At 45.8% G+C, this 143,240-nt stretch overlaps 2 protein-coding genes, 2 long non-coding RNA genes and 1 pseudogene across 19 annotated transcripts; 4 read left to right on the top strand and 1 right to left on the bottom strand.

Annotated features, from left to right (window-relative positions):
* Positions 1 to 5,655: 5,655 nt before the first annotated feature.
* On the top strand, positions 5,656 to 12,568 carry LOC128344769 (uncharacterized). The gene is made up of 3 exons (XR_008316037.1): positions 5,656 to 5,759; positions 6,306 to 6,422; positions 12,160 to 12,568. It is a non-coding gene; the product is annotated as an uncharacterized LOC128344769 (long non-coding RNA).
* Positions 12,569 to 16,733: 4,165 nt separating this feature from the next.
* LOC128344747 (zinc finger protein 883-like) lies at positions 16,734 to 30,728 on the top strand (annotated as a pseudogene).
* Positions 30,729 to 37,029: 6,301 nt separating this feature from the next.
* On the top strand, positions 37,030 to 67,960 carry LOC128344753 (zinc finger protein 420-like). Of its 4 annotated transcripts, XM_053295553.1 has the most exons (8): positions 37,030 to 37,248; positions 37,751 to 37,926; positions 39,418 to 39,528; positions 40,352 to 40,475; positions 42,713 to 42,823; positions 44,863 to 45,797; positions 59,792 to 60,946; positions 67,830 to 67,960. In XM_053295553.1, the coding sequence occupies exons 2-7, from the start codon at positions 37,894 to 37,896 to the stop codon at positions 60,908 to 60,910; spliced, it is 2,433 nt and encodes an 810-aa protein (XP_053151528.1). In that variant the 5' UTR covers positions 37,030 to 37,248; positions 37,751 to 37,893; the 3' UTR covers positions 60,911 to 60,946; positions 67,830 to 67,960. The 4 variants fall into 4 exon arrangements, with proteins under 4 accessions (XP_053151528.1, XP_053151526.1, XP_053151527.1 ...); XM_053295551.1 differs by lacking the exons at positions 37,030 to 37,248; positions 37,751 to 37,926; positions 39,418 to 39,528; ... (1 more) ...; positions 42,713 to 42,823; positions 44,863 to 45,797 and adding exons at positions 51,457 to 51,738; positions 53,453 to 53,542; positions 55,304 to 55,430; positions 57,316 to 57,426 and having other exon boundaries at positions 59,214 to 60,946; XM_053295552.1 differs by lacking the exons at positions 37,030 to 37,248; positions 37,751 to 37,926; positions 39,418 to 39,528; ... (1 more) ...; positions 42,713 to 42,823; positions 44,863 to 45,797 and adding exons at positions 51,457 to 51,790; positions 53,472 to 53,542; positions 55,304 to 55,430; positions 57,316 to 57,426 and having other exon boundaries at positions 59,214 to 60,946.
* LOC128344768 (uncharacterized) lies at positions 51,426 to 76,552 on the bottom strand. 4 transcript variants are annotated; one of them, XR_008316035.1, is made up of 4 exons: positions 76,480 to 76,552; positions 72,249 to 72,470; positions 57,236 to 57,452; positions 51,426 to 52,107 (listed from the first exon to the last, which is right to left on the bottom strand). It is a non-coding gene; the product is annotated as an uncharacterized LOC128344768 (long non-coding RNA). The 4 variants fall into 4 exon arrangements; XR_008316034.1 differs by having other exon boundaries at positions 76,045 to 76,480; XR_008316036.1 differs by lacking the exon at positions 76,480 to 76,552 and adding an exon at positions 75,423 to 75,529 and having other exon boundaries at positions 57,232 to 57,452.
* LOC128344755 (solute carrier family 2, facilitated glucose transporter member 5-like) lies at positions 75,784 to 137,627 on the top strand. Of its 10 annotated transcripts, none has more exons than XM_053295560.1 (13): positions 75,784 to 76,631; positions 77,817 to 77,883; positions 83,452 to 83,547; positions 87,525 to 87,676; positions 105,151 to 105,275; positions 116,719 to 116,871; positions 116,957 to 117,082; positions 118,934 to 119,121; positions 120,931 to 121,041; positions 125,843 to 125,944; positions 126,480 to 126,555; positions 129,989 to 130,116; positions 135,021 to 136,346. In XM_053295560.1, exons 2-13 carry the CDS (start codon positions 77,854 to 77,856, stop codon positions 135,060 to 135,062), a joined length of 1,329 nt encoding a protein of 442 aa, XP_053151535.1. In that variant the 5' UTR covers positions 75,784 to 76,631; positions 77,817 to 77,853; the 3' UTR covers positions 135,063 to 136,346. The 10 variants fall into 10 exon arrangements, 6 of the variants coding, with proteins under 6 accessions (XP_053151535.1, XP_053151532.1, XP_053151534.1 ...); XM_053295557.1 differs by lacking the exon at positions 135,021 to 136,346 and adding an exon at positions 136,448 to 137,627 and having other exon boundaries at positions 75,785 to 76,631; XM_053295559.1 differs by lacking the exon at positions 135,021 to 136,346 and adding an exon at positions 136,443 to 136,664 and having other exon boundaries at positions 75,786 to 76,631.
* The last annotated feature ends 5,613 nt before the right edge of the window (positions 137,628 to 143,240 follow it).

The raw sequence follows: 143,240 nt of genomic DNA, 5'->3' as shown, positions 1-143,240 counted from the left end.
TACCTCCAGTGACTGTTGCTGGTGTCTATCTTATGTTTCTTTTTAGATTGTGAGACCTTTGGGGACAGGGTTCCATCTTATTTGTTTGTTATTTCTCTGTGTAAACCGCCCTGAGCCATTTTTGGAAGGGCAGTATAGCAATCAAATAAACAAACAAACAAGTAAATAAATAAAATAGTTTGAAGAGCTGAAGATGGAGAGGTTAGACATCATCACCTATAGTTTGAACAGCCATTGTAATACATCTTACTGTAAAGAGTATTTTGTTTTTAAGTCAGAGAGTAATACGACATACACATCAAATAAATGAAGTGATGCCCATTTCATGGCAGTTTTCACAAAAACGGATGTCTTTCTCCAGCCTTCGCAAATGTGAAACAGATCTCAATGGAGAATATGCGTTTGCATTTGTTTTAAAAATAAAACAAAGGAGTCCTGTTCATTTTTGTTATCAAAGTTAATGAGAATAAAAATGAATGAGATCTGAATGAAAAATCTATTTGTTTCTATTTCATTTGAATTCCCATTAATTTTATAGCTAAAATGAATGGAGCACCTTTACTTGTTGAAACCCTTTTTATTGGGTATAAAATTGAGATCCTTTATGCTATTTTCCTGAAATTTGGCATGTCTGGAGGGGTCATAGATATTCCAAAACTGAATGGAAAGCACAGAAATCACAAGAATCAGAGGAGCAGCTAGATCTTCCTTTGAAATCAATGGAAAGCTTAGGCGATGTATGCCTTTTTTAACTGAACTTTGTTCAAACCCTTGTCCATTCTCCTCAAAAAATAAAAAATCAGAAAAATATTTCAGACCTACTCTGACTGAGATTTTGTTTTTATTCAGTGAAGTTCTGTTTTGTACTTTTAATTAGAATTTTTTAAATGGTTATATTATGTTGTGATTTATTTTCATGATTGTTTTTAAATTGCTGTCTTCTGCTGAGATAGATGGGATATAAAATATTAAAATAAATGAAATAATAATAATACATCCGGAAGGGGATTGAAAATAAAACGGCTAATATTATAATGCCCTTATACAAAACTATGGTGTGGACACACTTGGAGTACAGTGTACAATTCTGGTCACCACATCTAAAAACGGACATTGTAGAACTGGAAAAGGTGCAGAAGAGGGCAACCAAGATGATCAGGGGCCTAAAGCACCTTTCTTATGAGGCAAGACTACAACACCTGGGGCTTTCTAGTTTAGAAAAAAGATGACTGCAGGGAGACATGATAGAGGTCTATAAAATCATGCATGGTGTGGAGAAAGTGGATAGAGAGAAATTCTTCTTCCTCGCCCATAACACTAGAACCAGGGGTCATCCCATGAAATTGATTGCCGGGAAATTTAGGACCAACAAACAGAAGTACTTTTTCACAAAACGCATAATAAATTTGTGGAATTCTCTGCCACAAGATGTGGTGACAGCCAACAATCTGGATGGCTTTAAGAAGGGTTTGGATAACTTCATGGAAGAGAGGTCTATCAATGCTACTAGTCAGAGAGCTGTGGGCAGAGGGGTATCTAGGGAAAATATCGCCTAGAGCAAGCAGTGAAATTGCGCCCCTGTCGAAACAGGAATGATGGGACTTGTAGTAAACAATATCTGGAAATCCCTGTTAAAAGGAACACTGTACCATCTAGACACAGTTGTTGATCAAACCCTGAAAACATGAGCCATCTCTGTTAAAGACTTAGAACAACAGTCAGGAGTTATGTGAGGATTCCAAGTGTCATTTTCTCTGTCTCATCTCATTCTTTTTAAAAAACATGACTTTGTCCTAGAGGATCACCTGCCCAAATAGCCGCTAGCAAAATAGGGGAAGAAGAAGGTGGCGGGGGGAGGGGGGGAGAATCTATAAACCAGTGAATGATTCCTGCCAGCCTTTGCCTTGTGATGATTGTTGGCTCATGATGGGGTATATGTGCATTTACCACACTAGTGCTTACTTTGACACCAGGAGGGAGGAGGATACATTAGTTTGCCACACTAGACAGAGGCATTTGCAACAGGAGCAGACAGCCAAGTTCTGCCAGGGCCAAAACCAGCCCCTGCCAGTCTAAGAAATCATTGTAATTTGCCCCTTCCTGTCACAAGCAGTGTGCTGTTCTTTTATTATTGACTGTAACTCTCAGATATCCCAGTCATGGATGGAAAATTCAGGGTCAGTTTACAAGAGACACATTTTCTACATGGGAGTTTCTTCTGTGCAGGTATTGTGCAGAAACCCATGTGTAGTGATCAATACATATGTATCTATTCCGCCAGGGGCATAGCAAGGTTGGAATGGGCCCAGAGATGAGATTTTAAAATGGGCCCCCAGCCCCTCAAAGTCCAGGGCCTCCACACACCCCAGGCCCCCAAGGATTTAAGTCTGATATTTCAAAATAAGTATGCTGCCTGGAAATACATTTCACTGAATACACACATGCACACTTCACAATATATAGTGATATACATTGAGTACTATATATTTGTGCTACTTTTAATGCCTAGAACACACTAGAAACACTAATTATTAAAATGGCCCCCATGCTGCAGATTAGCAAAGGAGACTTTCAACCATGCAGGGTGAGCCTATGTATGTTTTCTCAGAATTCTGAACAAATTCAGTAAAGTTTGATTCCAGGAGGTTTTTCACACGGGGCTTTTAAAGCCCTTTAACACACATCTCCTCTGGAATGGAGGTGCTGCATTCACATGTTGGCCAGATTTACCTGAAGTCCCTGCAAGTTATTGGGGGGCAGTTCACACATAAGAAAAATAAAATAAAATAAAATGAAAGCACAACACATGCTTCACAGTTCTCACTCAGACCTTCTGGGTTGCGAAACAACTTGAACATAAGTGCATTTATGAATGAATGAATGAATATAATATTGTTCCAGAAGTTTTTGTAATTTTCTTCCATGAAACAAGCCACTTATAGGGCTTTTTAGATAGTTTTTGTTTTTAAAGCCAGCAAAGTTTCCACTCTGTTTTAAATTAAATATTCAGACTTCTCAGTCTCCCACCCCCACCCCCCATATCAAAGCCCTATGGCAAGCAGATCCCTATATATCGGGGGTAAACCACAAAAAGGAATTCACAGTACCTGGCAAAAGCTGTGCTGGATGGTCTGGGCAGAGGGTCTGCTGCTGCAGAGAACTCTGCCTGCTTTCTTCTTCCTGGCTTCTTTGGGGCCTGCCGAGCTCAGGCTTCAGGGAGGCCTACACAGAGGCCTCTCTGTAAGCCCCGCCCACCCGCCGATCAACTGAGAGGCAGGGAGAGAAGAAGAGCTCTCTGTAGTTTGCAGGCCCCACCGGAGGCCGATCCTAGGCCTCGCAGAAAGCAAGCAGGATGGCAAGTGGCTGAGGGGCCCTGGGGCTGGGCAGGTGGGCTATGGGGTGGGGGTGGCAGGAACTGGCATGGTGCCCCTCCCTCAGTAGCGCCTAGGGCACGTGCCCTGGCTGCCCCACTCCAGTTCCGCCCATGGCTGTGGGCCACCTCCAGCCTCAAAGGCAGGATGCCTCTGAGTACCAGTTGCAGGGGAGTGACAGCAGGAGAGAGGGCATGCCCTCAACACCTGCCTGTGGCTTTCAGCGGCATCTGGTGGGCCATTGCGTGAAACAGGATGTGGGCTAGTTGGGCCTTTGGCCTGATCCAGCAGGGCTGTTCTTATGTCTTTTAGTACAGACATTAAAGGCTGGTTCTCATGACCAGCAGTAAGGTATGACAGACATCCTACTCAAGTTTGCAAGTTGTGCACACTCCCATTCTGTGATCGTGTGCAAGTAAAAAGCAAGGTAGGAGGCAGGGGAGGTGATTGTGTGCAAGGCTTCTGCTGCGTAGGACAGCTCTGTCCTACCCATCAGCTGTACCCAGCTGTTTAATGAGGTAGGAGGAAAAGCCATCCTACCCAGCGGGAGCCTCACACATGATTATTTTCCCTGCCTCCTACCTCCTTTTTAGGCACACACAACCACAGTGGTACCAGTGGTGAAACAAGAACATAATGACCATTGGGTGTAATGAAGCAGAGGTGATCCTTGCTAATCGCAGGTCCAGCACCGGCGGTTTCGCACATCCGCAGTTAGATAATAGGCATCCAACTTCGGTATATGTGAAAAAATGGGGGGGGAGGGTTAAACCCCCATATCCGTGGGTCAGGGGTGGCCAGAAAAGACCTCAGAGGTCATTGCCAGCTGCCATTTTATGCCCAGGAGCCATTTTTTAGCTTTAAAACAAACAAACAAATGGGGGAACACGATTTCTGGCTGAATTTTGGTGCTGTTTGGACTCATGAACGGCATCATTCTACTTGCAAAGGACAGAGGAGCGTGGTAGGGCACTTTATTTGGCCCACTGATTTATTTGGGGAGTGATTTCAGTGCAATTTCAGGCAGTCTGGGAACCTAAGCCCCAGATTCCCTTAGGCCTAATGTCCCAGTATCCATGGATTCACTATCCGCGCCTCCCTTCCCCATGGAACCCCAGCAAATAATGGGGTTCTCCGATAAGGATTGCTTCCAAGATCCAAACTGATTGGATTGACTGACCAGCTGAAGACCGTTGCATTCACAATTATACTCCTGCACCTATCAGATCCAGTTCTGGTCCAGCATCGTTTTCCTTCTTTCTGTGGATGGAGAAAACAATAGCAGGATTTTTTGCTGGACTAACTCACTATAATTAAGTCCTTGCAATGTCAATAATTTCCAAGAATAGTCACCTCTCCCAAGGGCAAATTTGCTGCTTTGATTCATTTGCCATCAGGGCAGGAGATGGTGATGCTTTTCTTGTCAGGTGGATGAGAAAGACAGAGATTTACTCATCTCACATGTAAATCATTTTAAAAATGGGTTTTATGTTAATTTTAACTGTTTTTATTTCATGTTTATGTTACTTTTAAAATATGTTATTTTAATTTTTTTGTGTGTATGTTAACTGTCTGGAGCCGTCCTAGAATGGATGGCATATAAATAAAATAAATAAATAACTCAATAGCTTCCATCCACATTTTCTTTCAATATATGCCTTTTTTTTTTTTAGCTGAAATGAATTTCTTCTAACACCTTTATCTCAGAAGAGTAATCCGTTAACGTTGGCATTGAATATTCTCTGGCTACTCTCTGGAAGCTCAAATAATATTTTCTTCCTATTTACTAAATATGTGATATTTGTATTTGATATCAAATTGTACTTTTCAGCATTTGATTTGGATGGTGATAATTGTCCTGCAGGGATATTTCATTTTTGACAGTATATTTTGATTTGTGGTTGTATTTGGTAAACATCTTTACCTGTTGACATGAAATGATATTTTTAGTATTTAAAAGCTGGCAGCTTATTCTTTTTCAGATTTTATGCTATTCAAAATAAAATCAAGATTCATGAAAATGCCTAAAGCCCTTGAATTTCAAATGTTTGAGATAAAATTTCACATTAGAAATGCAACTTTGTGTGTGTGTGTGTGCGCACACACACACACACACACACACACAGACACACGAAGCTGGAATGGAATAACTGTCAGTGTTTGGTAAATTTTAAATTGTTGAAAACCTTGTTCATGCACCACTGGAAGTCATCTAATCTTCAGTACCTCTCCCTCCTTGGTGCATGGGCTTTTAATTCACCCAAAACACGAGCAACAGGAAAAAGTTACAGCTGAAGCATATGAAAACCATATTCCAGAAAAATCTGACAGAGTTGGAGGGCAAGGAAGAAAGTTAAAAATAAATAAATTCAGAGCTACTAATATAAGGTGTGAATTTGGCCATTCAAAGCGCTTCTCCCTTTTCCCAAAAGGCCCCCCTTAGGAACATAGGAAACTGCCATATACCGAGTCAGACCATTGGTCCATCTAGCTCAGTATTGTCTACACAGACTGACAGCGGCTTCTCCAAGGTTGCATGTAGGAATCTCTCTCAGCCCTATCTTGGAGAAGCCAGGGAGGGAACTTGGAACCTTCTGCTCTTCCCAGAGCGGCCCCATCCCCTGAGGGGAATATCTTGCAGTGCTCACACATCAAGTCTCCCATTCATATGCAACCAGGGCAGACCCTGCTTAGCTAAGGGGACAAGTCATGCTTGCTACCACAAGACCAGCTCTCCTCTCCTGACGAGCAGTCCTCTCAATTAAATGTTAGTTAAATGTTAAATTTCTGTTAATTGTAATTTAATTTTAAATTAAATTTCTGTTAATTTAATGTTTCAAGTAAATGTTAATTTCTTTAATTTCAAGGGGAAGACATTAGGTAATCTTCCTCATTCTGTCAGCCATTCTTTTCAGTTCTCCCTTTTTCTCTTAGTGCATGGACTCTTGTGCTATACGTGCCTATATATGGACCCCGAGTCTTGTCGCCGATTCGCAGGTGGCGAATGCGAGGCTAATGAAGGAAAATGTCTCACAACCTCCCTCTACGAAGGTAGGTTCAGGCACACCAAACCAGTGAGATCAACATGGGCTTGATCCACAAGACAAGGTGACTTGGAGTGTTGTAGGAGAAGGCTCTTCACTGCTGGAAACTGCTAGACCCACAAGCCCAGGTTCCCTCACAGCCCACAGCCCATCTGTCCCCACACTGCCAGGGCTGGTGAAGATGAAGCAAGGCAGGCACTTTATTTTGGCAGACAGATGAACTGGCAAGAAGTCAGGATGGCAAATAAGTGATCTGATTGGTTGAGCAGGGAAGTAAAAGGCAGGTGAGAAGGTGGGCAAAGTAGCTTTATGACAGAAGACTGGCAGGGCCGGATTAAGCTAGTGTGGGGCCTGTAGCATATGTTATAAAGGGGCCCTAAATGTTAAAAAAAAATGCACATAAATATTAAAACGTAAATTATTTACTTGCATAGTAAAAGAATTCAATTTTTTCATTTGCTATATTTTGGAGTATGGGAGACCAAGCCACAAACTCACACTTACTACAACAACAGTTTATATACCGTTTTCCAATCAAAATTCTCAAAGTGGTTTACATAGAAAAATAAAGAGTGGATAGATGATTCTCTGTCTCCAAAGGGCTCACACTCAAAAAAGAAAAATGTGGTAGGCACCAGCAACAGCCACTGGACAGATGCTGCGCTGGGCCTTCTCTTAAAACGCACATTTAGCAGAAAAGGGATATTTGATCTAACATGGACCAAATAAAACAAGTAAAGTTTTAACTTTAATTCCCAGTTGGAAGCCAGGCGTGCGGGGCCCTCGAAAATGCGGGGCCCGTAGCAAATGCTACATTTGCTACTACGTTAATCCGCCTCTGAAGACTGGTCTCTGCCCAAAAGCCATGGTTCTCAGAGTGAGGAGCCAGGCCAGACTCAGAGGATTTAGAGTGCCGCAAGGAACTTAATTGTCCTCTTGTGTCACATGATCCCTACTGGGCTAGTAGCTGCGATTATCTTTGCCCTTTGCCATGCACTGTGGTTAATGGTGCTGGATCAAATTCTGACTTGCGTGCTTATGGCAGAATTTTGGGGTAGTGATGTGCGCGGTCCGGAGCAGTCCGGACCGGCACCGAAGGGGGGCCTTTCTTTTAGGGTGGGGAGGGCTTGCTTACCCCTCCCGCCTCTTTGCCCCCTCCAGCGCCCGTATTCCACAGTGTAATTTTATTTTATTATTTATTTTATTTATTTATTTGATTTATATACCGCCCTTCCAAAATGGCTCAGGGCGGTTTACAATTAAAACAAACTTATAAAACAATGAAAAGCTAAAACAAATTAAAACAATAAAACAACAACTAACAATTTAAAAACATTTTAAAACAAAAATTAAACATTGTCCCCAGACCCCAGCTCAAGAAAACATGTAGACTTAGTATGGAAGAAAAGGGCCACAACTTTATTAACTATTACACAGGCATGGCAGACTGGAACACCAGGTGATTAATCACCCTTAGAGAACAGTGCGGGCCAATAGAAGCAGGTCAGAACTCTGAAGTCCTACCCATCACCCTACTGGGTGACACACCCTGGCTCGGGAATGGGCAGGTACACTCCATCCAATTCCTTCAAAGCCGACCCCCCCTTCTGTAAGAGGGGATCTGGATACTTCTAGGCATTCGTCCACCCCGGACCGCACAGCCCAAAGGTTGGAGAAGTCCTGAAGCAGGGTTCATGGCAATCATTCTCCCCGTGCCACACCGGCTACAAAGGAGCGATTAACCAATCACCCCTTTTACATATCCAAGGGTGCTCACTGATGTTCTAACCCTCAAATTACCACCCCGCCTGCACTGTTCCTGCCATTGTGGCTGACCTAACTCTAACTACGCACCCAGGACACAGAACAGAGTAGGCGAAAAAAACCCCAACAGTGGCCAATGCGTTGGGAGCAAAAAATTCCTACTCGGCCCCTTCAGGCGGCCAGTCGCTAGACCCGCTCTTTACCGGGGAGGGAGGGAGGGGAGAGCTCCTTCTCCTGTGATTGCCTGGTCCCAACTGAAGAGAGAATGGAGAATGGAGAATGGGGCGGGGATCGGTCAATCCTGGCCGAAACCCCGCCCCTTGACCAAAAGGGTCAAACGAAACCCTTCCTGGTCTTCGTGCAGGACAGGCTGGGACAAACTCCCTCCCATCTGCACAAGGCCGGGGGTGTGTGTGTGTTAAGTAATTAAAAACCCTAAATCAAATTAAAAATTAAAAATTTTCTAAAAGCCCTGGAAGGCCAGGCCAAACAAATATGTTTTAAGGGCCCTCCTGAAGGCCAACAGAGAACTTGAATTACGGATTTCCGCAGGGAGCGCATTCCACAGCTCCGGAGCAGCCATAGAGAAGGCCCGCCTCCGAGTCGCCACCAGACGAGCCGGTGGCAACTGGAGACGAACCTCCTCAGATGACCTTAATGTGTGGTGGGAATCGTGCAGAAGAAGGCGCTCTCCAAGGTAACTTGGACCTAAGCCGTTCAGGGCTTTAAAGGTAATCACCAGCACTTTGTATTTTGCCCGGAAACATATTGGCAGCCAGTGTAATTGTTTCAAAATAGGCGTAATATGGTCTCTCCGGGTTACCCCAGAGACCAATCTGGCTGCCGCATTCTGAACTAATTGAAGTTTCCGAACTATGTACAAAGGCAGCCCCACGTAGAGCGCATTGCAATAGTCAAGCCTTCCTGGCCAGTAATTGGGGCGCTGGAAACCAGCCGCCCCCGCCCCCCCCGCGAGCGGATTAGGGCTAAAAGTTAAGTACTGCCGCGAACAGAGCTCCTCTCTCAGCAAAGTCCTGGCCCAACTGGGGCCTTGGGCGCGTGCGCGCAATAGGACGCTGGATGGAACTTCCGGCAATCGGAGGCCCGGTCTACCCGCTGGGAAGACGGCGGCAGTACTTAACTTTTAGCCCTAATCCGCTTGCGGGGGGGGCGGGGGCGGCTGGTTTCCAGCGCCCCAATTACACTGTGGAATACGGGCGCTGGAGGGGGCAAAGAGACGGGAGGGGTAAGCAAGCCCTCCCGCCCTTAAAGGAAGGCCCCCCCACCCGGACCCGAACCGGCCAAGTCCGAACCGGTCCAGCAGTTCGGAGGCCTTCAGAATGGCCTCCGGACTGGTTCGGACACACCCCTACGGCAGGGTGTATTGCTTATGGGTTTCACCTGCCACTGCCTTTTTTTTTTTTTTTTTTTGCAGCAGTGACAGCAGGGCTCCTCTCAGCTGAGCTGCACTCCAACTGATGGTGATCAGCTGGCAGCCATGATTTCATCCCCACCATTAGGCTCCTCCAAGCAATGCCAAATGATGATGCAGCACTGCTTAGAGGAGCATTTTGGAGGAAACAAAATGATGTTTAGAGGCTGGCCGCCACCAAGAAGAGTTAAGCACAGTTGGGGATAAATTAATCCCAATTCAGAAATTTACTTCTGCCTCTAGAAAAATCATCAAAATGTCCTCCCTACTTCTGCATCCTGCAAAGCAAAGATGGCAGGTGCATTTCAGGCCATTTCAAGCTGTGGTGATGCTTAAGCAGAGCAAGACAGCTCCTCCATCTTTTGGCAAACTGCCAGAGTGGTGCAGATAGTATTACTAAAGCTGCCGTACAATGCTTGCTTACCTGTGAGATCATCTTGAGCACTGAACTTGGTGCTTCAAATAAGCATGCATTGAGAGCAGGATGCATGGTGCTGGGGTCTGGCCACCATGGACCCTATCACTGTTCCCTCTAATGGATTCCCAGATGTTGTTTTCACTACAACTCCCAGCATCCCCAGCTGCAATGGCCTTTGGTTGGGGATTATGGGAGCTCTAGTCAACAACATTTGGGAATCCCTGTTAGTAGGGTTGCCATATCCTGGGCACCTAATTTGCATATTTACATAAGTCTGGGACCTAATTTGCATATTATGTAAATTGCTTGAAAATAATTTGCATATGTAAATTACCAGCTGCACTTTCCAGTTGATTCGTATTGGCTCTGGATGTCTACCAACAATAGTTGGGGAAGATATATCTGCCTGATCATTTCCCTTGACATAACAGCAGCAATAGAACAAAAAATAAAAATAAAAATGCAGAGCTTTTAAATTAAGGCTACAATTCTGTACACACTTATTTGAGAGAAGATCTGATTGAAACCAACGGTGCCTACTTCTAAGCAGGCATATACTGAACGTAAAGCCTAGACATTAGAATATACAGCTTGGGAGGCAGGTAGTGATTCACATCAAAAGCAAGCTATTGTCTCAACTGCCAGAAAGAGATCTCCTACTAATAACAAACAAGGCAAGGCTCCTCAGAGGATTACTGTACTTGTGAAAGTAAAGTGAAACCCACCCAGCTAGCCTCCTGTGCTCTTCCTCTCTTAATCCAAGTCCAGCAGTTGAGCAGAATAGTGACTGCATGTTTTGCTCCATAATGCTGCTTCTGCAAGGGCTAGTGTAACTATCTGGCCCTGATCACCTCTCCCTCCCCTCCACTAAAGAGTGAAACAGAAGTGAACCCTGTCCTGACTGACAGGCAGTGACCTCTAGGGATCGGCCACTCAGCACACGGTAGGTGGGACCAAGAGGGCCATGAGGCAGGAAGAGGGAGTTCATTATGCAGAAGAAGCTAGGCTGGAAGAGAGGACAAGATGGGTAGCCAGGGAGTTGGCTATGAAAACAACTTCAGATCCTTGAAAGACAGGATTGCAGGATGCTTGAACCTCATCAGGTGAGGGGTGAGTTTTCAAGGAAAAGGGGGATTCAGCCTAGGAAACAGTTTGTTAGTTTGTGTCAGAAACTTTTTTTTCATGTGCTCTGCATTTCCCTGTTATTGTCCATCCAGGGCACTGCAGAAGTCTCTGAAAGCTTTTAAAGGTCCTTTTGTATTTCCCTACATCTATGTACTTTGTAACTGGGTAACCATGATTTTTAAAGTGTGCCATCCCAGTATCATCTGAGGGTGTTTTTTGAAGTATTCTTGCAGCTACTGAGTGTTTCTTTTACCTGTAACTAAAAGCTGAGAAAGCCTCAGACAGAAATGGTCTGTAGCATTTTTGAATAAAGTTTTTCTTGTTTTGTCCTTTGCAATTTTGATAAGCCTCTTGAGAGGATTTTTAACTCAGGAAAGGGGGGCTGGGGAAAGGGCTTGCTCTGGTGCAAAACACATCTCAGTTTGATTGTTCAGCAACTCTACCAGGTTTCTACACATGGTTTCTCACCATGTGTATGCTGCACGTGGAGATTTTTTGTACTTTTCCAATAGTAAAGAGAAGGAGAGTTCTCTGGAATTTCACCCAAGCCAGGCGGGAGTAGGGGGAGAAACTCTTGATAAGTGGGTGTGGTGGCAGCTTATTATCTACAAGGAAAATTTTGGGAAGAAGCCTTTGTGGAGAAAGCATGGAGGGAATGATTCAACATTTTTCTTCCCCTCACATGGGCTTGCTCTAAGACAAAGGTTGGGCTAAAACTGCTACAGCTAGAGCTTAGCTTTTTTTTTTTTTTAAATGAAAAATCCAAGCAAATCTGGGCGGGCTAAGCAATCCAGGTGAGATGCTTGAAATCCGGGTGAAACCCAAAATTTGGAGGGGGGGCATGGCAACTCTATGTTAGAGGGAACACTGGACCCTACCTAGATACTCATGGTGCCTTACAAAGCAGTTGCTTCATCTCCCATAGCTTTTGTGTTGGCCGATTACACCATTCTTCCTTTCAAAAGAAGAGCTCCCAGGTTCTCACTCTCATATTTTCCTTCACAGTTAGCAATCACAAGTATATTGGATCGTACTATGAATGTTTCCAATCGTTGCCTGGAGTGGAGTGTCACACTGCTGTAAAGGAGCCTAATATCATTTTTGTTTATGAGTGCTGTGAAACTGACAAGTGCAACACAAATCCTACACCTTTCCCTCCTCGCTGGTGTACAAATTCTTCCAAGGAATGTGAGTGAGATTTTCAAGGCTGTGGCTCACCCCACTCTCAGCCTCTTTAGTCCATCCCCTTGAAGAGAGACCTGGAGAATCTGCTGTTACCCACATTTTGTTCTATCCTCTCTGAAGTGAACTGATTTAGTTGCCTGCACCCCATCTTCTCAAGCCTCCCTCTCCCAGGGCATCTTAATTGGTTGAGAAGGTTTAAGATGAAAGAATAAACATGCCTTCTGTTGCACACAGTGTCCTTTCTCTTCTTTGTTTTTATTTATGGATTTTTATTTTGTGTTTATATACCACTTCAGGCACACCTTCCAAAGCGGTTTACAAAAAACTTAAATAAACAATACATCAAGCCTCTTGTTTACATCTTTACATGGGCCTTAGTCTCACTTCTTTCTTCTCTCCTCCCCTCGGAGCAAGATGGTCCCTGTGGTGGCAGCTGAGGGGGGAGGGAGGAGGGGCCACTTCAACTGGGACATGGTAGCTGGATGGTGGCAGCTCCTCAGCCTGTCTGTCTCTCCTCCTCCCCTCCCCTCCGAGCAAGATGATTCCTGGTTGCTCTTTACATCCAAAGGAGTCTTAATTACTATATTTGTTTGTCATGCAGGAAAACTCCCTGACAGATCAGTTCACCTTTCTTTGGGGGAGCATTTGTGCTCAGAAATCCCTCTGCTAAGCAATGTAAAATAATATCACTGTACATTTCCAATGGCCTTCTTGACAATTTTTCAATAACCTAACCAAAATGAAGCACCAGTACGTCCCATGCATATAATTTCATACAGAACAGACATGTAGATTGTACAAGTCTGAACACTTTAAAACTTCACTGATACCATTTTGGGAAAGTTAAGCATGTGATCAACTGTCCATCACTGAAACCAGTGGGCCTGAAAATTGCTTGTGGTGGCAGGAGCACAACTGTTGTTTCAGCTCCTCTTAAAATTGCCCTAACACCAGGACTGGTACATGACATTTTGACGCCTGGACTGAAGCCACCCCCAAATACTCATTCATTAACTGTCAGAGATTTGGAGGGGAGATCATTTATCTACCCCACCTGCTGTGGGAGTACACAAGAAAGGAGAGCACTGCTAATTAATATTGTCTGCAGACATGGAGTTCAAGTACTAAGTAAAGTAGTTTATTTGGGAAATACATCAGAGAGATAGAAAAGGCCTAAATGCCTAATTGCTTACTGCATTTGGAGGGGGAGAAGGAAGAGGAAGTCCTTCTCTCAGGTGAGAGAATGAAACCTATCAGTCTAACAAAGGGGAAGTAGAGTAAAGAATGTGTGGTCATAGGGATTCCCTTGCTCACTATCTCTACCCCTAATGCCCCTAGTGGTCATTAGGCATTAGACATGCTTCTCTCATCTCCAGCCTAGCTCCTTCTAACAAAGGAACCTTTTCTTTCTCCTCATGGCTCTCTAGGTCCCACCCACCTGGTGTGCTGATTGACTGAGCTCTGAAGTTCACCAGCCTGTCAGTCAGGACCGGGGCCACTTCTGGTTTACTCTTTAGGGGAGAGGAGGGGCTGGTCAGTGACTGATCACTACAGGGACTTTAAAAAAAAAGAATGGAGGAACTACAGACTATAGAAGACACTAGTGACTCTAGCATATGTATAGTCATTGGATCATATACTATTGAAACCACTACAGTCAGGGGCGCACCGAGGTATTTTTACACCCGCACCTAAGGCTGAAGGCTTTGGACACCCGCCCACCCTGCTGCGAGCATTCCCTAATGTATTTATTTTTATTTTTTATTTGTCTAATAGCGCCGCCGCTGCTGCCTGGCCCCTGCCGCTATTTCTTCTTCGCTGCCGCTCGCCTGCTTCACTACACTCACCCACTGGCAGCGGGGGTGGCGGGCACACACGGGCCCGTGATGTCACGGGATGCAACACTTCATAACTCCTTATGTGCACACGTACAGGCAGAGGAAGCTGGTCTGCAGGCCAAGGAGGACTGCCTGTGCCCGTGGCTGGCGGGCAGGGGGTGAGTGTAGTGGAGTAGGCAAGCGGCAGCGGAGAAATAGTGGTGGGGGCTGGGCAGCAGTGGTGGGGCATTGGGGCTCTGGGCATTTGGAGCCCCCCAAGCAGGGGCGTAGCTATAATTGAGCGAAAGGGTTCAAAGAACACGGGCCCCCAGCTCCTGAGGGCCCTCCAGGTCCATCCCTCCCTATTTTCTTCATTGTCTCCCTCACTCTGGGGGGCCGCCAGAGAAAGGGATGAACACGGGCCCCCTCTCCTCTAGCTATGTCCCTGCCGCCAAGAAGCCACAAACTTCCGCCCCGTGGTCCGTGCCTAACTGCGCCACTGACTACAGTTGAGAACCTTCAATTCCCGACAGAAGAGAGGTAAGTCAGGGGCAAGGAGGCAGCCAGAGCTTGGGACAAGCTCAAGACAGTGCTGCCATTCAGCACTGTATGAAGTTTGGAAACTTCAGTTAGTTCAAAATGCAGCAGCCGCGGGGGGGAGCGAGCGAGTGAGTGGTGGAGGGGAGAGTGAGTGGCAGAGGGGAGAGCGAGCGAGCGAGCGGCGGGGGGGAGAGCGAGCGAGCGGTGGAGGATGTCACAGGCTCAGTACACAACTGCACAGATGCTCTGTGCGGGGTCAACTAGTTACTTTTAAATCCTTGAACGGCTTGGGTCCAGGCTACCTCAAAGAGCATCGTCTTCTGTATGATCCCCATCACACATTGAGGTCATCTGGAGAGGTCTAACTTGTTAACACCGGTATATCTGTTGGTAACTTGGAACCAGGCCTTCTCTGTAGTTGCTCCTGGCCTGTGGAAGGCACTTCCGGCAGATATCCGCAGTTTAGGCCTGCTGTTGGCCTTTAAGAGGGCCCTAAAGACAAACTTGTTTGGCCTGGCATTCCAAGGTTTTAAAATTGTTTTTAAGTATTTTAATTGGTTTTAACGTGTAAAATTTTTTATATTGTTTTAAGTAGTGTGTTTTAAATGATGTTTCTTTTTATGTTTTTTAAACTAGTTGTACACCGCCCAGAGCCTTTGGATGGGGCGGTTTATAAATGTAAATTATAATTATAAATAAACAAACAAATAATAAATTCAGCTTGATTTGGAGTCTTCCATAAAATATCTTTCGTGCTGCTCAATTGCTGTCTCAAGGGAAATGAAGGCTGCTAGAAGAAGGTCCCTTCTAGTGATGTGCACGGAACTGCGGAGGCGCGGTTCAACGCCGATGGGGGTCTCCCTTTGGGGGCGGGGAGGTTGCACTTACTCCTCCTGCTGCTTTCCCCCCCCCCCACGCTCTGTTTTTTAAAAAGGTTTTTGGAGCAGCAGCGTTCCTCCCTGCCACCATTGTTGCCAGGAAATACAGGAAGTACGGGCTGCACGTGTGATCGCCACCGTGTGTGCACTCGCTGCTGCGCTCGTGCCCACTATGCACATCACGTGCATACACCATACACACAACATGCGCGTGCAGTGTGTGTGGTGGGTGTGCGGCAGGCGCATGTGCATGGTGGTGGGTGCACACTCAGCCCATACTTCCTGTTTTTTCTGGGCAACAACGGGGGCAGGGGCGGCAGGGAGGAATGCTGCCGCCCCCAAAACTTTTTTAAAAACGGAGCGCCGGAAGGTGAAAAGTGGCAGGAGGGGTAAGTGCAACCCCACTGCCCTTAAAGGGAGACACCCCCCCCCCGCCAGTGTCACACTTTGAACTGGCACCAGCACGAACCGGTTTGCAGGCCTCTTGCATGGCCTTCCGACCGGTCTGTGCACATCCCTACTCCCTTCCTATGATGGGACCCTCTTCTAGCAGCCTTCATCTTTCCTGCAAATGTAACCTGCGGAGACGTGGGTCAACTCATGGCAAGCAGAGGAGGTGTGCCTCGCCATTGGGGGATGGGTGGGGTGTGTAGGCCGCTGGCAGGGCCGAACACAGGCCTCTTCTGCCCTAGCTATGCCACTGCTGCACAACATCATCACTGATCACGAGGCACATTACTGATCTCGTGGCACAGCCTTAGGTTATAAATTCATTCATCCTGCAAGATTTTTATTTCTGTTTGAACTTACCGCACAGCTGTGAAAAACAAGCATACCTCAGCATTTGTCACTGGAACACATTTATTGTGGGATGGACAGTCCATGGACTTTCATGGCTTACTTTATCAGAAGTATCTGATAATCTGGAAGTAGGACGCGGAACTGCTTTGCTTCCCAAGAAGTTAGCCACGACGGCAGGCGGCGGTGGTCTGGTGGTCTTGCTATGCAAAACAGCGAAGCCTACACCTTCGCTAATCGCTTCTTTTCACGGACAGCACTACAATTCCCAACAGGCGTTGTGCCTCCTGGATGTTTGGGCATTTCCTCCTGCTGGTCCCGGAATTGTTGGTCCGCCTTGTGCTTGGGCTGGCAGGAGGGTGGTACGTACATTTGCAAGAATTGCGGGAGCTGCAAAGCGCAGCATGTTGGAAGGAGACCCTCCGAGACTCACAGTCTGCAAATGCTGGTTCGTGGCGGTGTGGAGGAGATGGATGGGGCAAGGGAGAAAGAAGAGGGGCCGACGGAATATGCGACGGGGTAGAGGAGGGCTTTCCCCGGTCTGGCTCTACGGTTTTCTTTCTGAATTTGGAGGGCAGGCAGAGGTGTGGGGAGCGGGCTCTGTATTTTGAACCCGCAGCCGTTGCTGGGAATGGCTGGCTGGAAGAGGCTCGCGGAAAGCTAAGACGGCGAGGTGCTATGCAGTGCGCTCACACACAGCAAAGCGAAGGAGGACTGGAGGAAAAGGGGTGGCGCCGTGGAAGATGTGTGGGGAGCGAAATCGAATCTGCGGGTGGGTGGAGGGGGAGGGAACGGGCAGGAAATCTTTTTCTTAATACTCGGAGAAGGCCTCCCTGAGGTATTGGAAAGGAAGGAGCACTAACTATGTAGTTAAGATTTCTGCAGTGAGAGAACAAAAAGGCTCTAGAATCAGGTTCTAGAACTGGAAGGATACTGGTGATGCTCATCCAGTGTAGCTCCGCAACCCCCACCCCTAATCCTCGAGTAGGAAGGGGATCATTGAAAGCCATCCAGTCCTCCAGATTTTCCACCTCCTAAGCTAATTTACCCACGCGAGACTCCAATGGGCTGCAGGCAGAGGACACGTGCACGGCCGAAGGGCTTGTCCCGCAGCGAAATCTTTGCAGCAAGAGAGCCGTGTGTGTTATAGAGAAAGACAACCTTGCATATGGATCGTGCGTGTCGGAAAGCAAAACTAGCAATAGGTAGGTTAACCGTTAAATGGGACAAGGAGTATGGATGCCAGCAACCCCACTGGTTTGGGCTAAGGTGAGGCAAGACGTGGGTGGGGAGCTGGGAGGAATGGCAAACTCCTATGGTAAAGTATTGCAAGTATAGCCCTCTTGATATGTTAAGTTCAACACAGGGCCAGGGGAAGCTTCTCTCCTGAGGCTATTTGCAACTTTAGGGATACAGTGGTCCCTCTACTTACGAAATTAATCCGTTCCGAATGCACATTTGTAAGTCGAAAAGTTCGTAAGTTGAAAAGCGGTTTCCCATAGGAATGCATTGGGAACGGATTAATGCGTTCCGGAGCCTAGAAAAAAGACCCAGACCCCCAGTAAGGCTTGCAAACTGCACAGGAACATTTCTTTTCAAGAATAAACAGGCAGTAAACAGGCAGGCAAGTCAAGGAAACTGCATGTAAAATTCGTAAGTCGAGGAAACCCCATCTAAAAATTTGTAAGTCGAAAAAACCGCATCTAAAACTGGATCTAAAACTGCCGTTTGTAACTCGAAAAATACTTATGTCGAGTAGTTCGTAAGTCGAGGGACCACTGTATTAGTGTTTTGTCAAGATCTGTGACATAAAGGGAAACGGTTAAATACCCCCTTATGGTGTTTTTGGTTAATCCATTCCTTGATCCAGAACAGCTTTTGACTGGTGCTTTAGTTCCTTTTAGTCCCGGCCTGGGGTAGAGGCAGGGCTAAGAAACAAACAAGTAGCAGCAAGAGCATTGAAAAGCGGTCTGCTCTGTACATAATATACAGGTGAAACTCGAAAAATTAGAATATCGTGCAAAAGTTCATTAATTTCAGTAATGCAAATTAAAAGGTGAAACTGATATATGAGATAGACGCATTACATGCAAAGCGAGATAAGTCAAGCCTTAATTTGTTATAATTGTGATGATCATGGCGTACAGCTCATGAGAACCCCAAATCCACAATCCCAGAAAATTAGAATATTACATGGAACCAAGAAGACAAGGATTGTCAATAGAACAATATCGGACCTCTGAAAAGTATAAGCATGCATATGTATTCAGTACTTGGTTTGGGCCCCTTTTGCAGCAATTACTGCCTCAATGCGGCGTGGCATGGATGCTATCAGCCTGTGGCACTGCTGAGGTGTTATGGAAGACCAGGATGCTTCAATAGCGGCCTTCAGCTCTTCTGCATTGTTTGGTCTCATGTCTCTCATCCTTCTCTTGGCAATGCCCCATAGATTCTCTATGGGGTTCAGGTCAGGCGAGTTTGCTGGCCAATCAAGCACAGTAATCCCATGGTCATTGAACCAGGTTTTGGTACTTTTGGCAGTGTGGGCAGGTGCCAAGTCCTGCTGGAAAATGAAGTCAGCATCCCCATAAAGCTCGTCTGCGGAAGGAAGCATGAAGTGCTCCAAAATCTCCTGATAGACGGCTGCGTTGACCCTGGACTTAATGAAGCACAGTGGACCAACATCAGCAGATGACATGGCTCCCCAAATCAACACAGACTGTGGAAACTTCACACTGGACTTCAAGCATCTTGCATTGTGTGCCTCTCCAGTCTTCCTCCAGACTCTGGGTCCTTGGTTTCCAAATAAGATGCAAAAGTTGCTCTCATCAGAAAAGAGGACTTTGGACCACTGAGCAACAGACCAGTTCTTTTTTTCTTGAGCCCAGGTAAGACGCTTCTGACGTTGTTTGTTGTTCAGGAGCGGTTTGACAAGAGGAATACGACATTTGAAGCCCATGTCCAGGATCCGTCTGTGTGTGGTGGCACTTGATGCACTAACTCCAGCCTCAGTCCACTCCTTGTGAAAGTCCCCAACACTTTTGAATGGCCTTTTCCTGACAATCCTCTCCAGGCTGCGGTCATCCCTGCTGCTTGTGCACCTTTTTCTTCCACACTTTTCCCTTCCACATAACTTTCTATTAATGTGCTTTGATACAGCACTTTGGGAACATCCAACTTCTTTTGCAATTACCTTTTGAGGCTTTCCCTCCTTATGGAGGGTGTCAATGATGGTTTTCTGCACAACTGTCAAGTCAGCAGTCTTTCCCATCATTGTGATTCCTAATGAACCAGACTGAGAGACCATTTAAAGGCTCAGGAACCCTTTGCAGGTGTTATGGATTGATTAGCTGATTGGAGTGGGACACCTGGAGCCTAGACTGTTGAAGCTTTTCACAATATTCTAATTTTCTGGGATTGTGGATTTGGGGTTCTCATGAGCTGTATGCCATGATCATCACAATTATAACAAATTAAGGCTTGACTTATCTCGCTTTGCATGTAATGCGTCTATCTCATATATCAGTTTCACCTTTTAATTTGCATTACTGAAATTACTGAACTTTTGCACGATATTCTAATTTTTCGAGTTTCACCTGTATGTTTCATTTGATTGATTAAGTGCCGACAAGTCGGTGTCGACTCTTAGCAGCCACATAGATGGATTCTCTCCAGGATGATCTGTCTTCAACTTGGCATTTAAGGTCTCTCAGTGGTGCATTCATTGCTGTCGTAATCGAGCCCATCCACCTTGCTGCTGGTCGTCCTCTTCTTCTCTTTCCTTCAACTTTTCCCAACATTATGGACTTCTCAAGGGAGCTGGGTCTTCGCATAATGTGTCTGAAGTATGATAGTTTGAGCCTGGTCATTTGTTCTGTGATCCATTTGTTTGTTTTTCTGGCTGTCCATGGTATCCTCAAAAGTTTTCTCCAGCACCAAAGTTCAAAAGCATCAATGCTTTTTCTGCCTTGCTTCTTCAAAGTCCAGCTTTCACATCCATAGAGTGTCACGGGAAAAACCATTGTCTGAATGATTCTAATCTTTGTAGGTGTAGACTCTCATCTAAATGTCCTTTCCAAGGCCTTCATTCCTACCAAATGCTTGTCTGTGGTGTATTCTTGACTGCTGGATCCTTTACTGTTGATGGTCGATCCTAAAAGGCAGAAGCTATCTACCACTTCAATGTCTTCATATGTTTCATTAAACCATTAATACTCCTGATTCTACTCCACTGCCTTGTCCTTGCCTGCCACAACTCTTTTCTTTGGATTCCTCACTCCTCACCCGTTGCTGCCATCCTCCACAGACCCTCACCATTGCTATTTAATTTACCCCACCCCACCCCAAATAAGGCCAGGCTTGAAGTTCAGTTTGTCCCTTATTTGTGAAGTGGGAATGGAGTTAAAGAGCTGAGGGGGGCTGCAGTAGGAACAAAGCTTGGGATAAACCTTGGTGCCCTCCTGTTGCTTACTAGCAAATGACATAGGATATTGAGTGGCATCTGCAGAGCAGCCATGATCAGCACAAGTTGGTGGCTGCAGCATTAGTTTGCACCCATGCAGTTTTCAGGAGAAAACTAGATATGATGACATGGTAAAACAGATGAAAAACAGACTAGCTCAGACATAGTTTTACAGACATTGTAAAACAGACAGATGAAAAACTTTAAGCGTTAATGACAATTCATCCTAAAGTATAACATTTGGAATAAGTAGTAGAGTATGTCTGGCAGTCGCTTTCCAGGGTTTCAGGTAGGAGTAATTCCTAGTCTTATCTGGAGATGCTAGGGATTGAACCTAGGGTAAGCAGATCTTCTGCCACTGAGCTACTGTTTCATCCCTATGGCACCAGAACCAAAGTCCTCCTCCTGGACTTTAGGCTTCTGCATCTTCTTAAACAAGGATCTCCCAATTACCAGATCTGGAATAGGGTCATAATTAGGGGTGTGCAATTCGGATTTTTGGTGATTTGGTTCGGGACCCGAACCGAATCACCCCTGTTCTGTTTTGTGCCCGAATATGGGCCACCCAAATCACCCTTGATTTGGTTCGGGTTCGGATTTAATCCAAATCCGAATCCGAATCGATTCGGGGGGAAAGGGCCCAGGGGCAAAATTTTGGGGTGGGGTGGTAGTGCCCAATGGGTGGAAGCTACCACCCCAATTTCAGGGGGATTGGGCAATGGGGTGATTTTGGGGGAAATTTTGAAGTTTTGGTGACTTTGGGGCAGTTCGGGGGCATAGCATGGGATCTGGGCAAAAAGAGTGGGGTGGGGTGGTAGTGCCTAATGGGTGCAGGCTACCACCCAAATTTCAGGGGGATTGGGCAAAGGGCTGATTTTTGAGGAATTTCTGAAGTTTTCATGTCTTTGGGGCAGATTGGGGTAGAAATTGGGGCCTGGGGCAGAATAGTGGGGTGGGGTTGTAGTGCCTAATGGGTGGAGGCTACCACCCCAATTTAAGGGGGATTGGACAAAGGGCTGATTTTTTGGGAATTTTTGAAGTTTTTGTGTCTTGGGGGCAGTTTGGGGGCAGAAAATGTATCTGCCCCAAAAGGGTGGGGTGGGGTGGTAGTGCCTAATGAGTGGAGGCTACCACTCCAATTTCAGGGGGATTGGGCAGAGGGCTGATTTTTGGGGAATTTTTCAGAAGTTTTTCTGAAGGGATGTTTTCCCTTATTTTCTGAGGTGTGAATTCTCATTCAATGATAGCAGATGAGATTTTTTTCAATTAAAGAACTCTCATGACCCCACTTTCACTTTTTCACACTCTCATTTACTATGAATATCAATCTAGCACACTGCACCTTATGAAGAAAAACCTCAGAAATTCACCAAAATCCAGCCTTCTGCCCAATCATTCTGAAATTGGGGATGGGTGGTAACCTCCACCCATTAGGCACTATCTACCAGCCCACCCCACTCTTTTGGGGCAGATCCACTTTCTGCCCCCAATCTGCCCCAAAGACACCAAAACTTCAAAAATTCCCAAAAAATCAGCCCTCTGCCCAATCCCCCTGAAATTGGGGTGGTAGCCTCCACCCACTAGGCACTACCACCCCACCCCACCCTTTTGGGGCAGATACACTTTCTGCCCCCAAACTGCCCCCAAGATACAAAAACTTCAAAAATTCCCAAAAAATCAGCCCTTTGTCCAATCCCCCTTAAATTGGGGTGGTAGCCTCCACCCATTAGGCACTACCACCCCACCCCACTATTCTGCCCCAGGCCCCACTTTCTGCCCCAATCTGCCCCAAAGACACCAAAACTTCAAAAATTCCCAAAAAATCAGCCCTCTGCCCAATCCCCCTGAAATTGGGGTGGTAGCCTGCACCCATTAGGCACTACCACCCCACCCCACTCTTTTTGCCCAGATCCCATGCTATGCCCCCAAACTGCCCCAAAGTCACTAAAACTTCAAAAAATCCCCCAAAATCGGTCATGAGCCGAATCACCCAAATTTTTTGGCCCCGAAATTCGGGTGATTTGGCTCGGCCCCAAAAAATATCGGGGGACATCGAGGGTGATTCGTTTCGGCCCCGAATCACCCAGAATTGCTCATTTCGGGCACAGATTGATCTGTGCCCGAAATTTTTTGCACATCCCTAGTCATAATCTGCTACTGCAAATGGAAGAATAGTGGTACTGGAAGTGATGGTGGAAAATATGTGCGAGTTCTTTGTTCTTGCAGAGGTTGGTGCCCTTTGAAGATGTGGCTGTGTACTTCACAAAGATGCAGTGGGGGCTGCTGGACCCAAACCAAAGAGCCTTGTATAAGGGAGTCATGCTGGAAAATTATGGGAATGTGTCCTCACTGGGTAAGGATCTTGCTTCTTTATTGTCTAAAGGCTGGAAGATTATTAAGATTAAGATTGTTAATTTTTAAAAAATTGATTGTTGTTGGTATTTCTGTTGTTCACCACCTAGAGTCTTTGGAGGAGGTGGTATATGAGAAGTTTCAACAAATAAATAAATTAATAAATAAATAGCCCATATTTCTCAGGGGTAAACCTATCCTATGTATTGTTTCATGGGATGAGAGCTTTCCTTCATTCCTTTTTATTTTATTTACTTACAGGATATCTGTTCTGCTACTCATGAATGCTACAAGGCAGCAAAGATGAATAATAAAGTAAAATGACATTTGCAAATGTTAGCAAAAATGATAGTGACAATGAGTTGGCTGTAAGAAGCTTCCAATCAGTCAACCAAAACTGGTGTGGAAGGGCAGATAACATAAAAGCAATAAAATGCCCTTAAAAGCTTGTGAGAACAGGGTAGACATTGCCTGGAACCACAGAATCTGTAACAGTGGTACCAGGCAAACATGACTGGGAGAGAATTATGCAGTTTGAGTGCTGTCACTGTGAAGGCCCTCTCTGGGAGCCATATGCCTTACTTCAAAAGGTGGGGGCCTCCAAAGAGGAACCTCTGAAGAAGAGTGTGGATTTCTTCTCCCATTTTATCCAAAGGGAGCACAGGCATACTACCTACCCACCCTCCACACATTTGCCCATCTGCCATCGTGACGCGCATTTTGCTTCTTCATCATCACAGAAGCCTAATTGCCTTTGAGAATATTGCACGTCTTGGAGCAGGGTTGTTTTTGCAGTTGGGCGTGTTTCTCAAGTTATAAGCAGAATTCCCCCATCTTACATTCTCTCTTCTTGTCTTTCTTGACAAGGATGCCCAGGCCCCAAGCCTGACCTCATCTGCCAGCTGGAACAGGGAGAAGAGCCGTGGGTGTTGGATACACAGGACTTGGATGCCCCAGAGATGCTGGACACCAGCTCAGGTGAGGGCGCGAGGGTAAGCCACCTGGCAAAAACTTCATTGAGAGTTTCCTGGAGCATCTTTTCTTTTCTGTCAATGTGCTTCAACCATATTGTGTTTAAGAAAAAAAACCCCACAGAAGTCTTTCGGTTCTTAAAGCAGAAGCCTCTCATCCCACCAATGCAACTCTTCCCTCCAGTAGCAGCCAGTGAGCACCACTTCAGGGTGGATGGTGAGGGTAGGAAAATATCACTTTAACTGGCAGAAAACTTACCCGCCATTCGGACTCAGAATGCTTTGTGGGGAAGAGGCACCCAACTCAGCATCCTGCGGAAAGGCTGCCCCGCCCCCACTGCTCAATTGGCCTCCACGCATGCGCTCACAGGCTGCTCCTGCTCCCCTTGTATGAGAAATGTACAATTATTGCGTGGAAGGAAGCTGCTGGTATTTCCAGGAATAGCTCTGTCTTCCTGGTTTGTGGGTAACTTCGCAGAACTCTCAGACCTAAACTAACTGCTTAATGTTATTCACATGGTGGGACATAATGTTTGTGCAGTTGCACAAGAGCCTGTTGCACAAGTACAATAATAATAATGATAATGATAATCGGAGTTGCGCCACCGTGCAGTCATTATATAGAATGGCCACACTGTCATGCAACTGTGTGGTTTTTGTGTTTAATGTTCCACTGTGTGCATAACATTGTGCAGTATGTTAGCGGCTGATAATACCAGTTCCACAAGGTCATGTTTCTGAATGATGACTTCAGGAATTGCATTATATGACCATCCTAATAGATGAACATGGCCCTGACATCTCTTAGCTTTTATGCATGTCTGTAGCTATTCCAGAAGATTCTGCAGCAAAGCAAATCGGGGACACAAAGGGGAATGGCTTCTTTGAAGGGAAGGAAGCCTGGGAGTCTATATGGACTGAGGGTCAATTTGGCCTCTAGATTTTGCTGCCTTCCTTTAGGTACTGAGGCAGACAAACGTCTGTCCATTCACTGGCCTTGGGTTGGGAGCCTTCCTGTTTCAGGTCTTCTACTCTTAGGCCGAGGTTGTGGCAGTCTTCCCCACTCCCTGGCCTTTCCTCTTTTTCCACCTAAGGATCTTCTGATTTTCTTCAGAAGGAGTCCGGAACGTCTTCTGTTTATGCTCAGCACAGGTGATATCCAGAAAAGTACAGTGAAAACCCCACAGTATATCCCACTTGGAGTTTTCCAAGCATCTTATTTGTGGCAGCCTGGTTTGATGAGGCGATGGAATCACTCATCCAGATGACAGCAGCTGCCTGCCAGGCCTTTCTAAGGCACAAAAATAAGTGCTTTAAAAAGAAAAGAAACACAAAAAGAAAAAAGAAAACTGTGTTACGTAAGGTGCTCTTTTTATTTCCTTTTGGGACTCCTAGGCACAGTTACAGAACAGGCAGTTTCCCAAGGAGTGGATGGGGGTGGGGGAGAGAGTTGAGGAGTGGATGGGGGTGGGGGAGAGAGAAGAGAGATGCTGGTAAAAGCTCCAGTGGAAGGATGAAGGAGAGAGAACCCCAGGAATGTTTGGGGAAGAAAGGAGAATAAAGCCAGTTTTGGAACTGGCAGCAGGAGCGAGTGAGACCAAGCCCTGAGCAAGTTAGGGCACAAGAAGAAGGCAGAGTTGGTTTAGAGGACCAGCACAAAGATCTGTAAAAGGCAGGTGCAAAGCCTGAGAGAGTTGGGATGGAGAGGGAAACTGTAGTGCTGCACAACTGAAATGTCGCTATAAAGTTAGTGGGGACCCAAATGAACAGAGTAGGGGATGGACAACAGCCCTTTTGGATATATAGTCTAAGGATGACAAGTACCCAAGCCCATGGGTGAATTAGCATGAATTGTCGCCTTTTCTCAGCAGAGTTCACCTTGGTTTGCAGTTGGATGGGTAACTATATGTGAACACTGTCTGCTGTAAGATATTTCCTTTAGGGTATGAGGTCATAGCTCCATGGTAGAGTATCTGTTTTGCATTTAGAAGGTCCCAGATTCAACCCCTGGCATCTCCAGGTAGGGCTGGGAGAGACTCCTGCCTGAAATCTTGGAGAGCCACTGCCTGTCAGTGTACACAATACTGAACTAGATGGACCAATGGTCTGGCTTGGTGTAAGGCAGCTTCCTCTGTTCCTTACCCTTTTAATTCCTGAGTTCTACAAAAAAATTCCCTACGATTCCTTCTTGTTGGCCCTTTTCCTTGGTTCTAGATTCCACAGTGTTAATCCCTAGTATAAAGCACATGAGCAATGTGTAAAATATGAAGCATGTGTGATTAGCTCTATTCCTATTTTACACACACACAAATGAAATCACAGGGTGTGGAGGAATAGCTGCTTATCCCACCTTTGTGACATCACTTGTGAAGGAATTTCAGATCCCACCAGCACCATGATATCAATTCTTTACCGCTGCTACCAAGTTGACTTTTCTTTTATACAGCTGGGTCTACTATAACAGCCCTTACACCTCTGCAAAAAAATAAAATAAAAATACCAATACCAAAAATTCAGTAGGGATGAGCACGGAACCACAGAAGGGTGGTCTGGCACTGGGGGGAGTGTCGCTTTAAGGGGGTGGTGGTAGTACTTACCCCCCCACCACCACTCTTCCCCCTCTGGCGCTGATGCTTCTAAAAACCTTCTTGGGGCGGCAGAGTTCCTCCCTGCCGCCCCTGCCCCCGTCGTTGTCCTTCTAAGCCTTAAACTAGAAGAGCTGGCGGCGCGCATGCACCCTTCGCGGCGCGCGCGCTCATCTTCGTCACTGGCGTGTGCGCTCGTCTTCGCCGCTGCCGCGCATGCTGCATAAATCACACAGCACGCGCCAGCAGCGGAGACAAGCACGCGCTCCACGAAGGGCGCATGCGCGCTGCCAGCTCTTCTAGTTTAAGGCTTAGAAGGACAACGACGGGGGCAGGGGCGGCAGAGAGGAACTCTGCCACCCCAAGAAGGTTTTTAAAAGCACCAGCGCTGGAGGGGAAAGAGCGGCGGGGGGGAGTACTACCCCCCCTTAAAGCGACACTCCCCTGCCCTTCCGGACCGCCGGAATAATGGACCGGTCCGGAGGCTTTTTTAATGGCCCCGAACTGAACCATGCACACCACTAAAATTTAGTAGAGTGGAAAGGCTTATAGGCATGGGGTAGAGACCATCAAACAACCACTTCTAATCTTTAAATGTTACAAAGTTTACTTTGGAAAAATATTAGTCAATTTAAAACATTAGCTTTTGCTTTCTTTTTACGGCACAAACTTAGAAAACAAAACATTTACCATAAGAACATAAAGGAGAAAAGAAATGGTTGAAAAAATGCATCCAACTAAACTATTCTAAACTGGTCTCTAATACAGAGTCCTCTGCAGTTGCCTTCCAGTGTCAGCAACCTGGCTTGTTTCTGGTGCAGTCTCGGGACTTGGCCACCGTTTCAGACTTAGTGTTCAATCCTGCTTGGGTTTTCAGGGATTTCGGCCCTTACCAGAGCGTATACCACTCTCTAAGTGATTCTTGTTATAGCCACAGCACTGACACTCCCAGTCTGTGCTAGCAATTCTTTGTCTGGACTCTGCTTCTTCACTTAGATTGGACTCAGCTCCTGCAGTTCTCCAACATGTAGCTTCTTGACTGCACTGCTTGTTTCTCTTCTGACTTCTCTGTGCACACTCCAGCTCTTGTAATGGCAGACTCTCCACTCTGACTTCCAAAACTGAACTCTCACTGCTGACTGACTCTTCGAAAGCAGCCTCCTATATATACACAAATTGTTCCAACAGTTCTTTTCAAACAATCCAATCTGCACAACACAAAGTTCCCTCCATTTTTCAAAATTTCTCTTCCCTCCAAATCCTATTTACAATAATGGTTTGTGCATATTAATACAATTTACGATTCATGTATAATACAAGGGCTAATTCACAAAAACCAAGAAATCTAGGCCTCGTTCCTCCACTCAGAGATATGGTATACAGTTCTTCTTCTCTTGACATTTGAGTTTTCATCAGGATTTTAATGGTTCATTTTCCTGTCCCATCTACCAACTGAGGTTCTCTTTCTCCCATGCTCAGAAGCAATTCTAATCTATTTTTTTATTTTTCTCATTGCAGGTGACTTGAGGGGAAATAACTCAGTCACAGATTGTGGGGAATGGTTTACTAAGAAATCTTCTCCTGACAAACCCCAGCAAGTCCACACAGCAGGGGATCCTTTTGACTGCTCAGAGTATGGAGAGTATTTTGCTCCACAGCGACCATTTCTGAAACACCAGTGGGTCCACAACCGAGAGAAGCCCTATGCTTGTGTGGAGTGTGGGAAACATTTTCCTCATCATTCCGTCCTTGTGACTCATCGGAGAGTCCACACAGGAGAGAAGCCCTATAAATGCCTGGAGTGTGGGAAGTGTTTTACTCGCCAGTCAGTCCTTGTGACTCATCAGAGAGTTCACAGAGGAGAGAAACCTTTTGAGTGTGTGAAGTGTGGGAAGTGTTTTGCTGATCCTTCAGCCTTTTTGAAACACAAGCGAGTCCACACAGGAGAGAAGCCCTACAGTTGCCTACAGTGTGGGAAGTGTTTTTCTCAACAGTCGACCCTTGTTAGTCATCAAAGGCTTCACATGGGAGAGAAACTTTACAAATGCCTAGAGTGCGGAAAGTGTTTTTCTCAACGATCGACCTTTGTTAGCCACCAGAGACTGCACACAGAAGAAAAACCTTATAAATGTGTGGAGTGTGGGAAGCGTTTTGCTCAACGCTCAGGCCTTGTGAGTCACCAGAAGCTCCATACTGGAGAGAAACCTCATAAATGCATTGAGTGTGGGAAGGGTTTTGCTCAACGCTCTGTCCTTATGAGGCATCTGAGAGTCCACACAGGAGAGAAACCCTATAAATGTCTGGAGTGTGGGAAATGTTTCACCCAACATGCCAGCCTTGTGAAACATCAGAGATTCCACACAGGAGAAAAACCCTATAAATGCCTTGAGTGTGAGAAATGTTTTGCTGATACTTCAGGCCTTGGGACCCACCAGAGGGTTCACACAGGGGATAAACCCTATGAATGCCTGGAATGTGGTAAACGTTTTACTCGCCAGTCATACCTTGTGACACACCAGAGAGCCCACACAGGAGAGAAGCCCTTTAAATGCCAGGAGTGTGGAAAATGCTTTCCCGACCAATCATACTTGAAGGTCCACCAGAGGCTCCACAACCAGGAAAAATCCTATAAATGTCCAGATTGTGGGAAATGTTTTGCTGACAACTCAGGTCTTATGAAACACCAGAGTCCACACAGGTGAGAAACCTTATAAGTGCCTGGAGTGTGGGAAATGTTTATCTGACAACTCAGGCCTTGCAAAGCACAAGAGAGTCCACACAGGAGAGAAACCCTATAAATGCCTGGAGTGTCGGAAATCTTTTACTCGCCTGTCATACCTTGTGACACACCAGAGGGTGCACAGAGGAGAGAAGCCCTACACATGCCTGCAGTGTGGGAAGTGTTTTCCTCACCAGTCATACCTTAAGATCCATTAGAGGCTCCACAACCAAGTGAAACCCCATCAATGTGCCGAGTGTGGGAAATGTTTTCCTTACCAGTCATACCTTATGACCCACCAGAAGGTTCACACAGGAGAGACGCCCTATAAGTGTCTGGAGTGTGGGAAATGTTTTGCGTACAATTCAGGCCTTGTGAAACACCAGAGAGTTCACACAGGAGAGAAACCATATCAGTGCCTGGCATGTGGAAAATGTTTTGAATACTACTTGGGCCTTGTGAAACACAACCGAATCCACACAGAAGAAAAACCATATCAGTGCTTGGTGTGTGGGAAATATTTTCCTCAACATTCCAATTTTGTGATGCACCAGAGGGTCCATATGGGTGAGGAGTCCTACAAATGTCTAGAATGTGGGAAGTGTTTCTCTCAACAATCAAGCCTTGTTAGCCATCAGAAACTTCATACAGGCGAGAAGCCTACAGATGTTTGGGGTGTGAGAAAGGTTTCACTCACCACTTCTACCTTGTGAGCCACCAAAGAGTCCATATGGAAGAGGACTCCTCTGAATGCTTCAAGCATAGGAAAAATTCTGCTCAAAAATCACTCCTTGTGGGTCATGAGGGAATTTGTACTGGAGAGGAAACTGGTGATTATAAAGAACAAACACAGGTGAGAAATGCTCATCCAGTATGATTCAATGCATCTTTTCTTGGAAGTAAGCTCCACTGTGTTCAGTGGTTATAATCAAAACTAAGTGAGGATAGTATGACACTCTTAAATCCCCAGATATTTCCCATGCACAGAAACATTCACTCACAAGGGTACAAGTCTAGTCATCTGGTGTGAGTTTAAAACTGCCCGCAGAATCTTGCTTTCAGGTAGAGGAAAATAATATATTTATTTATAAACTGGCCACGGACTTTTAAAAATTTATTTGGCTTTATTGTTTGTAGTAGAAGTTTGATTGTCTTCTCTTCTACATTTGTTTTAATCTCATGCTGCTCGCTGACCGAAATAAAGAGATTTAATATACTGGCCAGAACACACGTCTGGGTGGTTTACAATAAAACATTAATATTTAAAAATTTAAAAAAATTTAAAATTCTGTGAGTCTAATTAAAAGCCTGGATTAACAAATGTGTTCATGCAGGCTGTTAAAAAAAGTCAGTTATTCACACATTATATTCAACCCACATAGGACAGGACATTACCTATCTGTACCCAAGCTCACCTTTAAAGCAAAGATATGTACAGTCATTCACACAAAAACATGAGGAAAGCTGGCCTTGTGGTAGCAAGCATGAATTGTCTCTTTGCTAAGCAAGGTCCACCCCAGTTGCATTTGAATGGGAGACTACATGTGAGCACTGTAAGATATTCCACTTAGGGGATGGGGCTGTTCTGGGAAGAGAAGGTAATTCCAAGTTCCCTCCCTGGCATCTCCAAGATAGGGCTGAGACAGACTCCTGCCTACAACTGTGGAGAAGCTGCTGCTAGTCTGGGCAAACATTACTGAGCTAGATGGACTTGGTATATGGACTTAGTAACCGCCCTGAGACCTTGGGTTAGGGCGGTATAAAAATGTGCTAAATAAATAATAAATAAATAATATATGGCAGCTTCATATGTTCCTATGTGCATCTGTACAGACATCTGTATGCATGTACAGCATAATGGGCTAGTTCTGACATGTTGTTTAAGCAGCATTTTGGAGCAACTGTAGGGGGTGATTCAGATGAATGCCCTCTTTAAGCAATTTATTTATTTATCATCTATTTATATACCTCCTGATATATACAACTCTAGGCAGTGTACACAGTCCCAATTACAGTATAAAAACAAAAACAAACAAAATGCTTCCACAGAATAAAAACAATTAAATTAATTTCACAGAATAAAAACAAAGAAACAGTTTAAAATTAATTTTATTTAAAAGCCTAAGAAAACAGTGTGTCTTAAGGGTCTTTTAAAAAGCAATCAGAGACGGAGAAGCCCTTATTTTGACAGGGAGTGCATTCTAAAGCTCTGGGACAGCCACAGAGGAGGCCCGGCCCTGAGTTGCTACCAGACGAGCTGGCGGCAACTGTAACTGGACCTTCCCAGATGATCTTAAAAGGCGACAGGGTTCATCACAAAGGAGGAGGTCTCTTAAGTACCCTGGACCTAAGCCCTTCAAGGCTTAGGTCATTTATATAGGTAATGACCAGCACTTTGTATTTCATTTGAAAACATATTGGCAGCCCATGCAGTTATTTCAGAATTGGTATTATATGATCCTTTTGGGTTCTCCCAGAGGCCAACCTGGCTGCCACATTCTATACCAGTTGTAGTTTCCAAACTATGTACAAAGCCCTCGGCATAACCCCACCCTGATCACATGTTGTAGCCAGTGCTTGTTGGAACCAGCCCAGTCTATAGGACTATAGAATTTTAGGGCTATAGGACTGTAGAATTTTAGAACTGAAAGGATCTTGGAAGTCTTCTAGTCCCATCTGTACTGATTCCCCCCCCAACAACTTAATTGCTTTTGTCTGAATTCCTTGACCTCCTTTCCCCCCAGAATCTTGAATTTGTGTTTCCAATTTATTAAAAAAAAATAGTTTTGAATATAAAAAGCTTGGTTTTTATCCTAGCACGTCATTTGATGAAAGCGCTCTGCCGCCTGTTTGTATGGAAACCTTGCAGGATGCCAGAGAAGCCACCTGGGAAAAGAATATGAGTGAATTGCTTGGGTACAGAAAATGGTTTTTCCTGAAAGAGGCGCCAGTTCATAATGAAATAACTCACATGCAAGACAAGTTGTGTGAATGCCCTGAAGATGGCAGAAATTTTTTTTGAGAACTGTATTGATAAAATCAGTACAGTATATACGATTGTCTTCCTGTGCCTGGTGTCCCAGGCTGTTGTGCAGATATTTGTGATTTCTAGATAAACTCCTCCATAGCACTGCTCCATATATGAACCCTTCTCATTCCTTTAAGTTTTAATGTTCTGTTGCAATTCTTGTCTCTGTCACTAGGTGCCACTGTAGAGCTCTATAAGAACATAAGAATATATGAACAGCCCTGCTGAATCAGGCCCAAGGCCATCCATCCTAAAGCCATCCAGGTTGTTGGCTGTCACCACATCTTGTGGCAGAGAATTCCACAAATTTATTATGCATTGTGTGAAAAAGTACCTCCATTTGCTGATCCTAAATTTCCTGGCAATCAATTTCATGGGATGACCCCTGGTTCTAGGGTTATGGGCGAGGGAGAAGAATTTCTCTCTGTCCACTTTCTCCACCCCATGCATGATTTTATAGACCTCTATCATGTCTCCCCACAGTCATCTTTTTTCTACACTAAATAGCCCCAGGTGTTGTAGCCTTGCCTCATAAGAAAGGTGCTCTAGGCCCCTGATCATCTTAGTTTCCTTCTTCTGCACCTTTTCCAGTTCTACAATGTCCTTTTTTAGATGTGGTGACCAAAATTGTATGCAGTACTCCAGGTGTGGCCGCACCATAGTTTTGTATAAGGGCATTATAATACTAACAGTTTTATTTTCATTTCTATGCTAAGCATTAGTTTGTCAGAACTCAGCTCTGCTGTGTTGCCCCTGTCTGAGAGGGGCATTGTGGCAGATAAACCTTTGCTATCCATGCCTTCCAGCAGCACTGCAGTGAGAAGCAGGCAGAGGCTGCTGGCATTCGGGTCAGCAGTTGCTTTAGCTTTGTATCTCTGCCTGCCTGACACTGTTTTGGGGCAATCAGTCAAACCCTGCATGCAGTACAAAAAAGGAAAACCAAACAGGCTGGTTTTTAATACACAAGGTATTAAAAACCAGGCTGGTTTTTGACTGGATATATTCTCCATAACCGTACCTCAGAGGATAACCTGGCATGAGAAAGCAACACTACAGTCCAGAGTTAGCCGGAATGAATGACGTGTTAAGAGTGGGATTCATAGGAGCAGGTACTGTAGCTTTTACAGCAGGAAATGTCGCCTCCATGAGTTTGCTCATATATGTCTCATGGTCTGCAGCCCTGTTACTTTTAAGCTTCAGGGAAAATCCTGCAGTAACTTATGGTGGGACACCAGCTTGATCTGCTCATGCATCTTGTTAATATATATTTGAACAGTAGAATCTGTTCAAGGAGAGGTCTATCAATGGCTTCTAGTCTGGTGGCTGTTGGCCATCTCCAGCCTCAGAGGCACTGTGCCTCTTGATACCAGTTGCAGGCGAGCAACAGCAGGAGAGAGGGGATACACATACCTCTTGCCTGTGGACTCCCCAGAGCCCTCTGGTGTGCCACTGTGAAACAGGATGCTGGACTAGATGGGTCTTGTGCCTGATCCAGCGGGGCTGTTATTGCGCTCTAATCGGCAGGTGAAGCTTTTTTGCACCATGTGATGACCATTATAACTGGTTCTTGATCCAAAGAACCATGAGTGGAATAGCCCCTAGCACTGTGTATTTAATACTTGTGTAAGAGTTCATGAAGTACTATAAATAGGTAGGTTCTGTAGCCATTCCTTCACATGTGCAAGAGGTTAAGAACATATGAACAACCCTGCTGGATCAGGCCCAAGGCCCATCCAGTCAAGCATCTTGTTTCACACAGTGGCCCACCAGATGCCTCTGGGAAGCCCACAGTCAAGAGCTGAGGGCATGCCCTCTTTCATACTGTTGCTCCCCTGCAATTGATATTTAGAGGCATCCTGCCTCTAGATATGATAGAGGTCTATAAAATCATGCATGGTGTGGAGAAAGTGGATAGAGAGAAATTCGTTTCCCTCTCCCATAACACTAGAACCAGGGGTCATCCCATGAAATTGATTGCCAGGAAATTTAGGAACAACACGGGAGTACTTTTTCATACAACGTATAATCGGCTTGTAGAATTCTCTGCCACAAGAAGTGGTGACAGCCAACAACCTGGATGGTTTTAAGAGGGGTTTGGATGACTTTATGGAGGAGAGGACTATCATTGGCTACTAGTTAGAGGGCTAGAGGCCATATCCAGCCTCAAAGGCAGGATGCCTCTGAGTACCAGTTGCAGGGGAGTAACAGCAGGAGAAAGGGCATGCCCTCAACTCCTGCCTGTAGGCTTCTAGAGGCATCTGGTGGGCCACTGTGTGAAACAGGATGCTGGACTAGATGGGCCTTCGGTCTGATCCTGCAGGGCTGTTCTTATGTTCTGCCTCTGAGGCAGATGGGGAAACATGGTTGGATTTACTTGTGTTTTTCTTGTGCAACACTCTAGCACAGGGGTCCTTAATTAACCTTTATGATGAGGTCCTGATGTTGCCCCTCAACTCCCATCTGTCTCATTTGTTTCAGTGTAATGCCATTTAATACCACATCAGCTTTACTGTTTCATGTCTTTGGCATGTGCTATGACTCAATAAACGGTTGGATTGCCTAAAATATGTTTTATGCTTCAGTTTACTTTCAGACTTTGGGGATCCACAGACCTAGAAATGTGAGTGAGTTCTTAACTAAGCATCCTTTTCCCATGCTATGAATTGGGAGTAAAGAAGGGGATTTCCGGAATCAATCTGTTTTACTCAGAGCTGGCCCATGGTTTTTGAGGGATTTGTGAGGGAGCAAAAGGCCACTAGTGAGAGCCTTCTAGCTCCAAGAAGCAAAAGTAATACAATCCTCTTGGTGATGAACAAAATGCTTTCCATTATCACAACCTACTTTAAAATGGATTAGGCTAAGGGTTCTCAAACTTGAGTTCCCAGGTGTTGTTAAGCTACAGTCCTTCAGTCATTGTGGCTGGAGATGATGGGAGTCGTAGTCTAACATCATCTGGGAACCCAAGTTTGAGAACTTCTAGATTACTATGAAAGCTACTACAAATCTTTTATTTATTTTTTCTATGTAAACCGCTTTGAGTACTTTTGAAAAGCAGCATATAAACATTTATAGTAATTTATTTATTTATTTAAAATATTTCTATAATTTGTGGTAGTAGTCCTGGGTTAAATGAAGGGGCTTCTAAGGCACAAGCTGCTACTGCCTTCCAGGTAGCTAGCCAGCACCTCTCATTCCATATACTTACTTGCTAATGCATATGGAGAAAAGCAGGCAATTGGGGGGGGGGCAAGTGGGTGTCTCAAAAGTTTCTGGACCCAAGAAAATGCCCAACCTTGCTACCACTGAAGCTCAGCTGAAAATTCTTCCACCCAACCCGAACACACACACAAAATGTTGGAAGTGTTCTCCTTTATTTAAAAATGTAAACTCTGCTGAAAATAAGAGGATGGAAGATTGACTGAAGGTTGAATATTAGAAGAAACTTGATGGTAAGAACAATGACAATGGCACCAATTATCTAGAGGCAGGATGGACTCGCCTTCACTAGAGGTCTTCAGAGAGACCTCTTCTATTTAAGGTTGATAACCCTCAAATTAACCTGGAGTCTCCAGGAATGGGTAACTATTGAAAGCAATCCTGGGGGTTTAAATGGAAGAAACAAAGCTTTGCAAATGTAATTGATCACCTTCAGTCAGACTTTATTAGAGTTTCTAAATACACTTCAGCTGAAAGCAGGTCAAGAGAATTATCAGCAGTCAGGCTGCTACTAGGCTAAGGCCAAGAACAGTTTCTCTCGCATATTTATACAAATAAGTTTTTTTTTCGTGTATGTGCAAGCCTTTCATTGTGCATGTCTGACAGGCAATGGGACATTTTATTGGGTTGCAACAGTTACAACGGACTAGCATCATGCCTCGGTTTCTGATGAGTAAAGTAAGCTTCTGCTCACAGCCTTGCAATTTATTACATTTTCACAGCAAATTTCTCTGTTTACTGTCTTTAGCTGAGGCAAGCAAAACTTTACTTTTCCACTGACATTTTCTCGACTTAAAATGGCACTATTTTAATACTTTCCAATACACTTTTCCGAGATGGGCAGCGGAGGGTGGGGGGCGTTAATTCTTCTACAGGAGAAAGTGTGTGTGGCGGCGGGGGCGGGGATCTCCAGAAAGAGCTTCAATCAGAATCAAGAGCCCTACAGCCTTTGTTGGGGATTCTTCAGCTCTGGATTTCCTCCATGTGTGATGGGGGCGCGGTGTGTGTGTTAGACTATAGATACAAAGCCCCTTCCACCTCTGTGATACCAACCACAGACATTTCCGAGCCATAACATTACAAATCTGTTTTCACGATATAATTTAAAAAAAAAAAAAACCCTTTAAAAAACTATTTGAAATTTTTTTTAAAGCACTGCTCCTTGCATAAGATGCAAAGTGTGAGCCACGGTGCAAATTATAAAATTGGGACTAGTACTACGGTAATACAACTCCCGGACTTCTCTGTGTTTGGCTTTCTGCTTGGTTGAAGCGAGAAGACGCGAAAAGACTACAAACCCCACCGTATATTGGGGTTTTGTGTCTGTCGTAGCATAGTCCTTGTTATTCCGAAATCCGATTGGCTGGCGGGGTAGAACGAAGGTGGGGGATTGGCTGCTGCCAAGAAGGCGCTTGGGAAGCATTCACGCGGCATGTGGCCCTAAGACAAAGGCAGCAGGAGCGTCTTGCTTACCGGAATGAGTTGCATTAACCATACGGGGTGTGGAAGACCATAACCTAGAGTCCGGAGTCTGGGAGTGCTGGTAAGCAGAGGAAGCACCCTTCTTGGCGCTTAGAGGCGTGGATGTGTTGTGCAGGAGCGCGGGAATCCGGCCCCCCGCAGGCCTTGGGGTGCCCCCGCCCGGGTGCGGAGTGCCTTGGTACCGCGCCGCGAGGCTCGGCGTGCTGCTGCTGGCCGGGCGAGAAGACTCCTGGCGAGACGACAGTCGCTCCCGCCCGGCCATTCCAGCGGAGGAGAGCGAGCGAGCGAGCGAGGCAGCAGCAGGAGCCACCGTGAGGCCTGGGCCCCAAGCAGGGGAAGGTCTGGGAGGCAGGCGGCAGCTCCTCAAGCGGCGCCGGCATCCTTGCACTCTTGTGAGTTCAGTGGCTGTCTGGGCCCCTAAGAACCCACGCGTTATATACGGCGTGGGCCAGGTGTGCGCGTGTAGGGGGGTGATGCTTATGGCGGGGGCGGGGTGGCTGCAGGCCAAAGGCCATTCGGTTCAGGCTCCAAAATTTTATTATTAACATGTCGATCTGCCATAGGTTTGCAGATTCCATTTTGAAAGGCAGTGAGGTGAAAGGGAGAGGCTCTTGTGATATTTCAAGATGCCCTAAAGAAATGGAGGGATAGTCCAAGAAGATCACAATGGAGAGAGGAATCTGCCCCCCTTTTTTGGCAACAGCGGATGGGATCTGGGCCGCTGAATAAGGATCAGAAGGTACTGCTGTTAGTCTTCAGAGTAAGAGGGGCAGAGGGAAGGTGGGGAGAAAGAAAAGCCCCAGTAAGGTGAATGAGGAGATGGGGAGGGATTCAGTCTTGGGGGAGAGAGCAGTGGGGTCTCCTTTTAGTATTTTGTTGATGTGCAGAGTATGGCAGAGAGAAGGCAGAGCAATATTTTTTGCCTCCATTAATAGTGTATCTGCCCATCCAGAATGATGGCTTTAGTCCTATGCACATTTATCTGGGAATAAGCCTCAATGACATCAGTGGGACTTACTTCTGAGTAAACATGCATAGGATTGTAGTGTACCTGTGAGTGAAAGGGGATGTACTCAAGTAAGTGTACCTAAGGTGACTGCATCATAATTTCTGTATGATATAAAGCAGAGTTTCTTAACCTTGGACCCCCAGATGTCGATGAACTACAATTCCCATTATCCCCAGCTACAATGGACATGGTTGGGGATGATGGGAGTTGTAGTCCATCAACATCTGGAGGCCCACGGGTAAGAAATGCTGATATAAAGTGTACAAAATGCAACAGGGTGTTAGAACTGTTAAGCCAATTCATCTGCTAGATCTGTTGACTTGGGCTAATAATTGCACTGCCAGAGAGCTGTGTATGAGTGAGTAGTAAGGTGGGGATTTCTTCATCTCTGAAGAGTCCCATACATAGAAGCTGCTCTTGCAGGTTTCATATGTGAACGTATGCCATCCTGCTCTCAAAAGTAAAACATAGCCTTGTTCACACTTTAGTTTCAACATATGTAATAATCTGTGTAAACTGTGTGCACATACATATGTGTATCCATACAGATATTCATATATTATGTTCAATGCACATAAAGTAGTCAATTTCCTATCTGTAGCCTGCATTTAAGGGGGCCTGTGCCCATCTTCACTTTTTAAATGCCATTCACTCAAAAATATGTAGTTACATACAGAAACCTGTATGCACATACAACATAATGACTGAATAGGGCTAGTGAGAAGGGTCCCCCCCACCCCTTAAAATGAAGTCTGCAAATGAGTCTGCTGGTATAACATCTGGAAAGAACTGATAGATTCAAGAAAGATCAGAAGTCATTCAGTGTGCCGTACTGCCTTCTGCGTTCACATTCATCCCACCCACCCACCCCAAAACCAGCCAAAGCAATCTGGTGCAGACTGCACCAAAAACAGAGCAGTAGATGCAGGGCAGAAAAGGGGCCTGAAGACCAAAGGGTTGCAGATGACTTGGGCTAGTTAGTCAAGCCACATCCAGCTCTGGCATTTGTAAGCAGTTTGACATGGGAAAATTCTGTCTTGGTTTAAATATTGTGATCAGTCAGGCACTGACCATGAGCAGAACATATCCACCATGCATGGGGGACTCCCCAACGCAATATCTGGTCTTTGGCTAAGTGCTATTTTTTGATGCTCCAGAAATATCGGAGAATAATCTAAGATCACAATGGGGATTTAAAAACAACAACCCCTCCCTTTTTAGGCCCTTCTCCTCCCTTTGGGGTGCAGAATGTCATCCAGATGGTTTGACTTGGAAGGAAGACAAGAGCCTTCTTCCTGGAAAGAAGAAAAGGCTGTAGTGGAGCCAGCACAGGTAAGAGATTCTCAGGATGCCCCTGGTAGGTTTGTGCTGGGGAGGGAAAGAGAAACATACATGCAGAGGGCTTTAAGCAAGAGTGACACAAAGCAACCCTTCCTCTCTCCTGTTTGGACTTGTTTGGAGGACCAGGAAATAGCTGCTTGAGCAACCAAACTTGGACAAGCATGAGAAGCTCGGTTCAAAATAATTCTTCCTAACAGGAGTAGGAAAATCCCCATCTAACTCCAGGAACAGTTTTACTTGGAAGGCTAGCTTTTATCTTCAAGCTCACTTCACAAGTTATTTGGCAGCCATTGGGGAACCTCATGGGCTCTTCACCATCCAGTTAGCACTGGTTCCCACAGGCAGCTGATGTGGTTGGGCCCAAATTTGACCACGTTAAAGCAGACCTTGACACACATTCTTTGGATCTAGGAGCCAGCCCAAACATTTGGGAACTTGACAACAAATGCTTGACAAAGTTTAGTGATGGACATTGTGTAGGGTAAATGGGCTTCTCTTTGTCCCCTTTTGAAGTAACATAAGTAGAAGAGAAACAGGGCTGCCTAGGACAAATAAAGATTTTATTAAATAACTGTACCCCTGGGTATCCTCAGCTTGGTGTTGCAGTTAAATCTGTAGGCAACATCCCTGACTCCTGGGATTTGTCAAGCTCTCTCTTAAAGAAACTCCTCATTATTTATTTTTTGAAGGTTTCCCTGGCACAGCTATTTGGTCCACACTGTATTGGTGCCACATAACTCAAGCCAGTTGTTTAGAGGGCCTCTGGGTGCTGGAGATAGACTTACTGTTGTTTGTTTGTTTGTTTTCTTTGCAGATGGTGACTTTTGAAGATGTGGCTGTGTATTTCACAGAGGGGCAAGCGGCTGTGCTGGACCCGGATCAGAGAGCTTTGTATAAGGATGTCATGATGGAAAATTATGGGAACACGGCCTCATTGGGTAAAGAATGGAACTTGTGCTTCTAGTTTGGCATGAAAGGGAAGCCTCGAAGTGCCTGTATGTGTGTCAGTATGTTCCTCCAATCATTTGTATTTTCAGAAATTCTTGGAAATTGAGTCCCCCAGGCAGTGTTCTCTCTAAAAAAATTTTCATCTGTGTGCGGAATGAGTTTTGTTCTGGGCGACAGTATCTAGGTAGTGTGTGCACACATTCAGAGTGGGACCTTCCTGATTCAACCTGTGCAGGATTTAAAATGGACTGAGCTGACATCAAAGAACTTGTGAGCGTGCACACGTGTGCATGCCTTAGAGGGAACCCTGTCCCCAGGTACAGTGCTGCTTCTGCATGCCTAGAGCCAAAGTGGACATCCCTCCTCTGTCCTGCACGATAGCTCTATTCACAGACCTGTGGAGCAGGCCTCCCCCACCCACCTGGACCCCATGGAGTAATACAGTGGCAGCTCATTGGTTCATACTTTTTTAAAGGAGCTGCTGGCCCAGGGGGATGGGTGGGTGATTACTTTATAACTGATGGAGGAGGATTTGAAACTGAATAACCCATGTTCGAAGGCTATTCGGTCCTAAATCGACTTTAGGACTGAAGTGGCCTCTCTCTGTCAGCTCAGTGGTAGGCCTGTCCATCCTTCTCTGCCCACCCTGCTCATGGAGAAACTTTTTCTCAGGGATGGTATAACTTGCCTCCCATTTTTAAAAAGCTTATCCACATGAGATGGCTGAAAAGTCATTCCCTGACTTACAAACATTATTACCTACATTTTATATCCCGCTCTTCCTCCAAGGAGCCCAGAGCGGTGTACTACATACTAAGGTTTCTCCTCACAACAACCCTATGAAGTAGGTTAGCTGAGAGAGAAGTGACAGGCCCAGAGTTACCCTGCAAGTATAATGGCTGAACGGGGATTTGAACTCCGGTCTCCCCGGTCCAAGTCCAGCACTCTAACCACTATACCACGCTAGCTCTCATCTGTACATATGAACAAAGCTCCATAACCAGTGATCTCTCTAATTTTTATAATTAATGAGTGGAAAGAGTTTTGTCCTGGGAGGCAGCATTGAGGCAGTGTGCGCACATAACAAATGCACACCCTCCAGTTAATGATTTTTGCGCGGTGTGCAAAATGTTTTCCCTTTTCCCCACTACTGGGGAGAGCTGGCAGGAGGGCCCCCACCACCTCCTGTCCTCCCCCCGCCCCCAGCTCCAGTCTCTCTCTGGGCTGCTGGGTGGGTGGGGGGAGCTGCCGCCACCTCCCATCGTCCTCCCTCCCGTCCTTCTCTGGCTGCTCTGTCGCAGATCTCACAAGATCTGCAGCCAGAACCGGAGGGGGAAGAGACCCAGGTGGGGGAGGGAGGAGGAGGTGGCGGTGCAGCAGTGACCCAGCTGGGGAGAGGGGGAGAGCTTGGCAATGCTTCCTGGCTGGGGAGGTGGGGAAATGGGGTGCCAGGCAGTTGGGTGGCAGTGGCGGGTGAAGCAGAGACTGTGTGCTCGCCAGAAACTGCTGCTGGGGGGCCTGGAAGTTGGTGTGCGTGCACACACGTGTGCACCTTATAGGGAACAGTGTCCATAACATATTACATTAATGAAGTCCCTAGCCAGGTGCGGAGCCTGACCGTTGGCAGCCTGTGTGCGGCCGCAGCGGCGGCCCCGCTGACCCCCCCCCCGCGTCTGACATCAGTCGCGGGGGGCGTGGTCTGAGTTCAACTCTGGAAGGGGCTGCGTGGCCCCCACTCGGAAGCTAAACCAGCACCCCCACATCTGATGTCAGATGCAGGGGGCGTGTCGGCTGCGAGGCGCGGCCCCTGATTGGGCGTGGCCCCGGTTCTTTGAACCCATTGGCCCAATGGTGGCTCCACCCCTGTCCCTAACTTACAAACACAAACTCGCACATACAGACAAGTCATCTTGGGAACTCCATGCATTCTGAGTTATTAGCATCCCACTTAGAAACAAACTGTTGGAACCCAACCCGTTTATAAGTTGGAGACTTGCTGTACCATAAATACTAACTCTCTGCTCACATTTGCCTTTTAGTTTTGTTCAGAGAAGAATTTCCAGTCTCATAAGCAGACACATGATCCGTTGCAAAGCTTATTTTCATTATCAAGTCTGTCTGCATTGGAATGAAATTCCAGGATTTTGGGGTGCTGTGCAGGATGCCCAACTGTAGAAATTATGCCAAATCTCTGCTGACACTTCCTATTTTCTTCATTTATAAAAAGGATTTCTAGGTGACAAGCCCGACCTCATTGTCCGGCTCGAACGGGGAGAAGAGCCATGGCTGCCTGATCCTAAGGGCTTGGATGAAGCACAGGTTGCTGGCACCAGCTCAGGTGAGGCATTGGAATTTATCTGCCTGGTGCAGGACTCTTAACTGCATTCCAGGAAATGTGAGGTTTCTCCCTTAAGTCATCTCATGCCAGAAATATAGTTGCTGAATCCATTTTTCATCCCTTCCTATCAATGCTAATGCAGTTGTCCTATCATCTGGCAGTTTCTTCCTTCCTTTTGTCTGTTCTCAATAGCTCTGCCTTTTTAAATTTCCCAGCCAGAAAGGTTGATGGATTCAGGCTTGCTCTAAAGCTGCTGCCAGGATTTCCAGAAGGTTCGCCCAATAGTCCATTGTCGCACTGTGGGTCGACATATATCATTGTCTCATATCATCTCTCATTCTGGCATATTGGCCTAAGTAGGGGTCTGGGTTCACCTGGACTAATCTGGAGAAGACCCAGGAGGTGGGGAAGGTTTCTCCTACCTGGATTACTGATCATGACAGCAGCCCTCCAGATCACTCAAAGGAGCAGCCAGAGCCTGGAAGTCAATATTTATTTATGTGTAGAGTTAGGAAATGAATGTAATTGAATGTAAAAGCTATTGTAAAATCTAACTGAGGCCCAATGAGATCCACTGGAGAGGTCCGTCTGCAGTTGCCATCAACTCAGGGACGGGTCTTCTCCGCTACTGCCCCGAGGCTTTGGAATGTGCTCCCTAGTGAAATAAGAGCCTCCCCATCTCTTGACAGCTTTTAAAAAATCTTTAAAGACACATCTGTTCACCCAGGCTTTTAATTAATATTGTTTTAATGGTTTTAGTGCTGTTTTAAAATATTCTTTTAAAGATTTTAAATTGTTGTAATGTGTTAAACTTTTCATGTTTGTTTTAACTAATGTTTTACTTTGTTTTTGTTTTGTTGTAAGCCACCCAGAGACGCAAGTTTCAGGCGGTATAAAACTTATAAAAATATGTTAATAAATAAATAAATAATGAAAATTTAAGAAGCAAATAAATAAAGAATGAAGCAGCCAGAGCCGGTCAGCCCTTAAGAGGAGCCATGGGGATCTGGTTACCCCCCTCCCATGGTTACCCTTGTTCCATCATCAGAAAACTCCTCCATTTTTGCTGAGTCCTTAAGACTCTGCTTCACTGTTTCATTTGATTATCGTATTTTTTTATTGTTACTGGCTGACATTCTGCACAGTGTTGGCGGCATGTAACAGGAGCTGTGTCCATGGAAGAGGCTGCAGCAGAGCTCAGCCCAGCATCTTGCCGAGAGGGGAAATGTAGGGGAGGGATTTTTGCTGCCCTCTCCTCTCTCTAAAAGGGCTTCAGAAATATGCCACTGAGGACCGCGTGACCCTCAAGGATATATTTCTGAGTAAAATGAATCCTTGGGGAGGGAAGAAAGAGCAGTGAGAATCCCTCCCTCGTGCCCTCTGTCTGTTTTCCCCTGCTTGGCAACACACTGGACTGAACTCTGCTGCAGCCTCTTCCACAGACACAGCTCCTGTTAATGTAGCTCCTGTTAACTGCTCAGAATGTCAGCCAATAAGGTCATAGGCTGCCCTCCCCACCTCCCCGATCCGAGGCTGCTATTGCTGCTGCAGCTCACGCACTCACAACTGGCACACAAATGGTCTGGAGCAGAGAAACCAGGTTGCATCCCCCAGTATCCCACAATGCACTGCACGAGGAGTGCAGTGCATTGAGGGAGCTCCACACTGCCTGGCCACTCCTTCCACCCGGCTCTATGGAAGCCATGGTTGCCAGCAGCCTGGGAGGAGCTAGTGGCAGCCCAAGCTTCCACACGACCTGGGCATGAGGTTGGAGGCTCCTATGTGCCCTCCTACCTCACTTTTAGCCCGGGTTTGAAGCCCAGGCTACCTGGAGGAGGAGCGCCAGGATTGGGCGCAATCTCAGCAGTTCTCACAACCAGCCCTAGATGGGATACAACTCTCCTACCTGGGTAAGACTGGTGGTGAGAATGACCTCACTGTTTTCAAAACTGTTGCCTTGAGTGTACTATATTATAGAAGGGTGGGATATAAGTTATAGTCGTAATAAAGATATGTGGTGTTTTGTTCTCTTCCTCCAGCAGGTGGTTTTAAGAACTTCTGCTTGGAGTGTGGAAAATATTTTGCTGAGAAAATGAAGCTTGTTAGACACCGGAAGACCCACACCGGAGAGAACCCTTATAAGTGCTTGAAGTGTGGGAAGGTGTTTGGCTGGAAATCACATCTTGACCTACACCAGAGAGTCCACATAGGAGAGAAGAAGCCATACAAGTGCTCAGATTGTGAGAAGTGTTTTGCCCAGCACTCAGAATTTGTGATCCACCAAAGAATCCACACGGGAGAGAAACCCTTTAAATGTTTGGAGTGTGAGAAATGTTTTGCCCGCCGCTCACATCTTGTGAGCCACCAGAGAGTTCATACAGGGGAGAAACCATACAAGTGTTTGGAGTGTGGGAAATGTTTTGCGCGTAGTTCTGTCATTGTGAACCACCACCGAATCCACACAGGAGAGAAGCCCTATGAGTGCCTGGAGTGCGGGAAATGTTTTGCCCAACACCCAGGCCTTGTGATTCACAGAAGAATCCACACAGGAGAGAAACCGTATGGATGCTTAGTGTGTGGGAAATGTTTTGCTCACAAAGCAGCCCTCGTGATTCACCACAGAATCCACACAGGAGAGAAACCACATAAATGTCCTGAGTGTGGAAAATGTTTTGCTGAAAGCTCAACCCTTGTGAGGCATCAGAGAGTTCACACAGGAGAGAAACCTTACAAATGCTTGGAGTGTGGGAAATCTTTTGCTCAGCACCCAGGCCTTGTGCAACATCAGAGGATCCACACAGGAGAGAAACCCTATAAATGCTTGGAATGTGGGAGATGTTTTTCTCGTCAGTCAGTCCTTGTGAAACATCAGAGAATCCACACGGGAGTCAAACCTTGTAAATGTTTTGTGTGTGGGAAATGTTTCACTCAACGGTCAACCTTGGTGAAACACCAGAGAATACACATTGGAAGCGTTTTTATGAGTGCTATGAATCTGGGAGAAAACTTTGTGACGGAGGAAGGTTAGCTCCACATCAAAGGGGTCCACATGTGAGATGTACCCTGGATGTTTCAGTGTGTTAATATTTTCCCCACCTGGGTGCCAAATGTTGTAACTTCTTGCATTAGATGTAGCTGGGATAAAACAAAAGGGCAGTTTACACAATCAAGAATAGAGTGGGAGAAGCCTCCTATCCTAGATTGTGAGCTGCATGTGCTTGCAATATTTGATTGTCAGTTAAAAAACAAGGCCAGAGGTATCCAGCTGCTGAATGAGGTAAAAGTAAAGCCCTCTGACCCAGCTGCTGCTGAGCACGTGATCACGGGTGGCACCTCCATCCAGTGTTCCCTCTAACGGATTCCCAGATGTTCTTGACTACAACTCCCATAATTCCCAAGCAAAAGCCATTGCAGCTGGGGATTCTGGGAGTTATAGTCAACAGCATCTGGGAATACCTGTAAAAAGGACTACTGCCTTCAACCTTGTTTTTAACTGCAGTGCACACAGCTCCCAAACCAGGGTATGAGGTTTCTCCTACCCTAGTCTTGATCATGTGAACTGCCCCCAGTTCTCTCTAATTGGGGTGTAATGCTTGAACATCTGGTTTGAGAATACAAGGACTATGAGGAAGTAGTTTTCAGCGCTGGGTCTTTCCAGAATACTACTTTTTTGTTTCTTTCAGCAATTTGACACCTCCAGCAATAAAGGGAGGGTCCCCAAGTGATACTCTTGATCTGTCCATCCATTATCCATTTGATACTATGGGGCACAAACACATTAGTGAGTTTTGATCTGGGTTTTAGTGCATTAGCTGCTACAAAACAAATGTAAGAATGGTGTAGTTCACATGACAGTCCCTTGAATTGTGTGTGCTGGCTGCCTCAGTGTGGCCTGTGAGTTGTTTACTGTTGCTACCATGTTCTACACAAATGCTTAAAAGCTTCTGGAATTCACTATTCCCAGATGTGGTGATGGGCGCTAGACTTGATGGCTTTAAAAGAGGATTAGGCAAAGTCATGGATGACAAGTCTATGGGAAGCTGTCTAATACTGATTCAGACCATTGGTCCAACGAGCTCAGTGTTGTCTACTCTGATTAGCAGCGGCTCTCCAAGGTTCTAGGAAGAAGACTGTTCCAGCCGTATCTGGAGATGCCAGGGAATGAACCTGGGGCCTTCTGCGTGCTAAGCAGATGCCCTACCGCTAAGCTGTGGTCCCATCCCAGATGGCTACACGTCGTGATGGCTGTCTACCATCTCCAGGTTCAGGGGCATTATACTTCTGAATACCTGTTACTGGGAAGCTACACCGGAGAGGGCAACTTGCCTACATGTCCCATTTCTGTGCTCCCCAGAGGCAGCTGATTAGTCACTGTGGGAAAGTGGGTGCTAGACGAGATGGTCCTTTGGTCTGATCCAGCAGAGCTTGGCTGCTGTGTGCCGTGCAAAAACCTAGCTCTTCAAAGGCAGGAAACTGCAAGATGCCCATGAGACTTTTAAGAATCCCTTCTAAATATGCAGTTCTGGTCAGTGCTGCAACCCCCAGGTCCCCTGCTTGGAAAGCTGTAGGGAATGGCAGAAAACCAGCCTCTGCCGCTTCTTTAGTATACGACTGAGCAAATTATTCAGGATAAATGGGAATCTGCTGTCCTACGATGTTTTGATTTGTTGTGCTAGAACTGTAGCCGTTATGTTACTCTTTCCATTTTACAAGATCTTTTTTTTAGTCGGTCTTTTCTGTCTCTCAAAATGTCCTTTTGGGAATATGCTCTCTCCAGCCACAGGCTTTCTGCACCCAACTGGAAAGAATCAACCCTCAAAGGAGCCCTTGTTCTTAAGAAGGAGGCCTGTGGATACCTTGATCGTGGCTGAAAGATTTACTCACTGGAATTCCAAGGGAGAATGTGGGAGGGGGTAGTTTTTCTAAAAGTCCAGTCCAGATGGTTAGAATGAATTATGTATGTTGTGAATAAATAGTGTTCAGATTCATCTGTTGATATCTGTCTGGAACCTCTTCCTTTACTACTTACTACCCTATTCAGATATTCTATTCAGCACTCATACAAAGAATGTACAATGTACACAGGAACAGATCTTTACATAGGTACAATTATTTACATATTATGTTGAACATGGTTACAGCAATACACTTCCTTTATGTAATACACTTCCGTGCATTTGAGGGGATTGTACCTGGGTTTAATTTCATTCATTCATTCATTCATTCATTCGATTTCTATACTGCCCTTCCAAAAATGGCTCAGAGCGGTTTACACAGAGAAATAATAAATAAATAAGATAATAAAATTTTGAAGTGAATCAGATACAGTCATTCACCCAGAGACTTGTTGGAGTATATGGACAGCTGAATGCACGTACAACATAGTGTCTGCATAGGGCTTCTGTGATGCATATCTGCACTCACCTTTTGACATACCTCCAAAATCCACATCCACAGCAGTGTTCTCTCTGATTTCCCCCCGCATCTGTGTGTGGAATGAGATTTGTCCTGGGCAGCAGTATCAAGGCAGTACGCACACACTTACATTCAGATTCAATCTGAGCAGGATCTAAAATTAAGTGGACATCAAACAACCGTGTGCACGCCTTAAAGGGAACACTACCCACAGGTTCATGTATTTCCACGGTTCTATCTCTGTCTTTCCCTTTCCCTTCAGCTATGAGTCAAATTGCTGAAGGTTTGAATTTTAAGTGTATTTAATATGTAAATCCCCACCACCATCACTAACATATAGATGATAGTGTAATTTTCTCTGTTGGATACTACACTTCTGTCTACAAGCGAAGCTCGTCAATCGCGGCCCCACGTATCCACGGTTGGGTAATTGACACCCAACCTTGGCATACGTGTGTGTGGGGGTGGGGGGCGGAATTGTTAGGGTTAGTTTCCACTGTTTTGGGAAGATTAAGGAAAAGATCCATTTTTTGGCTCATTTATTATTCTTTTGTTGAGTTTGTTCTTCCAGTAGCTGTACAGTCTCCAGCTTCTTTATTATTATTATTATTAATAATAATAATTTATTTAAAATGCCTGTGGAAGATTAAAATTGCAGAAAAATGGCAGATTTGTGACTGGTGAAGACGTGTGCCCTCATTCCCAGCACACTCCCAGCCCCAATGGAGGCAGGGGCTTGGAAGCCAGGATGGACCGTGGGGGAGGTGAGCAGTGCACCACCTTGCCACTGCTTCTGTCACCCACCCAGCTTGGTAGTGGGGGGGAGGTGAGCGGCACCTGGCGCCTGTCCCATAGCAGCCCCCGACTAGAGCAGAGGGGCTTGGGAGCCAGGGGGACTGGCCGTGGAAGGTGAGTGGTGCCACGTCTGCAGCATCACTGCCACCCACCTGGGGTGTGGAGCATTCAGTCATGTGAGCCTCCACTTGAAGGCTGATTTCACACCACCTCAGCAAAAATTAAGTCCTGAATGAATACCTAGATCTTGATGCCTAGTGCTGAGGGCTGGGCAACTACTGGGTAAGCTCCTGATATATCAGTAAATCATTTGCGGAAATTGTTTTTAAACATGCATACATCTTCCTCTTGGGATTTGGAGTGTCGGTGGGAGGGAAGGGCAGCCTGGGGAGTAGTTTAATCCGGGAAAAGGGATAATGGAGTTATGCCTATGTTGCTATAATGTAAGAAATTTTTTGCAGGGGAATCCTGTATAATTATTACTTTTTAAATCCCCTCTGCCCCTTCTGAAGGTGAGCCAAGATATTCATGGGCTGGTGCTTTGACTACATGCATGTGCTCTCCAGTTAGCCTTTCAAGCAGCATATGGAAGGGGATCTCTGCCCCCATCTTAATGTGTGCAAACAGATTTTCCAGCATCTGCCTCAACCACTTTCACAACCTTCCCTACACGCACATATTCACAGGCCACGGCATCCCTGGTGGAAAACCACCGGCTTTCAGTCACCACCCATTCACATCCCAGGGTTCATTCCACAAATATTCACCGGCTTCTGGTGGGGAACTTCCTCCAGGTTTCACTCACAAACCTGCCAGCTTCTGCCTGGTGACAAAATGCAATGGTTTCTGAATGTGGATGTCCACTAGCTTCCATACCACAAACATCTGCCAGCTTCTGTTGGATCCATTGCCTGACGTCCACCCACTTCTTCAGGCCATGTTTGTCTGCAGGCTTCAAACTGAAGACCCTCCACCCACTTCCATGCAAGTCCTGCTTTTGCAGAAGAACTTGTCTTCTCTCCACACCCATCAAGTGACCCACTTCCCTGTGCCAAGGGATTGCCTCTTTCCACTTCCACCAGATCTCTTCCTCCATGTGCTGTCCAGGGGCGGAGCTACCACTGCTCAAACAGGTTCAAAGAACTCCCCGCCCCGCCCCCCCGGACCGTGCCTTGTGCCCCAACCACACCCCCTACGTCTGATGCCAGATGCAGATGCTGTGGTTTGGTTTGCAAATGAGGCTGCAAGTTGAGGGGCAGTCCTGTCTCAATCCTACCAGGTGATGGACCACACTCCCACACACACCCTTAAGGAGCTAGGGAACTGTCCTCACCTTTGAAAGATACACAGTTTCCAGAACTGCCTTGAGAGAACCGCACCAGCTGGAAAGCCAATACATGCAGGGTATATCACAGGCATTCCATCTCTTGGAGTGGAGGAAAAGACTGCTATGAAAGGGACCTAGGGTGGAAGAGTGGTAATGGGGAAGTCCTCACCTTGGCTTAAATCTTGCCGTTCTCTGGATTGCTTACTGAGGTTGCCACCTCAAGAAAATGGTACCAACTTCAGTCACCCCCGGGAGAAAGAGAAAGGCATCTTTGGAAGTGTGTTGGCTTGTCTGCTTCAACCCACAAGCTTCATCCAGGCACATCCACAGGGTTCTCCAGGCAATATCGCCCACCACTTTCTCAAAGTGGGTTGAGTGATAGGGCATGATGGGTGCTATCTACCACACAACCTGCAAAACAAATTAGCAAGTGGGTGATTCTGAACAATTTTTTAACCTTTCCTTAACCCACCCCCATAGGCCCCTATGGGGGTTTGGGGGGAAGGTTAACCATTTGTTCAAAATTGCCCACTTGCTAATTTATTTTGCAGGTTGGGTCTTCTGTCTCCAGGAAGCTATTGACACCTTAAGCCTTCATGCCCTTTGAGGTCAGCAGGGAAATGAGACCAAAGCCCTGTTCTGACATGCTACATGTGTGTATAGGTGTCTGTACAGATGTACATGTTTATTTTAAAATTTAACCTCCTCAAATTCAGCTCACATAAAGTTCAGGTCCCTGCCCTGAGGGACATACTCAGTACAGAGGGAGAATCTGCATTTATCTGTTTATATATTTGTTTGTTTCAGGATTATTTATGGGGACTAACGTAACGAGTCATGCCAAAGGCTTTAAAGAAAAGGTTTTTGAGGAGAGATTTGAAGGAAGTAATATAATTTCCCATACCCTTTGTGAGTGCAGTATTTGTAGCTCTCATCTGTAACAATGTACTGAACCTCAGAGCAAAGAATTACAAATCCGTTTTTGAGACCTGTGCATACATATATTTGTTTAGCAAAGACAACAAAAAGCGCTACAGCTTGCAAAAAAGGCAAAGCAGTCCGCACTCCGCACGGTTTGACACATCTTCAACCTCGCCTTCCGCCTCCAGCTTATTAACAAAATGTTAAATACTTGGAAGAAAGAACTACCATTCCCACAGTCCTCTGCATTGTGGCTTTTTACTTGATGAGAGAGAGAGGAAGGATTTGTCATTCCCAGCTGCTGGAGTCCTTGTCATGCCGCAGTCTGGTTGGCTGAGACGAGAGAGTGGGCTGAGTGATTGGCTGCTGTCTACAAGGATCTTGGGAAGGCGCTACACTGCATGTGGTCCCCGCCCGGACAAAGGCGGGAGGGTTTTGTCTGCAGGTTGTTTCAGCAGTAAGTAGCACGGAAGAGCATCGTCTGAATCCCGCACGTTTCGTGAATGGTGGTGAGGAGGGGAAAGGGGCGGAAATTGGGTGTCCTTCTTAGAGCTTGAATGACGGCGATGGTGGCTGCTCCCTTTGTGTCTAATTTGTATGTAACCTTCTGAACGCTCAGAAAACACAATATAAAACTGCAGTTCTGTGTACCCTTGTTTGGGAGAAAGCCTTATAGAAACAATGGTGGTTTAATTGCAAACAAATGTGCATAGGGTTGGACTGTAAACATCTGCCTGTAGCACTTGTCCGAGGCTGCTTTTAGTTTTGCATTTCTCTTTATGGACGGTGGTAGTGGAGAGAGACTGGCTCCACTTTGATTCTCTTCCTGTCTTCGGAGAAAAAGGGCGGGGTTTGGGGAGAAATAAAAAGATGAGCAAAGGATGGCTAACGTGAAAAGGAATCAGTATTGGTTGGGGTGGTGATTAGGTCTTTCCTTACTGTTCTCAGACTTGGGTTCCCAGATGATGCTGGATTACAACAACTCCCATCATCCCTGGCTGATACGAATATTGTGGCGTAGGAAGATGAGACTTGTATTCCAAGAACATCTGGGGACCCAACATTGAGAACCCCAATATTAATTGACACACAAAGAGTGGTAGATGAGAGCAGGGAGAGCAACAGATTTAGCTTCACTTATAGTATGTGTATATAGAAGTAAGTGCCACAGTGTTCACTGGAGCTTTAGTATAAACTGGATTGTAGCCTTAGAATTTCCTGAGATCTCTAAGGTGGAAAAGATGCAGTGGAATAAAAGAAACTATTAACTGGTTCATTTGCACCAATAACTATTCTGCCAGAGGTCTATTTGTGTGAGCAGTGTAACACCACATTCTGTGAGTTACTGTTTATGCATACCCTTTTCAGAGAACCTGATACTTCAGCTTCTGGAATTATTTATTTTATTATTTATTTAAAATATTTATACCACGCCCCTCCAGTGCAATACTGCTCGGGGCGGCTTACCACAATAAGATGAACACAGATACAAGAAATAAAATTAAATTTTAAAAAATGCAGATTAAAAACAATTATTAGGTTCAAATTAAAACTGAAAATTATAAAAAGCTAAAGAAGCTACCAGATATAACAAAATAATATTATTAAAAATCATTCTTTTAAAAAGGTGTGTTTTAAAGATGTTTTTTTAAAAACACTGAGGGAGGGAGCATGACGAAGCTCTTTGGGGAGGGCGTTCCAAAGCTGAGGGGCCACAACCGAAAAGGCTCTGTCTCTAGTCCCCGCCAACCAGATCTCTGTTAGTGGCGGGGTCATGAGCAGGGCCTGAGATGATGATTGGAGGGCCCTGGCAGATTCATTTGCGTGAATGCGGTCTGACAGGTACCCCAGCCCCAAGTCGTGTAAGTATGCTTTAGTTGTGTGCTATACTGTTCCCATGAGCAGGCTATGAGAAGATGGCTTGTCCTAGACCTAGAGGCAGGTTTGGACATTTTAACCCTGACTTAAAATGACCCTCCCTGACACCTTAAAAGGGCTTGCCAAGAAATGCCAGTGACCTGACAGCACTTAATCAACCAATCAGTCAATCCCCTTGGTATTCCCCCTTCATGATTTCAGAAAAGATTGTAAACAGCACCTTCTTCCTAGAGACAGGAGCTGAGATTTAAAAGGTGTGTTGTGTCTTTCTAAAACAGTTCCTCTTTGTTTAGGCCTGTCTTGCTTCTACAGAGCGCATAATGGAGTCCACGTTGTCTCTTCCTTCCAGTCATAGTCTCAGGGCTGCTGCCCAGCCAGCTCAGGTAAGAAGAAGCTGCTGATCGGTTTGTGATGGGAAGATAAAGAGAAGGAGATGCTCAAGGGGATGAAAGCAAGAGGGGCCACCAGGCAGCCCTTTCTGCCTATGCTGAAAGGGCACTAGAGCTAACTTGCTTCAACTGTAGTCTTTTGAAAGCATGAGACCTGTTCAGAATCGTCGTCTCAGAAGGATGAAAATCCCTCCCTCGCTCCATAAACTGTTTAGATGGGTGAAACTTTATTTCCTGGAGAGGACTGGAGAGCTGGTCTTGCGGTAGCGAGCATGAATTGTCCCCTTTGCTAAGCAGGGGTTGCCTTGGTTTGAATTTGATTGGGTGACTACACGTGAGCCCTGTCTGCTGTAAGATTTTGCCCTTAGGGGATGGGGCCGTAGCTCAGTGGTAGAGCATCCACTTGCATGTAGAAGGTCCCAGATTCCTATTCCTGGCATCCCCAGGTAGGGCTGGAAAAGACTGCTTCCTGAAACCTTGGGAAACTGCTGCCAGTCATTGTAGACCAGGGCTGCTCAACTTTGGCTCTCCTGCAGATGTTGGCCTACAGTTCCATTAATCCCTGACTATTGGCCACTGTAGCTGGGGATCATGGGAGTTGTAGTCCAAAAACAGCTGGGGCGGATCTAAGTTGAGCAGGTCTGCTGTAGACAGTACTGAGCTGAATGGATTAATGGTCTGACCATAAGGCAGCTTTCTAAATGACTTGGTGGGCTGATTCCCCTGCTAACTTGGCAAAGAGGCACCTTTTAACGTGGTGATTCTCTTTATTTAGCAGGGGGAGAGTAACTGGCCCTATCCACCCCCAGCATAGTACTTCCAGTGACTGTTGCTGGTGTCTCTCTTATTTTTCTTTTTAGATTGTGAGCCCTTTGGGGACAGGGATTCATTTTGTTTCTTATTTATTTGTTTATTATTTCTCTGTGTAAACCGCCCTGAGCCATTTTTGGAAGGGCAGTATAGAAATTGAATGAATGAATGAATGATTCAGATGTCACATGGAACTTAAGTTAAAGCCCGGCTCTGTGTGTTCTCCCTGAGCTTCAGGACTGTGCTTGCCAACTTGAGCCTCTATTTCGATTTTGGTTAAAATACAGGGAACCATGATGGTCATGAGGTCCAAATCAAGTGATCTTGGTTTGTTCTAGACTATTTAATGGAAATAAACCACAATTCATAACCAAGGCTTGAAGTGAGCTTCAGTGTGGTTTATTTCATGTAAGTAGATTAGAATAAACCAAGATCAGTTGATTTGGACATGACTGACCAATCTTATTTTAACTTAAACTAGAAGTAGGTGCTTGAACAGGAGGAAAGAAGGTGAAGTGCACACTCTTGAGGCTCAGAGATACTGTGTGAAGCCAGGCTTTTAACCGAGGTTCCACTATGTCTGAACTAGCCCCTTCACGCATTATCCTTCAAGCTTGGACTAAACCATGCGGTCACCATTTCATCTAGTTAGCTGCACATGTGAATCTGTGTTGATGAACTCAATTTTAGCTGCATTAGGAAATTTGATCCAGTAAAATGTACAACCTCCTGTTTGTCTGATTGGTGTGTTTGTCAAAGGTATCCCTGGTCTATTTAACATTAGACCAAACATTAAATGCCCAGAGATGAAAGTTTGGGGCGATGTACAAATTTAACCAACAAACAAACATCATGGGTGGTGCATGTTAAGTAGGCTTTTTTGAGAGGGCTTCTAGAGTAATGGAAATCGGGGTTCTTTTTTCTTTCCCTGCTCCCTCCTTGCAGAGCACTGTGAGTTTTGAAGATGTGGCTGTGTATTTCACAGAGGGGCAGGCGGCTGTGCTGGACCCAGAGCAGAGAGCTTTGTATAAAGATGTCATGATGGAAAACTATGGAAATGTGGCGTCACTGGGTAAGGAACTTGCATCCTCATTTGGTACAAGCTAAGATTTGAAAGTTTTTTTCCTGTATCAACAGAGAGAGCCCTCTCACCCTTTATATTGTCAGAAGGACTTGAACTCTCTGGTGCTTCTGCATTATTTAGATCAGGCCTGCTCAACTGTGCACCTCCCCCAGCTGTTTTTGGACTACAAATCCCATAATCCCCAGCCACAATGGCCAATAGCCTGGGATTATGGGAATTGTAGGCCAACATCTGCAGAAGGGCCGAAGTTGAGCAGCCCTGATTTAGGTTAAAATGATGTCCTCTCCTTATACCAGGTGTTTATAACCTTGGGTCCCAAGATGTTATTGGACTATAGCTTCCATCATCCCCAGCCACCATGGTCAAATGCTGTAGTCTGGGGACCCAAGGTTCAGATGCCCTGCCCTATACCATAGGTAAAACGAACAACAACAAATGAAAATGAGGCCTTGCCCCTTTGACTTTTGCCTGCTTTGCTCAGGAAATAATGCCTACCTACCATCTAGAATTACATCCAAGGATGTTGTTTCAAAATTATGAAGTATTGTAACTTCATCATACACAGCTTTATGGCAGCAAGAATCCTTTCTTTTAATGTTGGTTTTTCATTTCAGCCTTGGGGTGGGGTTTGCTACTCTTGTCATTAGTTTATAAAAAAAATTAATGTCTTTTTATGACAACTTATCAATATCCTGTGAAATACTTTGGATCACGCTTCATAAGAGAATAGTGGGAATAATAGAGGGAATAGTGGTAAATAAATAGCAATAATTGGACCTTAGCAAACAAGATGCACTGGCTGACAAAAGAATGGGGTATTGCCCCAATGAAAACACTGGTGACAAATAGTGAAGATTCTGGTAGCTTTCTACAGCATTAAGCCTGACAGTCTTGCAGAAACATACTAAGTCTGGTCTGCCTTGTTGTTATGGAGCTTAAGTAATTCCTGAGCCAGAAGAGTTTTCATTCTGGAAACATGTTATTTAAGGTGTATGTGCTATATATCCCACCCCTCCAATGTAACACAGGTTGAGTATCCCTAATCCAGACATCCGAAATCTGGAATGCTCCAAAATCTGGAAACCACCATGGTGTGCGCCCACAGCACCGACTTGTTGTGGCTACCTGAAGATAGCTACCTGTAGTTATCTTAAATTAAATGCTTATTTGTTTTTATACTTTAAATAAAACCTAAAAAAATAAAATACAGTGTACAGTAACCTTTCCTGTTTAGACTTGGGTCCCATGCCCAAGATATCTCATTACTGTATGCAAATATTCCAAAATTCGGAAAAGTCCAAAATCTGGAACACTTCTGGTCCCAAAGAGTTCGGATAAGGGATACTTAACCTGTACTGCTCAGGGTGGCTCACAACCATAAAACAATAAAAACCGTATAAAATTAAAAGAAAACAGTAAAACAAATGAAACACTAATAAAGTAAAATTGTGCTGTTGACTCCTGGTGACCACAGAGCCCTGTGGTTTTCTTTGGTAGAATACAGGAGCGGTTTACCATTGCCACCTCCCACACAGTATGAGATGATGCCTTTCAGCATCTTCCTATATTGCTGCTGCCCAATATAGGTGTCTGGGAAACATACCAGTGGGGATTCGAACCAGCAACTTCTTGTTCCCTAAGCAAGTTATTTCCCCGCTGTGTCATTAGGTGGCTAAATGAAACACTAGCAATATAAAATTGATTAAAATAGATCCAATTAGAAACTTAAAAACCAATCGGACTGTACTAGAAAACATTGAAAAGCTGCTCTAAATATTGTAATACTAACTTACGAAAGCTTTTGAGGGTGACGGAAAGACAAAATAAATAAAAAATAGAAGTGACCCTCTTTGTTGTGGTTTTTCCTGAGCAGGATTTCCGGTTCCCAAGCCTGATCTCATCTCTCGACTGGAACAAGGCGAAGAGCTGTGGGTGCCAGATTCTGAAGTCTTGGATGAAATACAGATTACTGGCCTCAGTTCAGGTGAGAGGCAAGGATAAACCAGCTTGCTGAAAAGAGAGAGGGAGAAAAATCTATTGGCTGCCATTTAACTCCTCACAAGAAATGGTTGAGATAATCAAATGTATTGCTGGTCCTTAAGAGTCCTGTCTAGACAGAGCCTTCATTTAAAGATCTCATCTTAGCGGACCTGTCCCCTTTTTCTACTACTTTAGTTAAAACCCTGCTCTTAATCTAAAGTGAGCTTTTCTTTGCAGATAGTGGAATGGTGAGAGTGCAGAGAAGGACAGCCAAGATGATGCGGGTGGGGGCGGGGGGAACTGGAGCACCTTTCTTAAGGGTGGCTCCAAAGAGGGGGCTATGAAGTACCAGGTGCCCACTCAGAAAAGTAGTTGCTCCCCTACTTCTTTTTCAGAAATCTAACTTGTGGGACATAGCTCCTCCCACCCAGAAATGCACTTTGTCCCTTCAGTACCTCCCCTCAGTTCTCCCCTGCCCCCACTGCTGCCACTGACCTTCCTTTAAGTTTTGAGCAAGGGCTACAGCATTTGGAGCTTTTTGGTTCAGAAGAAAGGCAAATAAGGGGAGTCATGATGAAGGTTTATAAAATGATGGATGGTGTGGAGAGCGTGGATAGAGCGAGGTTTTTCCTCCCTCTCTCACAGCGCTAGAATCAGAATCATCCCATGAAACTGATTGGCAGGAGATTGGGGCAGAAGAAGTAACTAATTGAACATAGGACGTTCCCTTGCACTGAGTCAGACCATTGGTCCATTTAGCTCCGTATTGTCTACATCAAGGGGTTCTCAACCTGTGGTACTCCATATATTGCTGAACTACAACTCCCATAATCTCCAGTTACAATTATTGTGGCCGGGGATGATGGGAGTTGTAGTTCATCATCTGGAGTACCACAGGTTGGGAGCACCTAGTCTACATTGAATGGCAGTGGCTGACCAAGATTTCAGGCAGGAGTATTTCCCAGCCCTACCTGGAGATTGAAACAGACCTTCTGCATGTAAAGCTGATGCTCTACCACTGAGCCACAGCCCCATCCCATATGAATCGGAACATGGAGGAGAGGAAAGAGAACACGTGACCACAAGATTTATTCACATTATGCCAAAGCATAACTTGGTGCTTACATCTGCCCTAAGCCAGGGATGTGCACAGAACTGTGTGGGGGAGACTCGCAGGCGGCAGGGGTGCCGCTTTAAGAGCAGGGGAGGGTGCACTTACCCCTCCCACCGCTTCCCCCCTGCTGGTGTCTGTTTTTGTCAAAGCCCATTGGGGCAGCAGTGTACCTCCCTGCCGCCCTGTTGCCCCTGTTGTCCGGATATAATCGGAAGTACCCGACGTGCGGGCGTGTGCACGTCACACCTGCCTGCGCGCACGCTGGGCATGGGTGTGCGCAGGCACGTCAGATACTTCCAGTTATAGCTGGACAACGGAGCGGCAAGGAGGTACGTTGCTGCCCCGATGGGCTTTGACCAAAACGGATGCTGGCGGGGGAAAGCATTGGGAGGGGTAAGTGCAGCCTCCCCTGCCCTTAAAGTTAGACACCCCCACTTTCAAACTGGTTTGGAGGCCCATAAAGGGTCTCTGAACTGGTTCCATGCACATCCCTTTCCTAAGCCAGAAAAAGGGGCACGTCAATGCCGTCAGTCCTTTCTTTTGTGATTTATTTCCTACAAGATACTTATAACTTGTTTATCTCCCTGGTGGTGGTGATTTTTCTATTGGCTTACTTTCTGAAGTTTCTTCCCTGCTCGGGCATAAATGCTCTTTCTGTTTGTTGTTTTTCGTGGCAGGTGACTTTAGGTGCGAGAATTTGTGTTCCGAATTTGGATATGGTTTTACCAATCAGTCAGATTCCAGTCACCAGACAGTCCACACAGGAGAGAACCCTTATCCATTCTTTGTTCATCATTCGGCCCTTGCTAGCTATCAAAGAATCCACTTAGGACCGAAACCCTACAAATGCATGGAGTGCGGGAAAACATTTGCTCACCATTCAGTTCTTGTGAATCACAACAGAATCCACACAGGTGAGAAACCCTATAAGTGCTTGGAATGTGGCAAAGATTTTATTGCTAAATCAAATCTTGCAAGACATTGGAGAGTCCACACAGGAGAGAAACCTTACCAGTGCTTAGAGTGTGGGAAATGTTTTGCTGAGAAAATGAAGCTTGTACGACACTGGAAAGTCCACACGGGAGAGGAACCCCATAAATGTTTGATATGTGGGGAATATTTTCCTTGGCAGTCAGACTTTCTGGTTCACCAAAGTCTCCATGTGGGGGAGACTCCTTACAAATGTATGTTGTGTGGGATCTATTTTGCGGATCAAATGACATTTGAGTACCACAAAAGATATCATGTGGGAGAGAAACCCTATACATGTTTGGAATGTGGAAAATGTTTTGCCTATCGGTCAGTTCTTATGAACCACAGAAGAATTCACACTGGGGAGAAACCCCACCAGTGCTCAGAGTGCGAGAAGTGTTTTGTTCACAAGGCCGCCCTAATGAATCACCAGAGAATCCACACTGGAGAGAAACCATTTAAATGCTTGGAATGTGGGAAATGTTTTGCTTGCCAATCAACCCTCTTGAAACACCGGCTTGTCCACACAGGAGAGAAGCCCCACCTGTGCCCTGAGTGTGGAAAATGTTTTGCTAGACGATCAGACCTGGAAAGTCACCAAAGAACTCACACTGGAGAGAAGCCCTATGAATGCTTGGAGTGCGGGAAGCATTTTGCTCGCCGTTCAAATGCTTTGAGTCATCAGAAAATCCATACAGGGGAGCGACCCTTTAAATGCTTGGAGTGCAGGCAACGTTTTGCCGACAGAGCAGATCTTGAGATTCACCAGAGAGTCCACATGGGGGAGAGACCCTATAAATGCTTGGAATGTGGAAAATGTTTCACCCGCCCGTCGTCTCTTGTAAAACACCAGAGGGTCCACACGAGAGAGAAGCCCTATAAATGTTTGGACTGTGGGAAGTGTTTTGCCCATCATTCACGTCTCATGGTCCACCAGAGATACCACACTGGGCAAAATCTCTCGGAGTGTGTGGAGTGTGGGAAATGTTTTGCTGAGCGATCGGGCCTCATATCTCACCTGAGAATCCACACAGGAGAGAAACCCTATCAGTGCCCTGAGTGTGGAAAATGCTTTGTTCAACAATCGCAGTTAGTTGTACACCAGAGACTCCATACTGGACTGAAACCCCACAAATGCTCAGACTGTGGGAAATGTTTTGCTGAGCGATCACGCCTCGTAAACCACCAGAGAATCCACACAGGGGAGAAACCATTTAAATGCTTGGAGTGTGGGAAATGTTTTACACACCAGTCAGTTATTCCAAAACACCAGAGAGTCCACAGAGGAGAGAGACCTCATAAATGCTTGGAGTGTGGAAAAGGGTTTTCTAGCCGTTCACATCTTGTGAAGCATCAGAGAGTTCACACCAAAAAGTCTTCAGAATGTGGAGGGAAGTTTTAGTGAGCAAGGAAACATTTGAAATTAAAGAGATCTCAGGTAAGAGATGCCCTGAATAACCCAAAATTTAATACAGTATTTTTCACTGAGGTAATTCCCCCTGCTCCCCGCATGGGTGAGATCCTCTGGAATACTGTGATTAAAGGCATGTTTAAATGTTAGGCTTGTGGGTGTGTTTTGAGATGTTGGGTTTTCTAGGTGTTACATTGCTACAATGACAGGTGATTGGCATGCAGATTCACATTATAGGGCAGACAGAATAATAGTCACATGAATAATACAAGTGGGAAGTGTCCTCCTTGGCTTTTCTTCAGTTAAGTTGCCACACTTCTCCCTGCCTGGAAGAATGTAGTGGATAGACGCTAACACTGATTAGCATCCTGAGAAAGGTGTGTGTGAGTGGAATGCTTTTACTTGCTCATAGGGAGGAGGGAGCAATTTTTGGTACTCTCCTTTCGCTCTGCAGACTCTGTGCCTGCTGCACATATATTCCTGAGTATCACGGGATCCTCAGGGTTGTCTTTTCAGAGGGCTGCAAAGGGAAGGAGGAGGATCTGCAAGAAATTGGTGCTTTCTGTTGTCTGTCATTCTTTCCTGAGAGTGCAGAAACATGCCTTGCTGAAGGAGAACCAGCATGGCTTCTGCCAGGGCAAGTCTTGCCTGACTAACCTTTTGGAGCTCTTTGAGAGTATCAACAGGCATGTGATAAAGGTGATCTGGTTGACATAGTATACTTGGACAGATGACACCAAACTATTTAGGGTAGTAAAATCCACAGCAGATTGTGAGGATCTCCAAAAGGATCTGTCCAAATTGGGTGAGTGGGTGAACTGCATTTGCCATTTTGTCAGTGTAAGGAAGCGTAAAGTGATGCATGTTGGGGTAAAAAACCCCTACTTCACACATACTCTGATGGGGTCTGAGCTGTCAGTGACTGAACTGGAGAGATATCTTGGGGTCATGGTGGACAGCACATTGAAAGTGTCAACTCAGTGTGAGGCAGCTGTGAAAAGGGCAAACTCCATGCTAGGGATCATTAGGAAGGGGATTGAAAATAAAAATACTAATACAGGAGGCCCTCGTTATTCACCGGTTCCTGGATAATGGTTTTGGCAATTCACGGCTCACCAATGCAGTCCAGGTTTCTTTTCCAGGTATGTGGTTTCGGCTATTTGAGGTTTTCGCTGGTGCGATGCTCACTTTCACTTTCAGTATGTGCCTGTATCTGTGTCTGCGGGAGGAGCTTTGTGTATTGTTGAGGAGTTGATGGTGGAGGTTGGAGGAGAAGTCTAGAGGAGTTTTTTGTGCTTTGGAATCTGTTTTGGAGGAGGTTTCTGTGGAATTTGGAGCTGTGGTTGGTGGAGTCTGGAGAAGGTGCACTTTGGAGTGTTTTCAACCTGCAGTTGGAGTGCTCAAGGTAAATACCAGTGTTGCAAATTTGCTCTTGCTAACTGGCAAAGAAGCACCTTTTTAAAAAGTGGTGGATCTCTTATACGGTGCAGTATTAAGCAGAGGGAGAGCGATTGTCCCTATCCAACCCCAGCACAGCATCCTTACAGTGGCTATTGCTGGTGTCTACCATATGTTTATTTTAGATTGTAAGGCATTTTTGGCACAGGGAACCATCTTACTTACTGTATATATTATAACATGGAAGTGCACTATACTGTACAGGTACTCCATCCCTGTGTGTGTGTCCCCCACCCCGCCCCAAACTACACTCCTTCTGGTTTCTGTATTGTTCTGTATTGTGCTTTTAAAAAAAATCCCAGTAAAGAGGGAGAAATGTAAGCTGGGCAGTTCTGCTGAGGGACAGAGCAAGAAGCAGTGCAAAGTTATGTCCCTGTGTGAAAAGATTGAGTTGCTGGACATGTTTGCTTGAGGGGACAGTGCAGCATCTGTTGGGGGCCATTATGGAATCAATGAGTTGACAGTACGTTACATCAGAAAAAATGAAGCCAACATTTGTGCAAGTGTGGCCGCAAGCACTTTGGAAAGTGCAACGGTGGCATTCCACTCTTGTGATCCCACTGTGGAACACATGGAGAAGGTCCTGAACATCTAGATTGAGGATCAAAACCAGAAGAAAGTGCTGCTGAGTAGGCCAGTGACCCAGGGGAAGAGCACTGAAGCTGTACAAACATTTGGCTGATGAAGGTACAGAAACATCTGGTGGTGCTGGGTGCACCTTTCAGGCAAGCAAGGGGTGGTTTGAGAAGTTCAAACGTTGCTACAGCTTCCATAATGTAAAGCTTACACGAAGCAGCACAGAGATTCCCGGCAGGGCTTCAACAGCTGATTGCAGAGAAGGGATACAGGTCTGAGCGGGTCTTCAGTGGGGATGAGATAGGCCTGTTTTGGAAAAGGATGCTAGCCCGGTCCTTTATCTCCAAGCAGGAATGAACCGCTCCAGGATTTAAGGCAGCTAAAGATCGGATAACCCTTCTCCTCTGAGGAAATGCTACTGGAGACAGCGTGGCAAATTCAATGCTGCTGTACTGGGCACTGAACGCTCGTGCCCTCAGAGGGCAGAGGAAGAACCATCTCTCAGTCGTCTGCCATTCAAACAGGAGAGCATGGGTGACTGCTGTATTTTTCACTGACTGGGTCCTACCCGAAGTACAGAGAGACCTGGCAGCCAAAAGACTTGCCTTCAGAGTTCTCCTGCTGCTGGACTGTGCTCTTGGCCATCCTGATACCCTGCAGGATCTCCAGCTAAATCTGCAGATTGCCTTTCTGCCACCAAACACCACCTCTCTAATCCAGCCAATGGACCAGGGTCTCATTGCGAAGATCAAGTTGTACTGCACCCTGAGGACATTCAAGAGGCTCCTGGACCTAATGGAAAGCGACCGATCTCTTAACAGTCAGTGATTGCTGGGAAAACAACATCATTGCTGACTGCATTCAGGTCACCAAGGCATCCCCCGAGGAGATCCAGCCGAGGACTTGATATGCTTGCTGGAAAAAACTACGGCTGGAGGCAGTCGCTCCCATGTCCATCCAGGCTGTTCCCTCAACATAGGATGAAGTGGCACGAATTGTAAACCCCATGTGCCATGTTGCAGCTGAAGGCTTAGAGGTGGAGGAACTGCTAGAGTCACATCAGGAGCAGTTGACAGAGGAGGAGTTGGAGGAGCTCATTCAAGCAGCTGCAGAAAGTGACGAAGAAAAAGGAGAGAGAGGAGGAGGAGGAGGAGCTGGTGGCAGTAAAGCCTTTAATTAATTACAAAGGTCCTATCTGAGCTTCTGCAGATGGGGACTACCTTGGCTGAGGGGGCCTTGGAAATTGACCCATCAGTGGATTGCAGCATAACATTCAAGAGACAGTTAGAGGCTGTGTTAAAACCCTACAGAGAAACCTACAAGGTTCCTCAGACAAAGACAAAGCAGGCCACCAACACCAGCTTCTCAAAGAACTTATAACTTATCCCTGCAATCAGGTTCTGTACCAGAGGACTGGAGAGTAGCAAATGTAACACCGATTTTCAAGAAGGGATCCAGGGGTGATCTGGGAAATTACAGGCCAGTTAGCTTAACATCCATTCCAGGCAAATTGATGGAAAGCATTCTCAAGGATAAAATTGTAAAGCTCATAGAAAAACAGGCACTGCTGGGAGTGAACCAGCATGGGTTCGCAAAGATAAATCTTGCCTGACCAACCTTTTGGAGTTCTTTGAGAGTGTCAACAAGTGTGTGGATCAAGGTGATCCAGTTGACATCATATACCTGGACTTCCAAAAAGCTTTTGACAAAGTTCCTCATCGACGACTCCTGAGGAAACTTAGAGGTCATGGGATAAGGGGACAAGTACATGTGTGGATTGCTAACTGGTTGAAAGACAGGAAACGGGGTAGGTATAAATGGAGAGTTTTTGCAATGGAGGGAAGTAAGAAGTGGAGTCCCCCAGGGATTTGTACTGGGACTGGTGCTTTTTAATTTTTTCATAAATGATCTAGAAGTAGGGGTAAGCAGCAAGGTGGCCACATTTGCAGATGATACCAAACTCTTCCGGGTAGTGAAATCCATAATTGATTGTGAAGAGCTCCAAAAGGATCTCTCCAACCTGGGTGAGTTGGCGACAAAATGGCAAATGCGCTTCATTGTTGCCAAGTGTGTAATGATGCACATTGGGACGAAGAACCCCAACTTCAAGTATATGCTGATGGGATCTGAGCTGTCGGTGACTGACCAGGAGAGGGATCTTGGGGTCATGGTGGACAGCTCGTTGAAAGTGTCGATTCAATGTATGGCAGCTGTGAAAAAGGCCAATTCCATGCTAGGGATAATTAGGAAGGGGATTGAAAATAAAACTGCTAATATTATAATGCCCTTATACAAAACTATGGTGTGGCCACACCTGGAGTACTGCATACAATTCTGGTCACCACATCTTTAAAAGGACATTGTAGAACTGGAAAAGGTGCAGAAGAGGGCAACCAAGATGATCAGGGGCCTAGAGCACCTTTCTTATGAGGCTAGGCTACAACACCTGGGGCTATTTAGTTTAGAAAAAAGACGACTGCGGGGAGACATGATAGAGGTCTATAAAATCATGCATGGGGTGGAGAAAGTGGATAGAGAGAAATTCTTCTCCCTCTCCCATAACAGTAGAACCAGGGGTCATCCCATGAAATTGATTGCCAGGAAACTTAGGACCAGCAAACGGAAGTACTTTTTCACACAACACATAATCCACTTGTGGAATTCTCTGCCACAAGATGTGGTGAAAGCCAACAACCTGGATGGCTTTAAGAGGGGTTTGGATAATTTCATGGAGGAGAGGTCTATTGGTGGCTACTAGTCGGAGGGCTGTAGGCCACCTCCAGCCTTGGGGGCGGGGTGCCTCTGGGTACCAGTTACAGGGGAGTAACAGCAGGAGAGAGGGCATGCCCTCAACTCCTGGCTGCTTCCAGCTTCCAGCGGCATCTAGTGGGCCACTGTGCGAAAGGGATGCTGGACTAGATGGGCCTTGGGCCTGATCCAGCAGGGCTGTTCTTATGTTCTTATGTAAAGAAGGCTGAGAGCACCATCACACCTGAAAAAGCAAGATCTGAGAGTGACACCTCCACCACCATTTTCTATAGGTTTGAAGAAGAGAGTTATGATAATGATAGCCCCGCTGCCTCTTCAGGGTCTTCTCCTGCAGTGAAGTGATGTTCTGTTTTTTTTCAGTTTTTTAACTCCTGATTTCTCCCCCTGCCTTCTTAAAAAAACTTTTCTGAATTGGAGTGCTGTTAACTCCAGAGGAGTGACATAATTCCTCTGATTTGTAATGATTTGCTGGCGAACAAGGACTGGTTTTGGGGGTCATTACTGCAGGAGCTGGATTGCTGAAACAGCCAAGGTACCGTGCTGTATTCCCTGGGTGATTTGGGGGACTTAGACATTTCCAAGGAACCTAACCCCCAGATTCTCACAGGCTCAAGGTGTGTGTTCCCTATGGTTTCCCCATGCGCGGTAGTAGCCGTGAACCTACCCCCCATGAAAAATGTGGGCTTCCTGTATTATAATGTTCTTATACAAATCCTTATATGGCCACATTTGGAGTATTGCATACAGTTCTGGTCACCATCTCTTAAGAAGGACATTGTAGAACTGGAAAAGGTGCGGAAGAGGGCAACCAAGATGATCAGGGACCTGAAGCAGCTTCCTTATTAGGCAAGGGTACAGCATCTGAGGCTCTTTAGTTTAGAGAAGAGGCAACTACAGGGAGACATGATAGAGGTTTATAAAATTATATGCATGGAGCAGTGTTCCTTCTAACAGGGATTCCCAGATGTTGCTGACTACAACCCCTAGAATTTCCAGCTGCAATGGCTTTTGCTTGGGGATTATGAGAGTTGTAGTCAACAACATCTTGGAATCCCTGTTGGAGGGAACACGGGCATGGAGTAGAGAGAGTGGACAGAAGAATTTTTCTCCCTCTCACAACACTAAAACCAGGGGTCATCTCATGAAACTGGAGACCAGGAAATTTAGGACCAACAAAAGGAAGTGTTATTTCACACAGCATATAGTTAATCTGTACTAGCTTGGATGGTTTTAAAAGGAGTTTGGACAAATTCATGGAGGATAGGTCTATCAGTGGCTACTAGTCTGGTGGCTATTGGCCACCTCCAGCTTCAGAGGCAAGATGCCTCTAAATACCAGTTGTAGGAGAGCAACAGCAAGAGAGAGGGCATGCTCTCACCTCTTGCTTGTGGGTTTCTCAGGGGCATCAAGTGGGCCACTACGTTAAACAGAATGCTGGACTCAGACCTTGGGCCTGATCCAGCAGGGCTTTTTTTTTTAATGGGTTGAAGGGACACGGGAGCTCTAGTCCCACATTATGTTCCAATGCATGTACAGTCTGTGTATAGTGTATGCACACACAAATCTGCATGTATGTATGATGGTTCACACATTCTGTGGAATCATATACAGCAGCACACTTCCTGTCTGCATCTTGCATTTGAGATCTGCACCCAAGTTCACTTTTAATAAAAGTGCATGTACATTAAAAATATGTTCATGTTCAGACACAGGGTGGATTTGATTTAAATCAAACTGATTTAAATCACGATTTAAATCACGATTTAAATCACTAGCAGGGTGGATAAAAATAAAAAAATCCGATTTAAATTAAAAAAAATCCGATTTAAATCAAAAAAATCCGATTTTTTTGATTTAAATCGGATTTTTTTTATTTTTATCCACCCTGCTAGTGATTTAAATCAGTTTGATTTAAATCAAATCCACCCTGTTCAGACATCTATACATGTGTACAACATATCTGAATAGGGCTAGGATTCTGCTGTCTTTGCTTGCATGCTCTAGTTTTGTTATGGTACCCTATGCGTTCTTCCAGCCTGGTATTAAACTGTATTGCCGCCTTATTTCTCCAGGACTTTAAAAAAATTTCTTTGTCTTTTTATGCCAGCCCATCCTTTCAGGAGGAGACACTCTTTCCAGATGTGTAGAAGGTATTTTGAACATCAAGCCTGGAAGCGGCATCATGCTCTTAAAGGGATAACCTCTTTTGAAAGGAAAGTCCCTGCAAATGCCTTGAATATAACACAAGACATTGGTTTATTTTAATTGAGGCATAGAAAGATGCACTATAGTACCCTGCCAATATTGATTATGATTACTTTACACTCACTGAAGCTACGGTTCCTTGATGCTGGAGGGAATCGGTGTTCTCTCTTCTTACCAGACCCTGTGGTAATTGGTAAGAATTTGAGTCTTTCTCATTTCATATGCAGGGCATCGGATCTGACATCCTGTGTGTATGCCATTCTTTATTGTGTGCTCTGTTCCTTTGAATATCCCACATATTGAGCTAGTATCTTTTTATATTTCAGTCTTGTGTTCATGACAGTTCATATACTGAATAGAAATCTATCATATGTACAAAATTCTATTCCCAACATTGGGGCTCCAGCGTTTGAGAGGGCCCTTAGCAAAATGTTCTCTAGTGGACCCTCTCTAAGATGTAGGGGTGTGGTCTTTCTCTTACAGTGGCACTCCTTTTGATGGTTGCTAGATGGCAGCTAGCCACCTAATGGTGCAGCGGGGAAGTAACTTGCCTAGGGATCAAGAGGTTGCTGGTTCAAATCCCCGCTGGTATGTTCCCCAGACAATGGGAAACACCTATATGATGTGATATAGGAAGATGCTGAAAGGCATCATCTCGTACTGCATGGGAGATGGCCATGGTAAACCCCTCCTGTAGTCTACCAAAGACAACCACAGGGCTCTGTGGTCGCCGGGAGTCGACACTGATCCCACGGCACACCTTACCTTTAGATGGCGGTTGCTGGCTGGCAGCCACCATTCTAAAAAATCCACAGTGCCTCCAATGTAGCCCTGTTCTGGGGCATTAATGAGGAAGAATAGCAACTCCCACAGGCAGCCTTAAAAAATTTTGTTTAGCATAATGCCCTAGAATAGTGAATCCCATAGTTTATACATTGTATAAATAAGTACTCCCTCTTGTCTGTCCTGAACCTCCCAGCATTTAGCTTCAATGGATGCCCTTGGGTTCTAATATTATGAGACAAAAAGAAAAAAAATCTTTCTAATCATGCTGTGCATCTAAATCATGTTGAGGTACCATCTGGGCTATTGGGGCTTGCCTTTCCAGACAAATGCTGGATGTGCAGAGGCCTGGGAGACTTGACCAGATAAAACATTGGCATGGTGGGAAAGGCTAGCCCACACATTCCCATTCCCTTCTCATGCATTTGTAGAGCAATGGAGGAACATCAACTGAATAGGACCACAGTGTTGATTATTTTTTGTCTTTTGAGCTACTTGGTTATACTTGCATTATTCTATGTATGTTGCATTATCCTGAAATTTTTTGAGTTTGTTTTAATTTGATGTTTGTTTTTTAAAGTGTAGTAATCAATACAAGGTAATCAACTGTTAAAATAATGGTATGATATATTTCTGTATTCTATGTTTATTATGATGTATACTCCAATAATTTTTTTTAAAAAGTCTTCCACTTGATATAAAACATTCTTTTTGGTGGTTGTCTTTCTCTCACCATAACTATGTCTGTCATGTACCCAGAGATGTGGCTTTGAACATTTGCCACTGGAAAATTCTCCATGTTTGTGTCTGGTGGAAAATTTTCCAGCTCTAAACATTCATTGTTTCATAAAATGTATTTGTAACAATGGATGGATTGCAATGCAATGTGCAATTTCAAGGTTGTGAATGTTTTACAGGTGACAGCCCTAGGAAGTATGTGAGACTGTAAGGCTGTTCACATGACCATTTTTCCTGGGGCTAGGGGGAAGGTAGGATCATTCCTACCTTCCCCCCACATGACCTGTGCTGCCTCATTAGCCATGCTCCTCATGTCCACACTTTGATGCTTTAGACCCCTGGTCTATCTTGAACAAAGTGTATTAAATAAAACTAATTTTTAAACAGGGCCCTTCAGTATCTTTAACTATTTTCAATTAAGACAAAGGGTGAAAGGGCATAAACTTCACCTCTATGCACCAGCAGAATGTCCTTTGGTCCATCTACAACAAACATTTTAGTTGCTCCTTTGGCAATATTTGGGAGGGAATTCATGAAATGTTCAATGTTGGTTGCTATGTTTCTCCTTTGGGTAGCATCGTTCAGTGCATTCCAAATTGTGTGCGTGTGTGATTCAAGTGTTGCTGCTGCTACCACCTGCACATGCACAGAGTTTGTGGGAAGAAGAAGAAGAAAAGACACACTTACACCTGCCACTCTGGTAAGGCTCTCCAACCGCTCATTGTGGGGAATCTGTGAAATGTTCTGACTATGTTTGTCATGTCTCAAACCCCGCCCTGAAAGTAGGGATGTGCACGAACTAGTTCGGAGGCTCTTTGACAGTGTGATAGAGAGGCGGTCCCACCAGTTCAAAGGTGGTGGAGGATAGCTTTAAGGATGGGGGACTGTGCCCCCCCATGTGTGCAAGCTCACTGGTCATGTTTGGTCGGGGGATCAATGGAGCAGCAAGGAGGTACGCTGCTGCCCTGCCAGACTATCTTTACACAGAGTGCCAGAGGGTGAATCACATCGGGGTGGGATGGGGTGGGTGGGTAAGTGTACCTCATCCTTAAAGCTGCCCCCCCCAATCAGCTTGAAGGGTGTAGGTTCCATGTGCATCCCTATCTGAAAGTATATTCAAAACTATATTAGAATAATTTCAGGTTGGCATGAACTTTAACCAGTTCTTCCCAGAGTTAACAAGTAGTAGAGACTTTAGGACAGGGCTGCACAACTCTGGCCTCCCTGCAGATGTTGGCCCACAACTCCCATAATCCCTGACTACCAGCCACTGTGGCTAGGGACTATGAAAGTTGTAGTCCAAAAACAGCTGGCGGGCTGAAGTTGTGCAGCCTTGCTTTAAGAGATCCTTCCCCTTATTATGAACACAAGCCTCTCCTTCTGAGTGAGGTAGTGAATGCCTTAGGAACATAGGAAGCTGCCATATACTGAGTCAGACCATTGATCTATCTTGCTCAGTATAGTCTTCACAGACTGGCAGTAGCGTCTCCAAGATTGCAGGCAGGAGTCTCTCTCAGCCCTATCTTGGAGATGCCAGGGAGGGAACTTGGAACCTAGATGCTCTTCCCAGAGTGGTCCCATCCCCTGAGGAGAAGATCTTACAGTGCTCACACATGTAGTCTCCCATTCAAATGCAATCAGGGCAGACCCTGCTTAGCTAAGGGGACAAGTCATGCTTGCTACCACAAGACCAGCTCTCATTTCCCAGAGTGAACAGTCAAGATATTTATTTATTTCACACACTTCTATACTGCCCCAAACTCATGTCTCTGGGTGGTTTACGACAAACAAACAAAAAGCTAAAACAGTTAATATAAATAACTTATGCATTTTCTCACCTTCATATTTATAAGTAGAGGATTCTGATTCTGTTCACAATAGGGAGGAAGGGTTTGAAGAAAATTTTGCCTGTGTCTTAGGTTTGCATGTGTGAAGGCTGCTGAGGTGCATAATAAAAGAAGGGGCAATTTGGGGGTTGAGGGCTATGCAGGGCTTAAAGTTGGAAATTTGCTGGGTGATATACTGAGTGCCTGGGCCAAGAGAAACCTATTCCTACCTTAGACTAAATACTTGATAGGTCTCTTTCTATGTATTTAAATAATTGCTCTCTTTTATGCCAAGGCAATACTCTTGGAAGTTACCATAACCTCCTAATATACGAGGGACAACGTAGGAGCCCTGCTGGATCAGACCAAGGGGGACTGATCCAGCAGTCAAGCATTTGGTTGGGAACAGCAGCGAGTAAGATGTATCCAGGAAGCAAACATGCTGGGTATGAAGACAAACGCTATCAATTTGTCAGTGCCGCTCAGGTGAACATGACAACAAAAACAATACAACATCAAAACAAAATAAAAACCCACAGGGCATTTCCCAGATTACACCCTGCAATGAGGTCACAATGAATCTCTCAAGTATGCTTCCACACTTCCTGTATTGTGACACCGCAGTCCCTATGCTGACAGCAGGGTGCTGTTCGTATTTCCAATGCCTTGTTTTAAATTTTATCGCTGTGATATAGTGCTATGACATTGTATATCTGGTGTAAAAAAGTTGCTGTTTTTTCAGGTTGTTAGTTTTCGCGAGACTGCTCCCCCTGCTGTTTGTTTTGAAAGCAATTTGCTGCCATTGAGCAGCTAATCTGGAAAGCACCCAGATCAGAACTGTTCACACTATGTATCCTGTAAGTTCATGCAGATTTCTAGTTATCTGTGCCATAAATTAAACCCATTCAGCTTTTGTGCAGATGAAAATGGCACACAATGCCATACAGTCTGGGCTATTTCTGTCACAGTCTTACCAGAATGAATTTACTGTATGGCTTCCGATGCTTCTCCATCTCACAAGAGAAGAGAGCTCCTCTGAGAGTCTGGCCATGTGTTCATCCTTTCTTCTTGCAATCTCTTCCTCCACCTTTTCCATCTGGGTCAGCAGAAGCTTCTCCTGTTGTTCTAGATTCTAGAAACTGGCACAGTTGTTCAAACTCAGCCACTGTCTTTTGCCTCTCTGCTTTGATTTGTTTCTGCAGTAAAAAGATACAATGAGAAAAGCAGAGTGATAAGAATACTATCAGTCCTTGCAGTATCAAAAGGCAAATGATGAGAATCTCATAGAAAAAGCACTTGTGCATTTTCACCTTGATTACATCAACATTCAACTGGGAAGAATCTTCCTCAAGTCTTAAAGAGACTTGCTTTTGGGGGCAAACTACACACAATACTCAATTAAGTATATTTGCCCTCCCTTTTTTTCCTTTGAGAAAATGTAGCCATGGAGGCTGCACCCCAGATCAGAAGATCAGGCAGGCATAAGGCTTCTTAACCTTTTCCGCTTCCCTCTCTAAGTTGCTTTCTCTCATGCAGTTGAAACTATATGGATAGTCATTTTCTGTAGGATTAAAACTCTAGAGATGTGCAAGCTATTTTTAGCTGATCCCAGCAATAAAAGATGGCTTTTCAAGTGTTCTTGACAAACATAACATGAAATGCATCCTGTTTAGCTCACTTTCCCACTAATCCACTCCTTCCAAAAATTAAACAACAACTTATCTTGGGAAATGGTGTGTGTGTGTTTGCAGGGCAGTAGAGATCTTTCAAACAAAGAAGTTTCATAAGGCCTTCATTTAGCTGTAAGTGACATGTGGAGCATCATAGAATTGGACTATAAGACCTATCCTAATTGGGAGCCCTATTCCATCCTTTACCTGGGAAAAGAAGAGAGATAGGATTTTTTGGCTTGAGGAAGAGGAAGGTGTGGTAATAGCCAGTGGAATGTACAGTGGACATGGGGAATGAGCGTCAATCTCATTGAGGAGGCCATATTTCTTCTATATTAAAAGAGCTACACTGGCTACCGATAAGTTTCCAGGAAAAATACAAGGTACTGGTTATGACCTATAAAGGCCTAAACAGCTTAGGACCTGGGTATTTAAGAGAACATCTTCTTCCCTATGATCCCCATCACCCATTGATATCATCCAGCGAGGTCTATCTGCAGTTGCCACCAGCTTGAAGAGGGGAGGGAAAGGCCTTCCAGGTCTTGTGGAGGAAAGACACTTTTTGTGGGAGCAGAGGAAGAGAAAAGCATGTTTTGGGAACTGAAAATATACTTATTAGGTTTGGTGGGGGGAGAGTTCAGCAAAATGAGGGAGGAGGGATCTGGACCCCTGATCATGATCCCCCCCCCTCAACAAATGTTAAGGATGCCCCGCATATGCAGATTAGTCCCCAGCCCCGCATCCCGCCCCCAGGATGACCTTGAGTCTTTACTTGATACTGCAATAATCCATTATTGCACAAACACAGGGAAACCAGCCTCTAAACCCCCAGATGTGCAAGTGTGAGCTGTCATGGCTTGGTGACGATGGCAATGCATCCTGTATATGCCCAGAGGCCAGGAGCACAGGAAGTTTGCCAGGGGCCAAGGTCCCACTGGCAGGCCCTACCCCATTACAAATTGCTGTGCGTATGCCCTAACCACACCCCATGTCAACGTCAGATACGTGGTGTGTTTGTGTGTGTGTGTGTGTGTCCAGTATCAGAAGCAGGGCCACTCAGCCCTGTAGCCGATACTGACCACAGCTCCTGTGTCGGGGGGCTACTCAGACCTTCACACCCTCCTAGCTGGTGCTTTGTTCTAGCACTGACTGGCTGGGGGTTGCTTTCTCTGCCTCACTGGGAGCAAGGCAGGGAAAGAAGCCCACAGCCACTCAGCGCTGGAATTAAGCACTGGCTGGGCAGGAGAGGGGTGCCCCTCACGCTCTAAGGCAGCAAGCGCTTCATTGGCTGGCTGAGTGCAGGAGGGGGCAAGAAGGTGCCCTGGAGGAGGGGCAAGGGAGTGCCTTGACATCTACCCCACCCCCCACCCCAGATCTTGGCTGCTGAGGGAAGCTCATACCCACTGGCTCCATTGTCTCTACACCGCGGCCTGAGGCACTTTTCTTTTGTGGTCACTGCCAAATACCTAAGTGCAAATGAAATCCTGGAGGATGTTAAAGAGCAATATAATCAACCTAACTCTTGGAATTCATAAAGGGCTTTTGAGGGTTCAAACTGCTTTATGTAAACTATATTGTAATCCTCTCTAATAAAAGCCTTGGTGTCCGTCCGTGGACGGACACCAAGGTGTGTGTTCGTGCCTCCCTAGGCCGTTCTGGGCATGCGTGGAGCGCATGCACAGGACGGCCGAGGCAGAAACAGAGACAAGCAACAGGCGGCCATGTTTGATGCTTTGCCCAGCCGCGGAGTGGACAAAGGCAGCCACGGGGAAAAACTTGGGAAGAGGCGGCGGGGAAACTAGCCGAGGCAGCGGTGGAGCCGACGCCTCGCCCAGAGAACGCGGCGCGGCCGAGGCGGCGGAGCCATGGCCGAAGCCTGGCCGCGCCGCCGAGGCCGGGCAGGGAGCAGAGGTGGCGGGGAAAGCCGGCCGAGGCCTGGCGCCGCCGCCAAAGCCGGGCGGGGGGGGGAATTTAGGGGCCCTTGCCCGGGAAGATTGACGGCGGGGATGGCACTGTGGAATGCGACAGTCCAGGCGGCCATGCTGGCCGGGTCTCTTGCTGCCGAAGGGAAAGACGCCTGACAATGAGAAGGGTGTCGGCGGGGGCGGCACTGTGGGAGGCGACCGCTGACACCAGGCGGCCATGATGGCCGTTTCTATTACTGCCGCATCTGTCCGCCCGGAGGAAAAAAGAAAGACAACGGGGGCGGGCAGCACTAAAAGGGGCCGGCTGAGATGGAGACCGGGAAGGGAAAGACGGCGGGGTCGGGCAGCAATCTTGCCGGCAGGGGCGGCACTCTGGGAGGCGGGAGGGAAGAGGACACCGGGCCGACACCGGGAAGGGAAAGATTCCTGCCCGATTCCTGCTTCCCCGCTCCCCACCCCCATGATAAAGGGCCAAAATGGCCCATGCAATTGCCGCCGCGGCTGCCACCGCCGCCCACCCACCCAGCCTCCCAGCTGCCGGAGACCTCCTTACCCAATCAGGCCCGCAGCAGTCGGGCCATCAAAAGCCATATTTTGAAGAGGAAAGAGGAGCTCGCAAACAGAGCTCCTCTCTGTTCAAAGCCTCTGCCCGAAATGGCGCTATGAAAGCGCCACTTCGGGAAGAGACTTTGCAGAGAGAGGTGCTCTGCTTGCGAGCTCCTCTCTCCTCTTCAAAATACGGCTTCAGATGGCCCGACTGTTGAGGGTATGATCGCATAAGGAGGTCTCCGGCAGCTGGGAAGCCGGGCAGGCGGTCAGCCACGGCAGCCGCGGCGGCAATTGCATGGGCCAATTTGGCCCTTAAAGAAGAAACAGCGGTGAGAACCCGGAACAAAAAACAACAACAACAAAAAAAGATGGTGAGACACAGGGACAAGGGAGAAGAGAGAGGGTGGGGGGTAGGAAAAAAGGACTAAGAGAAAGAAATAAAGAGAGAGAGAGAGAGAGAGAGAGAGGTAAAACAAACAACCCCCCCCAAAAAAACCCACACACAAAACAAAAGGGGAAAACAGATGAAGAGCACTTAAAGACGGGAGAGAAAGCTAGCGCCCGTTATAACGGGCTTAAAAATACTAGTGTATAAATAATAAATAATAATAATTCCAACAGCAGACCTGTCAGCTAGGTAAATACAATTATTCCCACGTTGCCAAGACTACCTGGTGATTCGTAATTCAGTTCCATAGGCCCTATGCTAGATCAGCTCTATTACACCAGTAACTGATTAGCACAACCTAATCATTTTTATTTATTTATTTTATTTTATTTTATTTTATTTTTAACATTTTCTATCCCACTCTTCCTCCAAGGAGCCCAGAGTGGTGTACTACATACTGAAGTTTCTCCTCACAACAACCCTGAGAAGTAGGTTAGGCTGAGAGAGAAGTGACTGGCCCAGAGTCACCCAGCTAGTTTCATGGCTGAATGGGGATTTGAACCCGGGTCTCCTTGGTCCTAGTCCCGCACTCTAACCACTACACCATGCTGGCTCCTTTATGTGGATATGCAGCTACATCTGTCTCCTGTCTTCTAGAGAATGCATTGCACACCTTCCTCCCTTAGTCTCAATGCCCAACTGTCAACAGTTTATCCTGGAACCTTCTGGCATCCTTTGGCTCTCACAGTGCCATTTGCCTTCTCAATGACTTGTTTCATGAGAAAACTGGGCTTGGTATGACTCCTCCCTTACTCGCCAGGTAAGGTAAGTTTATATGCTCTTTGACTGTATGACCCAAACTTCAGTGTGAGAATTGCTGCTTATCAAAACACCTATATGGGAATTATTCTGTGTAGGGCAGAGTGGTTCCCTGTGGTAGGTGCCTAGCATAGCTCTCCACTTCTGGTCCTATTTATACAGTCAGTGTAATGATTCTTATGGTTTTGGTTTCCGGGTTTGTTCAAACCTGCTAATTAAATGAAACTTCCATGTTGTGAAGACCAGAGGGAGGGGGAACGACAACTAGGCCAGACTGAAAGTTTAAAGCAATTCCCTCCCATGACTTGCTTACTGCCATGAATTGTGATACTAGCCAATAGTTTAGATGGCTTAAAAGAAACAAAACCAAAAAAAATATGTTTAGATAAATTTTGTAGGAGCATTCCCAGATGGGGCTTTTATGGAATGGAGGGTGTGCATTCACCCTCCATTTGGGGGATATTTGGGGGAGCACTTCACACACAATTCAGGTTTTTCGTTGCACGTTAGAGCCTTTAGGAACATAGGAAGCTGCCATATACTGAGTCAGACCACTGGTCCATCTAGCTCAGTATTGTCCACACAGACTGGCAGCGGCTTCTCCAAGGCTGCAGGCAGGAATCTCTCTCAGCCCTATCTTGGAGATGCCAGGGAGGGAACTTGGAACCTAGATGATCTTCCCAGAGCGGCTCCATCCCTTAAGGGGAATATCTTACAGTGCTCACACATCAAGTCTCCCTTTCATATGCAACCAGGGCAGATGCTGCTTAGCTAAGTCATGCTTGCTACCACAAGACCAGCCTCTTGTGGTCAGGGGTAAAAAAAATCTACTTTTTGTGTTGGTTTTTTGGGGCAAATTCGAACTTGCAGTAAACCCGTGGTAAAGCCTACTGTCTGGGAAAGCTCCAGGAAGAAGGCTCTTTTAACAGCTATTAGCCTGTTAATTAAATAGAACCTCCATGTTTAAAGGCAGAATACCTCTGAAAATCAGATGCAGGGGCCGGGGTGGTGGTAGGCAAACAACAGGGCCAGCAAGCAAGCCTTTGCTTGCTGATGAGCTTTCTGGAAACATCTGTCTGGCTGCTGTTGAAAATGAGATACTAGACTAGATGGGCCTTTGGCTTGATCCAGCTGGAAAGTGGAAAGAGTCAACAGCCTGCTGACAAGACTGTTCTCTTCTCCCCCACATAGAACAGCCTGATTTCTGACCCTCACATGCCAAGAGAACATGGGGGTGAAAAAGGAAAAGATCAAGAAGGTGAGCTTGGAGGGTTTCTCCATTGTGCTGGATTTATAAATCACTGACAATCTAAGCTGATTTGGTGTTGTATTCCAGGCTGCAGACAGGCCTGGTACGTAGGCCAATAATATAATTTACTATATATCATTATAGTATTGATAATGCAATTTGAAGATATTTCTGTTTTCTCTTTTAAATGCAATTTTGGTTCTTGCTAAATTTCAATGCTCTTTAATAAACTATTTCAGTGTAATTTATTATATTTTGTTGATTTTTTAAAAAGATGTTTTTAAAAAAAAAATTAGCCAGCATGCAAAAAGTTTCTTTTGAGGGGTGGGATATGTGTGTGTGTGTGTGTTGTGTGTATAGAGAGAATATATACAAGCAAATAAAACTATCTAATTGTATCAAATATGGGAAAGAAAGGAGTAAGAGGATAAATTTATTCCGAGTCTAAATTATCATTAGAAGTATTTATTTTTTAATAAAGTGACTTGGATTAGGCTATATCTTGTAATGAATACATTCTAGAAAGTTGTTATTAGGGAGATGATTCAGATGCTACTGTACTGGACCATGCAATTCAAAGTGGGTTGTACTGAGACTGGGCCCGTTGTGATTTATTTTGTGAATGGCCCTCCCAACACCTTCATAGGACATCCTTTTATCACAGGGATGGGGGGCTGTCCATCCAAATAGCTGCTGTCATGACCCAGCCATGCAGGGGCCCACTGGGTATGCATCGCCGCCTCCAAAATGATTAAAATCGTGGGGGGGGGAGAGGGAATCTCCAGGGAACCCCCCCCGAGGGGATATGTAACCCCCCCTCAAAAAAACCCCTTTGACCCCCCCCAACAGGTTGGGAGGGGTTCAGTTCAACATCAAACCAACTCCCTCGAACTGGGGTGTGTGTTCAGCTCAGCATCGAGCCTTTGAACCAAACCAGTCCAATATCAAACTGGTTCAATATCGAACCGGTTTGCACATCCCTAAAAAAGGCCTTGGGCCGAAATAAACATATATACATCCCTAAAAAGGAGCCAAGTCGGCTAGAACTCTGGCACAGTCAATGGCACCTTAGGGCCACCAGTCCCCAGCAGAAACAGATCTAAGAGTGGAGCCTTAGAGATCGTCCAACCAGAGTCTGGCACAACCCGGGATGTGTGAAGGTACACGCAAGATAGGGAAATGGGGCACAAACTTGCAGACATTCTGGGACATTCATGACATGCATAAGCACAGGAGCTCTATCTATTGAAGTCCTGTGCCTTAGGGGCTTAATTAGGCAGCTGACAGTAGGGGGAATGGCCATTAATGGCTGGTAACAAAAGGATTGATTAGATGGAATTAAAAAGGGCTCCATATCCATTTAGGTACTTGAGCAAGTAAAAGGTGAGGTAACTCTGCTACTCTTTAATTAAGTACTAGTAGGTGAGGCCTATTATTTACCAGGCAAAGTCATTTTGGGTAGATAACACTTATAGCAATGTTTAAAAAATTAAGCTTATGTAATAAGGATTTTTTTATTAATGTGCTTGCAAAAGGGAAGTAAAAGAATAGTTTTTAAATTGTAGGGTTTCAATTTCAAACAGTATTTATTTTACTAAATAATTACTATATATGGCAAATTTGAATCATAGTAAATTTGAATCTGTGAAAGACCTTCTGCTTCTCTTGGGCATGATGTCATTTTGGAGTCTTTCTGGAGGACGAAGAGTGTGAAATTGCTGCACTGGTTGTGCTCCCATGCATAGTGCCAAGTTAGGGATGTGCAGACTGTTTTGATGTCGAAACATTTTGACTCAAAACTGGCCATTTTCAGTGTTTCAAACTCAAAACATAATATATAAATAAAGGCCGTTTCAATCAAAATGTTCTGAAGTTCCGATTGCCATTTTGGAGGTCTGTTTTTCCCTTGCTGCTTGGTTTTCTTGCACTGGCTTCTGACTGGCTCGCAACCTCCTTGCTGATTGGTTGGCTTGTTATCATACAAACCAAGCTTTGTCATGGGCAACTGTGCCCGCATTGGCTGGGTGGGGGGGAACACAAAAGGAGGGAATTTCAAAATGTATTCAAAGGGACTGGGAGGCAGGAGATGCTTATAGTGTGCCTTATATAATGCCTTATAGTGTGTATCTTCTTTGAGGATACATCAGGAGAGGAGGAAGGAAGGTTTGATTTTGTGCATTTCTTTCACCAGCACTGAGTATAATATGCTGTGCTATTGCTGGTTTTTCTGGATCTATCTGGTTTTGCTGAATCTCAGATTGACAACGGCAGAACTTGGGTGCCTTCCTTCCTTGAGTTGTGGTTTGGATTGTTTGTGAGATAGTGTTGTGGCGAGAAATGGACAGTGGCAGCTGTGTGTATGTAATATTTCTTGGTGATTACTGTGATGAGCTTCTTGTCTGGTCTTGAGACTAACTTGTGCTTCACTCACTGCTCTGCTCTGCAATCTGCATTGCAAGGTGTACTCAGTCAATGTGGCTGAAGTTGAACTTATGGCTATGCTTGCTGCTAGGTAAGGGTGCTGCTTTGGCAGCAGTTGCAATGCTATGTAGTGACATTAGGAGTCGTAAGTGTGTGTGAGAGAGCAACTTGTGTTAATGATGTTACTGCAGCACAGGCACTGTGGTTGGCAGTGGATTCTGGGTCAGTGATACTTTTTTTTTTTTTTTTTTTGGCCATTTTTGGACTGTGACTGAATTGTGTGTTCTGTGTTGGGAAGGACAGATTCCCTTTTACTGTGTGCTTCTGCAGTGTTTTTCAAGGCAGGGTTGTAAAATGCATTGCAAAGTGCAATGCAAAACTTGTGTGTGCACTCTGTGAGTGCAGCTTCTTCTGACCATAGGGAACAATGGAGAGACTTGAAACACCCCATTGTTCCCCATGGGCAGCTCCTAGGGACAGCAAAGTGGATTGTGTGGTAGGGCATGATGGGTGCTACCTATAGAATCCAGAGTTGTGGAGGTCAGGCAGTGGACAAGGCAGTGGAGTAGAATCAGGAATATTAAAGGTTTAATGAAACATATTATTTACCAAGAGGCAAGTACAGACTGATTTCAATGCTCTTGCTGCTGGTTGTTTGTTAGCCCTGCCTCTACTGCAGGGCTGGATTAAAAGCAACTAAAGCACCATTCAAAAGCTGGCCTGAATCGAAGAATGGATTAACCAAAAACACCACACTACCTACAAAAGAAATTATTGACTTTAAAGAAGTGAGCGATTTTAAACAAAATTATAATCTCCCCTGCCAAGCCCCCATAGGATCCTATAGGGGTTTTGGAGGAAAGGTTTAACAATGTAACTTTTCTTTGGTGTCCCTAGGAGCTACCCATGGGGGACAATGGGGTGGGTTTTTTTAATGTCCCAATTCATAATTCGTAATCTTAATTCTTTACTGTCTTTCAAGAGAGCCCTTAAAACTCATCTGTTTGGCCTGGCCTTTCAGGGTTTTTAATTAGTTTTAATTGTTTTAATGTTAACCTGGCTTTCAGGGTTTTAATTGTTTTGAGAGTTTAATTGTTTTTTAAGAGTTTTTAAACTGGTGTTTATATTTGTATTTCTGTTTTAATTGTTTTTAATGATTTCTGTTTTTTAATTGTAAACCGCCCTGAGCCAGCTCGGAAGGGCGGTATAAAAATCAAATAAATAAATAATAATTAAAAATAAATAAATTGTTCCCTATGGCCGAAACACTCAAAACGTTTTGAGTTTGTTCCACCGAAACAGTCAGGGTTGGCTACTGTTTCGATGAAGCCTTTTGGCCATCTGCGTTTTATTTCAAGCTCAAGACAGAATGCAGACATCCGTCTTGTGCACATCCCTAAGCCAAGTCATAGAGACAAACAGGGGTTTCACAAGAGTTGGGGGGTGGGGGTGTCTTGTTTGCCAACAGTGCTGTACAGCACCTTGGGACTATTGGCAAAAGGCAATTCACAATGAAATGAAAATATTACCATTTTACCAAGAAGTAAGGGAAAACATTCTGGATATAGACTACTACTACTACTACTACTACTATGAATTGTTACATAGCGCTCTTCAACCAAAGTTCTCAAAACAGTTTACATAGAAATATAAATAATACATAAATAATATAGTCTAATTAAAGTCTGCTCAACCTCGTCCCCCCCTACCTGTTTTTGGACTACAACTCCCATAATCCCCACCCACAGTGGCCAACAGCCAGGGATTATGGGATTTGTAGGCAGGAGGGCTGAAGTTGAGCAGGCCTGGTCTAATTGGATAATTCAAGATACAAATATTTTACATATTAAGCAGTATCTGAATGTTGAACCTGTTGTTTTATTCAACATTTAACTTGTTAGTGTTTCATAAGGAAACTTAGCAGTCATGGGATAAGAGGACAAGTACATGTATGGATTGCTAACTGGTTGAAAGACAGGAGACGGAGGGTAGGTATAAATGGAGAGTTTTCACAATGGAGGGAAGTAAGAAGTGGAGTCCCCCAGGGATCTGTACTGGGACTGGTGCTTTTTAATTTATTCATATATGATCTAGAAGCAGGGGTAAGTAGCGAGGTGGCCAAATTTGCAGATGATACCAAACTCTTCCGGGTAGTGAAATCCAAAACGGATTGTGAGCAGCTCCAAAAGGATCTCTCCAGACTGGGTGAGTGGGCGACAAAATGGCAAATGCAGTTCAATGTTAGCAAGTGTAAAGTGATGCACATTGGGGCGAAAAACCCCAACTTCAAGTATATGCTGATGGGATGTGAGCTGTCGGTGACTGACCAGGAGGGGGATCTTGGGGTCATGGTGGACAGCTTGTTGAAAGTGTTGACTCAATATGTGGCAGCTGTGAAAAAGGCCAATTCCATGCTAGGGATCATTAGGAAGGGGATTGAAATTAAAACAGCTAATATTATAATGCCCTTATACAAAACTATGGTGCGACCACACTTGGAGTACTGTGTACAATTCTGGTCACCACATCTTAAAAAGGACATTGTAGAACTGGAAAAGGTACAGAAGAGGGCAACCAAGATGATCAGGGGCCTAGAGCACCTTTCTATGAGGCAAGACTACAACACCTGGGGCTTTTTAGTTTAGAAAAAAGACGACTGCGGGGAGACCTGATAGAGGTCTATAAAATCATGCATGGTTTGGAGAAACTGGAGAGAGAGAAATTCTTTTCCCTCTCACACAACACTAGAACCAGGGGTCACTCCATGAAATTGATTGCCAGGAGGTAACAAGAAACGGAAGTACTTTTTCACACAATGCGTGATCCACTTGTGGAACTCTTTGCCACAGGATGTGGTGACAGCCAACAACCAGGATGGCTTTAAGAGGAGTTTGGATAACTTCATGGAGGAGAGGTCCATCAATGGGTACTAGTCGGAGGGCTCTGGGCCACCACCAGTCTCAAAGGCAGGATGGTTCTGAGAACCAGTTGCAGAGGAGTAATGGCAGGAGAGAGGGCATGCCCTCAACTTCTGCCTGTGGCTTCCAGTGGCATCTGGTGGGAAACTGGATGCTGGACTAGATGGGCCTTGGGCCTGATCCAGCAGGGCTCTTCTTATGTTCTTATGATCACAGTTTCTATCCATTCTTCTTGTAGGAGCTGACAAAGACATTTCTCTTGCTTGTGCTGATTTCTCTCATTGGATCTTTCCAATTTGGTTACAATATCTGGATAGTGAATGATCCATCTTGGGTAAGATGACAGCTGATTTCTTAAAGTAGGGGTTAATACGAAAATACTGCCTGTCCCTGTTTACTACGGATGTTCTATATTTCTGGTACTATTTTATTATTTTACCTTCTTAAACGTTTGTGTGTGCACACATGCATAATTCTGATTCAGGCCTCAGTCCCTGGATCTTTAGAAGTTAATAATAATAATGATAATTTTTATTTTTTAAGTACAAAAAAAAGAGATGCTATACAAACCTATCACTCAGCATAGCGCATTGCCTGCAAGCTAACAATATAGATAGACAAATACATAAGGGAAAGGAAACGGAGGGGACCACGGTATGGCAGAGCTAAATCTTTGGAGTGGAAGGGTGCACCTTTAGAGGCAGGTGCACATTGACACACACACACACACACACACACACACACATATACACACACGCACGGGCGCATCACGGACAAGTAATGAAGATACATTATTTCCCTGATATCCCAGCCCCCAGCCCCCTAATAATCCCCTTTCCAAATATAAATGCTGCTAAAGGTGGTCTGAGTTCCAGCTGTTTGATTATCAGTCCAGCAAGATCCATTCTTAGATCAAACATTTTTTGAGCATATGAAGCTGCCTTATGCCAAGTCAGACCATTGGTCCATCTAGCTCTGTATTTTGTACACAATACTACTCCAGAACTCTGGGGTTTTAGAAAGGAGGTCTTTCTCAGCCTGACTTGGAGATGCCAGAGACTGAACTTGGGATGCTCTGTATGGAAAGCAGATGCTCCACCACTGAACTACAGCTTACCCCTCATCTCCTTGGAACAGCAGGCCCCTGGAAATGCTAGAATGAAACATTTTTGCCTGCCCTGCTTGTTTCCTATCCTCTGCCTGACTCAGAAGGAAACCCTCTGCCCGGATCCCCCACACCCTGCGGGAGAAGTTGTCTCTGGCATACATTCTCTGATCCAATTTCCTCCCTAGTTTGAACTAGTATTAACAATGCACGTAGATAAGCGGTTTGAATGAACTGCTTCTCCTTCAATTAGGGAAAGTGTCTGTTAGGAGAATAGTGTGCTAGGAGGGAGCAAGGACATGCACGCAACCTTAGTGCATGTATTTGGAATGGCTAACAAAGGCAGGGTTCAACCTTCCCTCCCTCAGATGATCCCTCTTTGCCCCTGCGGTGCGCAAGCCACATGCCCACACAACCCACACTGCTCCCAGCAGTGTGGATCAACGGAGGCCGGGACTTGTTTTCCTAGCTTCTATCCCACAAGGCACTGCACAGTGAGTGCGGTGCCTTGGGGGATTCCCCCATCAGACAGGTGCTCTAGGTGCCCATCTCTGTGTCTCCTCAAGCTCCATGAAGCCTGAGGAGACACACGAGCCCAGTAGCAGGGTTAAGGGAGCCATTGCTCCCGGCTCTATGACAACTGGCTGCGCCCAACTTGCCGCAGGGACAACTCGCCGCAGGGAAAAATACAACCCCCCCCCGCCCCGCAAGCCTGTCCTATCATTTTGGTTTTCGATCCGGAGGGAACAAGCGGGAGGGAGGTGAGAGGAAGCTAAATTTCCACCTACCACCCACTAAAGCATGTCTTTCTCATTCTGCAGTGGAAGGAAGAATCTCTCTGCAGTCGTATCTGTGGGGTTGTGCCTCATGAGAAGTGAAATGTCAGGTGCAAAGCCTGCACCAGAGCTTTAGAGCAGGCGAGCTGCCCTTTCCCTCCTCATATTGCCCCTTTGCAGGTCTCCCCAAAGCAGCAGCAGACCTTGCTGCTGAGTTCTCTTATTGAAGCACACTACTTCACGTGTATCCCAGGGATATTAACAGAACACTTGGGGGATCTGGTGTGTAGTTGAATTTTGAATTGTTTAGCAAAACTCTTAGGGGGAGATTTCCTGGCCAAGGTGTGTGTGCATGTTGTATTGCTGTTTTTTACTTCTCTGCAGGAAAGTACAACTCACTGCACCCTATGGCCCAGCATAAAACTGCTTACATGGCAGAGAAGATATCAAGAGGCCATGCCAATCATTCACTCTGCAGGATTGTTCAGACTGTTAGGCTTTTATCTATTTATTTTTGCATGAACAAGAGACTTATTTTTGGGCTGCATTATCTGCATGTTGAAAACTGGCATATCTCCTAGCATCCTCCCCATATAGAACATCCTCCCCATATAGAACTCTTGTTGGACACTGTGGGGTTTCAAAATAACCATGCAATTGTCAAAGCATGCTTGTATTTGGTGTGGTGTTAGACTGTCTAAGAATCTCTCTGCATTCCTACATGTGGGGTTGTGCCTCATGAAAATTGAAATGTCTGGTGCAGATCAGTTTCCTCACTCTGTTTCTGGGCCCAGCCCTGTACAACTGCCAGAGCTTGGATAAGTGTATACATGCTCAAGCTTCTAGATGTCTGAAAGTCTACAGTATAATTGTTACTGACTCCGGAGCAGTATTATGACCAGTACGCCATATTGGATCAAAATAGCCCCTTTTTCATATTTGTCATCAATCTGAACTATTTATCACTGTTGGAGACGTGATATGAAATTTAGCTTCCTCTCGCCTCCCTCCTGCTTGTCCCCTCTGGATTGAAAGCCAAAGTGACAGGACGGGCTTGCGGTGTGTGTGTGTGTGTGTGTGTGTGTGTGTGAGAATTGCGTTGTTCCCTGTGGCAAGTTGTCCCTGTGGCGAGTTGGCCGCATCCAATTGACCGGTGGCGAGTTGTTCCATTCCCATTGCTCCCTCAACCTTAGCTAAGAGCCGGGCTTAAGAGCGAGGTTAGGTTGGGTAGGGGGAGCGCTGGCATATGTGTGGATCCTGGAGCTCCACACAAGCAGCCTCAAAGTGTCATCCAAATCAGCCCAGACCCAAGTATTACACTTCAGAAAACCGAGTCTGCTATGCTATAGCAGAGTAAATGAATACAAAGCCCCCCCAAGCGGAGAAGAACCTTCCACAGTTTGTTGGTGAGACAGTGATCCTTGCTCTGAGAAAAGTGGCAGCTCAAGATCTCTGTGCACCTGAGGCAGGGTGCCAAATGCACCCCTCCCTTGTGTGCATCCTCCTCTCTCCTTTAAAAAAAGTGGGGATCTGGAGGGCATCTTGACATCTTGCTTGAGCCCCAATAATCCACTGCCTGAGGTGACTGCCTTGCCTTGACTCATGGAAAGACCAACCCTGCACAAATGTCCCCGGGGGCATGCAAATGACTAGTCAGCAGCAGAGGTGAGCAGGGGGGAAGTGTGGGCATACCTGTCAGGTATTCCTCATCTGAACCTTTTTTCTTCCCTAGCTTGAGTTTCCAGTTGCCCTTCATATCTTTTGCCATACTGCAGATTTGTACTCTGTGTCTGAGGCCTATTTCTTACTGAGGTAGTAAACCCAAGTCGGGCATGACTGCAAGTAAGAACTCAAAAGATGGCATATTCCTTCATTCAGAAATATTCCTTCTGCATAGGACATTTACATGTGAGGGTAGAAGGTAAATGCATAGAACATTTACCACTGAGGGTACCTTAGTCTTCTCATTCCTAGTTTCTTTTTTAAATGTGTAGGTATTTATTTTCTTTAAATGGAAACATTCGCAGATGTGAGCCTCTACTAGAAGCTTTGAAGTGTTCCAGTCCAGATTTAGGATGGCATGTTGTGGGGTTCTGCTTGCAGGAGAATGCCATGAGGGCCCTGGCCCATTGCCCCCACACACTGCTCTCTTGGGCAGGGTGGCCCAGTAGCAGGACCTGCTGACCAAGGGAGTATGGGAAGATGCACAGCAAGGGCTGAGTTGACTCTGCTCTTCAATAAAGAGCGGAAGCGACATTTTATACCTAAGAAATGCATTGTGTGGGTGAGGCACATGCAGGTACATCCACAGGGCAACCAGATTTGGCTACATCTCCCTGTCAAGTGCACACTCAATTGCAAATGCATTTTTGTTGCAACACAATGTATGAAATGGCCCCAACCTTAACATGTTACATATTTTGCTCCTAGCTCCTGAGTGACTTACACAACATAACCTTAAGTGAACCTAGCCCTGACCAAGACATACTCAAGTTCCTGATGTCTCTCACTGTTGTTATCTTTCCGATTGGAGGTGTAACTGGGTCCTGTTTACTCGGCTTCATGGTGGATAGGTTTGGCAGGTAAGATCAGATGAAAGAGCCATCTAGTGTATCTTCCTCCTTCTGTGTAAACCACTTTCAAATGTTTTTGTTGAAAAATTGTATATAAATAAAAATAGTACTTTATTATTAGTATTACTAATTAATTATTTTTGATTTTAATATTATTTTTGATTTTTAAACTGTTTTTAAAAGAACTTTTAAATTGCTTTGCATTTTGTATTTTCTCCCTCCCACCCTCTTTTGGTATGTTATAATTTAATGTGTTAGATGTTTTTATTTCATATTTTAATGCTGTGTTGTTGTGAGCCGCCCAGAGAACAACTTGTTATGGGGTGGCTAACAAATAAATTTTATCTATTATTTCTTGTTTACACAGTCAGACAGGTGTTATTGACTGGTTTGTTTAATCCAGACATCAAGTCCAAGGAGCTAGGATGGCTGAATTATTTATTTATTTATTTATTTATTTATTAAACTTCTATACCACCCAAACTTTAGTCTACGGGCAGTTAACATAAAAACAATTAAAACACATATAAAAGTTAAAAACTATGCAACTGTTTTAACAATCAGTTAACAAACAGTTTTAACAAACTGTTTTAACTGTTTTAACAATGCAACTGTTTTTAACATATCAGTGTTGTTGCTGTTATTATTATAGATATCGTTGCAGAATATAGGCTGTTCCCAGTAAAATTGCTTTTTGTAATTGGCTGATGGTGATTTCTGTGGCCCTTATGGTGTTGAGGTGCTCTTCAAGGTCTTTTGGAACTGCACCCAGGGCTCCAATTACCACTGGGATTATTTTGGTCTTCTTCTGCCACAGCCTTTCAATTTCAATTTGTATATCTTTGTATTTGGTGATTTTTTCTTTTTCTTTCTCTTCTATTCTGCTATCACTTGGTATTGTTATGTCAATTATTTTGACTTGTTTTTCTTTCTTCTCGACTACAGTTATATCTGGTGTAATGTGTGGCAGATGTTTGTCTTTTTGTAGTCGAAAGTCCCAAATATTTTTGCCTCTTCATTTTCTACAACTTGTTCAGTGTTATGGTCCCACCATTTTTTGGCTACAGGTAGCTTGTATTTTTTGTAGATGTTCCAGTGTATCATCCCTGCTACCTTGCCATCCCTTTGTTTGTAGTCAGTCTATGTGATCTTTTTACAACAGCTGATTAGGCGGTCCACTGTTTCATCTGCTTCTTTACAAAGGCGGCACTTGCTGTTTGTTGTTGATTTTTCAACTTTTGCTCTTATTGCATTTGTTCTTAGTGCCTGTTCTTGTGTAGCCATTATTAAACCCTCTGTTTCTTTCTTCAAGTTGCCATTCTTAAGCCATTGCCAGGTCTTGCTGATGTCTGATTTTCCACTTATGTTGTGCAAATATTGACCATGCAGTGGCTTATTTTTCCATTTTTCTGCTCGGTTCTTGACTTGTTCTTTCTTGTAGGCCTGCTTTCTTTCATTGGTGTTGAATAGTTTCTCGTTATTGACCATTTTAAGTGCATCTTCTTCACTGTCCTTTATATATTCTTCAAGGCCTCTTTTCTCCTCCTACTGTTTGATGGACTTGTAGCATTCCTCTTCCACTTGAGCTGCGAGGGAGGTATAGCCTATCGACATCACTGCGGGGGTGCAGAGCATGATTGATGGTCATGATTTTCCTGGTCTTACGATCTAGTGTCTCTAGCTCTGCCTGGGTCCAGTCTATTATTCCTGCAGTGTATTTGATAACAGGTATAGCCCAGGTGTTTGTGGCTTGTATGGTGTTCCCGCCATTGAGTTTGGACTTTAGAATTTTTCTAACTCTCCTGATGTATTCACTTCCAATTTTTCTTTTAACTTCAGTGTGTTTGATGTTATCAGCCTGAAGAATGCCCAAGTGTTTGTAATGTTCTTTCTCTTCCAGGTTCTTGATCTTGCTTCCATTGGGCAGTTCTATTCCTTCTGTTTTTGTTATTTTCCGTCTGTTCATTATTAATGCAGCACACTTGTCTAGTCCAAACTCCATTGCTATATCGCTACTGAATATACGGACAGTCTTTAGCAGTGATTCGATTTCTGACTGGGACTTTCCATACAACTTCAGATCGTCCATGTACAGCAGATGGTTGATTTTACTGGATGTTTTAGATGTTTGGTATCCGAGGCCTGTTTTGTTTAGTATTTGTGAAAGTGGGGTCATGGCAATTACAAACAACAGAGGGGATAGTGAGTCCCCTTGGAAAATGCCTCTTCTAATGCTAACCTGTCCAAGTGTCTCACCATTGATTGTTAACTGTGTACTCCACATGTTTTTGCTGACACCAGTTGTTTCTAAACATTTTAGTATCCATGTATGAGGCAATGAGTCAAAGGCCTTCTTATAGTCAATCCATGCAACACTTAGATTGGTTTTTCTTCTCTTGCAGTTTTCTAAAATCATTTTGTCCATCAGCAGCTGGTCTTTTGTGCCTCTGGTGTTCGGGCAGTTTCCTTTCTGTTCAGCTGGAAGCTGCTTATTGGTTAATAGGTGTTGCATTACTTCATCTGCTATTATGCCAGTTAATAATTTGAACATTGTTGGCAGGCAGGTTATTGGTCTATAATTACTTGGAACTGCACCTTTTGCTGGGTCTTTCATGATGAGATGAGTTTTCCCAGTTGTTAGCCATTGTTCAACATCACCTCCTTGCAAAATGTGATTGACTGTTTTGATAGTTGTTTATGAAGGCTTGTTAGATGTTTAAGCCAGAAGCCATGCAGTTCATCATTGCCTGGTGCAGTCCAATTTTTAATTTTCTTTGCTCTTTCACTTATTAATTCTGGTGTTATTATTAGATCTTGCATTTGTTGGTTACATTTTTCAATCTTTTTTACCCAGCCTGATTTTTTAGTGTAATCTGTTGGGTTGTCCCGTAATTTTTCCCAGAATTGCACTGTTTCTTTTTTATTTTTTATTTCTGTGTTTCTTGCAGTTTTTCCTTCTATGCTTTGATAGAAGCGTTTCTGATTTGTCTGGAATTATTATTTCTTGTTTACACGGTCAGACAGGTGTTATTGACTGGTTTGTTTTATCCAGACATCGAGTCCTTCCCAAGGACCTGGGATGGCTGAATTTTATTGTCAGGTGTTATAGATATCATCGCAGAATATAGGCTGTTCCCAGTGAAGCTGCTTTTTGTAATTGGCTGATGGTGATTTCTGTGGCCCCTATGGTGTTGAGGTGCTCTTCAAGGTCTTTTGGAACTGCACCCAGGGCGCCATTTACCACTGGGATTATTTTGGTCTTTTTCTGCCACAGCCTTTCCATTTCAATTTGAAGATCTTTGTATTTGGTGATTTTTTTCTATGTCTTTTTCTTCTATTCTGCTATCCCCTGGTATTGCTATGTCGATTATTATTATTATTATTATTAATAACTAATAATAGTCTAATGACCCATTTTCACAGTGGCCAACCCAAAGGCCATAACTCAGCAGTAGAGCACATGCTTTGTGTACAGAAGGGTCTTGGGCCCAGTCTCCAAAATGTTGCATTAAATTATATTGCATAGCTGTAAAAGCAAGTGTCTGTCCCTTCTGAAAATATAAGAAATAGCCAGCTTAAGGGGTGTACAACTAATTTAGCTGCACAGGCCCCCATGCTTAGAGTTGCTGAAGTTCTGCCACAGGCTCTTCTGCTCAGCACCCTCAAAGTGTGCCTGCTTCATGGCACTTCCCTAAAGCCCAAGGTGCTCGCTGGTATGCTCACTTTTCCTCTGAGGCTAGACTCGGCACTACAGTGGCCATGTAGCTGCCTGCTGCCTGCTCTGGCCTGCAGACAGACTCCCACAGTAGAATGACCACTGTGATTGCAAAGCACCAAGGAGGGGCCAGTTAATTTCTAAGCTGAGAGGTTCAGGGGCTCACAACTCTAATGCACAATGAAAAACCCGAATTGTGTGTGACGTGCTCCCCAATAACATGCGTGGACTTCGGCACAAATCCAGCCAATGTGCAAACATACCCTCCATTCTGAGCTAAAAGCCCCATCTGGAAATGCTCCAGGCAAGGCAAACTAAGGAGACTAGCAAGGGAGCACAACTGTGAACCTTCAGTGGGTGAAAACCAGGTTGGGAGCACCAATATCAGTTTTGCACAAGGCACTAGTTAGCCTGGAACTGGGTTCTGTATGCTTGTAGTGTATGCCAGAAACCCAAGATGGTGGCTGAACAAGTTTTGTATTTGTCTGGGGGTTAGAGCAGTAATGTCTTGCATTGCTTCTTGTCTCTTCCAATAAGTAGCAAAACCAAAACAAATTATCCATGCAAGATCTTTGTGAGCCACCCAGAGAAGAGAACAGTTGCTATGGGGTGGTCTGACAGGCCTGTAGCCAGTCTAAATGTTTGGGCAGAGGGCCCCCAAAAGCAGTGGGGGTCAGTCAGTTTGTGGCTTGGAGCACATATACTTATTTGTTAAAAAGTTAGCGGGGCAGAGAAAAACTTAGGGTGGTGGCTCCACGCTAGCCCCTTCTACACAGGCTTGGGTGGCCAATAAAGACAGATCTGGATCATGATCCATTGCATTCATAATGAAATGGGTTCTGCGCCTGCGCAGGGACCTCATGGGTAGATTGACTAGCTCCTTGCTACGCCTCCAACTGCCCTGCACGTGCTCCGTGCCTCCATTATTTTTGTCAGTTGTGGCATGTCTTGCTCAGTTTCTATTAGACTGCCTATACATCTACACCTTGTGCATTTTGCTCCTCCGTGTAAATTAACGGTAAATACTAGGACTGAAAAGGATAAGAGAACTCTAAACGATTTAAGTGAGAAGAAAAAGAAAACATGGAGCATACCCTGGACTTGTCTGGTGGCGTGTGGATTGGAACTACTCCTAACAACAAAGAACTGTTTATCGGCTAATCTAAAGCCCAACGGGTTAAAAAAAAAAGGAGATAGGAAATTCAAGGGGCAAAGCTCTGCAATGGCATCAAAGCCAACAATAAAAGCAACTTTCAAGTGCTGCACTGAATGCTGTCGATGATGGATAGCCATGACACATGCTTGCTTTGTTTAGGGGAGCAGCACAATCCGGCATCATGCAAAATATGTTGCTCGTTCTTGAAGCAGACACTGAAGAACTGAGCACTTCATCTATGGGCAGAATACTTATTCCGCCCCTTCCTGGCATTCAGGGTTTATGTTGTTCTAGTTGTCATTTATGTGCACATGTCATTCTTGAACTCAATCTCATTCAAGGTTGGGTAAAATATTGTGCTTTGAATGTATTGTGAATGTGTTGGGGCTGCGAGGGAGGTCCATGACTGAAACCACTTGGTGTCATGATGAAGCACTTATATGATGAAGCAGCACTTCGGCCACCAACCCCGAGACCAGCATGCCCTTCAGCACTGAGATCGATTTTGAGCACGGGACCGTGCACAGAGGAAACTGTGCACAGAGGAAACTCTTTTAGTATAACCTGCAAGCATGCAGTCTAAAGTCACCAAAGAGCAGGAATTCAAACAGCCGGAAACAGTGATTAAAGAAGCGCCACTGACGCAAGAAGCACAGGCATTCTTCCTCTGAGGAGGATGACTCTCCACCTAGAAAATGTAGCAAGAAGGCAGACTCCAGGAGGAGTACACCTCCGACAGTGATGCAGACTGAATAAGCGCCTGAACAAGAAGTCAAGCGGACTGGCTTTGACATCGAGAGGAGTTACCACGGCATCGAAGGTGGGGCACTCTTTGGTACCAAAAGAACGGTTGCCAACTAAGACAATGGAAGGAGTGTGGTGGAAGCCAGTAAAACTGTCTCCAGCTCAGACTCTGAAACAATCACCCATGGCGGAAACGCCGCACCAGGACTCCCAAGAAACAGATTATGAGGGCTTCAGAGAAGAAGCAACAGAAGAGGAAGAGGTTGCTATAGACCCCAAGACAACAAAATTGCTGGCTATCTTGGAATCCTCAAACAGCACACTGTCAAGTTAAACTTTCCAAGGGTTTATGAGCAGAGGCCTCGATATTGAGACGGCACTGAAGAGGAAATGCTCTCGGTACCGAAGACACCGTCAATCTCACCAATTAGAGCGCAGCCATTGACTATGAACCCAATAGACTTATACCTACAATGACAAATCCAATTCGACTAATGTCACCTGTGAGACATATGAGTGACCATGTGGGGGTCCTGAAACCCCTATTGCTTTTTGCCAGACCAGGTGCAGGCTATGCTCCATGGAAACCACCAGTACAGTATGCAGCCACACAGGGTTTGACAACCACCAACATATCAGGAAGTATACAGTTTGCCCGGATCACACATAGTTGTGGGTTCAGACACACCCCTGCAGTGATCTACCCTGCAGATTACGCAGAATATCAAATATGGAAGGTGCAGCAGGAAGCTGTGCACAATGCGCAGCAAGCGGCTTTACATGCTCCTCAAGTACCAAACAGAGAGCCAAATACAGCTCCCATAATAACATCTACAGCTTGTCAAATTTTGTTGCCTCAATCACCACCAGCCCAGTAGGAATGTGCATGGTCCGGAGCAGTCCGGACCGGCACCGAAGGGGGGGTCTTCCTTTAAGGGCGGGGAGGGCTTACTTACCCCTCCCGCCGCTTTGCCCCCTCCAGCGCCCATATTTTACTGAGTAATTGGGGTGCTGGAAACCAGCCGCCCCCGCCGCCCCCCCCCCCGCGAGCGGATTAGGGGCCAAAACTACTGCCACCGCCCGCCCACCCTCCCTCCCTCCCAGCCGCCCACCCTCCCTCCCTCCCAGCCGCCCACCTGAGTCCTCACCACATGTTGTTCAAAAAAAGAGAGGAGTTCACGAACAGAGCTCCTCTCTCTGCAAAGTCTCGGCCCCAACTGGGGCCTTGGGCGCACTGCAAAGGACGCCTGGGAGTTCCGCCGGAGGCCCGCTCTACCCGCCGTCAGGGGACGAGGCCGGGTAGACCGGGCCTCCAAGGGGGGTAGACCGTCCCCTGCCGGCTGGGAGGGAGGGAGGGCGGGCTGCTGGGAGGGCGGGCTGCTGGGAGGGCGGGCGGGGGCAGTAGTTTTGGCCCCTAATCCGCTCACGGGGGGGGCGGCGGGGGCAGCTGGTTTCCAGCGCCCCAATTACTCAGTAAAATACAGGCGCTGGAGGGAGCAAAGCGGCGGGAGGGGTAAGTAAGCCCTCCCCGCCCTTAAAGGAAGACCCCCACCCGGACCCGGACTGCCCAGGTCCGAACCGGTCCGGACAGTTCAGAGGCCTTTACAATGGCCTCCGGACCGGTTCGGACACACCCCTACAGCCCAGCCATTACAACCACAGAATCCAGTACAGCCTAAGAAGGCAGCAAAGAAGAAAAACCACCCTATTATACACCCTGAGGAAGAGGATGATGATGAGGGTGATGATTACACCACTGCTCCATCGTAAACTGATTATGCAGGGGTGATGATCCTGGTCCCCCAGCAGAGGTGCCTCCTAAAATTTCATTGTCACCCTTGGAGGAGCTAAAAGCCTATCATGCACAAATGAGAGAAATGGAGGAAGTTCTGGGACTGGCGTTGAAACAGCCGCCCAGAGACGTAAGTTTGGGCGGGGTATAAATTTAATAAATAAAATAAAATAATAAATAAAGTAGATCTAAAAGATCCGGTCTACAATATGATGGCTAAGGCAAACATTTCACACCCAGTGCACTTCCCATGCTACCTTCTATTACGAAGGCAGCTCAAACAGCATGGGAAGTGTTGCAAACATGAACACCCATTTTGAGAAAATTAGAAGGATTGTATAGAGTCCCGGAAGAGGATAACACTTACCTGACGCACCACCCTCTGCAAAAGCCTTTGGTGGTAGAGTGTGCAGCCTCTTCGAAAGTGGGACAGTGACATACTACACTTGCAGAAAAGGAAGGGAGAAAGATTGATGTTTTCGGGAGGAAGATATATGCCACTTCCAGCTCATCTATTAAGATTGCAAATTATGCGGCATGCCTTGCCAGATATGAACATCATTTATGGGATGAACTTTTTCAGGATTCTACCACAATGGCGCTGGAAGAATTTCAAAATAAGTTTGCACAGATGTATGGAAAAGACAACAGCTGTGACAAGACTACTACTCAGTACTTCTAATCACTTGGCAGAGACTGAATCGAGGGCCATTACAACTGCGGTGACTCTGCGTCGCCATGTTTGGCTATGTTCCACTTAGCTGCAACAGGAAATGTGTGACAGGGTGAAATATTTGCCATATGATGGCAAAGGTCTTTTTGCAGAAACCACTGATGCAACAATGGAGACATGGAAAAAGTAAAAATATACAGTGAAGGGACTTATGGCGGCGACAAACATGAATGCATCATCATTCCCGCAATCGATCATTTTGCCAGCAGCAACATCGGACCACATACAAACAGCAGGAGAGAAGAGATTTTAGAAGGCAATACAGGCCCTATCGAAGGAATAAGACTTTTGGACAGCGACAGAAGGGCCAGATGTTGTGAAATGCTAGCCCGGCTAACCCTACAGGATTTACAACCCCCTGAGAGAGTAAACAGAAAGCAGCAACGAAACTGGATGAAGGAAAATAAAAGGCTCGCAAAGAAAACAGTAAATGAATTAAGTCCCCTGAACTGAAACTAGGTACCCCCCTTTAACAATAACTGAGTAATAAGTGGAAGAAAAAGACAAAACAAGGAATGAAACAAGCGAAGGACACAGGAATTAAGGGAACAATACAGGGAAGTACGGACAAGACAAACTGGAACACGGAAAAGATATAATTCCAAGAGCACAGTATCTGCTACCAGCGAAGTTGCAAACAGCAACTCAGTCATGAGAGACTGTTGAATATATATGGCTCAACAGAACCAGGAACCAATCAGGCTTCCCTGAGTCAGCAGTTTGGCTTTCTTTCCTGTTATCTCCTGCACCTGTGTGAGTCCCTCTGAGCCTGCCTCTTGATACTTCATCTCAATATAGGTGGAATCCCAGGCTCTTCCTCATCAGAAATCAAATCTCACAGCTGTTGAGAATCCTCAGCTCCAGAGTCTGGTTTTTCTGCCAAATCTTGCTGCTGTGGCTCACTAGCAGGCAAGTCTTCCTGCTCTGAGTATTCTGATTCCAAAGTCTGAGCCATGACACCAGAGCACTAAACAAAATAGAGACCAGAACAAGCAGACTCTTTGATGGACTGATCCATCCACCGCAAACACTACCAGTAACACAAGTAAAATCACCCAGAGCCTACAACATCAGTTTTGTGATTGTCAGCATCTCCATCAAGCTGGCAAGTCATGCGCAAGCATGGCACCACATAACATCAGACCAATGGGTTCTAAAGATTATAAGGTCTGGTTCCACAATAGAGTTCAAGGCTTTGCCACTATTTCAAGGGGTGAAGTATACAAAACCAATGTCAGTACTTCTGGAAGAAATACAAGTGTTACTGCAGAAACAAGCAATTGTGCCTGTGCGGTAGATGGAAATGTTGACCGGGTTTTACTCCTGATATTTTCAGCCCCCCAAGAGAGATGAAGGGATACAGGCTATAATGGACTTGAGAGAGCCAATGTGTATATTCAGATATGCAAATTTAGGATGACGACGTTGCAGGGAATACTGCACCTTCTATGCAAAGAAGAATGGGCAGCTACACTGGGCTTGAAGGACGCGTATTTCCATGTGGGAATATGAGAGACTCATCGCAAGTACCTAAGATTCACAATAGGCAATGCAGTATACCAATATACAGTTATGCCATTTGGCTTGTCAACTGCACCACGGGTGTTCACAAAGGTGATGGCAGTCATGGTGGCATACTTAAGAACGGAGGGTGTAGTGCTCTTCCCATATTTGGATGACTGGCTCATGGTCAGCAACGACAAAGAAAGGTTAATTTTGCAAATCCAGTTTGTACTAAGATTATTGGAAGACCTAGGTATCAAAGTCAACTGGAAGAAGTCACACTTGGAACCGCAGAAGTGGATAAGTTACATAGGTGCAGAGCTGGATATGCAATTGAAAAGAGCTTACTTGCCAATGGACAGGTATCAGCAAATCAAAGACCTAACACACCGGATCACCTGGAAACCACAGTAGTCAGCAGAAGTGATTCAGAGGCTGATGGGATTGACGGCGGCCTGCAATGCCACAGTTTGCTACACAAGGCTGCGAATGCAGACCTTGCAAATGTGGTACCGAAGAAATTTCCGTCCCAACTGGGACAGCCAGCAAAAGTTACTCATTCTGCCACAAAGAGTGATAAATGCATTAGGTTGGTGGACAGTACACACATATCTGCAATCCGGAATGCCGTTCGAGCCCAAGATTCCCATGCAGTGGGTGACAACAGATGCCTCTCTGTGGGGATGGGGTATGCATTGTAGAAACCATCAAGTGCAGGGTAAGTGGACAAATCACCAAACGCAAATGCATATAAATTACCTCGAGCTTCTAGCAGTATTCCTGGCATTGAAAGCGTTCAGACCCCTCCTGCAAGGCAAAGTAGTGCAGGTCCATTTGGACAATAAAACAGCAACAGCATATCTAAACAAGCAGGGAGGATTGGTGTCGCGCTCTTTTTGTGTGCTGAGCCAACAGTTGTGGGACTGGTGTGTGAATCACATCATAGACCCGTCAGCGATGCACATAAAAGGAGAGGACAATGTGCAGGTAGATGAGCTCATTCGTATACTTCTGAAGAACCAACACCACGAGTGGGAAATGAACAGAACATACTTAACAACAGTCTTCAACAAATAGGGATGGCTGACAATAGACTTGTTTGCGACTGCTGCCAAAAAAAAATGTCAGAGATACTGCTCATGTGCAGGACACGGCAAGGGATTGTTGGGCTATGCTTTTCATCATGTGTGGAACAAGGACTTATTCTACCTACTCCCGCCACAACCCTTGATATCTCGTGTCCTATTGCAAATGCTGAGAAACAACACCAGGGGTATACTAGTGACTCCATGGTGGCCCAGACAGCCATGGTTTGCACCATTGCTAAGACATTCCAACGGGGTCCACCACAAATTCCCACATTTATTGAGTCAGGACGGAGGGGCGGTGCAGCATCCGCAAGTGTGAACGCTAAAGCTGCCAGCGTGGAGAATCGGCTACTAAATAAAATATTACTGAACTAGTAATTTTAAGCCCGTTATAATAACGGGTGCTAGGTTGGTTTTTTTCTTCTTCCCCTTCTTCCTTTCTCTTAATTTTAAAGGCAGGGCTCTTCTGCCACTGCCGGTTCTTCCCTCCACGTTCCCCTCTTCTCATTCTCCTGTCCCCCAACATTAATTTTAAAGGCAGGGCTCTTCCGCCGCTGCCGTTTCTTCCCTCCCGGCCCCGACATTAATTTTAAAGGCAGGGCTCTTTCGCCGCTGCCAGTTCTTCCGTTATTTGCTCCAACCCCCCCCCCCACGTTTAAGGGCCAAAACGGCCCATGAAAATGCCCCCGCGGCTGTCGCCGCCAACCGCCCTCCCTCCCTCCCAGCTGCCGAGACCTCCTTATCCATGCCACACCTCTGCAGCCCCGGGCCACCTCCTTTACTCGATCACATTAGCTACTTAGAGAAGGAGAGAGGAGCTCGCATGCAGAGCTCCTCTCTCCTTAAAGCCTCTTCCCGTACTGGCGCTTTGGGCGCAAAGGACGTCTATTGCGTCCTTTGCGTCCATAGCGGCAGTTAGGGGAAAGGCTTTAAGGAGAGAGGAGCTCTGCATGCGAGCTCCTCTCTCCTTCTCTAAGTAGCTAATGTGATCGAGTAAAGGAGGTGGCCCGGGGCTGCAGAGGTGTGGCATGGGTAAGGAGGTCTCGGCAGCTGGGAGGGCGGGCGGGCAGTTGGCGGCGGCAGCCGCGGGGGCATTTACATGGGCCGTTTTGGCCCTTAATAATCAACAACACAACATGGTCTGTCCCTTAATCTTAAAAAACATGGCCGCCCGTGTCTGAGCGGCCGTATCTTTTTCGGCAGTTCTGAGCATGCTCTCCGCGCATGCTCAGAACTGCCGAAAAAGACACGGGTGCACGGGATCACGCTCAAGGCTTTTATCATATAGGATAATAGAAGGTGCTCAATGAGGCGCAACTATAGCAGCAAATGGAAAAGATTCAAACTGCATGCAAAGGAGCAGGGTTTTCTCCCACGAAAGGCTACAGTAAGGCAAGTCTTGCTCTACATGACAACTCTAAACATGGAAGGACTGGCAAATGCATCCCTCAAGGTGCATTTGGCAGCAATCTCATCCGAATACAAGGGATGGGAGGCACAGCAGTGTTCTCCCACCCAGAATACAAGAAATTCCTAAAGGGCTTGAACAACCTGTACCCACTGTTAATAGGCCCATGGAACAATGGAATTTGTTAGTACTGTCTGCACTGACTGAATGTCCATTTGAACCATTAAGAGAGGCAATGTTGCAAATGAAAACATTAAAGACAGTGTTCCCAATTGCAATTGCTAAGGCAAGACGAGTGAGTGACTTGGCAGCGCTGAGGGTGGACCGACCATACACTTAGTTTTATCCACATAAAGTGCTAATGCAAATGGATCCACAATTCAGGCCAAAAATAGTGACAGAATTTCACCTGAATGAGGATATAGTATTACCTACCTTTTTTCAGAACCCGAACTGGAGAAGTCCATGCATTCCTTGGATGTACAGCATATGTATCTGTATTGTCTGGGAGCAACAAGAAACATAAGGAAAACAAATAAGTTGTTTGTGGTGCATAAGGGGAGGTCCAAGGGACAACCAGCTTCAAGACAAGGATTGGCCCAGTGGCTAGTCCAACTGATGTGGACAAGCTGCTTGGAGCAGTGCGTCCTAACACCTGTGTACTTGATCCTTGCCCGACATGGCTTACACTATCTGGCAGGGAGATTGTTGTGGACGGCCTGGTGGCAATTATTAATGCCTCTCTGAGGGAGGGCAGGATGCCTCCTTGTCTTAAGGAGGCAATTATTAGACCTATTCCTAAGAAGCCTACCTTGGATCCCTCAGAGTTCAATAACTACAGGCCTGTCTCCAACCTCCCATGGTTGGGTAAGGTGATTGAGAAGGTGGTGGCCTCTCAGCTCCTGGCGGTCTTGGAAGAAACTGATTATTTTTGGGTGGGCTATGGGGTGGAGACTGCCTTGGTCGGCCTGATGGATGATCTCCAATTGGGACTTGATGGAAGAAGTGTGACTCTGTTGGATCTCTCAGCGGCTTTCGATACTATTGACCATAGTATCCTTCTGGAACGTCTGAGGGAGTTGGGTAGGGATGTGCACAAAACCGGTTTGCCCAGTTCGGTTTGAATTCGAACCAGGTTCGAACCAGAAGGGGGTGGTTCGGTTTTGGTTTTGCTTGAACCTCCCCCTGGTTCGGTTCGAATTCGAACTGGTTCAAACCAATTTGAACCGGTTTGAACCAGTTCGGACACCCAAAAATTGGTAGGATGGTAGCTGGCACCCAGGGGTACCTGCCACCCAAACCCCAAAGCAATCGGACACTCATACTATTTTTTATGAATTTTTGAAAATTATTTCTATTTTTTCCTCATAGGATATAATGAGGCTCCAACCAGCCCATTATTCCCTATTGTGGAGCACCCATGGGTGCCAACAACCATGCAAACCCCGAAGCAATCAGACACCCCTATGATTTTTTATGAATATTTGAAATATTTTTAATTATTTTTCTCATAGGTATAATAGGACCCGAACCAGCCCATATCCCCTATTATGGAGCACCTAGGGGCACAAAGGTTGGGTAGGTGGTAGACAATCAGGGGTGCCTACTATCTACAAAGTTCCAAGGCAATCGGACACTCCTCTGATTATTGGTGAATTTTAAAATTATTTTGGAATTCCTCATAGAGAATAATGAGGATTGCAGCAAATGTATAGCTTCACGTCGGGGAGAAAGGGGTGTCCTAGAGTGGAGTGTGGTGGGTGGTAGTTCCCAAGGTGGGCAAGGAAGCTATCAGAATTATTTGAAAGGAATTGGGCAAAAGGCTGGTTTTTAAGTGATTTTTGACGTTTACGTGACTTTAAGGTTTTTCTCCATAAAGAACCATGGAGGTGTCAGCAAATGTATAGCTTCACGTCGGGGGTAAGGGGTGTCCAAGAGCAGGGTGTGGTGGGTGGTAGTGCCCAAGGGGGATCAGGTAGCTATCAGAATTATTTGGAAGGAATTGGGCAAAGGGCTGATTTTTAAGTGATTTTTGAAGTTTATGTGTCTTTAAGGTTAGCAATGAGAGTGGATTCATAGTTTGTCGTTGAAGATCTTATATGCTACCAAAGAATCTACACTCAGAACACTTCAGAAACAACAAAACCCGGTACCCCATGGGTAAGCAACCCATGGAGGTGGTTGGCACCCTCGCTCTGGGCCACCCCAGCACCCCCCAAGTGCAGTTATGGGGCTACTGAAACCTCCATTCTTCCCTATGGAGAAAAACCTTAAAGCCACTTGTGGGGTGCTGGGGTGGCCCAGAGTGAGTGGTGGTCTAGTGTAAAGAGGGTGCCAACCACCCCCATGGGTTGCTAACCCATGGGGTACTGGGTTTGGTTGTTTCTGAAGTGTTCTGAGTGTAGATTCTTTGGTAGCATATAAGATTTTCAATGACAAACTATGAATCCACTCTCATTGCTAACCTTAAAGACACATAAAATTAAAAAATCACTTAAAAATCAGCCCTTTGCCCAAATCCTTTCAAATAATTCTGATAGCTTCCTGGCCCCCCTTGGGCACTACCACCCACCACACTCTGCTCTAGGCCACCCCTTTGCCCCCAACATGAAGCTATACATTTGCTGACACCTCCATGCTTCTTTATGGAGAAAAACCTTAAAGACGCGTAAACTTCAAAAATCACTTAAAAATCTGCCCTTTGCCCAATTCCTTTCAAATAATTCTGATAGCTTCCTTGCCCACCCTAGGAACTACCACCCACCACACTCCACTCTACGACACCCCTTTCCCCCCGATGTGAAGCTATACATTTGCTGCAATCCTCATTATTCCCTATGAGGAATTCAAAAATAATTTAACAATTCACCAATAATCAGAGGAGTGTCCAATTGCCTTGGGGTTTTGTGGGTGGTAGGAACCCCTGTCTGTCTACCACCTACCCTGCTTTTGTGCCCCTAGGTGCTCCACAATAGGGGATAAGGACTGGTTCGGGTCCTATTATACTCTATGAGAAAAATAATTTAAAATATTTCAAATATTCATAAAAAATCGTAGGACTGTCCAATTGCTTCAGGGTTTGGGTGGTTGTTGGCACCCATGGGTGCTCCACAATAAGGTATAATGGCCTGGTTCGAGCCCCATTATACCCTATGAGAAAAAATAGAAATAAATTTCAAAAATTCATTAAAAAATCGTACGAGTGTCCGATTGCTTTGGGGTTTGGGTGGCAGGTACCCCTGGGTGCCAGCTACCATCCTACCAATTTTTGGGTGTCCTAACCAGTTCAAACCAGTTAAAATCGAACCACCCCCTGGTCCGGTTCGAATTCGAACCTGCAGCTCGAACCTGATGGCTGGTTCGGTTCGAATTTGAACCTTCGAACCACCCTGGTTCAAATTAAAACCGGTTCGCACATCCCTAGAGTTGGGTGTAGGAGGCATTGCTTTTCAATGGTTCCGCTCTTATCTCTTGGGCAGATTCCAGATGGTGTCACTTGGAGACTGTTGCTCTTCAAAACTTGAGCTTTTATATGGGGTCCCTCAAGGCTCCATTTTGTCTCCAATGCTTTTTAACATCTACATGAAACCACTGGGAGAGATCATCCGGGGATTTGGTGCTGGGTGCTATCAGTATGCTGATGACACCCAAATCTATTTCTCCATGTCAACTTCATCAGGAGAAGGCATATCCTCCCTGAATGCCTGCCTGGAGGCAGTAATGGGCTGGATGAGGGATAACAAACTGAGACTGAATCCAGACAAGACGGAAGTACTTGTTGTGCGGGGTCGTTACTCGGGAAACGATATTGACCTGCCTGTTCTAGATGGGGTCACACTTCCTCAGAAGGAACAGGTACACAGTCTGGGGGTGCTTCTGGATTCATGCCTCTCACTGGTTTCTCAGGTTGAGGCAGTGGCCAGAAGTGCTTTTTATCAGCTTTGGTTGATACACCAGCTGCATCCGTTTCTTGAGATTCATGACCTCAGAACAGTAGTACATTTGCTGGTAACCTCCAGACTTGATTACTGCAATGCACTCTATGTGGGGCTGCCTTTGTATGTAGTCTGGAAACTACAATTAGTACAAAACGCGGCTGCCAGGTTGGTCTCCGGGTCATCTCGAAGAGACCGTATTACTCCTATATTGCAGAAGTTACACTGGCTGCCAGTAGGTTTCCGGGCAAAATACAAAGTGCTGGTTATAACCTATAAAGCCCTAAACAGCTTAGGCCCACGGTATTTAAGAGAACGTCATCTTCTGCACGATCCCCATCGTCCACTGCATTCGTCAGGGGAGGCCCGTCTCTGGCTAGCTTCAAGTTGGTTGGTGACCACTTAGGGACGGGCCTTCTCAGTTGTTGCTCCGAGACTTTGGAATGTGCTTCCCACTGACATAAGACTCTCCCCATCCCTAGTGGTTTTTAAAAGAGCTCTGAAGACTCATCTTTTTAACCAGGCCAGTTAACCTTTTAACTTTTAAAATTTTAAATACTGTAAATTGTTTTTGTTTTTAGGCTGTTTTTCGGCATTTTAATTGATTTTAATGTTTTGCGTTTTTGTATTGTTTTATTATTGTTAACTGCCCCAAGACTTTGGTTTGGGGCGGTATAGAAATTTATAAAATAAATAAATAAGGCATATAAATAAGGCATATAAATATTATTATTATTATTATTTATTACATTTATATCCCGCTCTTCCTCCAAGGAGCCCAGAGCAGTGTACTACATACTTGCGTTTCTTCTCACAACAACCCTGTGAAGTAGGTTGGACTGAGAGAGAAGTGACTGGCCCAGAGTCACCCAGCTAGTTTCATGGCTGAATGGGGATTTGAACTTGGGTCTCCCCGGTCCTAGTCCAGCACTCTAACCACTACACCACGCTGGCTCAATATCAGGGTAAAGAACCTCCAAAGACCATTCAAGCACAGTCCACTAGGGCATATGCATCTTCTGCAGCCAATTTGGCAGGAATCTTAATGAAAGAGATCTGCAAAACAGCAACATGGTCATCACACCAACCATTTATAATGTGCCATTGATTTGCGCTTGACAAAGGAGCTTTGGAAGAAGTGTTCTGAAGTGGGTGTTGTCATAGCAAATGGGGCAACTGTGCCCACCACTGGATGCTAAGCTGGCTAATCACCCACTCTATTATGAATACAATGGGTCACTTCCAGATCATTAGTTACAGGTGAGCAACCTGTTTTTCTTATTATGTATTATTATTAGGACTTTGTTGCAATTCCATAATTGCTCTTCCACCCCATCTCTTCCCTGCTTTTCTAATGCTATCATACATTCATTGACATCCCCCCCCCCACCTTTTCATTGTCTTTTTAGGAAAGGTACCTTGCTGATAAATAACTTTGTGGCCGCGTTTGCTGCTGTCTTCATTGCTTGTTCCGAAATGATACATAGTCCTGGATTAGTGATCTTTTCCCGCTTTGCCGCTGGAATATGGACAGGTTAGTCACGATCCTGGATTTAGTGTATTTATTTATTTATTTTTAAAGGGAAGGTGCCAGAGAATTCATGACATTTAACCAGGCAGCTTTGCCTCATTTCCCCTGATGTCCATGGATACTTGGCAGTAAGGAGTGGGGGAAAATACTCCACATAGTTAGAGGCACTATCTCTACAAACATGTCCCAGGGCACTGTTTCTCACTAACCTGTGAAAATTTTAAGTACCACTGCAATTTTCCAGTGGATCCAGTAATGTGTATCATATGTTGGAAAAGGGCTGCTTGTACAAGGCTGTCTTAGGACAAACCTAAGCCCGATTCAGACATTATGCTGTATGAGTTTACAGATGTCTGTATACTTGTACTTGTGGTGTGAATGATGGAACCTGTGTTCATTTTAAAAAAGTGGACCTGGATACAGGCCCTTCAAATGCATCGTACAGATAGCAAGTGTACTTTTGTACCTGCATTCAGCACAGCATGTGAATGACTGTATCTGTGTACTGATCTGTACCTGTGTATACTGTACACTCATTGTACAAGTGTTGAAGATAGCATGTGAATGGACCTCTCAGCCTAACCTACTTCACAGGGTTGTTGTGACGAGAAACCTAAGTATGTAGTAAACCACTCTGGGCTCCTTGGAGGAAGAGTGGGATATAAAATGTTAAAAAAAAAAAGTGTGGGTAGAGTTGCCATCTTTTACACGAGTATCTACCTGGGCTAGAGGTGATGTCGGTCGAAGCTAGAGGGGCTGAACCCCAGTTCTGAGTGAATCATTGTTGGGAAACAAACTGTCATACATTTCAAGGCATGCAAAGGAGAGGAGGAGGGGACAAGATAGAGAGTTGGGCGGGGGAGAGGGAAAAGTGGGGGGAGAGAGATGAATTCTAAGCAGTAACCAGCAGCAAAGGCAAGCAGACACCTTTCTCTCTACCCTCCTCCCCATATCCTATACCCCCTGCTTGTGTCTTGTGTACTCCCAAGGGCATACCACACACAGAGAAACTGTGTTCTAGGGGATATGGAAAACAGGGCCTGCTGCAATCTAAACAGGTGATATGTTCACTCACAAATGGGAGCAAAATGAGAATTTTGTAGATTTTCACCATGTCATTTCACTGAAGCAATAAGCCATGTCCTAAACTGAACAGTAGCTTGGCTCTTTGGCAATGAGAATTGCTGGAGCCAACGCATCAAAAATAAAACGGTGGGTTTTTAGCCAGTTTCCAGAGCCCTGACTCAAATTAAGCCTCTGGCATAGGGAATGGGTTAGCAGGCAGAACAGGTCTCCTTACTCTTTGGAATCTTGAGTTGGAAAATACATTATAAAGGCTGCATTCACACAATCATGGTGAGAAAAGAGTAAAAAGTAACCTTGCTGATCTTCTGGCAATACAGTACAGTTTTCCACTCATCTCAGTCCTTTTGTGATTAACAAAGTCATTAAAAGCTATGGTCTGTACATAATCTGAGAGTCTGACCCAGCCCAAGCACATGCAAGTTCATCCTTTTCAACACCTATTTCCTCTTAGCTTCTTGAAGCATTCTTGAGACAAACGCAATTGTCCGTTCAACATTATTGCCTTCCAGTTGAGTCAGAACAGCACCTAACTCATGATCAGAAGCATCTGTAGTAACAATCATAGGCAAAACAGGATTAGTTAATGCACGCACTGGGCTAGCCACTATTAGTTCTTTCATTGCTTCAAAAACTTGATGCTCCTTGAAGCAATTATTGCAGTGGTTCAGCAACAGAAGCATCATTTGGAATAAGTTTTTTCATACCATGAAGAGCCAAAAGGAACAAAGGAATTGTAAATCACTTAGTAAAGGTGCATTTAAAATTACTAACATGTGTTCTGAATCTGGCTTCCTGCCAATGAAATTACATGCTCCCCCTGCCCCGAACCAATTTGGGTTGCCTAAACTTATATTTAAGAGAACGCCGCCTTCTTCATTAACCTCGCCGCCTATTAAGATCATCTGGGGAAAGTTCCGGTTGCAGTTGCCACCAGCTTGGTTGGTGGCGACTTGAAATTGGGCCTTTTCTAGAGTTGCCCCAGGACTATGGAACGCACTTCCCAATGAAATTAGAGTTTCCCCTTCTCGGAATGTTTTTAAGAAGGACCTGAAAACATACCTGTTTAGCCAGGCTTTTAGTTTATAATTTTAAAGCTTTGAGTTTTAGAGTTTTTATTTGTATTTTTAAATTGTTTTAATCATGTTAATGTTTTAATCGCTTTCAGATTGTGAACTGCCCAGGGCCTTTTTTGTATGGGGCGGTATAGACATGTACCAAATAAATAAAATGATAAGTATTTAACCATATTAAGTTTTAAATCTGTGTCTTCAGGCAGTGAAAAACGGGAGGAGGAGTGAGGAGCAGTTGGTTTTATGAGCAAGGAAAAAGGGGATTGGGGGAGAGAGGAGAAGAGTGCAGAGTTTGAAAAGGAAAAGTTCTCTTATTATTCTTTCATCTGTTGTCTCGTGTGTGATGCCAAAGGGGTGCTTCTTGCCCATGGGCAGAGCTAGAGTCCCCTGTTAGGAGTTCCCAGTGGAGGTGAGGATAGGCAGCAGCACCCAAGGTTGGTGCAGCACCTAAAATGTGGCTCTGCACAAGCCTACAGCAGGCAAGGGGAGTGCTGAGGTTCTGAATTGACGAACCCACTATGGGAGGGATTCCCTCATTTCTTCTATTTGGGGCTTCCTCTCAGAAATCTCTTAGGTTTTCTGCTCAGCAACTCCTTGGTATCTCTGGCAGTCGAAGCCGTGTTTTCATGCAAGTCTATCACAGAGAGGATCCCCAAGCGTCATACTGCTGAGAATGGCCAGGGCAGTTCAGCAGCTGTCCCGCACGAGGCACACGCAACGCTAGTGATTCCAGCTTTGCTTTGGACTCCACAGTGATGAAGCTTAAAGGGGGGAGGTGTCGGGTGCAAGTTCAGGTGCCCAGTAGGGTGGACCTTCTGGAGCAGTTATTTGGCAATCCGGGCTGCCAAATCCCTGCAATACCTTTGGAACTTGGAGCCTCCCATTTCCAGCTGAGTGTCCCACTGATCATGCTCTTGCTTGACAGAACTGTCTGGTCTAATTCAAGACCGGTTCTCTTTCTCTAGGGCGGGAGTTCCCAAGCTTGTGTACTGACATGTTGTTGGGCTGTAACTCCCATCATCCCCAGTCACAATGGTCAAAGGCCATGGTAGCTGGGGATGAGAGGAGTTGTGGCCCAACTGGAGGTGGAGCTGGAGCTTCCCTATACAGGGCTTCCAGCTCTCAGAATATCTGAGGAGTGAAGCCACTTTGAATGAAATGCACAGCATTAGGGAAGCTGACCCTCCCCTCTCTACTACACGTTTTCTTTTGTGTAGGTTCACACACAGCTTGCTTCTGTGTTCTCCTTGAGGCCAATGACTTCCTAGAGGAAGTGGGATGCCACGCCTCCCTTTTTTCCAAGAGTTTAGTAATTAAAGTAATTAATTTAGTAATTAAAGCACACACCCACGTGTGTGTGTGTGTCTTTGTTGAAGTCCCCCCCCCACACACACACACACTACTGCTAAATTGGTTTTTGGATCAGACAGCCTGTTCGCCATCAGCCTTGCCTTTCTAATCTGCCCCCCCATGACACCAACACACACACACACACACACACACACACACACACACACCTCCAGCATGAGTCATCCCTCCTGCAGCATCACCTCTGCTTTTGCAGCTCCCATCCCAGCTTGGATTGCATGCTCATTTTCTGCATCTGGATCGTGATCCGTTGTATTCCTAAGGAATGGGTTCTGCGCCTGCACAGGGACCTTGCGGGTAGACTGACTAGCTCCTCATGACGCCCACTCTGCCCTGCACATGCTTCGTGTTTTAGTTGAGATCGGCAGTTGGCAGATGGGGGCGCCATTTTCTCAGTTTCTTTTAGACCACCAATGTGTCAACACCTTGTTGCTGGCTCCTTGGTTCAATTAGATTCATTGACTGGAAAGAAAAGGGAAGAAATTAGTTTGGTTTCTCCTATTTGACTTGGACTGTATTTTACTCTTTTAACGGATAACAAACTGGATTTGGCATTTTCAGAATATTGACGGTGATGGAAACCAATAAAACGTTCAAATAATGTGTGGAATGTTGGGCAAAATTGCCATCAACGGACTACCACGATTCATGTTTGCTATGTTTAGGAGAGTAGCACAATTCAACAGTGTGCAAGATATGCTTTTCATTTTCAAAACGCTTTAAAAATGGGCACTAAGACTTCGTGCAGCACTTTACGACGATGTGCTATGCCCTCTGACACCGAGGCCAAACTACCCCTCAAGATCGGAGTTGGGATTGAGCTTGATGTCAAAGTCAACATTGAGTATGCAGGGATCTGCAAAAATGCAGTCTAAAACCTCTGCTGGGGATACGGAGCCCCTATTCAAGAGACCAAAAGAGGTCTTGAAATAAACACATGGGCGTAAAGACAAAAAGAGGAGGCACTCCTTGGATGAAGAAATGGATTCTCCTCCTAGGAAAAAACATTGTACTAAGTCAAAATCTAAGGGCAGCACACCTTCACCAACATGCAGTATTCCCTCTAACAGAAAATCCCAGATGTTCTTGACTACAACTCCCAGCATCCTCAGCCAAAGCCCACTGCAGCTAGGGATTCTGGGAGCTGTAGTTAACAACATCTGGTATTCCCTCTTACAGAGAACACTGCTGACTTCTCTACAAGTCTATAGCCCGTTGACAAGATCGACAGCAGCTCCGTCTATATCATGACCCTTGAGGTCGACATTGGCAACTCTGCCTTCAATGTCGACCACGATATCGACCACGGGCTCAACCGAGACTGATCTTCAAAACATTGACTCAATGTCGACATCAGTACCGACTGCCCAGCACACAGACATGATGTCGACCTTGGTACCGACTGCTCTTTCAGGGCCGCCTACGATGTTGATGACCATTTCAAAAGGCTTGGTTCCATCCAAGAGAGTCCTACAGTTGTCTCCAGCTCAAACACCGGTGCAGTCACTGTTGACTCCCTTGTGTCAACAGCCTATGGACAGAGGAGACTGTGCTGATTTCTCTAATGAGCACCTTCAATGCTCATTTAATGATGATGTTTCCCTAGATCCAAACACTGCAACTACTTTGCTAGCTATGCTGGATTCTTCAAATAGCACCCCTTCAGGGTCCACTTTCCATGGTTTCTTAAGTAATGGTCTCGATATCGAGCAGGATATCAAGGAGTTTCCAATGCCTGTACTGTACCTAAAACGCCATTGATGTCGCATGTGTGCATTGTAATGACTGCATCTACAATTCCTATTTGTTTAAGGTCACCATTGCGAGGTCTTACAGACTGTTTACTCGAACATTGGCACCATCACCAATGTCGATGCAGAAGGCATTAGTATGGAGGTCACCCATGCAATATGTGAGCTCTCAGGGGCTCGTGCATCAGCAACAGGGTCAAAGACAGATCACACATTCATATGGTTTTCGCCACACTCCAATGAATGTATTGCCCAAAGAATATGAAGAATTCCAAATATAGAAGGCACAGCTAGCTATACAGCGGCTTCTATTAGTGGCCGCTGGGTGTCAAGTGGGTGTTCAGCAAAGACCACTGCTAGCACTACAACTGTGTCTACCACTTGCCAGACAATAGCTGAGGCAGCATATCACCTGGAGATACTGGAGTGGCCTCCAACACCACCACAGCTATCACCAGAAACTCCGGTGGCACCAGCAAAGTTGCATGTAAATACACCAAAGTGTCCCTCACTGCCAAGAAAGGAAGGAAAAAAGGCCCCTCCAATTGTGCCATCAATAGAAAGCGGAGGAGATGGCTATTCGTCTGCTTCCACAGAGCCTGATTCAGATGGGGCGAGCCATCTTTCTGACCCAGATCCGCCATAGGATGTGCCACCCAAAACATCTACTTTGCCTTCAGAAGAACTAAAGGCTTACTATGCCCAGATTAGGGAAATGAGATTGGATTTAAAACAACCAGAGGCCAACTTAAAAGACCCAGTTTATAACATGATGGCAGCCTCCAAGATGGCATATCCAGTGGCGCTCCCAGTGCTGCCTGTGATTAGTAAGGCAGCGCAGTTTGGGATGTCCTGCAGACCTCCTCGCTGACATCGAAACGCCTAGAAGGCTTATATAATATACAAGAAGAGGATAATGCATACCTCTTACAGCATCCAATCCAAAACTCATTGGTAGTTGAATGTGCGCCCACCTCTAAGTTGGACCGCCGCCATACTACACCTTCTGATAAGGAAGTTAGGAATATGGATGTTATGGGAAGGAGGGTTTACTCCACCTCTAGTTTGGCTATTAGAATAGCCAACTACATGGCTTGCATGGCCACATATAATCATCATCTGTGGGATGTATTACTCCAGGACTCTACTGCAATGAGCCCTGAGGAATTCCAAGACAAATTTTCTGAAGTCTATGAGAAGACAACAGCCATCACTATACAGCAGCTCAGCACCTTCAAACATTCAGCTGAGATGGAGTCACGGGCCATGGTAACGGCAGTGACAATGCGCCGTCATGAGTGGTCGAGATCCACAAACCTGCAACCGGATATGTGTGATCACGTGGAGAACTTGGCCTATGATAGGAAAGGCTTGTTCAGTGAAAGCACAGACTCCACTATGGAGTCTTTCAAATAATCAAAATAAACAGTTAAAATGTTTATGGCTACGCCTTCTGCATCCTGTACAGCATCGCGTAATCAGCCTTAAGGGAAACAACGGCCCAATTATAGGCAACAAGAGTGGAAGGATTTCCGATGTCAGGCCTTATCAAAGAAATAAATGTTTTGGACAGCAACCAAAGGGCCAGGACACTAGGGCTGCTAAGGACCCAAACAAGCAGACTCTTTGATCTGCTCTACTGTCTACCGCAAACAGAAAAACTACTGCAACAAACACCTGGTGAGGCACACCACATCTGCCTTGTAGTTGCCAGCAATTCCATCAGATTGGCCCATGACCAAGTATGGCACCACATAACATCAGATCAGTTGGTGCTCAGAATTATTGAGACTGGTTACGCTACAGGTTGAGTATCCTTTATCCGGACATCGGGAATCCAGAATGCTCCAAAATCCAGACACCACGCCGTAGCAAAACCAAAAAACAGAACGCCTCAGCTCACTCGCTTGCAGATTCCCAATTTTTCTACTTTTAAACATGCTGTCAAAACTTACTTATTTCAGAAGGCTATTAGTGACAGGGGTTTTGTCTGTAATTCTCTCTAGTTGCGGCTCTGTTTCTATTGTGGAGCTTTTTAATGTTTTTGATGTTCTCGCTTTGGCGCTAGAGGGAAAAGGGAAAGTCCCCCTCCTCCACTCCCTGCTCAGTTTGGCGCCTGCTCTGTTGGCATCTGTTTTGGCACTCTGGATCTCATGCCCAAGATATCTCATCATGCAAATATTCCAAAATCTGGAAGAATCCGAAATCCGGAACATTTCTGGTCCCAAGCAGTCCGGATAAGGGATACTCAAAGTGTATAATGTTCAAAAGCATGCCTCCATTCTCAAGCATGAAATACACAAGAGCAACCCCAATATTGCTGGAGGAAGTGCAGGTATTGTTGAAAAAGAAGGCGATCATCCGTGTGCGGTGGACCAAGAGGATGACTGGATTTTACTCCCGTTACTTTCAAATCCAAAGAGGGATGGGGGGAATACAGGCAATTATAGATTTGCAAGGTCTCAATTGGTTTGTGTAGGCACAGAAGTTCAGAATGACGACGTTGCAAGGAATACTGCCTCTCATGCAAGGAGGAGTGGGTAGACTTGAATGTTGCATACTTTCATATAGGCATTCAAGAAAACCACCGCAAGTACCTGCGGTTTACAATGGGGGATGCAGTGTACCAATATACCGTACTCCCTTTTGGGTTGTCAGCAGCCCCACGTGCGTTCACAAAGATCATGGCGGTGATAGTGGCATACTTACAGACAGAAGGCATTGTGGTCTTGTTATATTTGGATGACTGGTATACTGTGCCAAGCATCAGGTGCAGGGACAGTGGACGGGGCAACAGTAATGTCAGCACATAAATTACCTAGAATTAATGGCCGTGTTCATGGCACTGAAGGCATTCAAATCTCTGCTAAGCAACAGAGTGGTGCAGTTTCAACTCGACAACACCACAGCCATAACATATCTAAACTGGCGGGGCGGGGGGGAGGACCATCTCCCACTCCCTTTGTTCTTTGAGTCTGCAGATTTGGGATTGGTGCATGAGTCACAGTATTTGCCCTCTGGCCATACATATCCAGGGATCGGACAATGTACTGGCAGATGACCTCAGCCATTCCATGCAGCATTACCAACACTATGAATGGGAGATCAACTACATCTATCTGAGACAGGTGTTCGATTTATGGGAACATCCAACTGTGGACATGTTTGCGACTGCTGCCAACAAAAAATGTCTGAGATATTGTTCGTGTGCCAGTGTCAGAAGAAGGTCTCTGGGAGATGCGTTACAACATGTGTGGAACAAAGGACTTCTGTACCTATTTCTGACTCAGCCATTTATCAACTGTGTACTGGGGCAGATCATTTGGGATGAGACAATGGGCTCTTAGTGACGCTGTGGTGGCCTTGCCAGCCATGGTTTGCACCGTTTCTCAAACTCTCAAAGGGGATTTACCACAGTTTTCCATAAAAACCAGATCTCCTAGTGTGAGATGGCAGAGCAATCCAACATCTGGATGCAAGGACTCTGCAGATGACAGCGTCGGCTACTAAGGAAAATACTAATGGAGAATCGGCTACTAAAGAAAATACTAATTAACAGTAGATGGCCAGAAGAAACTACAGTTTTAAGTGGAAATGATTTAAAGAGTATGCTCATAAGTGTGGCATACACCTCCTCAGTAGCCCATCTATCTGGAATTCGTATGGCTGATATTTGCGCGGCTGCCACATTGTCCTCACAACAGCCATTTATTAAGCATTATGATATTGATCTGCTATCTGCTGAGCGGGCGGACTTTGGGAGGAGTGTTTTAAAACGGGTGCTGCCATAGGCTTTAGGGACTACTGTGCCCACCACCATGGTGGAAAGCTGGCTAATCACCCATTCCTTAGGAATGCAACGGATCACGATCCAGATAAACAGGTTGCTCACCTGTAACTTATGGAGGTGGGTCTCACAATCGGTGAGACCCGCTTTGGCCAGGTTAGCGAGGAGATAACCGGTTGGCGCTGGGTGGATCGGGGGCTGCGTGGCTCCTGGAAGCTCCAGTATGCCCTGCACGAGCATGCAGGGCATACTGGAGAGACCTCCAAGCCGGGAGGCTGCTTTTAAGCCTCCCAGCCGGGGGTCTACTCGTCAGTAGCCATGGCGCAGAGCCGTGCTGCGGCTACTCACGATTCAAAAAACCGGGTTTGCGGAGCACTTGCTCCACAAACCCGGTTTAAGGGGTGGGCTACTTGAGCGGGTTATCTGCTCAGGAACCACCGGGCTCACAGCCAAGCCTGGTGGTTCACACAGTGGGACGAAATCGGGCTAGCAGAGACTAGCCCGATTTCGTCCCATTGTGTGAATAGCCTCCCTATCTGGTAGTGATCCGTTGTATACCTAAGACCCTCCCGAACCTCCCCGCAACAGAACATTTGTAAAAAGGAAAATTAGCAAGTAGAGACACTGTAAGATCGTCAGGAGATGGAGGTCTGCCAGAAACTGAGAAAATGGCACCCCCAACTGCTGATTTCAATGAAAGCATGAAGCACATGCAAGGCAGAGTGGGTGTCACGAGGAGCTAGTCAGTCTACCTGTGAGGTCCCTGCACAGGTGCAGAACCCATTCCTTGGGAATACAACGGATCACTACCAGATCATAAGTTCCAGGTGAGCAACCTGTTTTTCTGCAGAAGACTGCAAACCCTCCCGGATTTCCCCCCTCTAAAAACTTTAAAGAGCAAAAATCCTGAAAACTGTTTTTTCTAGCCTTTGCCTCAGGGTCGAAGGCAAGGCAGCTTTGTAAGTGTGACTTGCTCTTATCATGTAAATGTAAAGACTGACATCAGTACCCTACTGTGGGTTTTCCAGGAAACTTCGGTAAAATACAGGACTTTAAAAACTTGGACATAGATCGGGATGAGGTGAAATTTAGAAGGAAAAGCCCGATTTGTGTGGGGAATGCTTCCAAAGATCTTGCATGGACTTCGGGGTAAATCGGGTTGATGTGTGAATGCACTCACTCCCTTTTGGAGGGGATTCAAAGTAACGGCCCTGTGGGAAAGCTCCTGGGGTCCCAATCAAGGGAACCCCTGCTCTAGGGCATCAGAGATGTCTATTCTACTGCTGGCTGCAGCTGTGTTCCTGTGGCATTCTTCTGGTCCCTAATATGGACAAAAAGGAGAGGAGGTGGAAAGCAGGCTGTCTGCTAAAAATATGTACCCTCTTCCAAAGGAAGAGTGTAAAAAAAAAACCTACATTGCCTTCTGCTCTCAAGCAATGAATATATAATGCACACTTCCTTGCCTTGGAAAGTTGAGCAGTGCTACTCACAAGTACATAGTTCTCAAACATCTGAAACCAAGCAGTAAAAGCTATCAAAGTTTCACCTGGGTTTTAAAAGGAAAAGCAGTGGTGGATTCAGAGCGGTGGGTGGTGGGTGGGAGAGTGGGATGGGGGTGGGGGAGCCATCCATCCTTGCCACCAATGTTATATCTAGAATAAGTCAATGCACAAAAGTAAGGTAACACCCCCCACCCCCACCCCCGAACAGATTGATTTGTAATTTCATAACCAAGGAAAAGCATGCACACATTGCCATCAACCCCATTACTATATCTACTGGTTCCTCTTCCTCACTCCCTGCCCTTTCTACTATATTTCCCATCAGGCATCATTGTTTAAAACATCACATTTTGTGAGTAGATTATGTATTTTTAAAATTACATAAATATCCTGCCTTTCTAACTCCCCTGCTCACTGGGCAAAGAGGCACCTTTTACCGTGGTGATTCTCTTTATTTAGCAGGGGGAGAATAACTGGCCCTATCCACCCCCAGCACAGTACCTCCAGTGACTGTTGCTGGTGTGTGTCTTATGTTTCTTTTTAGAATGTGAGCCCTTTGGGGACAGGGAGCCATCTTATTTGTTTGTTATTTCTCTTTGTAAACCGCCCTGAGCCATTTTTGGAAGGGCGGTATAGAAATTGAATTATTATTATTATTATTATTATTATTATTATTATTATTATTATTTCTTTCACCATGACATTCAAGATGGCTTACAGGTGGATCCCAGGTGGCCACCCATGCAAGCACTGACCAGATCTAGTTCTTTTTAGTTTCAGCAAACTATCTGCATCATGTGCCATCATAGCATGCCCAGATCCGACGTCTGTATCCATGCCATAGAAATATAGCAATTAACCCTTGTCTTACCATCTAACTAGGCATGTTCGGCAGTGTTGTTCCAATGTACCTTGGAGAGATCTCCCCCACCAGCCTGAGGGGAGCCATCAGCATGTTGCCTATGCTCTTTTCCACATTGGGTGTCATCTTTGCTTTGGTCCTTGGACATCCTGACATTCTGGGGAATGAAAAAGGTAATGTGGAGAGGTGCATCCTTGGGCCTGCAGGAGACCAGATGTGCCTCATCATCACCATTCATAAGTGTGTCTTCTTGTGCAGGTTGGGCAATCATGCTGAGCCTCCCTGCCCTTTTGGCATTATTGCAGATTTTCTTCCTGCTTTCCTGCCCAGAAAGTCCTAGGTATCTGCTGATTCAGAAGAATAAAGAAGAGGAAGCCAGGGAAGGTACAATGCCCCCCAAATGCAGACTGGTATAGCTGTGATAAACCCCTTATGGAAAGTAATCCCATTATTGACCCTTCTCCCATAACCACACTGTTCTGTCATTACCCTATGGGATCATTGTTGTTATCCTTTTATTGTTTATTGTTTACACACACGCACACCATACACACCAATGCACATTATATATTGATGAACATGGATCCAATATGCATACTCTCCAACATTTTAGCAATGGAAATAGGGTCACTCATGTAACATCTCTAATGGCATTCCAAAGATCACTTCATGAGCTATACCCCACCCCTCCCAATTAGTTCACATTGGGCAGCATCCTGGCTAATAGTACTTCAAGGTTTTCTTTACATTTATATCCCAACCTTCCTCCAAGGAGCCCAGAGTAGTGTACATGTTCCACTTGCACAAGGGGGAAGGGGTGATTGTAGCTTTTCATCTGGTGCCCTTTGGGAACCCCCCCCCCCACTAATCTGCTCTTGAGTTTCTGCAAAGCCTCAGGACTGCCTTTTCAGGATGCTGTGCACTGTTAAAGGCTCTTCATTGCCTCTTGCATGATGCATTCATTTGCACTCTAGCAGTGTGTCCTAAGCTGACTTTGATGTGAAGAGTATGACCTTCTGGTAAAGATATACAGGAAAGCATAATTATCCTACAATGTGTAGGATATATATATATACACACACACACACGTAGCTAGCACATCTGCAGTGTGTGAAATGTTAGGCTATGCATGGCTTGATGCCTTAGTATTTATGAGTGTGCATTTATTTTCATCTGTAACTCACACAGACAATATTTTAATGAGGCATTCCCCAAAATGCAAGAATAGGGACAGTGTCTGCCATCCAGAGCAACGTCTGCTGGACGTGAAGGAATGTTCACGCTATGGAAAGCTTTCCGAGTTGTGCAGAGTCAGGTACATAGGTGTTGAGGGGCGCGTGAACTCTGATGATTTGCGCTGCCTCCAGGAGTGCCCTATGTCACCCATAAATATGTCCCTGAAGGCTGCACGACCTTCAAGGACATATTTTTGGGTGACGCAGGGCACTTCTGGAGGCAGAGCAAATTGTCATAAATTGCCCCCGCTCCTTGCTGCATGGGTGGGTGCAGTGGTAGTGGGAAAGCTTCCTACAATGCAGATGTATCTTCCTGATGTGATCTTGCTCTGGAAGTCAGCCAGTGATTTTACTAGGGACAGGTAGCAGAAAATATTGTATTGAGTGTAGGACTCTTTGCCCTCCTACCACTTCCCCCAGTCTTTCCTCTTTCACACACATCCTTTTCATGCCCTTCCCTTCTCCTACTTGTATTTGCATTGTATGTCCTTTTGTTCATTGAATTTATAACAAAAAAGGAAGAACATTCTAATAAAATTATAAATAAAAGCCTTCCAACAGTTACATCACTGCCCCAAAGGAGATTACAATCTTAATTTTAAAAGTGCAGGAGAGAGAAGTTGAAGTGAGGGTAATGAGAAAGCAGCATGGATTGGGAGCAATGGAGGAACTGCAGTCACACCATTTCTGTAGTGTAAGAACTGGCCTCTAGCATCCAGCTCAGGACTGGCTCCAGCGGATGGTAAGATTAGGCACTTGCCAAGGTCAGTAAAGGGTCCACCACCCATAAAGTGTGATAATTTCCCCTATGTGTAAAGATATTTGGGTGTAAAAATTATCAGTACGTTCACTCCACCTCTTCCAGGTTAAGTGACATCACTGACAATGGCCTTAGCTAAAGATTCCCAAAATTCTGGAGATGACCCTGGTTGTGTGCAGTACCGGAAAGTGTCCATCTGCTCCGCCAGTTCAAATCCTTTCTTCCTCTCCTCTCATTCAGTCTTGAAGATGCTGAGAGAAAAGGATGAAGTGGAAGATGAGATTGAAGAGCTCCATGAGGAGTACCTCTACGAGAAGGAAGAACGGCAGATGCAAATATTTGAGTTAATAGGCCACAAAGGTCTGCAGAAGCAATTTATTTGTATCATCGTCTTGATGGTGGGCCAGCAGTTCTCCGGTATCAATTCAGTATGTAAGATGATTTCTCATGTTGTTTGGAAGTTGAGCCAGGGAGACACTGGGGCTTGTTTTACACAGTCAAGATTCAGAGGATGTGAGATAAGAGTAAGTTAAAGCAGTTCACACAATTGTGAAGAGGGTAGGACAAGCATTCTACCCAGCTTCATGAGTTGTGTGCACTCCTGATTTTCAGTCATCTGTTAGCAAACAGCTCGGTAGGTGGGAATGTGGAGTGAGGAGTGATTTTCTCTGAGACAGGAGCTGAGTAGGATGATGCCAGCCCACCCAACACTTTACCAAGGTAGGAGGAAAAACTACTCTACCCAGCTCCTGTCTCACCAATTACCTCTCCACTCCTCCTATCTTGTTTGCTAACAGACAATCAAAAATCAGGAGCATGCACAGTTCCCTACCATCCTAGTGATAACAAGATAACAAGTGAGTGCCTTGTTATCTTGAATTGGCAGTTTTTGCCTGTACAAACAAGAAAATCCAGGATATTTCAGATGCAGATGTTTAGGGAACATACTGGGACATCTGTAAATCACAGTGTCTCTCTAGGAGTGGTCAGCTTCTGTGCACTTGGGGGCGAAGAGAACCATGTCCTCATATGGTCAAGCTTTAGAGTGGAATTGGCACAGACTTCTATATCTCTTTCACATCCCTCACGAGACACTGAATTACTTCTTTACCATTAAACTGATGAGCAAACTTGGTTACCGACTCTTGACTGAGTCCAGCAGAACAACCAAGGGTCCAAATGAAGCTTGAACTTGGGGCCAAATTCAACGAAGGCGCTGTTTGTTGCCTACCCCTGCAATTGGAAACCATGAACTCCACGTCACTCATAATCAACCATCCTGCTATTATTTATGTGAGCACTAATTTAACTAGACATTTCAGGGGATGCATGCATCTTGCTGGCCTGGGCCTTCCTTATGTCTCTCCCAGGTAAGATCTAGTAAAAGGAAAATGACATGGTGCTCTGCATCTTCTCTGATCCAGTACATTTGCTACTACTTGAAACACTTTTACGGTGGTGGCGGTGGCATGCTGCATTTTTATTTTCCTTGATGTTACTGGAGGGTAATGTAGGTCAGGGGCAGTGCTCCCTGTAAAATTGATTCACAGATGTTGTTGACTACAACTTCACAGCTGCAATGGCTAGGAATTATGGGAGTTGTAGTCAATAACATCTGGGAATCCCTGTTACAGTAAACTTTGGTCAGGGGACATGTGATGGTCATATCTGTTTAAACCCTGATTTTGAAAAGAAAGGGACATGAGCCAGGTGTCTCTAATCTTAATAGGAGCTATAGACTATTTCAACTATTACATTTTCTGTTTATGATGAATTGTGATTTTTTTTTTTAAGCTTGTTTCATCTTTGGATTCATTCCTTCAGGATATATAAACAAGTTGCGGGTAGACATTAATTCGAGGATTGATCTCTTAGGATTGTCCTCTTAGGCTTTGAGGCAGATTTTGTCAGGACACAAACGCATGGAAGCTGGTTGCTTTTGATGAGCTCCTTCCCCAAAATTCTTCACACTTGTAAGACACCAAAATAAGACCTGGTTTGAAGAAGAAGGAAAAAAGCACATCACAATAGTGAAGAGTCTGTAATTGCATAACTGGTGAGGAAGAAGCTAGAGTAAATGTCTTCATCTTCCAGCAAGTGAAAACCTTCTAGATTAAGGGCAGCTGAGATTCATGGTTCTGTGCAGGGTTTTTCCACTCCCTTCCCCCCCAAATTCAGGGAGGCCAAGGTCATCTTCTGTGAAAGTAAGACTTTTGATTGCTGTGGTCTGATTTCAGGCATACTATTACGCAGCTGATATCTATCGGAGTACAAAGATAGGAGGACCCAATATCCACTACCTCCAGATGGCAGCACACTTTGTCCTCCTCTTCGCACATGTATTTTCGGTAAGCCTCCACCATCATTTTCTACCCGTCCCTGCTTTAAGCCTCTGAGCTCATTTTTCTCCTAAGCATATATCTGTGTTAGAAACGTGTATATCAGTTTTCTACCAGTTTAGCTGAAACCTGGGAGCCTTTCTAGACTGTGAGCTTTAGTGTGGGAGGAAGTGGTCTAATATCAGATGACCTGGGATGAGAGTAGTCAAACCAGAAATAAATGGTTTATAAATAAACCAAATACATTTTCAGGCATAATTCAGAGTAAAGCTGGTCATATTCATATTCAACATAAGACCCATGTCTTATGTTCATAAGACTTAGGTCTTATTTATTGTTATTATTTATTTTTACATTTATATCCTGCTCATCCTCCAAGGAGCCCAGAGCGGTGTACATGGTTATGTTTCTCCTTATGAAGTTTGGCCACAGTTCCTTAATGTTTTTCTAATCAGGGATTGTTCACACTGCATACTCTCCCTGTTAGAACATAAGAACAGCCCTGCTGGATCAGGCCCAAGGCCCATCTAGTACAGGATCCTGTTTCTCACAGTGGCCCACCAGATGCTGCTGGAAGCCACAGGCAGGAGTTGAGGGCGTGCCCTCTCTCCTGCCATTACTCCCCTGCAACTGGTTCTCAGAACCATCCTGCCTTTGAGACTGGTGGTGGCCCAGAGCCCTCCGACTAGTAGCCATTGATGGACCTCTCCTCCATGAAGTTATCCAAACTCCTCTTAAAGCCATCCTGGTTGTTGGCTGTCACCACATCCTGTGGCAAAGAGTTCCACAAGTGGATCACGCGTTGTGTGAAAAAGTACTTCCGTTTCTTGTTACCTCCTGGCAATCAATTTCATGGAGTGACCCCTGGTTCTAGTGTTGTGTGAGAGGGAAAAGAATTCCTCTCTCTCCAGTTTCTCCAAACCATGCATGATTTTATAGACCTCTATCAGGTCTCCCCGCAGTCTTTTTTCTAAACTAAAAAGCCCCAGGTGTTGTAGTCTTGCCTCAGAAGAAAGGTGCTCTAGGCGCCTGATCATGTTGGTTGCCCTCTTCTGCACCTTTTCCAGTTCTACAATGTCCTTTTCAAGATGTGGTGACCAGAATTGTACGCAGTACTCCAAGTGTGGTCGCACCATAGATTTGTATGAGGTTATTATAATATTAGCCGTTTTATTTTCAATCCCCTTTCTAATGATCCCTTGCATGGAATTTGCCTTTTTCACAGCTTCCGCACATTGAGTCGACACTTTCAATGAGCTGTCCACCACGACCCCAAGATCCCTCTCCTGGTCAGTCACCGACAGCTCACATCCCATCAGCATATACTTGAAGCTGGGGGTTTTGTCCCAATGTGCATCACTTTACACTTGCTAACACTGAACTGCATTTGCCATTTTGTCGCCCACTCCCCCAGTTTGGAGAGATCCTTTTGGAGCTGCTCACAATCCGTTTTGGATTTCACTACCCAAAAGAGTTTGGTATCATCTGCAAATTTGGCCACCTCGCTGCTTACCCCTACTTCTAGATCATATATGAATACATTAAAAAGCACCGGACCCAGTACAGATCCCTGGGGGACACCCTTCTTACTTCCCTCCATTGTGAAAACTCTCCATTGATACCTACCCTCTGTTTACTGTCTTTCAGCCAGTTAGCAATCCACACATGTACTTGTTCCCTTATCCCATGACTGCTAAGTTTCCTCAGGAGTCTTTGATGAGGAACCTTGTCAAAAGCTTTTTGGAAGTCCAGGTAGACTATGTCAATTGGATCACCTTGAGCCACACACTCGTTGACACCCTCAAAGAAGTCCAAAATGTTGGTGAGGCAAGATTTACCTTTGCGGAAGCCATGCTGGCTCACTCCCAGCAGGGCCTGTTCTTCTAGGTGCTTTACAATTTTATCCTTGAGAATGCTTTCCATCAATTTGCCTGGAACAGACGTTAGGCTAACCGGCCTATAATTTCCCAGATCGCCCCTGGATACCTTCTTGAAAATTGGTGTTACATTTGCTACTCTCCAGTCCTCTGGTACAGAGCCCAATTTCAGGGATAAGTTGAAAATTTTAGCAAGGAGGTCAGCAATTTCATGTTTGAGTTCTTTGAGGACTCTTGGATGGATGCCATCCGGCCCTGGTGATTTGTTAGCTTTTAGTTTTTCCAGACAATTAAGTACATCTCTTGTCACTTCTATCTGACTCAGCTCTCTAGCCTCCATCCCTAAAAAGCCTGGTTCAGGAACAGGTATATGCTCAGTATCCTCTGCTGTGAAGACAGACGCAAAGAACTCATTCTTCTCTGCAACCTCCATATCCTCCTTAATAATCCCTTTCACTCCCTCATTGTCTAATGGTACAACTGCCTCCCTGGCAGGTTTCCTGCTTCTGATGTACTTAAAGAAGTTTTTGTTATTCCCCTTGATACTTTTGGCTAAATGTTCCTCAAACTCTCTTTTTGCCTCCCTTATTGTTACCTTGCATTTCTTTTGACAGAGTTTGTGTTCCTTTCTGTTCTCTTCATTTGGACAAGCAAATTGTTGACCTTCTGGCCCATTTTTGGCGCCCTGCCTCTTCCTTCCTTTTCAAGTGCACAGGTAGAGAAGGATCAAGTATGTGCCCATGTGTAGTGAATGACTGTCATTCTACCTTACTACTTTTTAATTTTTTTAAATAAAAGTCTGACTTTGTGTGGGTCTTGCACAAGGCTGCCACATGTCTCTATAGCCAGCTATATGGTTTTTTTTAAACATAGAGGTCAATGGATGCATGGTATGGAGACAGTTGATAGCAAGTAATTTTTGTCCCTCTCGCATAACTCTAGAACCAGGGGTCATCTCATGAAAATGATTGCCAAGAAATTTAGGACTGACAAAAGGAAGTACTTTTTCACACAACGCATAACCAACCTATGGAATTCTCTGCTATAAGATGTGGCGACAGCAAACAGCCTGGATGGCTTTGAGAAGAGTTTAGATAAATTCATGGAGGACGGGTCTATCAATGGCTACTAGTCTGGTGACTGTAGGCCACCTCCTGCCTCAGAGGCACGTTGCTTCTAATTACCAGATGCAGGGGAGCAACAGCAAGAAAGAGGGCATACCCTCACCTCTTGCCTGTGGGCTTCTCAGAGGCATCTGGTAGGCCACTGTGTGAAACAGGATGCTGGACTGGATGGGCCTTGGACCTGATCCAGCAGGGCTGTTCTTATGTTCCACACATTAGGTTGGTTCTCATGATCAAAATCAGGGTAGGAGGAGCATCCATACAGGCTCCAAGCACCATGCACCTTCCTGAGGAACAGTCATGTGTCATGAACATGTGTTGGCCACAGGACAGCATAGGAAGTGCTTTTCCTCCACCTCGATACAATGCAGGGTACATAACATGGGTTGGCTGCCTCCGTCCTACCCAGGTTGGGGCTAGCAGCCTATCACTTCCCACTCTTCCTACCTCGATTTTTGCAGACACATTACTTTCTTGGGAGCGTGAATGGGCCTTGGAGTCTGGCTGCATGATCCTCTTGTCCCAAGTTTGCTTGTGAAAACCAGCTCACAGTCTGGCTTCCAGTTTGACTTGGAGGCTGTGTGAAGTGAAAATCAGCTTGCAAAATGATTTTTATTTTTCACATGACCTAAAGCCCGAATTAGAAACAGTATGGATTCTTTGCTTTGCTTCTGTTGCTTTTGGGATATGGGACATGCTGCTGCTCAATCACAGCTATGCTCAAGTCCTGGATTTCCAGTGGGCAACAGTCTCTTGAAATCTACAAGAGATAGAAGGGGGCGGGGGGAGAGGTGTTGAAAGACACCAGGAAGTCTTTGGTCTCCAGATAATGGAATTGCAACTCTAGCACAACTCTGAGGAGGATACAAATCCCTGCATATCTACAATTCTTCACAATGGAAGGCCCTAGGGGATTGCCCTAGGGGGTTACCAGGGGGTTGCCCAGGTAGCACACCTCTGTGATACCAGGGCAACTTACAGGGGGAGAACCAGCTGGCCTGAGTGTCATTGTTCTACAGTGCCCCCTGACACTGGCAGGAAGGGAGAGCGCGTTCACTCAGCTCAGGAGGAGATAGATTATCCAAGGAACCAGTGGTGTCCTGTCGACCCCATCTAAGAACTGTCTTTGGCTTGACTCTTGACAGCCACACAGACTTGCTTTGCCTTGCTGCTTGACTGCCCCATCTGTCCTCAGTCAAGTCCCCTGCTTCTGGTCCTTCAGTGGCTGATCCAGTGTCAACCAATGTACTTCACAGCCAAGCACTAATTTGATTCCAAATTCTTGGACATCTTGGAGAGACCATTTTACTCCTGTTTTAAAAACATTACCCTGGCTGCCTATATGTTTCTGGGCAAAATAAAAAGTGCTGATAATTACCTGAAAAGCCCTAAATGGCTTAGGCTCATGTTATTGATGAGAATGCTATAGACTCCTCACAGCTTATTAAAGGCCGTTCTGGAGGTTTGCTTACAGTTGCTGCCAGCTTGCTAGGCCTTCCCTGTAGCCATTCCCTGCAGCCATTCCTGAGCTTTGGAACATGCTCCCTGCTGGAATATGAAATCTGACTTCTTTGTCGGTTTTTAAGAAGGTCTTAACTAGGCACTTGGAAGCAGAATCTAAATGTTTTGTTTTTGTTTTGATTTTCACTGTTGAATTGTCTACTGTTTTGTTTTGAAGGCTGGAAATGGGCTAGAGACTAATCATTGGGCGATATATGCTGAATGTATGAAAGAATGAGAATGAAGGAATGAATGAATTTAACACTGTCCATGGTGGCTCTCTCTCTTCCCTGCCTTTATATGCTCTAGATCTTTGTCATTGATTTTTGGGGCCGGAGGTTTCTGCTTCTCACTGGCTTTGGGATCTGCAATGTCACCTCCATTCTGTTAACCATGACCCTTGAACTCAAGGTTTGTAATTCAAAATTCCAAGCACTTGTGTAATTTAGGCTTGTACTGGAGGATTGGCTGCCTTTGGCACCCTCCCCTTCTCCTCCATAAGCCTTCCTGAATAGCACCCTTGGAGCCACCTGGGAAGTTGGCGGTAGACTTAGCAAACATTTCCCAAACATATGCTTTAGAACAGTTGTGTTGTGAAAAACAGGATTTCCTTCTGGTTGGTTCATCCATAGAAGAAGAGAGAAAGATTATGTCTGAATTTAAAATTCACTTGGATTTCATGAGAAGGGTTCATGGAGCGGAGTGGGCAGGGCTGTAGATTCTCCTTGACAGATCTTTCCTGCAAAAGGAGCTTGGATGTTGTAGTCTGGTGCCACATGGTCTATATAGGCAGAGCTCTTGCTGTTCTTTGGCATCTTTTGCATTCTATAGGCTAGCAATGGGCCAACAGCACAGAAGGGACATCCCCTAAAATAAGGTTAATCCTGTCTTAAGGAATATGCATGAACGGTAGATTGTGCATGAACTGGTTATCTTTTCCCCACAGAATATCATATGGTGGATGCCTTACATAAGCACAATTTTAGCCACAGTATTCACTATTGGATACACCATTGGGCCAAGTAAGTGTTCAGATGATGGATGTACTGAGCTCCTTGAAGGAACTGCAAAATACAAATGGGAGAAATACATTTGTGAGTCAATTAAAGCTCGTCTGGTGGCTATTCGGGGACAGGCCTTCTCCACTGCTGCCCCGAGGCTTTGGAACACACTTCCTGCTGAAATAAGAGCCTCCTCATCTCTGACAACTTTTTAAAAGGCAGTCAAGACGCATTTGTTCACCCAGGCTTTTAGTTAGATACTAGTATTTTTAAGCCCGTTAAAATAACGGGCGCTAGTACCTCCCCCCCCTTCCTTCTCCCTCTCTCTCGCCCTCCTTTCCTTCCTTTTTTCTTTTTCTTTCTCTCTCTCTCTCTTTCATTCCTTCCTTTTCTCTCCCTCTCCTTCCTTTCCTTCATTTCTTCCCCCTCTTCTCCTTCCCTTCTTTCTTTTTTCTTTCTCTTTCCCTCTTTCCTTTCTTTCTTCTCTCTCTCTCTCTCTCTCTCTCTCTCTCTCTCTCTCTCTCTCCATTCCTTCCTTCTCCCTCCCTCTCGCCATCCTTTCCTTCCTTTTTTTTCTTTCTCTCCCTCTCTCTTTCCTCCCTTCCTTCTCTCTCCCTCTCCCTCTCTCTTTCCTTTCCTTCCTTTCTTCCACCTCTTCTCACTCCCTTCTTTCTGTTTTCTTTCTCTTTTCCTCTTTTCTACCTTTAACGGGCTCGCTCTTTGGGGCTGGCTGCATGAGAGCACTGCCAAAAAACCTCTTCATTTCCTTTTAGTGACTTCTTAGTGCCCCCAGTTCAAGTTTAATAGAAAAGGAAGGACATGATGTAGCTTTAAGGACAGGAAACTAATGCCTTCCAAAGGAATAAATTCCATCACTGGCTGCCACAAAGTGTGCTAATTATTTTCGTTGATAAATTAAAAGCCATAAAAGTCTCTCTAAAGCGTGCAGTTTACAGTCATAGTCTGCCCTACTGCTGCACTGAGAGTTGATATAGAACTGTTTATTTTAATGTAGTAAACACTCCCTTTTTTTGGTTTAGCTAGGATATCTTCTGTGTTAATCAAATACAGTTTGTGTTAATTTGGCCTTATACGAAGACAGTCAGTGAATCAGAAAGTTATGACGAACCCTTCTAATCAGGTTGTCAAGTGATTTTGTGAATATTGTGTGTAGACTCCCCAACAGGGGCAAGCAGCTGTAGGTTGGGGGGGAGGAATCTGAATCAGGACCATGGCAAGAGCAAAGAGTAAAGCCCCCCTCCCCCATTCTGTGATCCCGATACAGATTAGGTCTGCAGCTATTATTTCGCAAAAAGCAAAAGAATAAAGAAAAGGAAAAGCAAAAAAGGTTCACATGCCAGGGCCAATTGCATGCTTGATGTAACATCTTTTTTGATCTTGGTTCATGTTCGCCCTGATGTATGCACACATTCCGTTCCATTCACACATTGTTACATTCATTCGAATGGAAGAAGCCGGTCTCTGTGGACCCAAAGAATATACAAACAAATGTGCTCCCCTCATTAAAAGGAATAAGAAAGAGGTTGCAGGGCGAGGGTTCATTTCTACATCAGAGCATTAGCATGTGGATTTGAAGTCTGTTGTCTTTTTAATGTCTAATGTCTAGTTAATTTAATTATTATATCATTACTTAAGGTTTATATATGCTCCCTTTTCACCCTATCAAGGGCTCCCAAGACAATTTGCATTACATGAAAAAATGAGTCAATTAAATCCAAAGATCAAGACAATGCAGTTTTTAAAAAGTGCAGTCAAAAAAAATGGTTTAAGACCTGGTATGCTCACCCGCCTACCTCCGAGGGTGGGGGGGAAGGGAGGGAGGGGTGGGGGGGAAGGGAGGGAGGGAGGGGGCGGTGGAAGGAGGGGAGTCGCTGGGGCGCTTAACGGGCGCTAGAAGAGCTGTAGAAGAGCAGCTTCCCCAGCAGGCTCATCCGGGCTCTTCCTTGCTGGCTCTCCCGCAAGCCAAGGCCGCCGCCAGTGTCCAAGAGAAGCAATCCGTCCCCGGGGGGGGGGACGAGTGCTGAGTTCAGGAGGACCCTGCTCTGGCTGGACTCTACATCCTTCATGCCATCGCTGCTGCTGCCGCCGTGGCACACATTGAGCTGCTCTTCAGCCAGAGCCCGGCGGAGCCGCCCTCGTCTTCTCCTCCGCTGTGGCTGCGGGGCATGGCATTACGGCGGGGGGCAAAAGCAACAGCAGCAGTGGCGGCGACAGCAGCAGCAAAGGGTGCCGGCACCCGCTTGGCTGGAGGCGGTGGGTGGCAAGCAGCCTTTTCCAGGTGGAGAGGGATGAAGCAGAAGAAGGCGGGAGAAAGACTGGGGCAGGAGGCGCTTAGCGCTTTCCCCACAGCTCCCGCCAAGCAGGAAAAGGGCAGGGGAAGCCGTGGGGGCCATCTTGCTAACCCACAACAGGGAGTGCATGTGTGCGGGGCGGGGGGTTGGGTGAGAGAGAGAAGAGGCGACGGCGGCTCCGCTCACACGCCTTCCCTTTTGGAGACTCCAAAAGGGGCCGGGACACTGGTGTCGGTGGTCAGGCGAAGAACTGCTTAATTTCAGCGGAAGAGAGGTGCTCGCAAGCAGAGCTCCTCTCTCTTGCAAAGCCTGTGCCCGTACTGTCAGTTTGGACGCAAAGGACGCCTATTGCGCCCTTTACGGCCATAGTGTCAGTTCGGGCAGAGCCGTTGCAAAGAGAGGAGCTCTGCTTGCGAGCTCCTCTGTCTCTCTGGATTTTAGGAGTTTTTTGCCCGACGGACATGGCTGGGGTAAGGAGGGCTCGGCAGTTGGGAGGGAGGGAGGGCGGGTGGGCGGCCAACGGCAGTGTTGGGTGGGAAATGGCTGCCCGTGGGGCCGTGCAAGGAGGACCTGGGATTGGTCCGAAATGGCTGTGGGTGAGGGCGGGACAGTGATGGCGGGCGGGCGGGCAGACAGCGATCCGGCCGTAATGGCTGCCCGTGGGGCCGTGCATGGAGGACCGGGGATAGGGGCGAAATGGCCGCCGGTGGGCCCGGAACGGTGGTGGCGGGAGGGCGGGCGGGCGGGCGACAGCAGGAGGTCGAGTGTTTGGTGGCTTTGGAACACTGGCATTGGGGGTCCTGTCTCCCTTGGGATGTTCTGGGCCTGCGCTTTGCGCAGGCCCAGAACAGCCCAGGGAGACAGGGACGCAGATCCCCAACGTTCCAAGGCCACGGACACTCACTTAGCCTTTTATTATATAGGATTGTTTTAATAGTTCTAACATTTTAAATTTTAATTGTTGAAATGTTTTCATCTTTTTACTGGTTGTTTTTATTGTTTTGTTGTAAACCACCTAGAGAACCTGAGTTTTGGGTAGTATACAAATGTGTTCAATCAATAAGAAAGAAAGAAAGAAAGAAAGAAAGAAAGGAAGGAAGGAAGGAAGGTATTCAATGCCACAATTCTTTCCCTCCTCCCAGGTTCAATTCCCTTCCTGATGACAACGGAACTGTTCCTTCAGTCATCCCGGTCCTCAGCCTATGTGATTGGGGGATGTGTGCATTGGTTGTCCAAATTTCTATTATGGGTCATTATGCTCCATATAAACGTGAGTAATTTTGTAGATCAGTGTGGTGGGAGGGACTGCGTGGTCTGGGTGGGGAGAGTTGGTCCTGTGGTAACAAGCATGAATTGTCCCCTTTGCTAAGCAGGGTCCACCCTGGTTGCATATGAATGGGGCACTACATGTGTGAGCACTGTAAGATACTGCCCTTAGGGGATGGAGCCATTCTGGGAAGGTTCCAAGTTCCCTCCATGGCATCTCCAAGATAGGGCTGAGAGAGATTCCTGTCTGTAACCCTGGAGAAGCTGCTGACAGGCCTGCTCAACCTTATCCCCCCACCTGTTTTTGGACTACAACTCCCATAATCCCCAGCCACAGTGGCCAATAGCCAGGGATTATGGGAGTTGGAGGCCAACATCTGCAGGAGGGCTGAAGTTGAGTAGGTCTGGTGTAGACAATACTGAGCTAGATGGACCAATGGTTTGACTCGGTATATGGCAGCTTCCTGTGTCCTGATGAATCAGTAAACAAGGCCCAGCCTGCTCCGCCATCCCAATGCATATGAAGATGAGGTCCTTGGGGTGCTCAACTCATCATCATTTGCTATGTGGAAAAATTCAGGCCAGTGTTTTAATTTTTTTTTTTAAAAAAAGACCTCTCACAAATGTGCATTTGTTGCAACATGGTGTAGTAGGCAGACTCGGCTTCAAATCCCCAGTTGGTCATAAGGCTCACTGGCATGGCATTGAGCAAGCCTATCATTCAGTTTGGCCTGTCAGAGGATCTCATGATCCGAGTCTGTGGATTGTGCTGCTGAGATTTTGGCTTGGGGATGGGACCAGAGCTCAGAGATAGAGCAGCTGCTTTTCATGTAGAAGGTCCCCGGTTTAATCCTTGGAATCTCTAGGCAGGGCTGGGAAAGACTCCTGCCTAAAACCTTGGAGAACTGCTGCCAGTCAGTGCAGACAAACCTGAGCTAGACAGCCCAGTGGTCTGACTCAGACTTATTTATTTGATTTATTTATTTGATTTATTTATTTGATTTATATACTGCCCTTCCAAAAATGGCTCAGGGCGGTTTGCAATAAATAAAAACAATTAAAATCAATTAACAGTTAAAATAAAAGACAAATCAATTATTTTATTTTATTTATTTATTTAAAATATTTCTATACTGCCCAAAACTTGCGTCTCTGGGCAGTTTACAATTAAAATCATTTAAAACATTAAATCAATTAACAATTAAAATCATTTAAAGGATTAAAAACATTCAAAACCCAGTATTAACATTATTTAAAATTATAAAGCTAATTGAAAGCCTGGGTCAATAAATGTGTCTTCAGTCCCTTTTAAAAATTGCCAGAGATGGGGAGGCTCTTATTTCTACAGGGAGCGCATTCCAAAGTCCTGGGGCTGCAACAGAGAAGGCCCGTTCCCAAGTGGCCACCCGATGAGTTGGCGGCAGCTGCAGGCGAACCTCTCCAGATGATCTTAGCAGGCAGTGGGGCTCATGGCGAAGAAGACATTCTCTTAAATACCCAGGGGGCCTAAGCTGTTTAGGGCTTTATAGGTAATAACCAGCACCTTGTAATTTGCCTGGAAACGTATTGGCAACCAGTGCAATTCCTTCAACACAGGAGTAATATGGTCTCTCCTAGATGACCCAGAGACCAACCTGGCTGCCGTGTTCAACTGCAGTTTCCGGACTACGTACAAAGGCAGCCCCACATAGACTGCATTGCAGTAATCCAGCCTAGAAGTTACCAGCAGATGTACCACTGTTTTGAAGTCGTTCATCCCAAGAAACGGACGCAGCTGGCATATCAGCCGAAGCTGACAAAAAGCACCTCTGGCCATCGCCTCAACCTGGGACACCAGGGAGAGGTTCGGATCCAAAAGCACCCCCAGACTGTGGACCTGTTCCTTCCAGGGGAGTGTGACCCCATCCAGAACCGGCAGATCAAAATTTTCTCCTGAGTTTCGACCCCACACAATAAGTACCTCTGTCTAGATTCAGCCTCAGTTTATTATCCCTCATCCAGCCCATTACTGCCTCCAGGCAGGTGTTTAGGGAGGTTATGCCCTCTCCTGATGATGCTGACATGGAGAAACAGATTTGGATGTCATCAGCATACTGATAGTATCATGCACCAAATCTCCTGATGATCTCTCCCAGTGGTTTCATGTAGATGTTAAACAACTTTGGAGACAATACAGAGCCCTGAGGGACACCATATGAAAGTTCAGATTTTGATGAACAGTCTCCAAGAGACACCATCTGGAATGTGCCAGTGAGGTAAGATCGGAACCACTGCAAAGCAGTGCCTCCCACCCCCAATCCCTTCAGACGTTCCAGAAGGATACTATGGTCAATAGTATCAAAAGCCACCGAGAGATCCAAAAGGATCAACAGAGTCACACTCCCTCTGTCAATTCCCAATTGGAGATTATCCATCAGGCCAACCAAGGCAGTCTCCACCCCATAGCCCACCCAGAAGCCAGTTTGATATGGGTCTAGATCAGGCCTGCTCAACTTCGGCCCTCCTGCAGATGTTGGCCTACAACTCCCATAACCCCTGGCTATTGGCCCCTGTGGCTGGGGCTTATGGGAGTTGTAGTCCAAAAACAGCTGGGGGGCCTAAGTTGAGCAGGCCTGGTCTAGATAATCCGTTTTCTCCAAGACTGCCTGGAACTGGGAGGCCACCACCTTCTCAATCACCTTGCTCAACCATGGAAACAGGCCTGTAGTTATTTAACTCTGAGGGATCCAAGGCAGGCTTCTTCAGAAGTGGTCTAATGATTGCCTCCTTAAGACAAGGAGGCATCCTACCGTCCCTCAGAGAAGCATTTAGAATCTCTACCAGGCCTTCAGCAACAGCCTCCCTGCCAGATAGTATAAGCCATATCGGACAAGGATCAAGAGGGCAGGTGGTAGGGTGCACCATTCCAAGCAACTTGTCCACAACCTGAAACTGATCCAGGGTCATCACATAAGAGGAGCTGCTGGACACCTCGGCATCAGACTCTGTAACATTTGTTGAGTTTGAATTCAAGTCGGCCTGAATACGAGATATTTTGTCCACAAAAAACTCAATGAAAACATCACAGCGCGTAATTGTTGGTTCTAAGTACTGATTCAAGGGGGAAGGGGTGCACATTAGCCCCTTCACATGACCCTGAACAACTCAGCCGGACGTGAGCTTGCAGAGCCTATACGGGAGGAAAAGAAGCATTTCTTTGCCGCACGTATCGCCTGAGCATTGATCTTCAAATGTTCTCTATGTAATAATCTGTCAGATTCGAGTCAAGTCTTCCTCCACTTGCGCTCTAGTCATCTACCTCGCCACTTCAGCCCCTGTAATTCTTCTGTATACCAAGGGGCCAATTTCAAAGTGGGTTGGAGAGGACGCTTAGGTGCGATCGTGTCCACTGCCCTGGTGAGTTGATTATTCTAATTCTCCACCAGAGTGTCGACAGGGTCACCAGAAGAGCCAACGCTTCTTGGAATCCTATTGGATCCAGTAACCTTCTCGGGTGGACCATCCTAATGGGCCCTCCACCCCTGCGGAGGTGGGATGTGTTCGTGAGTCCAACCTTAACCAGATGGTGGTCCATCCATGACAAAGGGGAAATCACAGGAGTCCCCACCCATGGAACACCACCCTGTTCAGAGTGGAAGATCAGATCAAGCATGTGACCAGCAATATGCGTCGGTCCCGAGACCACGTGGGATAGGCCCATAGTCGTCATGGCCACTATGAACTCCTGAGCCACTCCGGACAAATTGGTCCCAAAGTGAACATTGAAGTCCCCCAGCATCACAAGCCTGGGAGACTCCAACGCCAAACCCAAGACCAAGACCATCTGCTCAGTTAGGGACTCTCTCGGGTAGCGGCGCTATTGGTACACCAACAGAAGTCCCAGCCTATCCCTGGTCCCCAAACTTAGGTATACACATTCAATATGGCCAGACACTTCGACAGGGATCCTGGCAAGGGAGATATTACTCTTGTAGACCACAGCCCCTCCACCTCCCCATTCACTTCCCCTCCCCTGCTCCTCAACAGAGTACCCTGGAGGAAGAAGCCGGGACCAGACCGGGCCACCAGCCTCCCCCAACCAAGTCTCTGTAATACATACCAGATCGGCCCTTTCATCCAGAATCAAATTATGGATGATTTCAGGTTTATTCTGGACCAACCTGGCATTATAAAGGAGCAAGATGAGGCTCTGTGGGTGGTTAGCATTGCTTTCCAAGGTCAAAAAGCTGGCAAGACAGTCAGAAGGGGAGACAGCAATTAAGTTTCTGATTTCCCGTCCCCTGCAATGGCCTGCTGACCTGACAACGTTATTCCTTCTATTCCCCACCACCACTGGAATAGCTGCCCCATAATCAGTGGATACACCCCCTGTCTCCCCATCTCCAGACAGACCCAGACACATTGAAACTCAGCTCACTCAAGATTTCAAAGAGAAGCCCCATTATAATACCCACCCCCATTGACACACCCACGAGGGATCTTGAGCCAAACAGCCTGGCCCTCATCCCTTCGGTGGTGACCCCTTCGGTGGCAGGCCCGCCACCACAGGCAGCGTCCCTCCTCCTGTAATTCAACAATTAAAATCATTAAACATCAAAAACACCAACATTAAAATCATTTAAAACCAGCATTAAAATTTAAACAATGAATCAAATTAAAAGCCTGGGTGAATAAATGTGTCTTCAGCACCTTTTAAAAAGTTGCCAGAGATGGGGAGGCTCTTATTTCAACAGGGAGTGATTCCAAAGTCCAGGGGTAGCAACGGAGAAGGCCTGTTCCCAAGTAGCCGCCAAGTGAGTTGGCAGCAACTGCAGGCAAACCTCTCTAGATGATCTCAACAGGTAGTGGGGCTCATGGTGAAGAAGATGTTCTCTTAAATACCAGCTTCATACGTTGCTACATTTTCAGAGCTCTCCTCAGGCACAGATGGAAATGGAGTGTGTGAAATAGCAACCCCTCTGATTTGCAGATAGAGGGAAGCCTTTGGAATGGCTGCCAGGCCTAAGATAAAGATAAGTGCTTTCTGCTTGTGTTTGCTCAACAAAGCAATGTGTCTTGCATACTCCATTCCTCCAGGCTCCAGTTCACACACTTCTGCTTCCAGCAACTGACTGGGCTGGGGATAGGGTTGCCAGGTCCAGGTGGTGAAAAAAGTTGAAATCTGTCACCAAAAAGGTGGAAATAGTTGGTGCTATTCACCAAAAGTCTAAAAAGTCTCCATTTTTCATGTTTTAAAATGGCATGAAATTTAAATATGCTGATTGGTATAATATGTGCATGCTCTCCTAAAAACCAGATAATTTGAGAATAAATACAACTCACACCCACCCCTTTTCCCACACAGTTCAAACACCAGCCTTTCTCTGACTGGATCACAGAATTCTATGGGACAAATGGTGCATTTTCTTTTCATTTTCAAAGGGGAGAGAAAACACCACAGAACCCTTTCCACACAGTTTGCCACCAGTGACCTCTGGATCACAGAATCTCATGGGCCAAATGGTGCATTTTAATTTCATTTTTTGTGGGGGAAGAACACCCCCCCCCTCTCCACACTAGCTTCCCCTCCACAGTGGTGCATATACGGGAAACACAAGTTTCCTGACCTGGAGGGAGCTTTCTGGCTGTGCTGTAGAGCAGCAAAGACAGACACACTGCCACGGCACAGTCAGAAGAAGAAGTCCCTCCTTGGGGCCACTGGGCCAGACACAGTGAGTCACTGAGAAAAGGAGGAGGCAGGCTGCTGCAAAAAACATGTGGCTGGAGAAATAGGATGGAAATGGTTGGCGCAGCAGCAGCATACAAAACAGCTCCTCCTACCGCCACACAGCAAACATTACACATGAGTAAGTCCATTGTTTCCAATAGGCCTACACACAGATTTGGGCCACTCGGCACTTGCAGCAGGATCACTGGAACTGGAACTCTGGAAACTCCCTCCAGCACGGAAATAGTTGCGGGTGGGGGGGGGAATAGTTGCAAATCCAGGGTAAAAGTCCACATCTGGGAGCCCTAGTTGGGGAATGCACACTTTCTTCCTGGTTTCCTGTGCAGCCTGCCTGCCCTCCAGCCAGGCCCCCCCCCCCGATTCTAAGCTTCCTTCCAGGGGCGCTTGGGAAGATTACAAAACAAAAAACAAAAACAAAAAACTCCACAAGACAACCCTGGCCTGAGTTCCTTGGAAGAAGCAGCTCAAGAGAATATAAATGTGATAAATAAACATCTACATTGTGATCAGGTCTATTTCTTTTGCTCTCTCTTCTTCCCTTCCTTTTTAAATCTCTAGAAAGGAATTGGTCCCTACAGCTTCCTCGTATTCTTGCCTTTCAGCACAGCCAGCTTTTGGTACATCCTCAAGGCTGCACCAGAAACCAAGCAGAAGACCTTTCTGGAAATCAGGAAGGTCATGGAAAAAACTAAGCCCCCAAAGAAATCGTCAGGCAGGAGGCAGACAGAAAGATGGGAAAGTACTTCACAAGATGACCGCATCTTACAAAATAGCATTGCTATGGAATTCGTGGAGGTGCTGCAGGCCAGGATAAACCCTGAGGTCGTGTCTGCTGAGGTCTCTAGTTCAGTCCCTCACTTTGTGAAGAAAGAGAGACAAACCTAGAGTCTGTAACTGTACCAGGGTCTATAGACTCCTTTAATTTGTACACTTCCTATTTATGGGGGAATGTTGCTCTGATGTGCTTGAGGCAGTTGTGGGGCTCTTAATCCACATCTGGACTGCAGCTACGGCAAGAGGCTAAGACATCTTCCCCATCACATGTGCGATCTTCTAGCTGCTATTTAGTAACAATAACAACACCCAAACATGTCACTATTAAGCATGTGCTTAACATAATTGGTGCTTTTGATCCATATCTAGTATTAACATCCATGTTTGTGCACTTTTTCTTTTTTAGCTTTCACTCTCTACCAAAGGGATTTAGGAAATCCTCTAACTCTACAGACTACCGTTTCATAAGTTAGAGGCTAGGAATCCTCCTCACAGGGGGCAGTGCAAGAATTCTGGGATGGAGAGAGAGTGAGCAGACAAATCAAGGGGAGAGGGAGAAGAGGTGACTCTCAAGTTCTCTAGGTAATAACTGACAGATGGGAGATGAGCAACGGCTGCATCACGTGGTGTCTTGTTTGTGTGAATGAGCCATCACAGATGAAACACCCTAAAAGGAGCTTCCATGTGACCGGACACTTTTGGCAGTGTCTGGCATAAAGAAAGAGTTGGGCTGGGCACAATGCTACAGTGTCTCTCAAGGGGTGACTCTTGGTTGTATGGGTGCATGATTTGGGTTGCCAAATGCTTGTTGGAGGTGCAGAGCCCTCCGTTCCTTATTTGTCAGTGGGGGGGGGCATCACATGTCAGAGCATTTTGTGCTCAAAAACATCAGATGGGCGAGACTGAAAGCTTGTGCATCTCAAGGAGGACAGTCTTCCAGGGATGGGGGTGTTTGCTATGGAACAGCCAAAAGCCTGCTTTCGGGTGCAATGGAATAAAAACTTAGTTTCTTATTCAGGCTGCTCATGTAGCTGTCTGTCCTTGTTGAATAAGGATCTGGGAACCACTTTCAGCACTGAGGATGGTATTGTTCTGATGGACCCCTTATGCCACATGAGCCTGCCCACCACTGCAGTTTCCATCAGAGGCTTTGGTTCAGGTCCTGTTGCCACCAGCAGAGGTCTGGTTGGCCAAGATGCAGGACAAGGCCTTTTCATTTGCAGCACCCCGGTGGCAGGTCTGATCAGCCCCTGCTTTATTCCTGTTGTGGCACGGTGGAGAGGGGAATTACTAGTTAATGGGGTTATTACATGCTCCCAGCTTTTCCAAGTGGTAAGAAGTGCCCATGGTGCAACACTATCTTGGGATCTGGTTTCCCTTGGAGGAGTGACCACTGAGGCTTATGATGTCTTTGCAATATTTGGTTTACTTATAAGGAAAGACATTGAGCAAAATGGCATTGGAAGAGCAGCAGGGCACTCTGGTAAGTTGGCAACCAGTTACACCCGTTCCCGGAGAGCAAAAGCCTGCAGCCTTAGGGGCCCCAGCTTCTCCGAGTGGCTTCTCTGAGGTGCCCCAGCATATGCATTCCAAGCTTTCAAAAGTTTGGCCTGTCTCTCTACAGTTTCCTCATGAGCTTGCCAGTGATATCTGTTGAAGCTAACCAAACACTCATGGGGCCAGCAGGGGAAAGAGGAGAGGTGAGTCACCTCACATACTCCCATCCGATAAATGATGCATGGCTGAAATGACTTCCTTTTCCAGAGTGATGCTGAGCTATTTAATAACACTTGGGAAACATCAAGCTGGCTCCAGACCTATGAACCAAAATCGACAAACAAAAGAACCTGCCAGCCAGCTAATGGCTGCAAACTCACCACAATATAGTGCTATATTAACAGCCGGATGCAGGGCCCCTTCCATGAGATTTGGCAGCAAGGGGGTTGCCTCAGGTGGCAGGTGCAGGAGGATGGTAGGCACGGTCTGGCACCCCATCCTCCACTGCCATAGGTACCACCTGCCTTGCCCCTGACTGCAAGGGCCTGATTGGAAGCTGCTTCCAGCTCCTGATCTGATCTTTGCGGGCTTTCAAGGCAGAGAAAGTCTAGGAAAGGAGGCTGCTGGCAGTCTCTCTGTCAAAGCTGCAGTCAGATCCGAATCTGAGCATGGATGGATCTGACCCTTGCAGGTTTTGCAAAGTACAGGGGCGAGGTGGCAGGTTGCCAGCAGCTTTCTCTGCTGCCGGATCCCTTAAAGGTCTGCAATGGTTGGATCAGGAGCTGGAAGCTCGTGGCCTGATCCTTGTAGAGTTTAGGAGCACTGAGTAAGAGGAGGAAGTTGCCAGTTACCTCGCCTCCTCAGGCTGCCCCCTTAAAGGGGGTGAGTTGGACATACCCTTGCTGCAGAGCAGGGGCGTAGCTGTAATTGAGCGAAAGGGTTCAAAGAACACAGGCCCCCAGCTCCTGAGGGCCCTCCAGCTCCACCCCTCCCTATTTTCTGCATTAACTCCCTCAATCTGGGGGGCCTCCAGAGAGAGTGCTGAACACAGGCCCCCTCTTCCCTAGCTACGCCCCTGCTGCAGAGTGATGTGTTTGCCATCTTTCCTCAGGCATTGACAGGTAGGCTGGGCCCCTGGATGTATGGAGCCTCTCCATTTTAACCCCACTTGCAGCTAATTGCCGAAAAGCAATGCCTGGGCAGTGGGTGGGGGCACTAAAAGTGTAGTGTGAACTCTGGTGTGGAGCACACTTAATCTTTGTTCAGGTGTGAAATGCTGCACTGTCAGACTGAAGTGCCTGCTGTCCAGAAAATAAAGTTGCCATATTCAGGCTTCCTAAATGTGGGTGGTCCAATTTGCATATTATGCAAATTATGTAGCAACTAATTTGCATTTATTATTTATTTATTTGACAGGTCTGTATACTTTTCCCTCCTTCTCTGCCTTCCCATGCGATTGGATCCAGAGTAATATCCGTGCAATCCATGCAGCGCATTTGAAATCTGTGTAAATCCAGGTGGAATTTAGCAGCCGGGTGGAGGAGCCAAAATCTGGGGGCTAATTCTGGGGGACATGACAACCCTACCAGAAAACAACTAGGCAGAGAACTGGGTTGTCCCCCCTTCCCCAAAATCTATTTGGAATTGGCTAAGTGTGTGTTATTTCCAGGAATTCCTCATTGGTTGCAGCAGGCACTAATATAGGTTGCCCCCCACCCCCATGGTAGTATTCTGTTTCAAAGGATTCTGGGAATCTGTAGTAACAAAAAATGGACTGGGGCTGAAAGTGCTTCTCTATCCTCCAGTGTACGAATGCTGATGAGGCTGGAACTTCATGCAATTGGAGGAAGGCGATTGCTCTATATTAGAAGTTGCACTTTATTAAAACAGCAGGAGATGGCTGATTACCCCCTGTCTGATCTGCCTTATGGTCAAACTACACAGGCATGCAAACATGCAATATTGAGGCGGACTTTCAACTCTAAGCACTTAAAAAACAAAAACAAAACCAGAGACACACATGAGAGTGGAGGGGAGACTCTGTTGGGACTGGACATGTAGGCAAGAGGGAGGTTCATTCCATACCTTCACTCCATATACTCCTGCAGGGTATATTCCCTCCATATACGCTGCATGTCGTTTGAAGCCTGCTGGAGAAGAGGAGAAGAGGATACCATCTTCCCCAGGGTGTGAGACTGGGGTGCTTGCCTCTTCTCTTCTGCCCTCCCTGGTTGCCATCTGCCTCCCCCCCAGGACTGCTTGCAGAGAGGCTTTGCAGGACTGGGGCTGCAAGGGTGATTGGGCAGTTTTTCCTGGTTCCACCTGCTGAGCTTGCTGCTCAGCCTATATAGGAAGACTGCCAGTGGCAGCGGGGGCGACACCAAAGGAGGTCGCCCCTTTGGGGGAGAAACGAGGGTGAGGGCTGGATGTGTATTACTGAGACTTGGTTGGGAGAGGCTAGTGGTCCAGTTTGGTCCCAGCTTCTCCCGCCAGGATATTCTGTAAAGGAGCAGGTGAGGGGACGTGGGCAGGGAGGTGGAGTGGCTGTGGTCTATAAGGATAATATCTCCCTTACCAGGGTCCATGTTAGGGTATCGGATCATATCGAATGTGTGTACTTGAGTTTGGGGACCAGGGATAGATTGGAACTTCTCTTGGTGTACTGATCGCCCCGCTGCCCAACGGAATCCCTTACTGAGCTCACGGACTTGGTCGCGGAACTTGCGCTGGAGTCTCCCAGACTTTTGGTGCTGGGGGACTTCAATGTTCATTTTGGGACCAATTTGTCCGGGGCAGCTCAGGAGTTCATAGCGGCCATGACAACTATGGGCCTATCCCAAGTGGTCTCTGGACCGATGCATATTGCAGGTCACACGCTTGATTTGGTCTTTTATTCTGATCAGGGTAGTGTTCCGTGGGTGGGGACTCCTACAATCTCCCCGTTGTCATGGACGGACCACCATCTGGTTAAGGTTGGACTTACAACCGCTTTCCACCTTGGCAGGGGCGAGGGGCATATTAGAATGGTCCGCCTGAAGAGGTTACTGGATCCGGTAGGATTCCAAGAAGCCTTGGAGGGATTTAATGTTGGCTCTGCTGGTGAGCCTGTTGATGCCCTGGTTGAGAGCTGGAACAACTTGCTCACCAGGGCAGTATACATGATTGCTCCTAAGCGTCCCCTCCGACCTGCTTCAAAACTGGCCCCTTGGTATACAGAAGATCTAAGTGGGCTGAAGCGGCATGATAGGTGACTGGAGCGCAAGTGGAGAAAAACTCGACTTGAATCCGACAGATTACGACATGGAGAACATTTAAAGATCTATGCTCTGGCGATATGTGCGGCAAAGAAGCTGTTCTTTTCTTCCGATATTGCCTCTGCGAGTTCACGTCCGGTGGAGTTGTTCAGGGTTGTGAGGGGACTAGTATCTGCTCCCTCTCCCTTGAACCAGAATTTGGAAGCATCAGTTACCTGCTGTGGTGTGTTTAATGAATTTTTCACAGACAAAATCTCTCGGATTCGGGCCGACCTAGATGGAGACTCCACAATTAATTTGATGTCTGAACTGGAGGTTTCCGACAACTCCTCTTATACGATTTGACTGGATCAATTTCAGTTTGTGACTCCTGATGATGTGGACAAGCTGCTTGGAGCGGGGAGGCCTACCACTTGTCCTCTTGATCTTTGTCCAACATGGCTTGTTCTATCTAGCAGGGAGGCTGTTGTAGGCAGCCTGGTAGAAATCATAAATGCTTCTCTGAGGGAGGGCAGGATGCCTCCTTGTCTTAAGGAGGCAATTATTAGACCTCTTCTAAAGAAGCCTGCGTTAGATCCCTCAGAGTTGAGCAATTATAGGCCAGTTTCCAATCTCCCATGGTTGGGCAAGGTAATTGAGAGGATGGTGGCCTCTCAGCTCCAGGCGGTCTTGGAGGAAACTGATTATCTAGACCCATTTCAAACTGGTTTTCGGGTGGGCTATGGGGTGGAGACTGCCTTGGTTGGCCTGATGGATGATCTCCAATTGGCAATGGACAGAGGAAGTGTGACTCTGTTGGTCCTCTTGGATCTTTCGGCGGCTTTCGATACTATCGACCATAGTATCCTTCTGGAACGTCTGAGAGTGTTGGGGGTGGGAGGCACTGTTTTACAGTGGTTCCGCTCCTACCTCTCAGACAGATTCCAGATGGTGTTGATTGGAGATTGTTGCTCTTCAAAATCTGAGCTTAAGTATGGTGTTCCTCAAGGCTCCATACTCTCTCCAATGCTTTTTAACATCTACATGAAACCACTGGGAGAGATCATCAGGGGATTTGGAGCTGGGTGTTACCAGTATGCTGATGACACCCAGATCTACTTCTCCATGTCAACTTCTGCAGGAGTTGGCATCTCCTCCCTAAATGCCTGCCTGGAAGCAGTAATGGGCTGGATGAGGGAGAATAAACTGAAGCTGAATCCAGATAAGATGGAGGTACTTATTGTGCGGGGTCGGAACTCTAGAGATGATTTTGATCTGCCTGTTCTAGAGGAACAGGTAAGCAGTCTGGGAGTAATTCTGGATCAACGTCTCTCCTTGGTTTCTCAGGTTGAGGCGGTGGCCAGTGGTGCTTTCTATCAGCTCCGGCTGATACGCCAGCTGCGCCCGTTTCTCGAGATCAATGACCTCAAAACAGTGGTACATTTGTTGGTAACCACCAAACTGGACTTCTGTAATGCGCTCTACGTGGGGCTGCTTTTGTACGTAGTCCGGAAACTTCAGTTGGTTCAGAATGTGGCAGCCAGGCTGGTCTCTGGGTCATCTCGGAGAGACCACATTACTCCTTTGTTGATGGAGTTACACTGGCTGCCAATAGGTTTCCGGGCAAAATACAAAGTGCTAGTTATCAGCGGCCGGCGGGGCGACCAGACCCGATGGCGGCGGAAGTGAGCCGACTGGGCCCGATGGCAGCGGCCGCGGCGGGGCGACCGGGCCCACCGGAGAAGGGGGGGGGTCTGGAGGAGAGAGAAAGGGAGCCGGCCCCAAAGGTCTTCTAGCGCCCGTTATTGTAACGGGCCTAATATGACTAGTAACTTATAAAGCCCTAAATGGCTTAGGCCCTGGGTATTTAAGAGAGCGTCTTCTTCGCTATGAGCC

The sequence above is a fragment of the Hemicordylus capensis genome, chromosome 2 (assembly GCF_027244095.1).
Source record: "Hemicordylus capensis ecotype Gifberg chromosome 2, rHemCap1.1.pri, whole genome shotgun sequence".
Classification (NCBI taxonomy): domain Eukaryota; kingdom Metazoa; phylum Chordata; class Lepidosauria; order Squamata; family Cordylidae; genus Hemicordylus; species Hemicordylus capensis.
The sequence above is the reverse complement of the archived record's forward strand: the minus strand, read 5'-3'. Positions and strand labels throughout refer to the sequence as shown.

What these genes read in the sequence shown, in the direction of transcription:
- LOC128344753 (XM_053295553.1), top strand. Translation starts at nt 37,894, where the DNA reads ATGGGATCTGGGCCGCTGAATAAGGATCAGAAG. An exon ending in CTGTAGTGGAGCCAGCACAG is followed by an intron (nt 39,529 to 40,351) that starts GTAAGAGATTCT and finishes TTTTCTTTGCAG; the next exon opens with ATGGTGACTTTTGAAGATGT. An exon ending in AGAGAATACACATTGGAAGC is followed by an intron (nt 45,798 to 59,791) that starts GTTTTTATGAGT and finishes CATGTGGGAGAG; the next exon opens with AAACCCTATACATGTTTGGA.
- LOC128344755 (XM_053295556.1), top strand. Translation starts at nt 77,854, where the DNA reads ATGGGGGTGAAAAAGGAAAAGATCAAGAAG. An exon ending in AGTTCTCCGGTATCAATTCA is followed by an intron (nt 119,122 to 120,930) that starts GTATGTAAGATG and finishes GTCTGATTTCAG; the next exon opens with GCATACTATTACGCAGCTGA. An exon ending in TCTTCGCACATGTATTTTCG is followed by an intron (nt 121,042 to 125,842) that starts GTAAGCCTCCAC and finishes TATATGCTCTAG; the next exon opens with ATCTTTGTCATTGATTTTTG.